General features: G+C 38.9%; 4 protein-coding genes across 13 annotated transcripts; 2 read left to right on the top strand and 2 right to left on the bottom strand.

Annotated features, from left to right (window-relative positions):
- The first annotated feature begins 30,185 nt into the window (after positions 1-30,185).
- Positions 30,186-74,856, top strand: LOC127426929 (putative sodium-coupled neutral amino acid transporter 10). 6 transcript variants are annotated; one of them, XM_051674108.1, is made up of 19 exons: positions 30,186-30,392; positions 31,141-31,376; positions 33,486-33,603; positions 33,755-33,800; positions 33,921-34,014; positions 34,363-34,506; positions 39,366-39,490; positions 49,051-49,153; positions 51,269-51,451; positions 53,247-53,358; positions 55,147-55,253; positions 60,025-60,187; positions 63,326-63,505; positions 63,582-64,046; positions 65,025-65,108; positions 65,399-65,422; positions 68,616-68,636; positions 69,709-69,951; positions 71,978-74,856. In XM_051674108.1, the coding sequence occupies exons 2-19, from the start codon at positions 31,287-31,289 to the stop codon at positions 73,030-73,032; spliced, it is 3,357 nt and encodes a 1,118-aa protein (XP_051530068.1). In that variant the 5' UTR covers positions 30,186-30,392; positions 31,141-31,286; the 3' UTR covers positions 73,033-74,856. The 6 variants fall into 6 exon arrangements, with proteins under 6 accessions (XP_051530068.1, XP_051530065.1, XP_051530067.1 ...); XM_051674105.1 differs by having other exon boundaries at positions 71,975-74,856; XM_051674107.1 differs by lacking the exon at positions 39,366-39,490 and adding an exon at positions 37,127-37,251 and having other exon boundaries at positions 71,975-74,856.
- Positions 74,857-82,398: 7,542 nt separating this feature from the next.
- LOC127426938 (AP-4 complex accessory subunit Tepsin-like) lies at positions 82,399-93,710 on the top strand. Of its 2 annotated transcripts, XM_051674140.1 has the most exons (13): positions 82,400-82,727; positions 83,915-83,987; positions 84,079-84,170; positions 84,323-84,416; positions 84,606-84,673; positions 84,910-84,991; positions 85,312-85,380; positions 85,802-85,990; positions 87,156-87,330; positions 90,713-90,826; positions 90,952-91,030; positions 91,119-91,253; positions 92,709-93,710. In XM_051674140.1, the coding sequence occupies exons 1-13, from the start codon at positions 82,689-82,691 to the stop codon at positions 93,189-93,191; spliced, it is 1,692 nt and encodes a 563-aa protein (XP_051530100.1). In that variant the 5' UTR covers positions 82,400-82,688; the 3' UTR covers positions 93,192-93,710. The 2 variants fall into 2 exon arrangements, with proteins under 2 accessions (XP_051530101.1, XP_051530100.1); XM_051674141.1 differs by lacking the exon at positions 91,119-91,253 and having other exon boundaries at positions 82,399-82,727.
- A 2,595-nt stretch (positions 93,711-96,305) lies between these two features.
- On the bottom strand, positions 96,306-102,442 carry LOC127426956 (protein FAM104A-like). Its single transcript, XM_051674178.1, has 4 exons — positions 102,298-102,442; positions 101,589-101,719; positions 100,913-101,024; positions 96,306-98,121 (listed from the first exon to the last, which is right to left on the bottom strand). Exons 2-4 carry the CDS (start codon positions 101,618-101,620, stop codon positions 97,867-97,869), a joined length of 399 nt encoding a protein of 132 aa, XP_051530138.1. The 5' UTR covers positions 101,621-101,719; positions 102,298-102,442; the 3' UTR covers positions 96,306-97,866.
- A 14,873-nt stretch (positions 102,443-117,315) lies between these two features.
- Positions 117,316-131,650, bottom strand: LOC127426932 (BRD4-interacting chromatin-remodeling complex-associated protein-like). Of its 4 annotated transcripts, none has more exons than XM_051674115.1 (11): positions 131,429-131,650; positions 127,611-127,656; positions 127,447-127,495; positions 127,304-127,369; positions 125,819-127,201; positions 125,653-125,713; positions 124,185-124,269; positions 123,649-123,794; positions 123,458-123,552; positions 122,975-123,077; positions 117,316-122,001 (listed from the first exon to the last, which is right to left on the bottom strand). In XM_051674115.1, the coding sequence occupies exons 1-11, from the start codon at positions 131,517-131,519 to the stop codon at positions 121,544-121,546; spliced, it is 2,583 nt and encodes an 860-aa protein (XP_051530075.1). In that variant the 5' UTR covers positions 131,520-131,650; the 3' UTR covers positions 117,316-121,543. The 4 variants fall into 4 exon arrangements, with proteins under 4 accessions (XP_051530075.1, XP_051530077.1, XP_051530076.1 ...); XM_051674117.1 differs by having other exon boundaries at positions 125,819-127,196; positions 131,429-131,482; XM_051674116.1 differs by lacking the exon at positions 131,429-131,650 and adding an exon at positions 131,156-131,386.
- Positions 131,651-132,146: the final 496 nt, after the last annotated feature.

Here is a 132,146-nt window from a genome sequence, read left to right as displayed (position 1 = left end):
TGTAGCCAAGAAAACCACAGATAGCACTAATAGTTGGAAACAAGTCATGTGTATGTAAGTATTTTGAATTGGACTAAACTGAAAAATTAGCTGTCATCAAATGAGTGAAGATCACTTGTGTGTGACTTTATTTCTAATATTATTTATCTGTATAATTGTTTTCAACATCTGAAGTACCTTATTTTGTTGTGGATGTCCGAATGCCACAATGGCGCTTTTGGGGTGGCCACTGGATTCACCAGCTGACATTCACGGCATGCTGCACACCACCTGCGAACATCCCCATGAATGCCCGGGCAATAGAAATGGGCCAGTGTTTTTTCCTGCCCCAAGTGACCTGCCATCGGATTATAATGAGCCGTCTGGAATAACATTTGCTGACAACTCTTCAGTACTAACAATTGGGTTGGATCCTCCTTTGTCTGAGCGTCCAGCGTCACTCAATACAACCGATCCTTAATAATTGAAAATAGGAATATGCGAGTGCAACGTCTGGCCGGAGGTGATGACCATCAATCACTTTCACTTGATCAAAGGCGTGCTAAGGGTCTCGTCTCATGTCTGCTCTGGAGGTAAATCCCCAGCAGGGAATCCTCTAAGGGCTGGGGAATCTGAGACTTCCCCCTCCCTTATGTCATTTTGACGTGGAGCTGACGTAGACGGCCCTGGCTCCACCTCCCCAGCCAGCGAGTCACATAACACGCACCTATACGTTTTGTTGCAGGACCCATCCACACACATTCCCCTTAATAAGGTAGTAAATGCCAGCCAATTAGTTCCCAAGATTAGTGGATGGGTGAGGCGGGAATTAACCGCAAACTCGACACTATGTTTTTGTCCCCGAAATTGAATAGTGACCGTCACTACAGGGTAATTTTGAATATCCCCATGCACACACCTTACCTTCACCCACCGGCTTATATTCAAAGCCTCGAACTGAAACCAGTGTTTGATAAATGGAGGTTTGATTACAACCTGAATCCACCAAGGCTTGATATGTACCCCCTTTAATACTCACAGGAATCCGGTACGCTCAGGTTTGAGGCATCGGCCCTGGAAATGCCCAGGACCCTGCAGCTCCAGCAGACCATTCAGACTTCACGCCCACACCCAAGGCAGCGGATTCACCAGCCTGTGGGGGAGAGTGGAGAGGGTTAAGGAAAGCCAGCGGGATGAACGGTCCATGGGACCGGGGAACCGGTTTGGGGGAAGGAATTCCCTGTTTCTGGGGAACAGAAACAGGACAGGAGGAATGGGAAGGAAGAGAAGGAGGGGTGACAGGGGAGAGAGAGAGAGAGAGAAGGATCTTAGGACTTACCAACTCCCGAATATGCTGCCATATTATCCTCTGCCAGCTGGATGGCCGTGCGGAGCGACGCCGGGCGATGGCACTGGACCCATTCCGCCATCCCTCTTGGAAGCTGAGCAATAAACTGCTCTAGTACCACCAGATCAATCACAGTCCCGACGTTGCGTTGCTCAGACAGCAACCACCTCTGGCAGGCGTCCCAGAGCTGCTGGGCAAAGGGAAATGGGCAGCCGTGCTGGCCAAGGGTCAGTGATCGGAAGCGTTGGTGCTGTTGCTCTGGTGTCCAGCCGACCCGCTACAGGATGGCTTTCTTTAGATCTACATACACCAGGAGGTTCTCTGCTGGTAACTGCTGCAGCACGAGTTGGGCCTCCCCGGACAGCAGTGGTAATAAGTGGACCACCCACTGGGTGCTTGGTCAACCGCATGCCCCAACCATCCACTCAAAGAGCTCCAAGAAGGCCTCCAGTTCGTCTTGGGCCCCCATCTTGACAAGAGGATCATGGGGTCTGGGGTCACAGTGGCAGCCCCCTCCTGGGGTAGCAAGCTCTGGAGTACCTGCCGGTCCTCTGCTTAGGCCAGGATAAGCGCAATGAACCACTGCTCCTGCTCTGTGCGCAGCTCGAGGAGGGCTTGATGCTGTTACTGGTGGATGCTGGCGAGGGTCTTGAAGACTTCCTCCAGTGGTTAGGCATCCATGGCAACGTTCTTCCTCCTTAAATCCTGGGTTTCGGCACCAGTGTAACAAGTTCACAAGGAGGGGAAAGGAGAAAGCGGGAGACGGCAAAATCTAACTCAAAAGGTAATTTTAGTTTTCACTCAAAACTTGCTTTTCAGCTGAATTTAATAAACATGCTCTCTAGGTGTGTGTGTGCATGTGCAGCTCTCTCTCTCTTGTGGTGTCTGGCTCGCTTTTAAATACCTCTCCAATTCTCTCTGCAATGACAAGCAGCTGTTAGAGATAATCAATGACAGGTGATACTTACCATTTTCATCTCCCAATCTCGCTCTCCATTCACAAGCCAGCGCTCAACCATGCCCCCACCACCACAGGCAGATGTGGTAAAAAAAAAAAAAATGCTCAACTGAAACATGTTTGCTGAGCAGACGCTGTTCCTAAAGAGACAGTATACCATTTTAGAGCTTGTTATACATATCAACGTAAACTCAATGTAAATACTTGTAAATACTGCAAATTATGAATACAAAAACAAGTATGTAACAAAATGTGTGATAAATGTGTAAAAATGCATATATTTAAAGGGACAATAATACATTATGAAATATTATAACTTCATTAAACACTTTTAATATTGAAGAATTTAACAAATAGTTTCCTATAGCATCTGTGGATGGGTTTGGTCAAACCTAATGTAAACCGTCCTGGTTACTTGCGTAACCTCCATTCCCTGATGGAGGGAACGAGACGTTGTGTCGATGTAGTGACACTAGGGGTCACTCTTGGGAGCCCGAAACACCTCTGTTCTTTGATAAAAGGCCAATGAAAATTTTCCCAGTTGACCCAAAGCCCTAGTCGGCTGAGGTGTGAGAGCGCCAGGTCTCTGTGTGCACACAACACATCCTGAGAGTGAGCTAGGATTAGCCAATCATCGAGCTAGTTGAGGATGCGAATGCCCACTTCCCTTAGCGGGGCAAGGGCTGCCTCTGCGACCTCCGTGAAAATGCGAGGGGACAAGGACAGGCCGAAAGGGAGGACCTTGTACTGATACGCCCGACCCACGAATGCAAACTGCAGGAAGGGTCTGTGTCGAGGTAGAATCGAGACATGGAAGTACGCGTCCTTCAGGTCTACCGCCGTGAACCAATCTTGATGCCGGACACTCGCTAGTATGCGCTTTTGCATCAGCATCTTGAACGGGAGTCTGTGTAAAGCCCGGTTCAGTACTCGCAGGTCCAAGATTGGCCACAACCCACCGCCTTTCTTCGGTACAATGAAGTAGGGGCTGTAAAACCCCCTCTTCATCTCGGCCGGAGGGACAGGCTCTATCGCATCCTTCCGTAGGAGGGTAACTATCACCGCATGCAAGGTAGGAGGTGAAGTGGACGCTGCTGAACCTGGGTGGAAGCCTGGAGAACTGAATCGCGTAGCAGAGTCGGACGGTCCGGACCAGCCATCGCGACAGGTTGGAAAGCGCAAGCCACATGTCCAAGCTCCGGGCGAGGGGGACCAAGGGGACAATCTCGTCGGACGTACCGGCGGGTGGGGCCTCGCGGTGGGGCGGAGCCTGAGGTGCCACGCCGTGTCATGGCCGTGCTGAGTTCAGGGACATCGAAGCACTTACCTGGCTCCTTGTGACCACCCCCGGAATGGGTATGTGACCCAGGGAACAAGGAAACTGCTCTTGCTGAACGCTTGGGTACTGCAGCCACTTGGGCATGCGGCACAATTAAATGCAGAGGTAACAAAATATTCTCCTCCCGACCCTCCACCGGGGGATGGAGTGGTCTGCTTACCAGCTCCAGAGCAGTGGGTTTCGTCGTCCCTGGGTCGCCCGTCTCAGGGGCGCTTCGAAGCCTTTTGCAGTGGAGGTGCAGTCACCGCAGGGGGATGCACTTGGCGACGAGCAGATGGTGTGCAGGATCTTGAGCCGCACCGGGGCAGGATGTGCCGGATAGCCTCCATCTTCTGCTTCACCGCTGAGAACTGCTGGGCAAAGTCCTCGATGGTGTCGCCGAACAGGCCAACCTGGGTAATGGGGACAGCAAGGAACCGTGCCTTGTCGGTCTCTCCTATCTCGACCAGGTTGAGCCAAAGGTGGCACTCCTGGACCACCAAGGTTGACATCACCCGCCCGAGAGACTGCGCCGTGACCTTCGTCACCTGGAGAGCGAGGTCGGTCGCCGAGCGCAGCTCCTGCATCAATCCCGGGGTGGAACTACCCTCATGCAGTTCCTTTAGTGCCTTGGCTTGGTGGACTTGCAGAAGAGCCATGGCGTGCAGGGCGGAGGCAGCTTGTCCAGCGGCACCATAGGCTTTGGCCGTCAGGGATGATGTAAACCTACAGGCCTTGGATGGAAGCTTCGGTCGCCCGCGCCAGGTAGCGGCGCTCTGCAGGCATAGGTGCACCGCGAGCACCTTATCCACCGGGGGGATTGCCTAATAGCCCTTGGCCACCCCACCATCGAGGGTAGTGAGGGCGGGGGAGCTGAAAGATTGGGACCGGGCAGTAAAAGGTGCCTCTCACAACCTTGTCAGCTCCTCGTGCACTTCCGGGAAGACAGGAACTGGCACAGGGCGTGGCTGTGAGCGGCGCTGAGAGCCCAGGAACCAATCATCGAGCCGCGAGGGTTCAGGGGAGAGTGGAGGGTTCCACTCTAGCCCGACGCTTGCGGCTGCCCGGGAAAGCATGTCCATCATCTCCACGTCAGCCTGTGACTGGGTGACCGCACCTGAAGGGAGGAGCCCAGCTGAGGCTTCCGCGTCCTACTGGAGGAGCCCGCTCTCCGATGCTGTGCTCGAGAGTTCATCACCTTCGTGGGCTCCAAATAAGAGGTCGAACTCGCCATGAGACGAGCCGGCGGACTCATCCGGAAGCCCGATCGAGGCAGACGAGCGTGCTGGGGAATGGGAGGTCCGTGGGGGAATACCTGGTGGAGGTGGTCCCATTGGGGTCCCTGAATCTCCCCCAGTGCTAGCCGCACTGGCATCATACCCGTGGGTAGAAGGACCGAGGCGGGGAGCCTCTGGGGTTGCTTGCTTTCTTACGAAGGCAAGCCGCGACCGCATCGTTGCCATGGATATGTTCTCGCAATGAGTACACGACCCATCCACGAACGCTGTCTCTGTGTGGGCAGCGCCCAGACATGAAAGACAGTGATCGTGGCCTTCAGAAGGCAAGAGATAATGACCGCAACCAGGAATAACACACAAACGGAAAGCCATCTTTAAAAAGACGCGTCTTTAAAAAGACGTTCCGTGTGTGCCGCTCTTTTAGAGAAATATACTCTTTTAGAGAAATATACTCTTTTAGAGAAATATACTCTTTTATTTCTGCCGAAGCGCCCAGGGGCATTCTCTGCAGTGCACCAATGCAGAGGGAGGAGAAGCCGCTGAAATGCGCCATCAGATCCAGCAGAGGTGAATGAACAGCCGTGGGAATTCAGCTCAGTGTGCATCAACCGTTCGGCTCTGAAGAGAAAATCTGAATGAGTGGTTGCATACCAGCTCCTTTTATACCCATATGTCCGGGGGAGTGGTGTGCAAATACCACTCGCCAATTTTCATTGGCCTTTTATCAAAGACCAGAGGTGTTTCGGGCACCCAAGAGTGAACTAGTATTAGTATTAGTATAAAATAGTTATAATTATTTTTTTTACGCCCACTGAGGTAAATCATGCAGGTCACAATGGACAGCTAAGGCAATTTTTTCATAGTACAAGTTAAATGTTAGATGTGTAATTCTATTTTCATATTTAGGTTCCAATGTTGTGAATATTTTTTGTTGAAAATCTGTAGCTGACATGACATTTTACACAGTGACATCATTATGATACCATATGCAATTTCCTGGCATCATATTATTGCTAGAATGAAGAATTTGTACATTTTTAAAAAGCTAAAATGCGATTAAAGTGATCTCCAATCATGTATCTGTAGGGGGTTGCAATGCAGTGTACACATTGAAACATTTTGATTGTAAATGTAACAGCGCCAACTAATTTAAAAATAAAATATAGTGGTCATAACCACTATAATCTGATTATACCACTGTGTGTATCAAAATAAAAAATTAAAAAACTACTAATCAAATTCTTTCAAATATTCACACTGCTTTATTGTTTATGTTTAAAGGCTATTTGATGGAACTGTATATTACTAACTTTCACTTTTTTAAGAGTTCAGGCAATTCTGGCTCGTGCTGCTATATCTGTTCTTACTCATCTAAATTATGGTGTGCGTTCTATTCAGAAGTGTTCATCCCTATACCCTATTCCCTTCAAAGACTTCACCCTCCACTGTGAGAGCTTTGGAGGGCTGAAAGGTGTGGGGCTCAAAAATAGTGGTCATTTTGTTTGACTGGAAATTCTGTTTGGAACAACCCTACAGCTTGGCTACCATTATTACTCCCAACTAAGTGCCCTGCGAAGGCATCATTTTTGATTTCAGAGTTGCCACAAATCCCCAAGACCACATTACATTGACAGAATGTTCAAATGAGCTGAGTATGTTTTGGAATGATCATGCTTTTTTCTGACTGTAAGACCTGTAAAAATGTCTAACTTCAAGCATTTAAAACAATTTAATTTTTTTTTTTTTTCAAAGCAAGATTGTAGTTTGTCTTGAAAAACTTTATGTATCTAGTTTAATCAATACTTTTCTACACACCTTTGTGTGTGAATATAAAATATCAATATGTTATTTTCCCCAACCACCTAAAGCAAGTTATTTATTTATAATGTAGGGCAAACATGCAGATGTAGCATGTTTAGAGAACACCCTGGGATTTTCAGTGATACCAAATATTTGTGAGTTTTGCCATGAAAATTCCTTTCTTTGCTCTATAGAAATGTATGACATTACAATTCAGCACATCAAATACAATATTATGTTTTTTAATAAAATCAATTATTAACATGTTTTTTATACACCAAACACTATATTTATGTTTGCTGTCTCAGGAGGTTATAGTAAAATGGCATCATAATAGCTTGTAATATAAAACCATTAGATCTTTATAATGACAGAGCAAGCTGCATATGTAAAATAACTAGCTGTTCACACTTTTTTTTTCTCCCCAATTTGGCATGCCCAATTCCCAATGCACTCTAGGTCTTCCTGGTGGTGTAGTGACTCACTTCAATCTGGGTGGTGGAGGACGAATCTCAGTTGCCTCCGCGTCTAAGACAGTCAATCAGTGCATCTTATCACATGGCTTGTTGAGTGTGTTACTGCGGAGACATAGCGCATGTGGAGGCTTCACGCTATTCTCCGCGGCATCCATGCACAACTCACCACGCTCCCCACCGAGAGCGAGAACCACAACACGCTTTTTCTATTAAATAATGTACAAAACAACGTTAGCATGTGTTGCTTTGATTCAGTAAATACTCAATTTGAAATATCAGTAGCAATATAAACGTTATTGTTACTTTATCAAAACCAGAAAAAAATTCACATCAAAATGATAAGTACATCAAAACACGAAGGCAGAATTTTTGGAAATGAAATTACATGGTCTTCTACTTCCAGATGAGCATGGAAACTTTCACCAGAAGGCAGTAGACATCTAGTGCATTGCATACAACTGGGTCTTCAGCCCAGTTTTGATTATGTTGATGATGTAGAGGCTTTAGAAAGCCATGTATCAAATATGATATGAGAGCTGTTAAGAAATAGCTCAAAAGAATTTAATTAGAAACAGGGAGGCAAAGCAGCCCTATAAGACGACTGGGGGCCCTCACAGTCACAGGGCCCTATTGAAGTGGCCTTGTCTAGGCTTTGGGGCCCACATTTTTAAGCGTATATAAACATTTGTTTTTTAAAGTTGATGAGCTGCGAGACATTGCTTTCAAAAACTGCAAAGGTGAACTATATTTAACTTGACATGGTGCCTTAGAAACACAGCACTTATGGTGTGAGAAGCTGAAAAACATCGAGACAGCATTTCTACATAGACAAAACAGGCAAACAGATGCAGGAACAGGTCTTTGGTGAACTGCCTCTATATGGACCAGGGAGAGAGTGGAAATGGTCATTTAATTGTATGTAGGTGCATGACAACTTGGCTTATGTTATAGGTTAACCACAGTGAGGGGAAAATGCTAAAAAAAAAAAAAAAAAAAAAAATTATATTATCCCTTTTAGATGCATTAGGCCTCTTGTGTCATGTACCATTTCACTGTGAAAGGGTGCTATAGAGGTACATCAGATTTATCTATGGAAAGAACATAAACTGCCCTCATTCAGTTATTGTGTACTGCTTTTAATTATTACAGCCACACTGTGAGGTTTAAAGGACAGCATTATGGATCACTGAGATGAACCTTGTTCCATACCTTAAGAAATGGCATTGTGATTGCATTAAGATTGTTGAAAATGAAACCCTTATTGTCTTTCGAGACTACAATTCAGGCCTCAAGATACTTCCTACGAAAATGAATGGGTGTGACGTTATTTAGAACAAAATCTGGCCAAAAAGGTGTTTTCTGTGGTTGTTTTGTGGTTCGTAACAGTTTGCTGGGGTGAACTTTTAGGAAAAATTCTTATCGGCTGCTAAACACCTTCTTACTGCCATTGGTCCACGTCATCAGTAGGTGTGACCTGGAGCTCCACCTATCTTGAGGCCAATGGCTAATTTTATTGACGTTGTTCAGTGAGTCAAAATCAGTCAACATGAACACATCAATGTGCAGAGTTATTAGCAAGCTTGTGCAAATGTACCTACATCTGTACGATCGTTTGCTTAGAGACATGTTCCAAGATCATGTCGTGATTTTTTATTTTTTTGTTTTTTTTTTTGTCTACTAAAGGAATCAAATTTTCTCAAATACTCTCAAGTGCCCATTCACTCATGCGCCATCTGCAGCAAAAGCCATTCACACATCGGTCTAATGTAAGATATACCTCTATCACCATTGTTTTATCTTTGTTCTGCACATTAACACTTTTATACACTCATCTTTGCAATGGTATCAGTGTCATAATAAATTACAATAACAGAGTGTAACTGGCGCATATTAGGGCCGCATGTAGCATGTTAGAGCATTAGTGTCATGAATTCATAATGTAAACAAGACAAATTAAACATTTCGTACTGCATATATATTACTTTAAATCATCATTGAGTGGTTAAAATAGCTTATTTTACTGACCTCATGTGAATTCTACTCAGAATGAGGCATAAAGTCATTGATAACACATTTTTAAGGTTTTACATGTAGCGTCCTTATATTTAAATGTACTTCTAAATGCATCCCACATCGTTGTGGTGGGTGAATGAATGTTCAGAATCAGTATACCATTGCTCGGCTGTTTAGAACCTATTTTACCCCTGAACGAAGAACGAAGATGAACTTTTACGGAAGTATATCGAGGCCTTTAGTTGATGTTTTTTGTTATTATTCACAATGACAGCATAATGCTCTCATTTCACAAAATCATTACAATACACAACGCTGCTGCGAAAACATCTAATGAAAAAATCCAGCATCTCAAGATTTTTTTTACCTTGCAGAGAAACCAGCACAGAGTTCATCATAATGGGCCCTAAATCCTCAAACATTAACTGCATTTACAGTCAGACACAGTTTTAGAATAAGGGAGCTCATAAGGGAGCAACATCGTTTATTTCTGTAGGAACTCTCTCCAACAAGGCTTCGGCTCAGATGCTTCCAATAAAAGGTTGAAAAACTCCTGCCTGTAAACTGTTGTGACATATAAGGAGGACAGGAGTGTCTTGCCTATTGGGAGGAAGGAATTTCTGCTAGAGAAGTGGGGTCCTTCAGAGGGGGAGAAAGGGCACAAAGGGGCCTGGCTAAGGTTGAGGTTCAGCTAGACTGTCGTCTCCGTAGCAGGGCAGCCCATACATCATTTTCACATCTCGGGTTTACTTTACCAATCAAGGTAAAAGCAGAGGGCATGATGTGGCTGATACGATTAATGGACGGAGGGCAAGGGGTGGAGTACGTGTGGTAGTGTAAGCGTGTGCATGTGTGTTTTGTTGGGTTAGTGTGTGTGTGTGTGTGTGTGTTGGGGAAGGATCACCAGCAGGGATAGGGATAACCAAACCAGATGTTGAGGCAAAGGGAAAGGAAAGCTGAAGAAAGTCATGTGTACTGTCTTCCTTGTGTCCTTTGAGTCTTAAGTCCCATCTTGGCTCCTCAGAAATGTGCAGACCTGGCATGTGGAAGACCCCAAAGCACAATAATGTATGTGTGTGGTGTGTCCCCAGGTTTGCTTGGCTGAAAATGCCTTACAGGGAGAGAGAAGGAATAAGGCAGTGTATGTGTGTTTAAATATGTGTGCGTGAATCTCAAGGCAGACCTGAGCGTAAGTTTCAGTAAGAGAGATGTGCTAGGGGAGATGACTGGGGAATTGTATAATGAGTTGAATGGTGAGGTCTGCAGCCCTCTTCTTAAAATTCATGGTAACATTATTATAAATTCCATTTCTATAAAGGGAAATAAAGAGAGTAATTATAGTGTATACTACTAACAATGTATGCAAATAACACAAGCATGCACTGCATGAGCACGCATTTTTTTAAAGGTATAGTTCACCCAAAAATGAAAATTCTGTCATTGTTTACTTACATTCACAGGATTCAACTTTAAGGATTTGTTTTTTTATTGTCGGTACAAATGGGCCAGTGGTTCAGATTTGTTCTTGCCCTGACAATATTTTCACTGGCCTGGTCACAAATTTTTTTTATAAATGTTATTTTTTGAGCAATGTATTTTTGCATGTATTTGTGCCTGATATAATATTTTATTTCTTACAAAGTTTTCTTTACTAAATATAAATAAATAAACTAGCTTAGCAGAAAAACAATGGCAAACAATAAAAAAATAGTAGTTTCAAATTGGTTTAAATTTTCAACCAGTCTTACTGGTCCTTCAAAGTTATTCTCCCAGTTTCACAAAACTTCATCTGTGTTAGCCAGCTTGATAATCTTGCAAAATTAAAATTAAATTAAAAACTGCCCCCCAAGGGCTCTCTATTGTGTAATATAATCACTTGCAATATCCAATTCATTCATATTTATATTTATTTAACATATCACCTCTTCTGCACATTACATTATATTCCCTTGCACATACAGTAACTGTATATCTGTATATAGTATTTGTACATACCTTATTATGTTCTATTGTGTATTTCTGTATAATTTTTATTTACTGTATTGTATTTTATTTTTATTATATGTGTCTTGTTTTGAATTCTCTTTGTACTGGAAGCTTCAGTCACCAAGACAATTTCCTTGTGTATGTAAGCTTGGCAATAAAGCTCATTCTGATTCTGATCTGAAAAGTGGTAACCTGCAATTGTTACCTTAACAATGAGCTTTTTTTTTTTTTTTTTACCTGATCTAACCCTTAAATTAGTTTTGTTGGTGTAACCTGATGTATTCAGGTTTATTCGGTGATGTAAAACAATATTTTTTGCCTTGAACCAAGCTATTTCATTTATTAGTTATTTATAGTCAGAAGAATTATCAACAACAATGATGAATAGGCTACATAACAGAAATCCAAGTGACACTGGGCCCTTTTCACAGACTGTGATGACGAATTTCTGCCATTTTTAGCAGTGTAAATCCAGCGCGCACACAAAAAAAACTATATTTTTGCAATTTTTAAATGATTTAGTGAACATTTATAACATTATAATTTGTATTATATTACCCTGCAATTAGTTTTAAAAAACGAGTTCCCACAGATGCGATGAGGTCTGTAATACAGCTGCTGAGAGAGTGACAGTGTAAATTTCTCTCTATTTTTTTTATTTTTTTATTATTTGGAAAGTTGTGGAAACGTTATAGGGGCGTTTTTCTTTTAATGTTGGAGCAAATATGTAAGCAAACATTTTGTGTGGTCTCCCATTCACTCCATTCACTGTGATCGAAGTTTACCCTGCAATCATTTACTTACGCATTCAATAGGGTCCATGCAGCACTGGCCTGAAACTCTCTTACACTGGCCCTAGCCCAGTGGGCCATCCTTATTGCTGAGCCCTGCACTCATTATTCCAAACCCAGATGACTTACTTTCTTCTGTGGAACACAAAAAGAGATGCTAGGCACTTCTACCTAACAGTCCTAATTGTTGTGGTCCATGGAAGATAGAAAATAATACAGGTTTGGAACAACATGAAGGTATGTAAATGGTGACAGAAATTCACCGGGGGGGGTGGGGGGGCTACAAAAAGCCATGGAGGTATGCTCAAGGCTAAGCTCAGAAATACCCAATGAGGGAACGCAAAAAGAAAGAAAACCACAGTGTTGAAGTCAGACCCTTAGAAGACACCCATTATACTGGTGTGAAAGCACAGTGCACGCTGTATGACAGAGATCCACAGTTACAGCGAAGGAGATAAATTGAGTTGTTTTTCTATCAAACATAGCTGTAACATAAAACTTACTGACCTGTTTAAATCTGAAGGGGACACTAAATTTAGGGGGGAAAATAATAATTTCCTCTCATTTTAAGAAAAGATAAAGGAACAATAATAATATATGAAGCCTAAAAAATATTTGAAGTGAAATAAATTGAAATACGATACAGATATTCCCATTCAACCATTATTTTTCTTTACTTTGTCCAGTAAACTTTAGCAGTTCTTGTTATTTTCCGGTGCTGGGTCAAATTGTTAATGTATTTTTGTCCATGTCTGAACTGAGATGATATTGCCATGCTTGTGATATATAACCTAGACTCAAGGCTTGGTGGTAAACAGTAACACCTGCTTTATGTATAATTCATGCAAGACCCTCACTCTCTAACACACACATTCACACATATACACAAGCTTGTGTGTGTGGAAGAGGCTTGCAATGACAAAAACATCTGCAAGGGATTTGTAGAGTGAATTGATACCTAATCATAAATAACATGAACACTCATTTGGTAGGTTGGCTGTGTTGGGGGGGTAATTCTGCATGGAGGTAAGTGACTCTAAATTAGATGAGAGATGAGCGCTACATGGCTGCTGACTGGTGCAGGACGCCAGCAGAGCAGAGCCCCACCTCGCACTGATGAGAGAATCACAGGGATCAGTCGTGTACGCAGCCAGATGTGGATGTAACGCAAGCTCCCCTTGTGCCTCCCAAGTAACTTCAGATCAGTTCAGGATTACACAAACTGTAGCCTTAAAAAAAGAAAAAAAAAAAACTTTTTTGGTACTCATTCCTATTTTTAAATACCATTACTTTGTGATTGCAAGTATATTTGTTTTGTTTATGTCTCTATTTGTCAGAAAGGTCTATGTTTACAAGCTTGTCTCTGAAAGATAAATAAAAAATGGAAGTATTTGTAGCCCTTAAAGGGACAGTTTACCCAAAAATTTAAATTCAGCAATTGTTTACTCACCTTTATGTTGTTCCAAACCCACATGACTTTCTCTCTTCAGTGGAATACAAAAGCAGATGTTAGGCAGTATGTTAGCATCAGTCACCATTCACTTCCATTACATATTTCTCTATACAATGCAAGTTAATAGTGACTGCAGCTAACATTCTGCACATCATCTTTTTTTTAATGTGTTTCACTGAAGAGAGAAAAGCATGTGGGTTTGAAACAACATGATGACAAAATTTTCATTTTCGGTTAACTATCCCATTAAAGGGATAGTTCACCCAAAAATGAATATTCTCTCATCATTTACTCACCCTCATGCCATCCCAGATTTGTATGACTTATTTTCTTCTGCTAAACACAACCAAAGATTTTCAGAAAAATATTTCAGCTCTCTAGGTCCTCACAATGTAAGTGAATGGGTACCAACATTTTCAAGCTCCAAAAAACACATAAAGGCAGCAATAAAGTAATCCATATGATTCCATTGGTGAAATCTTCATCTTAAGTCCTTTTTTTTTTTTTTTTACTATAAATTCTCCTCACTGCCCAGTAGGTGGCAATATACACGAAGAATGTGAATACCCAAAAACAAAAGAAGAAAGTGAAAGTAAAAGTGGAGATTGATAGTGAAAAAGAACTTAAATATTTTTCTGTTTCCACCCACATCTATCATGTTGCTACAGAAGACATGGATTAAATCACTGGAGTCATATGGATTACTTTTATGCTGCATTTGTGTGCTTTAAATTTGGGTCACCATTCACTTGCATTGTAAGGACCTACAGAGCTGAGATATTCTTCTACAAATCTTTGTTTGTGTTCTGCATAAGAAAGATAGTCATCCAAATCTTGTATGGCACAAGGGTGAGTTTTTGGGTGAACTATTCCTTTAAGCATGTTGTATGTCAGTGCACAGAATACACTTGAAAAAGTATGTGGATTACAATTTCCAACAAGCTTCCAAGAATTTGTAAAGGGTTGCTTGTTGATGTATATCTGTCAGTTAGTTGAATCTAGCATGGATGAAACTTGTCAGCAAACACACGTTTTCCCCGCAGACACTATTTTTAGAAGTAAAAATACTTCTGTGTTACACAGCTGATTGCCGTCTGTAGCTCTGTAAGTAGCAACACAAAACAGGATGTTCCATGAAAACAACAGTGTGCACTATGTGGAAAGGCTGGTAGTGGACAGTAGAAACACCAGTGACCTTTAAACGGTGTGGGTTCAAAGGAAAAAGTGGGATTTAAGCATTAATCGCAAGAATCAGGAGGATATCTCCATTTCTGTCTATAAAAAATGTCCAATATGCAGCTGCCCATCAAGGTTATTCCAACATCATTATATCATTTCTGATAACAACACAGAATAGCATGTCTGTTTTTTTATATATTTTATTATTTTTTTATTTGTTGCTAATGGAAATCTGTAATTTATTTCTTACTCTTTGTAATCAGTTTAATCAACACTTTTTATCACTTGCTTCTGTTCAAAGAGTCTTTTTTGTCAAGCATGTAGGCAGGTATCTCAGAGGGCTGCGGCCTTATTTCTGTTGAAATCGGTTCAGCGCAGGTAGGATGGGTTTATATATTTTGACACTGGGCTCTTTAATTTGAATCGGCTTGTTTATGTTCTCGCCTCAGCAGAGGGAATCATACAAGAGGAGTCTCTTTGTCCGAATTGCATGTGTTTCTTATCAAGGCAGGCAGGCATAGGCATATTTCCAAACTGCACACAAGGATCCTGTGTGGCCATCAAAAACCCAAACCCTACAGCACCCCCTACCTGTAATTAATGGATTTTACAACTTATGTATAATATACAGTTGTTCTCAACCTTTTTGACTCCAAGGCCCGTCATTGTCCCAAAACAATATTTCGAAGAAAAGCAGTTTTTTGCATTTTTATATATATATATATATATATATATATATATATATATATATATATATATGTGTGTGTGTGTGTATATATATATATATATTTTTTTTTTTTACTATTTTTAAAATATTTTATTTTAAAGGAATAGTCCACCCCAGAATTAAAATTTTGTCATCATTTACACACCTCATGGTGATCCAAAACGGTATGACTTTTTATTTTATTTTAAACGCAAAAGCATATGCTTGGAAGTTTGTTGAGGCCCCCTAGTGGGTCCTGGGCCCCTGGTTTGAGAACCACTGGTTTACACACTTTTTTTTTTTCATTAGTCTTGGAATCTTATTTGTTCTCTGTTACCTTTAAATGATTATTTTCCTTTCACATCCATACTGAATTATTCACTGCACAGCCTGCATCAACTCACTATAGTTTTCTCTCTCTCTCTCTCTCTTTCTCTCTCTCTCTCTCTCTCTCTCTCTGCCTCCTTTCCTCTTGTCAGCGTGATTTGCTGTGCTTCTGTCTGTAGCTGACTCAAGGCAGGTGGAGGGGTTTCCATGTGCTTTCCATTTGCCCTGGACTGAAAGGGCCGCAATTAAAACCAAATGTGCAACCTGTGGCTTGCGCATGCAGCACCAGTCTGACACACGGGCACACACTCACTTGCAAATAGTAGGGTGAACAATAACAATTCAGATGTATTGCCTAGATACAAAACGACTGGCTGAACTCTAGAAGACAGAGACCTGTGTTGTACTGGAGACTCCAAGCTGGAGAGAACTACAGAATATAAAGTGGTTTGGTCGGGTGCTAGATGTGCGGAGGCTGGGGTGAGCAAGAGGCCAGGCCGGGGTCACCGTCAAGATTTGGTTTAAAAAAAGGAGAAAATTATGCAGGCAGTTGAAGTTTCTCCACTGCAGCCAGAATGTCTGCTGACCACACCATGTAGCTCGAGGACATCGAGGACTATGATTAGACAAGCCCTGGTTGGCAGGGCTGGGGTGACTTTGGTCAGGTCACATATAAGTACACCCACATGTTCCAGAAGTCTAGGTCTGTGTACCCTGTGGGCATATGCACCCCACCTCTGACACCCCGAGGCCTCTCTTCTCTCTACAGCGTGACCTCACCAAGCTGATAATCATAGTTATTGACAGAACAGGCCCTAAACATCCCCCATGGACAAACTGAGGTATGATTTTCCATTTGTCCAAATGTAGGTTATGGTAGCGGTTATGTTTGTGCTTTAGGGTGCGGGTTGAATCAATTTTTAGGATGTTCAGGGCATAAATTTTCACTACATATTCACAACTACATAATACCTATCTGATCAATGTGGAAGTTACATTTATAAGTGAAACATTATAAAGGCCAAAAACATACTCAAGTATGTGAAAGCAGTCGCTTCTAGCTATGCAAGCTCGATTTTGTGCATACTTGCATTCAAAAAAGGACTCTGAACGCAATTCATAACACAACGCATGTACACATTGCATTCCTTAACGTTCCCACAAGGGGCGCTATAGCAGACATTGTTTTTTTTTTTTTACTGTTTGCTTCTACTGTGGGTTTTCTTTTTCAATTCAACAACTGTCATGGCAGAGCAACAGTTTGAAGAGAATATTGCTGAGCAAGTGAGTTAAAGTCTATATACTTATTGCAGCTTACCTGCATAACAAGAAATCCGTTCATTGGCGTAGACTTTTGAAGTTAACTCTATTGCCCCATTTACTACTGACTACTGACTGATGTTTGTTACTGACACAGTTACGCACAAACTCATGTTATGTCATTTCAACTGGACCATGCATTGGCAATGTGTTTTCCAAGCACTCGCATCTGCATTGGCGTACTTGCACAAAGCATGTTCTGGACCAAAGTATCAAACTTCGGCATGGAACTCATTGGAACTCGTGGAACTCATCAATCACTGTCTGGGCTAGGGTCATGTATGATACCTCAAAAACTGTGGTATGCTGAGGAGAGTTGTGCTTTTTTTCTATGCAATCAGACATACGATAGATGATAAAACAGGTGAAAAATCCTATAGCCTTATATTGAAGAAAGGACATGAGCTGTATCTGTATGTACATGTATCTGATAAAGAGACTGAGTGTAGTCTCTTTTGACTAGGGCCAGTAAACAACCATCTAGCAACACCCTAGCACCCACAGAAAAACAAATAAAAAAAAACACTCAAAAAACATAACAGGGTGTTTCATCAACTTTCAGCACTTTTAGCATTGAGAAATTCTAGAGAGTTAAGTCTTATTAAATCTCTCATTAAAGAGAGTAAATTCTCATTAGATGTAAAAATGAAATTTAATGTGGATATTTAGAGTAAAGAAGGACTTAAATATTGTTCTGTTTCTCACCCAAACCAATTATATTGCTTCTGAAGACATGGATTTAAATACTTGAGTCATATGGATTACTTTTATGTTTCCTTTATGTGATTTTTGGAGCTACAAATGTCTGGTCACCATTCACTTGCATTGCATGGACCTACAGAGCTGAGATATCTTATTAAAAATCTTTGTTTGAGTTCTGCTGATGACAGAAAGTCATACACATCTGAGTAAATGATAAGAGAATTTTCTTTTTTGGGTGAACTATCCCTTTAAATCATTGTTCATGTAACTGGAGCCAGCTGGCACGTGATTGCTGTGCAGTGTGTTTAAACCTCACTCCCCTGGCCTCAAGAGGTAACTGATGGTAGAGGCTTTAGCCTCCTTGTTAGTGCACCCGCCTCCCATGCCAAGTGATGCCGGTTCAAATCCTGCTTGGAGCAGGTCAAGCAAGACCAGTTACAGTGGTGACATGACCTGGATGGGAGTGAGGTTTAGGGGGTTGAGTGTAACGGGAGCCAGCTGGTATGTGTCATAGCTATGCAGTGTGTGTAAACCTCACTCCCCTAGCCTCAAGGGGCACACTAGGGACTGACGTTCCTCATTAGTGTGCCTGCCTCCCATGCTGGCTGACACTGGTTCAAATCCTGCTTGGAGAGTCGAGCAGGACCATTTTACATTCACACTCTTTCTAGTTTCTGATAATTTGTCTGCTATCAATGTCCAACAGTGTATGTACATTCACTACAGGAGATTTATGTCATTTTTGTCATTTTTCCTGAATGTCATGAAAATTCCCACTACAGTGTCATTTCTACCACACCATCAGATGGAAATAACGGTAGTGGTGACATTTTTAATGTTTTTTTAAATAAAATGTCTGACTCTTTTTTCTTGCAAAGGTTAATTTCACAGCTAACATTTGCACTTTTTGCATAATTTGATAAAATTACAACTTGATTGGAAATAACTGTTCACAATTCACATATTTACCTTGATTTTCTTTGCTTTCTTAACACATTACTTGTCTCGTGTTTTAGCTAATATTTTTAATTTCACTGACACTTTTGTTTACTTAGTTCACTAGTACATTTTGAAAAAACTTTATTAGGGGCATAATTGTTTGGTGTGGTGGAGATGATGCCACAACTGTGGGACAGTCTTTCATACAGTAAATATTGAAATGGTTTATGTTTTTTTCACTCTTTGTTTAGATTTTCATTAAACATATAATTATTATTATTATTAATATTTAAATTGATTTTCATTGTTTAATTTAGAAAATATGGCTCTGGGACCAGGCAAAATAAATGATGAATGCATGGTAAAAAGTTTCCAAGTCAGTTTTAATTTTACTTCATATAACATTTTTTTTTACAATTTTTAAAAAAAATTGATTTTTTTTTTTTAAATAAAGATTAACCCCTGCCTCTGGAAGAAGGCCAATACCTCCATCAAGACCAAAATTCATCTCTTCCGAACACTGATCCTGCCAATTCTCCTGTACTGTTCGGAAAGATGGACTTTGCTCAAACCAGACATGAAAAAGCTTGAGGTCTTTCAAATGCGATGCCTGAGACTGTGAACTCTCTTCATGATCGCCATCATAATGAGACTATTCGGACAAGATGCAACCATCAACCTTCAGTCGAAGAACAAATACAAAAACACAGACTGCGATGGTTTGGCCACATCTGCAGAATGAACACCAGTCGGCTACCACACAAGCTCCCGATCGCCAAGAGTGGAAGCATATCATGAATGACACACGGAATCCAGCGGCACTTATAGCAGCATATTGGTTGAGAGTACGACCTGCTCCCCAGTCGCAAGCTAAGGATTAAAGAAGAAGAAGAACCTCTGCCACATGAAATTGCCCCATATTTGACAAAATACCCAGCAACGACCTTGCAACCATCTAGATTATACAACATCATAGCATCGTGGCAACAAGATGTGTATGGGCAAGCAACACTCACATTGTGACATTGTCTTCATAAAATGTAAAAATTTTCAGAGAGTCACCGCAACAAGACAAAAAGCGCTTAAGCATAGTTATTACCCTTGTGATCTGTCTTTGGTCTTCATCTAATTTCATGAGAGCTAATTAAGCAGTGAAGGAGAGGTGGATAAAGGGTTAGTCCCTGCACAGAGGGGAATGATTTTATCTCTCTGTGTCCAAGGGCAATGCCACTCCTCTCTCGTGAACACAAAATGCCACCCACTATGTGTTCCGTGCCCAAATATTTACACTCACTGCAGGAATGACCCTCACCCCTTCTTTAATGCGGTTTACAGCTCAAAACTAGTTGGAAAATGTGGCTTTGGCACATTGTCATTGACTCACAGCAAATAAGCATCACCAGTACAGAAAATAAAGAGCAGCGCTCTTGTTTCAGGATACTTGGAAAAGAAAACAAAGGGATGATACGGCTTTATTCCTGAAGCACTTTTCTCCTCTGTTGCTCTATCCACAAACCATCGCCTCCCCTCCAACCAGCAAACAGATCAATCGTGTGCCCAACTTTTTTAATTTACCTGGAAAAAGGCAACTATTGGGGAGCTAAATTTCAGAGAGAGAGAAGAAAGCAAAGGAGTAGACATGGAAGAGAAATATCCCATTTAAAATGCACGCAGGCAGGGCACAGGGAGCTCACAAAGACTGCCCTTGATCAGACCAGTGTAAGAACAAAGGCGAGATTGTGGGGACAGTGAAGGCTTTCATGTGGATAGCCACTGTCTGTGTCTAGGGCACTCACTCATGTGCAGGCAAGCACAAAACCAGAGCCATTCACAAGACAAGCAGCAAAAGAAAAAAACACACACTGATATGCACACATATGCAAACATGCATCAACATACACAAGCAAACAAATAACCAAATGCTTACATTTATTTATTGGGCAGATGTGTTTATCCAGAGCAACCGATGGTGCAACTTACAGGGCTAGTTGTCACACTTTTTTACTCCAGTGAATGTTTCTCAAGGAGGGTTTATTTTTGAAAGCCAGTTTCTGTGTATGCTGAAAAACAAATGGTAACCTAAAAAATGTGACTCATGGGGTTACATCTAAATTAGCTGGTTTTATTCAAGTCAAAAATATTATTTAAGATCACTGAATCAGCTTTAGCACATTAGGTTACACCAACAAAACGAATTTATTTATATTTATTTGGTTAGATCAGTTAGAAATGGCTGCTTAAGTTAACAAATCACCTTTTACAGTGTAGACACATACCTTGACTAGCTTACCAAAAAAAGAAAATTGTCTCAAAAGATACAGTTCATTGAATGAACACATGTCAATTCTTTGTGACAACATAGCGGGGTATATATATATATATATATATATATATATATATATATATATATATATATATATATATATATATATATTAATACATGTAACTTTAAAAGTATTCATTTATGTTGAAATTAACTGTAAAATTATTGCTCAGTGTTGGTTAATGTAACTAATGTTGTCAACAAGTAAATACATACAACCTGTTTGTAAAGTGTATTTTAATTTAAGAGGGTTATGATTAAAAAATAATGGTAACACTTTGCAATAAGTTAATGTTGCAATAAGTTAATTTGTTAATGCTTTAGGCAGGGGCGGACTGGGACTAAAAAGTGGCCCTGGACTTTCTGGCCCAGAGCGGCACACCAAACCCGGCCCGCAACACACCACACCATAACACCATAACATTTAATTTTACTGTTCAATTTCAAATTTTTGTGTTTGAAAAAAAGACATTTCTATTGACTGCTAGTCATGACAATGGGCCTCACCAGTGCAAAAATTGTCAAAACTTTAAAACATATAAAACCACTGTAAATGTGATGAGTGGATTTTTTGAAAAAAATAAGTACTTTATAGCTCAGACAAATAACATATCCGAAAACTTTTTTCCCAACATACAGATGTTAGGTTAAAATGTAAATAAAAGTACAAGGGAAAGTGTGTATTTTAGGTGCTGTGACAAGTAAACATTTCTTCAATGTTTTTAAAGATCTTAATCACCTTTTTTCTAGAAATACAAATAAACTATTGTCTTAGTTAATATGAGGTTGTGGAAACAGCAAGTATAATAATAATAATACATTATATATGTATACATAACTATATAAGATCATAAAATTTGCCAGACACTGATGACAGTGCTTAAAATGTCATGTCAGTTACTCACATAACTATGTGTAAATGTATAATGCATAAATAAATATACAAATATAAATATATGTAAAAATAAATAAACATACCTTTTAAAGTGTAGAACTTTGCAGATATTTTGCAGATTAATTGCTCATATTTTCGCTCTATGTGAATTTGTTGCATCTTTATTTCTGCAGTGTTTTAATTCCTTCCCCAAATTATTCTTGAGAAAAAGTGAAAAGCCCTGTGCTTTGACAAGTGCTGTTTCTGCTATGCTTTAAACAAAGTAAGCCTCAAAGACTCAAATAGCTACAAAGTAATATTTTTCATGACTTATTTATCAGGCGTGAGCATTATTCAGCAAGCCATGCTTCAGCTCCCTTTAATGCTTTGCTGTATGAATAAATTATACAAATGACTATGTACTGCTCATAGCTTTACTGTTTGCAGATTTTATATACACTGCTGTTATTGTATTTGTTGTAACTTGTCAGAGCTCATCATATACTTTATATGTAGTTTTTGGTTGTCAAACGCCCGGTGCTCCCGATGCCAGTCCGCTCCTGGCATTAGGTATCATGAACAAACAATTAACAATTAAGTTTTTTACAGCATTTATTAATATTTGTTAATGTAAGTTAATAACAATATAATTGTTTATTGTTAGTTCATATTAGTTCATAGTGCATTAACTAATGTTAACAAATACAACTTTCGATTTTAGAAATTTATTAGTAGCCTATGTTGAAATTAACTAATATTAATAATTGCTTAATAAATATTGTTAGTTGTTAGTTCATGTTAACTAATGTTGTTAACTAATGTTAACAAATGGAAACTTACTGTATAGTGTTACCAAAATAATAAGGTGATAATAATTTTTTTTTTTTTTTTTTTGTTGAAAAAAAAAGTGTTAGTAAATGTAGAAATTAACATGAACCAAGATTAGTAAGTGCTGTAAAAATATTGCTCATTGTTAGTTCATATTAACTGATGTAGTTAACTAATGTAAACAAATAAAAACTTACTGTAATCTAATTTAAGAGGGGTTTAAAATAGTTGTTTGAAAGGTTGAGAAAGATTTGTTTAACTGGATTTCTTTTTACTCAAAACCTCAAAACTTACAAGATATCTTACAACTTCCTTGTGTGACAACTAGCCCCAGTCTCCCCTATACATTTTATACATTTGTGTGTTCCTTGGCAATCAACCCCATGGCTTTAACATTGTTAGTGCCATGCTCTACCAGTTGAGTTATACACACGCTAAACACACATAAACACAAACATTGTGTCTTTACAGCATCTCCAGGTCACAAATGTTCTCTGTGCTGGGAGGATATAAAAGGCAGACTGTGAACTAATAACTGTTTGGATTTATGTGTGATTATGTTTACATACGCGGGGTTTAGACATGAAATGTGTTTCCAGGGCCCAACTGTGCAGTGAAGTCTTTACTTATGGCTATTTAAGAAGACATTTCCTGTTTAGAACAGGATAATGTGTTTCTCTTTGGCCCGAACCTAGAGCTCTTACCAACAGCTGCTTTGTGGCGATCCTCACACATTTCTGTGACACAGAATGAGGGAGGAGGAGGAGGAGGAGGAGGAGGAAACAGCACATGTGAGAGCTGAAAATGAGAGTGCAAGAGAGCAAGGAGGGGCACAGAGCTTCTAGAAGACCTGGAGCAAGCGTGAGACTTTCTCTAGGTGTGTGTACCTGTTTGTATGTTTGCATGTGTTTGGGTGCAAGTATGTGTGTGTGTGTGTGCCCGATCATGTGTTCATGAAGGGTGAGTTAGAAGCAGATGCAGAGATAATGGATGGATGTTGATTCTACGCTGTCAGCACTGTATGGCCATTTGGAGCCATTAAAAATCCCCAATGTCTCTTTCATTCTTGTGCACTTCAGCTGCTGGGCTCCTTCTGAATTGTGTGTGCATGCGTGTATATGTCTGTGTTTGTGTCTGTTAGATCAGAAGAAAACAGAAGTTAAGAGAGGTTAAATGCAGAAAATTAACCTTATAGAAGTTTTATGGTATGAAGAGAGGGGTATAATTTAGAGACGTATAGGCTACCAGTGTCAACAAAATTACTTTTATAAATCTGATTTTCAGGGGCATTTTTTTTTTATTTATTTTTTTTTACCTTTAAGAGGGTATATTTTTTCCAAATTATGTCAAACAGAACTGTGTCTCACCCACTGACTTCAATGTAATCAATTCATTAATACAAATTCTCAAGATTGAGAATTTATTACCTCTTATAATAATTAAATCAACATCAACAAATATCCTATGCCATAATACTGTAACTAGGACTAGAATAGAATATTAAGAATTATATCAGATGCTACAAATAAAAACGAGGAAATTTATTTTGCCCCCGCATATGTAGTTTCTAGGGCATTTTTGTCTTTTATTTTATTTTTTATTTTTTTTTGCCGTGAACGGCCCTTAATTTCTGAGCCTGATGAATACAAGCAATTAATCATGTTTTTAATGTAATACTGTAAATTAGACAATGAGTAAGTTTACTGTACAATATAATACTACAACATATGTACAAAAAATACACTACCAGTCAAAATGTCTATTTTTCCACATTTTTGAATAATGGTAAAGTCAACAAAACTATATGAAATAACACAAATGAGTATGGGATTATGTGGAGACCAGTAATGTTGAAGAAAATGTCAAAAGAAAATTAAAACTGTCTTATATTTCAGCTTCTTAAAGGGATAGTTCACCCAAACATTAAATATATATATATATATATATATGAAGGAAAAGAGTAGAAAGAGTAAAAAAGGAGAGAAAAGTTCCCCTCAGTCACTGTGAAGGAGATACATGGCCAGGAATGGGGTCAATCAGAGGGCAGTGGCTGGGTAGCCCACTTGCTGCATGCAAAGCAATGAAAGTCATCTGAAAGAGATCACTTCATTAGTAATGTTAGTGAAGCTATGGCTGTATCCCACTAACACTTATGCAGCTGTAAGTCATGCATCTGGTCTAAGCAATGTGATTGGCTGGGTTTCAGTAGGTGGGTCTGAAATAGGAGGGGCCTGTAAAATTATCTGTGATCTATGCTTTTCTCTAAGTAATAGTTCACTCAAAAATGGAAATTCTCTCATCGTTTACTCATCCTCATGCAACAAATGAGAAAATATATCTCAGTTCTGTAGGTCCATACAATGCAAATCAACAGGGTCCAAAACTTTAAAGCTAAAAAATGCTCATAAAGGCAGCATAAAAGTCATCCATACGACTCCAGTGGTTAAATCCATGTCTTCAGAAATGATATGATCAGTGTTAAAGAGAAACAGATCAATATTTAAGTCCTTTTTTTTACTATAAATCTCCACCTTTGACCAGCCATGACCAGTAGGTGGCGATATGCACAAAGAATGCAAATCAACAAAGAACAAAAGAAAAAGAATGTGGACGTGAAAGTGGAGATTTATAGTAAAAATGGCTAAAATATTGATCTGTTTCTCACATATGACTATTATATCACTTCTGAAAACATGGATTTAACCACTGGAGTATTATGGATTAATTTTAATCTGCCTTTATGTGCTTTTTGGAGTTTAAACATTCTGGCCACCATTCACTTGCATTGTGAGGACCTACAGAGCTGAGATATTCTTCTAAAAATCTTTGTGTTCTGCAGAAGAAAGAAAGTTACACACATCTGCGGTGGCATGAAGGTGAGTAAATGATGAGACAATTTACATTTTTAAGTAAACTATTCCTTTAAGGCACTTAGCTGCTACTGTCTCCCTCGTTTTATAATGGGTGAATCTGACCAACGCAGTTCTCTAAGGCTTATTGAGAGACAGAAAGATTTCCACTGGCATTTGGTGGTTGTTGCTTATGTAGATTGAGGCCAAATCAAAGCATTAATAGCTTCATATATTTTATTTAGAATTCACTTTCATCAAACAAGTCCTAAAGGATCCTTTATTTGTACAGAATTCCAAAACCTTCTGCACTGGCCCAGTCTCTCCACCACACAAGCATGAGGTGCCCTCTTTCTCCTCACCCCACCAAGACTGTATATCAAAAATCAGTCAAGTGTCGGCATTCACACATAACTTAAAAAGGTCTCAAAAGGGGTTTTAATTGGAGAGACTCTGCGGGAGACAACATAGGGGCCCTTTCTGTGCCGGTTACATGTAACAGGCCCCGCCATTGACTGGCCCCTCCATCCCCTGTGGCTGATATACGGTGAGCTTGTGTGAGGATGGCTGTACGTAACTCAGAGCAGAGAGGCAACATAGATCAGCCCATCAGCGCTACTTTTGTCACCCTTCGTTTTTACGAGTCTGAGGTTTTTTCCACCGTAAAGATTTATGAGTTTTTTTCTGCTATTTCATGGGTATTTGAGTGGGGTTAGTTAAGCCCAATTCAACATGAAGACCTGATTGAGATGTACTCACAGACACTCCTGTAGTTTGGAGTCGAGAGGGGGGGGGGGCATGGCTCGGATACAGAAAAGGACGAAAGGAAAGAGGGAGAGGCAGAGGAATGTTTCAGGCCTGTAAAATAGTGGCCTGTCAAGCTGAGACGCTTGCCATGTTTAGGTAGAGAGAGCGCTTTTAATGGGGAAAGACAATTTTGCGCTTTTACTGAAAGGCCGACTTTCACTGAGAGCTTTGCAGGCATCTAATGTCTGTACACATATGGTCAGACAACTGATAAATGGACAGGACAACTAATCTGAAAGGAAAACATTCTCACTTTAATTGCCCCCTATCTTTAAGCTGTGTGAAAACCAAAATTATAGCTGTCAGACCAAGTAAATATGCAGTTTTTTACTCTTCACAATTACCATCTTGTGTGTTTGAGTGTGTGTGAGAGCTTCACCCAAAGCTGTAATAGCAGTATCGGTGACATAGAGAGATTGAGAGGTTCTAATGGTGTAAATGTCATTCTGACATTTTTACTGTCCACATGCACATGCCAAGGAGCTGGGCTATACCTGTGCATGTGTTACTACAGGAAAAATTCCCGACAGCATTTTTAATGTAATGGAGATATCCTTTAAACAATGGACTCTGCTTTCAAACATAAACCGATATCTTCCTTCATCTCCCAAATGAGCCTTGTTTAAAAATTGTATGTCATTTGTTCTCAACTGGTTTTGCTTTAAGTCCCAGATTTGAATTTAGACATCAAATGGAAAGTTATTGTACCAAAATAAACACAATCTAAGATTTAAATTGTATTCATTTATATTATATTATATTATATTATATTATATTGTACTGTATATTATATTATATTATATTATATGATATATTTAATAAATAATATTATATATATAATATTTATTTATACATTTGATCTATTTGTTATTTATATTATTATTTAATCTGTGTTCAGTTTTCTTTTACCTTGCATAATTTTGTCCATGTTGGTATCTGCCTTTAATTTAGCTAGCTTCTACCAAGTGTGATTAATTTGTGCTTAAATTTATTCTGTTTGATTGGACATTTGGCAAAAAATAAGCAGTGTTGGGTAAATTACTCAAAAAAGTTATTCACGAAAAATTACATTTACTTCTCTAAACTTATAATCAGATTACACTACTCATTACTTCATGGGAAAAGTAACCACATTATTAATTACTTTAAGTTACCTTCTAAAACACTTTTCACAGAAATGTTTTGTTTTTCCGCTCAACAAATTTAAAATAACATCTGTAATTTCTCTGTGTTTACTCACACTCAAGTTGTACACTAAGCGCCACATGTTTCTCCTTTGCAATGACTCGTTAATGACTCAGTTAAACAAATGTACATAGAAAAATAATTTCTGAAGAGACCCTTGGTGATTCCAATTTCCCCAGAGTAGAGTCTATACTCCTTTTTCTCACGTTCATCATTCTTACTCAAGAATTGATTATTTTTACATAGATAAAGCTCCTTTCCTTCTTGTTGAAAATATAGAATATTTAGCAATTGTAGAATCAGACCATGCCCCCTTGTTACTTGATCTTTTTTGTAGTTCTAGAAACAGACAACGCCCTACTTGGAGTCTAAACACAACTCTATTATCAGATCCAGGATTTTGCACATATCTGCAGCAAATTAACTTTTTGTTAAATAACAAGACAGATGTCTTCATGTCAGTGTCACCTTCCACATTATGGGAGACACTTAAGGTTGTTATTAGAGGATAAAGTATTTCATACAGCTCAACTCTTAATAAGATACGTGAACAGAAACAGGATCAATTAATTGAGTCTATCAGAAATTTAGACCAGCAAGATGTGTACAAGTGCAGCCCCTACATCTGAATTAAACAAGGAAAGACTGAGTCTCCAAGCAAAGTATAATTTGATTTCAACAGTCCAAACTGAACATTATCTGCTACATTCTAAGGGTTATATACTATATGAGCATGGAAAAAACTGGGATGACATTTAGCTTACCAGTTAAAATCTAAAGCTGCCTCCCTCAAATTCATAATAACTCAGGTGAACTCATATTTATACAGTTGAAATTAATGCCACCTTTAAGAAATATTATTCAGACCTGTATATATATATATATATATATATATATATATATATATATATATATATATATATATATATATATAGTATATTAAATTACCCCCAACACTGAACATAAGTTATGGGAAGCATTTCCTCTCCCATTTAAAAGTTGAAAAGCCTGTTTGTTTCGCAATTCCTATATGGCCGATTACAGTATATGTTTATGTGCATTTTATTATTTGCATTTAGCCTTGTTTTGTTGTTGTCCTTGACCCTATCAAAAGTTGTGAACCACTGCATGCAGCAAACAGTCCAGAGGCTGTTCATCTAAATAGGATTAGTTTTTTAATTTCTAATCAATTGTGCTGAGTCTCCTGTATTTGAAACACACCACCACAAATGGAAAACATATTTAGAGATGTTTCAATAGATTTGAAACTCATGGTCATTCCATAAACAAATTATTAGATGTAGTGCATCATAAAAAAAACAGGTGACACTGGAGAGAACAAACACTAACAGAACTGTTTATAATACTTAGTAAACCTTTGATTAGTGACTCCGCTACGGGTGTTGACAAATTATTGGCACAGGACCAGGTATTTGTTTCTTTTATTGAATCTGACCCTTAGTTTCAACCAGGCTTCCATTATAAATAGCTCCGACCTTTGGTTGAATGGTTGATTGAGGCATACCATTCTCATCGCACAAAAGACATCTTTTGTTCCTTTTATTCACAATTATCAACATAATGGGCGTTATCTGAAGTCTTTTGCACTGCTGATGGTTAATGGAGAGGGCTTCAATAGATTTTAGGAGGACAAAGGTAGGCAATGTTTAGCTGGACATGTCACTCTTTTTGTGTTGGGAGGGTTTGCATTAAAAACCTCATTCACAAGGCTGGATGACGTGTAATTAAATGTTATTACTGTGGCAGTCTGTGTGTGTCCTTTCTGAGGCCACTCATACACACACACACTCAAGGACTGCAACTTGCCATCACCAGGTTTCATCCCCCTTCCTTGGCTTCCTGAGGAGCCTGTGACTTTGGTGGCTGATGGAAAATTTTGTGCATGCCTGAGCTCACAAAGGCCCTCTTTCAGCCGCATGCATACTTGACCTCTCACGGTTCATCGCTCCGCTTTGTGTTCCCGTGACCTCGTGCTGACCAGGGGTTTCCCCTGGAGGTCAGCAGTTTAATCGGGTGCCTGTATCTAATTTCTTCCTGGCTACAGAATCCCCCCCCCCCCCCCCCCCCCCACACCAAATCTGCCCAGAAATCTGCCCACTGTCTCCCCTTCTGCCTGCTTGGGCCTAATTCCAATCTTCAGGGATTAGGTGTGGACAAGACCCTCCGGCCAATAGGCTGACTCAGTTAGGTTCGAAAGCCAGTGGTACACAATAGCCAGACTTTTCCTGTCTCCCATCTAAAACCAGCCCCCCCAAAACAACACGCTAAAAAAAAACCTCCCACGAGAGCACATGCCTGACTTGGGCAAGCTGGTCAACCTCTCTCTCCCCCAAACACACCCACAACAGAACAGAAGCCTGTGTTGCCCAGATTCCACAGGTCTCCTGTTGCAGATCAACATCCCTTGTTCCTGTTTCCCTTTCCTGCTCAAATCTCTGTCCAAACGAAACAACAGCATGTTTCGTCTGTGTAAGGACCACTGACAGACAGAGCCAATGATTTGATCTCCACATGCATAAATTCTACTCCGTGTTTCAGAGGAAAGCATTGCCGGACATAAAATATATTGCAGGTGTTAGTTACTTTGAAAACAAAACTAACTGCCCACTGGTTAACGTCCAGTTTCACCGATATTTGTCAAATGTAAATTAACTTGACCAACCGTGACACACTGTGAAGTTGGAGAGATTATGTAATTCCTCTCCTGGCCACTAGAGGCGGCATGTTGCACTACTGTATGTGGCAGCGCCACACTAGCCACATATTACTTTTGCTTACTTCCTGGTTACGCTTCAGAGGCACAAGGAAATTTGGCATATTTCAGAAAATTTCAAATATTTGTTGTATCTCCTGTAACTTTATACAGACGTCGTCAGTATCATCAGTATCAAGTTTATTAATAATCGTTTGAAAACAATAATAAACCGATGGTGACTTAGAAATGAATGACTTTTGGGAAAAGTGAGGACGTGGTATGTATATGTACACAAACTTTTTTGGAGGGCAGCAATTACAGAGTTGTTATGAAAACTATGCAGTTTATATATATATATATATATATATATATATATATATATATATATATATATATAAGGGACGGATTTAAGGGAACTGGTTTTGTTGAACATGATGATGGACCAACATTAGATAAATGTGTTCAAGCCGTTTTAAAATGTCATGTAAAGATGCCACTAAAGATGATCTGCTTTCATTTTGCATGTGTACGATGCCTTTCTTTTAAGAAATGTTATGTTTACTTGATTTTTTTTAAAGAATAGTGTATTTAGTTTGCATTGATTATTATTTTCCTGAAGCTTTTCACACGTCTTGCTGACATTAAATATTTTAGGGTATTTAACATGTTCTGTGGTGTGCAATTTACAGGATCGAAACATTTGACTAAATATTTTATAATCATTGTGCATGCATTTTTATTACCTTATTAATTGAGAGACTTCATGGAAAATTTAGACTTTTAAAAATAATTTGTCACACCACAGGACCATTTAAAATTGACTGGTGAAAAAAAAAAAGTTGATTAAAAATGTGGTAAAACTTAATAGAAATGATGACCAGTAACAGGAAATAAAATATACACTAAATTATCCCTTATGCATTCATCTACATTTCTATCTAAAATGTTCATATTGATTAAAAAAAACATTGTAAAAATACTATGCGCCAATGTGATGATACTAATGTTTTTGTTTTCTTGTGCAGCTTCACAGTGCACAGCGTCACGTCACATCTACCAGGTGAAGGACAGCTGCATCAACCCTCTTATCTCAATTAAACATTAGACCCGTGTGCAAGCACTGCACAAACACCCCCTGGACATTAGAGATCTGTGCTGTCAGAAAGGCAAAATGACTGCGTCAAACTGGGGTCTGATCATGAACGTTGTAAACAGCATCGTGGGTGTGAGTGTTTTGACGATGCCCTTCTGCTTCAAACAGGTAAACACTGGGTCCAGAGGAATCGTGGGAAAGTGTGCTTTGCACGTTCTCTGTGCTGATAGGAGGATTCCATATGTTTAAGTCTGCCATATGCACTCAATGTTGTTTACAGACAACTTTCCTGGTTAATAATTGGTTAACTCCAAATCAAAAATGTTTTGGTATGTCCACACTATTTTATTTTGGTATACAAGAGTTTGTATAAATATTTGAGTTGGATTTTAAATGTTGTTTAGTTGGAGTTTTTCTCCAAAAACGAAAATTCTGGCATTATTTACTCACATTGGAATAGAAAAGGAGATGTTAGGCACAATGATAACCTCAGTCACCATTTACTTTTACTGTATGAAAAAAAGATAAAAGTGACAGGCTAGCATACTGCCTAACATTTCTTTTTGTGTTCCATGTAAAACAAGTCATACGGGTTATTGAACAACATTAGGGTGAGTAAATTTAAGTTAACTTTCCCTTTAAAGGCATAGTTCAAAAGGTTATATTAAATGTGCTTACTAATAATAAAAAGGACAAATCATCTTTTAAAAATACCTCTAAATGACATTCATTGAATTAAAGGGAAAAATACTTTTTATTAAGTTTAATTCAGTAAAAAAAAAAATCACTGCAAACAATCCTATTATCAAGTGTTTTTGTCTTGTTTTTCATTTAAAATTGTCTAAAAGTACATTTACTTGAGAAGCAACATATAAGATATTTAGACTTGCTTTAAGAGAATGTATCTTAAATTTAAGTGTATTTTGTATATAAGTGTAATTTTTCACTTGGTTATACTTCTGCGAGTGCTATCTATTCTTTAATGATTTTCCATCTGCCACCAAAGAGACAGGCTCCTCAGGAAGCCAAGGAAGGGGGATGAAACCTGGTGATGGCAAGTTGCAGTCCTTGAGTGTGTGTGTATGAGTGGCCTCAGAAAGGACACTCAACTTGCTATTCTCTAAAAGCAAGTCTAAATATCTTATATGTTGCTTCTCAGGTGAATGCATCTTTTTTTTAAAGGATTTTTAGGTATTTTAAAATATTAGTATTTTTAATATTATATTCAATATTCTCAGATAACAATTTTTTCTTCTGCAGTATAGCTGCTTAAGTAAATGTGCATTGTTTTTAAAGAGTTTTAGATATTTATATTGGAAAACAAGCCAAAACAAAAACAAATCAAAAACGTATTTTGTTGCAGTGTAAAATGGTGCGAAGACTATCCTCTCTCACCTTTCTATTCACTTCAGTCCATCTTTAACTCACAAAAAAACAAACTCTCTTACATTGCCAATTCTGCTTCATGATAAGAAATGCACAGTGACACATATCACTGTGTCACGAGCCATCATGTTATAATCTAGCTGCAGCAAGCGTACGTGCTCGAGAGATGAGCGTCCCCGTGACAGAGTGTTCATCAGCCAGATGCAGTTTCAATCTCTCCCCCTTAGATCGGGACACTTCACGCAACTCATAGAAGAGGCGCTGACCGCACAGAGAAATTACAGTTTCGGAGTTTGTACTTATTTACATAACCTGCTGCCTTATTAATTGAACTTTAATAAAGCTGTAACACATTAAATATAACTGCATTAAAGATGTAATGCCGGGGTGTTTCCTTTAAAGATGCTTGACACGCAAGTTTTGCTTCATGTGGAGCAGCAGCTCCAGCTCCACTTGTTCCACAATGAGAGTGCTTCTGTATTTACTTTGTTTTGTATTTTTGTACAATTCCCTCATACTTTGTGATCTACATCACCTGAAGCTGTTTGGAAGGTTTAGAGTGCATCTGGACTGCAAGCTGTGTTTTCTTCCTCTCCTCAGTCAGGTGCGAGCTGCAGTGCTGCTCTCACGCATCATCATTAGAGTTTAATGTGATCTCGTGTTACGTTAAATGAGATCAAACCACTATTCGGCAACGAAAATTTTTGTCTACAATTGTTTTTATTGTCGACGTTGTCGATAACGTCGACTAATCGTTTCAGCCCTAATTCACATCTGGGGTGGCATTAGGGTGAGTAAATGATGAGAATTTTCATTTTTGGGTAAACTATCTCTTTAACACACCTCTCTTGCTTTGTATAGCTATTTTTCTTTTTCATTCTCTCTCTGCAGTGTGGAATTGTGTTGGGTACTTTGTTGCTGTTCTTCTGTTCGTGGATGACCCACCAGTCCTGCATGTTCCTTGTCCACTCAGCCAGTAACACCAAACGCAGGACTTATGCTGGACTGGGTGAGAGTGACCAAAAGCAATAGATATGCCATCACAACTGACAGAATTCTTTTTTTGCAAGAAGCTGGTTTTCTTGTTTGCAATATGACAGCATTTTTTGCAAGAACATATCAGTAAGACTTGTTTGACCAGTATTTATTTATTTTTCCAGCTTTTCATGCTTATGGAAAACCAGGCAAGGCACTTGTGGAATTGAGGTAAGATGTTTATTTGGAGAGTCACCTATTTTTTTTTTTTTTTTTTACGTTTTTGTGTAAAAATAATATTCAAGTGTATTTTTTCTACTGATCAATCTCATTTTCTCTTTCTTTCGACAGCATGATTGGCCTGATGCTGGGGACATGTATTGCTTTCTATGTCGTCATTGCAGATCTGGGGTCCAACTTCTTTGCCCGGCTGCTTGGGCTGGAGGTAAGAAATGTCCTCCCTCCTATAGGTAATAATGTCCTAACATTTGGTTAGTCCTGTTGCGACACATTTATTGCAAATCAATGAATTACCCGAACAGGTCTTGTTCATAAACCCTCTGTGATGATAACATCAAAGAGTGCTATCTATAAAAAGTGCTGTGCTATGTAACCATAAAATAACACTTTTTGGATTTTTATAACTTTATTGTAAAGGAGATCACATGTACTGGCCGTCAACATGGTTGTAAAGCATTCGACCTGCACATGGTTCTGAATACCTGCATCTGTCTACACGTTTGGTTTCTCCCCACACATTGGCTGATAAGTATTTTTGCTACTGTCCCTTCAGGTAACATGGAGCTTCCGTATCGTGTTACTGATCGCGGTGTCACTGTTTATCGTGCTGCCCCTCAGCTTGCAGAGAAACATGATGTCATCCATCCAGTCCTTCTCAGCCATGGCGCTGATCTTCTACACACTGTTCATGTTCACGGTGAGTCGTTCCCCTTTCCACAGTTCCAGACTCGAACCCTGCAAATCTTAAAATTCAACCCCATTAGCACATTTACATGGAGATTTCGGAGTGTGCAAAAAGCAGCGTAGTGTTAGATTTTTGTTTACATTATAAGTGGCATTTGCATGAGGAAGTAACTGAGTCATTTGAACTTTGAGCTTTGAATCTATTAAAACATCAATGTTTTTTATAAAGCATAAGTGAAGTGCACTTCAACATGACTCAGATTACCACTGGCCTCTTTTTAATTCTTGTTATGCTTCTTTAAGGTCAAGTAATTCTCTCTTATGTTTCACTCTTATGCTTCAGTGAATTATTAAGTATGTTTGAAATTCATGTATAGCTGTTTTAAACAAATGTATCCAATTTTATATTTCTTTTGAAAAGTGTAATGTGGTGATTGGTAGATGAATAGGAAATGGAACACAGCATTACTATAGCAGCAGCATTTCAATGTCCCATTACAATGTCAGTGGATGTCTTACAGAAGAAGCTTTAAAGTAAAGTGTAGGCTTTATTGCAACCTGCCCTGCTATACTCTGCAATACATTGTAAAAACACTTAAAATTATGGAGCACTATTAAATGCTGAGGAGAAGACTTGATTAATCAGATTCAGTAACTACAAAGTATTTTTTCCCCCCTGAAGTTCTGTCCAGTGGGATTCAGTAGTCTGATACCATATTGATTTTTTTTTAATTTAAAGTTGGAAATAAACAAAACGTTTTAGAATTTGTAAAAAAGGAAAAGTTATTGTGTGAAACAAAGAAGAAATATTTAAGAATCCTTATTTTTGGGTTGCACACATCAAATGTGTGCATATTTGTACCACTGACCATGTTAAATCAGATTATAAGGTCAGATCTCATTGCTTCCATTTAAGCACACACAATGCTATTTGAAACATTCTCAGATCATGCTGGGATAACATGGATCATCAGGTTTTGCACAAACTTGTGGAGTCCTTGCCAGCTGGAGTGCATGCTTTAAAGCAAAAGGGGGACAAACCAAATACTAAGAAATTCTGAAACTGGTTATAAATTAGACAGCAATGTTACATAGATGGATTTACATTAGTGGTCTCGTTTGGACCCCACTGTATGTAATGTTAATGTTAAAGGGATAGTTCACCCAAAAATGAAAATTCTCTCATTATTTATTCACCCTCATGATATCCCAGGTGTATATGACTTTCTTTCTTCACCAGAACACATTTGAAGAAAAATAGAACATTGTCTTAGCTCAGCAGGTCCTTAAAATGCAAGTGAATGGAGATTTCTCTTTTGAAGCGCCAAAAATCACAGGCAGTCAGCATAAGCATCATCGATATGACTCCAGCAGTTAAATTGATGTCTTCTAAAGCAACACGATCACTTTTGTTGTGAAAAGATTCATATTTAAATACTTTTTAACTATAATCCAACGTGAGGGTAAGCTTCACGAGAGGGTGGAGTCCATGCGGTCTCTTGTGTGATGTATTCACATTGCTATAATACAGACAAAATCTCACGTTCTCTACTCAGGTGAGACATCCAGGATAAGCACACAAACACACCATTGTGAGTAAAGAAAAATAAATACAGATAAATACAGATCTAAGCCAAATCAAACCAAGCTTCTATACAGTATTCCTACTCCTCGCTTGTGAACAGCACTGCTCCTCTGGCTGTGATGCATGTGCGTCCGTTTTTGTGTTCCAAATGCCAGTGTGATTACTTCACATGCGCATACCACTGCTAACCGGAAGCATGATTTAGAGTTTTAAAAAGCACTTACATATCTTTTCGTGCCAAAAGCGATCGTGTCGCTTTAGAAGACATTCATTTAACTGCTGGAGTCGTATGGATGACGTTTATGCTGACTGTCTGTGATTTTTGAGCTTCAAAAGAACAATCTCCATTCACTTGCATTTTAAGGACCTACTGAGCTAAGATATTTTTCTATTTTTCTTCAAATGTGTTCTGGTGAGGAAAGAAAGTCATACACAACTGGGATATCATGAGGGTGAATAAATAATGAGAGAATTTTCATTTTTGGGTGAGCTATCACTTGCAGACATGAATGAGTTAAGTCTGCTGCATCACAATGTAATTACCTTAACAGTTTCTTTACCTTTTATCCAGCTCCATTGGGTGGAATGTTTCACAACCCCTTCCTCAGCCTGGCGTTTAAAGGGATAGTTCACCCAAAAATGAAAATTCTGTCATCATTTACTCACCCTCACGTTGTGCCAAACCCATATGACTTTCTTTCATCTCCTTTTGGAACACAAACTGAGATGTTAGGCAGAATGTTAGCCTGAGTCACCATTCACTTTCACTGTATGGAAAAAAGAAAGATGCAATGAAAGTGAATGGTGACTCAGGCAGTCGGTCCCTAACATTCTGCCCCACATCTCCTTTTGTATTACACAAAAGAAAGGAAGAAAAACATACAGGTTTGGAACAACATGAGCCTGAGTGTATGATGGGAGAGTAAGCATTTTTGGGTGAAATAAACCTTTTAATACTCTAATCTTGATGTGTCTTCCCTTTGCCCCAACCTCAACCTGATGCTGACTTCCGACTGACCATCTGATGCTCTGTGCCTGCGGCCTATAGATAGTGTTGTCTTCTCTGCGTTATGGAATAATCAGTGGCTCCTGGGTGGAGCACGTACATCTGTGGCGCTTCAAGGGTGTCATACAGTGTCTACCAATTATCGCCACCACCTTCTGCTGCCACCCGTAAGTAATCCGCCCTGGAGACTGGACCGTACCACCGCCATGGATTCAACTACATTACCCAAAATTCCCCTTCCTCGTCTGTCCAGCGTCATCCAATCCAAACCTCTGTTTTTCGGTGCCATCTGGTTCAGGGTTTGTGTGTAAGTGAGTGTGTGTGACGTTAGTATGTTGGTGTGCAGTCGGAAGTTGTTTTGCCTCTTTGGTAATTCCCAGCCTGTCCTGATATGCTCCCCAGGAGTAAAACCCATCCACCTTATTTTTCAGCGTGACTAGAGCGGCATCATTATCCAGCTTGAATGTGGACCTGTTAAGCCACCTCCAGCTATTTTAGCAATACTACATTATGTTGCTTTATATTGCAGTTTGGCAATACATGTCATCACATTATTATCATTAATTATTATTTTCATTAACACATTGGTTTGTAGCACAAATAGTTTTAGCGTTTTTTTTTTTGTTTGTTTGTTTTTTGCCATCGTTTCATCACACACTGTTGCGCAGAATGAAAATGAGATCAGGTGCTGATCGCCTTTTGATATAAATTAATAAATAAAGGCAACATCGGAGGTTTCACAGATAAATATGAATGGAGGTTAACATGGAGACATTAAAAAACTGCCTAGTCACGCTCTGTAGCTTATTTTATTATCGTCTCTTCAAGACAACACACAGCAACAAGTGAATGATCTACTTACACTTTTATTATCCTGAGACCCCCTTGTGACTGCTGTGTGCATTTTCCATTTCCCTTTTTTATTTGTAATTAGTAGCACCTAAAAAAAATGTTTTCTAGAGCAAATAGTTTTCCTAAAAATTGATGTCCACATACAGTATGTAATAATTCTGATTAAAAGTAATGGCCAGCATCATCAAATCACTGCCAACTGTGTTGAATTTTTTTTTGTGCATTTTATAGATATGACCCATAAAATTATTCAAAATAACTAACATGTTTTTTTTCAACTTTTGAGGGAATAAGGTCCCATTTTCCACATTTGTGGACTTGCGCACTGACGTGCGAAAAATTACGAAACAAAACTAGAGATGCTACTCTTTTCAACCAAACAGGTTTCAATAAAAAATCCTAAAGAGGTTTCTTACCAGAGGCACTCTCGTTGGCACTGCACCCGTAGGAGCGCTTCATGGAAATCAACGTCATGCTATTGTGTCACGTGACGCGGTGCGCCAGAAGTTTAACCCTTAAATGACAGTGTAGAGTCTTGTGAACAGTATTCAGCCAGTTTTAATTCATTTAAATTATACAATGCGAATAGAGAAGCCAAAATACAATGTCCACACATGTAGAAGTGGGGTCGCACGAGGTTAAAAATGCTGACGTTAGAAAATTATCTGACATTGGCATATTATTCCGCTGTACATTATGTGCTTGTGTAATAGTTTGTAAGCCCATATCACTAAATTCTGGTTTTATTATCTTTCTAGTTATTTACATTGCCGTCAGTGACAGCGGAACTCTGTCACACTTGCCGGAAATGCAGCCGCTTGCTAACTTCCGCGTTGCAAAATAAGGTGGATAGCTGGGTAAGCAGATCCGATATGGCTTGAAGTGGAAGTGATTTTGTTTATTATGCGGACTGGTTCTCTTGATTTTAAGAGGAAAGGGGTGACTTGCAAACGTGTGCAGCGATTAGATTTTACCCTCCATGCAAGTAATGTGAGAATTTTTTGTGGCATCCAGTAGAGATGAACTGGCTTTGAGAATTGTGGTTGGAAGTTGATCAGTATGACTTTGTATAAACACAGAAATGACTTTGTCCCCCATTAGCTGGCTGTTAATTTCCTTTTCTCTCTCCTTAAATGGGTTAAAGGAATAGTTCATCCGAAAATGAAAATTCTTTCACCCTCATGCTGTTCTAATCTAAAAATGGGTCATATCATAAAAATATGGCTTTGGAACAACAGGGTGATTATATGAGGATAGAATTTTCATTTTTGGGTGAACTATCCCTTTAAGGGTGTCCTTGCTCTTTTCATCATCAGCGTAAGGGTCTTATCAAAGCATCGTCCCTGCTGCCCGAATCTCTCTCACTCTCTCCCCCCATCTCGACTTTATGGGATGTTCTGTAACCCTCCTGCTCTCCCCTCCACCACAGATGGTGCTCTCCTCCTTCAAACATGGCCTCCTCACTGGTCAGTGGCTGAACAAGGTCATTTACGTTCGGTGGGACGGCGTCTTTCGCTGTATCCCTATCTGTGGCATGGCATTTGCCTGTCAGTCGTAAGTACTCCCCAATCCTTGCACCGCCTCTTTCCTCCTTTCTGTCGACTTGTTTAGGCCAGTTAGGTTGTTAATGTAGGGCTCCATTTTCATGGTGCAAAAGGAAAGCCACTGATGACAAGCCAGTTTCAAGCTGAAGCACCTGTTGTGAAAATGTGGGTATAGCAGTTGTGCCATTCAAGTGTGTTTGCTCTGGGAAAATGGACCCTGATTGTTAGAATACTTTACTCTGAACTTTTTCTTTGAAGCCACTTATTTTCTCCAATTTACAGTATGTGAATAATGAAAAAATGTGTGTGGCACTAACCTGTGTGGAATGCCTAACTTCTTGCCTTTTGCAAACTGTTTTCTTTAAGGAATAGTCCACCCAAAATAAAAATCTGTTCATCATTTACTCACACTTATGTCATTCCAAACATGGAGAGATATAATTTTTATAGATTAATTGGTGCCGATAGTTGCTTTTGGGGAATTTTCCGCAGAAATCTATGTCGATAGTTTAGTTTTTTATTTTTTTTATTAATTTTTTAGATACTGTGTGTGTGTGTGTGTGTGTGTGTGTGTGTGTGTGTGTGTGTGTGTATATATATATATATATATATATATATATATATATATATATATATATATATATATATATATACATACATACATATATACACACACACACACACACACACACAGTTGAATTCAGAAGTTTACATACACCTTAGCCAAATACATTTAAACTCAGTTTTTCACAATTCCTGACATTTAATCATAGAAAACATTCCCTGTCTTAGGTTAGTTAGGATCACTATTTTAAGAATGTGAAATGTCAGAATAATATTAGAGACAATTATTTATTTCAGCTTTTATTTCTTTCATCACATTCCTAGTGGATCAGAAGTTTACATACACTTTGTTAGTATTTGGTAGCATTGCCTTTAAATTGTTTAACTTGGGTCAAACGTTTTGGGTAGCCTTCCACAAGCTTCTCACAATAAATTGCTGGGATTTTGGCCCATTCCTCCAGACAGAACTGGTGTAACTGAGATAGGTTTGCAGGCTTCCTTGCTCGCACATGCTTTTTCAGTTCTGCTCACAAATTTTTTATCGGATTGAGGTCAGATCTTTGTGATGGCCACTCCAATACCTTGACTTTGTTGTCCTTAAGCCATTTCGCCACAAATTTGGAGGTATGCTTGGGGTCATTGTCCATTTGGAAGACCCATTTGCGACTGAGCTTTATCTTCCTGGCTGATGTCTTGAGATGTTGCTTCAACATATCCATATCATTTTCCTTCCTCATCTATTTTGTGAAGTGCACCAGTCCCTCCTGCAGCAAAGCACCCCACAACATGATGCTGCCACCCCCATGCTTCACGGTTAGGATGGTGTTCTTTGGCTTGCAAGCCTCACCTTTTTTCCTTCAACATAACGATGGTCATTATGGCCAAACAGTTCAATTTTTGTTTCATCAGACCAGAGGACATTTCTCCAGAAAGTAAGATATTTCTGGAGAAAAGCCAGACTATTGCAAACTATAGTCTGGCTTTTTATGGCGGTTTTGGAGCAGTGGCTTCTTCCTTGCTGAGCAGCCTTTCTGGTTATGTCGATATTGGACTTGTTTTACTGTGGATATAGATACTTGTCTACCTGTTTCCTCCAGCATCTTCACAAGATTCTTTGCTGCTGTTCTGGGATTGATTTGCACTTTTCGCACCAAACTACGTTCATGTCTAGGAGACAGAATGCATCTCCTTCCTGAGCGGTATGATGTCTGCGTGGTCCCATGGTGTTTATACTTGCGTACTATTGTTTGTACAGATGAACGTAGTACCTTCAGGTGTTTGGAAATTGCTCCAAAGGATGAACAAGACTTGATTTTTTTCTTGAGGTCTTGGCTGATTTCTTTTGATTTTCCCATGATGTCAAGCAAAGAGGAACTGAGTTTGAAGGTAGGCCTTAAAATACATCCACAGGTACTCCTCCAATTGACTTCAATTAGCCTATCAGAAGCTAAATTAGGCTTGACATAATTTTCTGGAATTTTTCAAGCTGCTTAAAGGCACAGTTAACTTGTGTATGTAAACTTATGACCCACTGGAATTGTGATATATTCAGTTAAAAGTGAAACAATCTGTCTGTAAACAATTGTTGGAAAAATTACTCATGTCATACACAAAGTAGATGTCCTAAATTACTTGTAAAAACTAAAGCTTGCTAATATGATATCTGTGGAGTGGTTAAAAAATGAGTTTTAATGACTTCAACCTAAGTGTATGTAAACTTCTGACTTCAACTATATATATATATATATATATATATATATATATATACACTGATGACAACATGAAAACCTCCTGCCTAATATTGTGTAGGTCCCCCTCGTGCCACCAAAACAGCACCAACCCGCATGTCAGAATAAAAATTCCAGGAGATCAGCAGTTAAAGATATACTCAAACCAGCCCATCTGGCACCAACAATCATGCCACGCTCCAAATCACTGAGATAAAAAATGTTCCCCATTCTGATGGTTGATGTGAACATTAACTGAAGCTCCTGACCCATATCTGAATGATTTTATGCACTGCAGCCACACGATTGGCAGATTAGATAATCGCATTGATGATTGTTGGTGCCAGATGGGCTGGTTTGAGGATTTCTGTAACTGCTGATCTGTAACTGCGGATTTTCACACACAACAGTCTCTGGAATTTACTCAGAATGGTGGCAAAAACAAAAAACATCCAGTGAGGGGCAGTTCTGCGGAGAGGTCAGCAGATAATGGCCAGACTGGTTCGAACTGACAAAGTCAACGGTAACTCAGATAGCCGTTCTGTGCAATTATGGTGAGAAGAATAGCATCTCAGAATGCTGTTCTGAGATATGGGTTGGTGCTGTTTTGGCGGCACGAGGAGGACCTACATAATATTAGGCAGGTGGTTTTAAGGTTGTGTATATAGATTGGTGTATATATATATATATATATATGTATTTGTTTGTGTTCGTGGTGTTTTGCTGTATCTTAATCTTTCATCACTGACAATATTTATTCATATTTTGATCCTCACTTCAATGCATATTTTGTTATTTTGATTAGATAATCAAGTCTTATAAACTCCAGCGTAGGCATGCAAAGAAAGATTTGACTATATGGAAATGTGCCCCGTCAGCACATACATCGTGTCTCCAACATCATATCTTGTGAATAATAAATAAAAAAACTAATCTGTTGAAATGTATATTTAAATGCAAAAGTATTAATATGTAAATATATTTAGGCTATAAAAAGCTTAAAGGAATAGTTCACCCAAAATGAAATTTCTCTCATTTACTCACCCTTATGACATCCTATATGTGTACGATGTTTTTTCATCTGCTGAAGTCAAAGATTTTTAGAAGAATTTCTCAGCTCTGTAGCTTCATACAATGCAAGTGAATGGGTGCCAAACTTTTGAAGATCAAAAAATTACATAAATCAGCACAAAAGTAATCCATATGACTCCAGTGGTTATATCAACGTTTTCAGAAGCGATATGATAAGTGTGGTTGGAAAAACAGATCAATTTCACACTCTTCTTCTTGTGTTTTTGGTGATTCACATTCTTCATGCATACCGTCCCCTACTGGGCTGGGTGAAATATTTCTAGCAAAGAAAGGACCTAAATATTAATATGTTTCTCACCCACACTTCTCATATCACTTCTAAAGATATGGATTAAATCACTGGAGTCATATGGATTACTTTTATGATGACTTTATGTGCTTTTTGGAGCGTCCAAATTTTGGCACCCATTCACTTGCATTGTATGGACCTACAGAGCTGAAATATTCATCTAAAAATCATAATTTGTGTTCCACTGAAGAAAGTCATACACATCTGGGATGGCATGAGGGCGAGTAAATTATTAGATAAATTATTAGATGATTTTCATTTTTGGGTGACCTATCCCTTTACTTTGGTAAATACATAAATATAGCGCATTGTGACAGAGCCAAGTGTCTGTCATTTAAAAAAATAAGAGCCCCTTGTTTGTGTTGGGCTTGTTTGAAGTCTCACATCTTCATTTCTTCTGGTTATTATTGGGGTTTTAGTTGAACAATAAACTACATCTATAATTTATTCATTCTTGTAGCCTCTGTATCTGTGCCCGCCATAGTAAGGAAACACTAAGAACATTTTGTTAACATTCTATAAATAGATTTTAAAAACTATCAGCTGATTAATTGGTTATCTGCCTTTTCCACCACCTATGTTAGTGGTATCAGCAAAATCTACTATCGGTCGACCTCTATGTATGACATTAAATATTTCTTCTGTGGAACACAAAACAAGACATTTTGAAGAATGTTCACGCTGCTTTCTTCCACACAGTGAAAACATATAATTACCAGTGGCTATCAAGATCCAAATGTATAAAAAAGCACCATAAAACTAGTCAGTATGAAGATTATTCACTGATAATCTTCTCTTTTGTCATAACTCTCATTTGCCAATGTGTATACGTTCAAACTTTGTGCATCAGCACTTTCATAGCACTTTCATGATGCGTTTTTGCCTTTTTTGGAGCTAAGCCCGTGACCAGCCCCTGGTCACTATATGCTTTGATTGTGTTCTATGGAAGAGAAGGTAATACGGATTTGTAACAACATGAGGGTGAGTAAATGAGAATTTTGTATTTATGGGTGAACTTCTCCTACTATATCTAAATAGTGAAAGGCTTCTTTCCCTTTTTAACACCAGTTGCTCGCGTTTTCCCTGGACTAAACCACTAGGCTTACTTGATTGCTTTTATTTTTCTTTGGTCATCTCAGAAGCAGGATAGAGTTGAAGTATTTGTGCATTTGTATAAGACCATAAATGATGCAATTCATAAACATTGAATAATTAGTTTTTTCAGCTTACCATAGTTCTCCTTAAAGGGCTCACTGCAACTTGATCTTGCCCTAATGAATTCAATTGCTGTGCAATGACACAGGCTTTGATTTTATGAATTGTCTGTTGAAACTTGGATATGATTGGTTTTTATGGCTGCAGGAGTGTCATATTCTAACACTGAGATCATAGTTAACATTGTTATAAGCATAATCAGGAGCCTTTGATACTGCTGGAAGACATTTGTCCAATGTTTATCCACTTTGATAAGATTTCACATTATTTTTCTCCATCTTGACCTAATTTATCTTTCCTTTATTTGCTAGCTCAAATATACTAACCACAAAGGGGGGCTTGGTAATCTTGGACAGGTATTCTCTGGTTTATCAGTAGACAAGGAGTGGCATATACATACCTCTTTTTGTGTTTCTTATCATTCACCCTTTTGCTAATATCTACTCTCCCACTTCGAGTTCCTGCCCTCATCTCCTTTTAACATGGTGCAGTGTGTGTGTGTGTGTGTGTGTGTGTGTGTGTGTGTGTCTGGGTATTTATGTGTTTTGAAGTGAATAGAAATGGGGTGTTTGAGTTAAGGGATGTTGGCACTCGTGTGTGTGACAGAGTGTGAGGGTGGAGGAGGTGTCAGTGGTGGATTCTGGTGTGGATGAGGTAATGCAGCTCTTGAGGCTAACTGTGACTTCCCCTTTACACGCTTTGCTTTCTAAATGAGGGCATACGATACACATCTGTTCTTTTTATGTAAAACTGTTTTTAGTAAATGTTACTAACTTCCTATTGAGGATGCCCCCAAATGTTTCCAAAAGGGAGGTTTTGTCAGATTTGGCTTCAGATTTTAACGTCTGGGGACAGATTTGTCCCCCAAACTATAGCTGAGTATGTACACACACACTTCCTTTTTGTCTGAGGGGTGATGAGTGATATTTGGCTCTAGCTTCTTGGCTAACATTGACACATAATGCCACTTACTCCCAATCATTAGAACAGTAAGACAGAGTGTGAGCCTTGGACACAAGAGCTCTGAAATGACCGCAAACAGTTCCTGTCATCGCCCTCATTTACCCATCCATGTACATTTATTACTTCAGTACATTTATGATTCTTTACACATCCTGGCAGTAGGAGTTAATATTAGTTAGCAAGTTTTTTTTATCCTCCAGCTCTGTCGAGCTCTGTTCGGTTTTCCCAAAAACATGACCCTGCGCCTCTTTTTCAGTAAGAGAACAGATTCTATTCATTGAAGAGCTCCAAAATCCAGCCAACCTCGCAGTTTCATTCTGGCCAACTTGCATCCTTATATGACTCTCGCTAAATGTGTAAATGCCACTGTAATGTGTAAACACCATAATGGTGCTATTCCTGTCATGAAATTGTCATGTCAGCTCGCACAGCATCAAGTCACAATTTCACAGCATTAGGTGTTATGACGGGATCAGTTTAGCAGGATTACAAAATAATTGGTGTGTCAACACTTTGTAGAGGTGTAGAGAACATGCAATGTGACCAAAGCATCAATCTTGAGGATCTCCCCCACCAAACACACTGGAATTTCATTAGGGCTGGGTTTGCTTATTAGAAGTATGTAAATCTCTGTTCAAGGTCAAGTATATTGTGCTGCTAAATACACTTGTCACTCCTCTTTGGAGCGCTTAATTCTGTTCTGTACACACAGAGTTTAGTCATTTGTAGGATGACCGCAACTAAATTCACCTATGAAAATTTCAGGTAGTGACTTTACATTAAATACACATATTGTGTACAGAACTGAACTGAAAAACAAAACGCAGCTGTTAATTAAACATTTCTGGGCATTGTACATCTCTGGTTGTTAATATTTCTTTTGTCAAAAATAGCTAACTTAACTAAAATAGCACCAAGATGGCAAAATTATGGTTATCACTATGTCAACCATTGCATTTCCGGAAATGAATGCTGTATTCCATACACAAACTAAATGATAATTTTGGGAATTATTTTTTAACATAAGATGCGGTTGTCACTCCTAAAACTTTTGCTGTGCGTAAACAGCGTTGCCCTATAGTTATATTTGAATTCTCTCATGTGTTCATATCATGACTGTAAAAGCTATCGATTGTCAGTGCCAGTCAGTCAAAGCTCCCTATCTCCAATCCACCCCCTCTGTTTCTCTCTCTATCTCTCCATTCAATCCCATTTCAATTCAGATGAGCTTAATTGACATGACAAAAGCTATTTCCAAAAAGCATTTACAAGGACAAAGAATCAAACTTGAACAGAGGACAAAAATTGTAAACTATATTTGCATTTCCTGAAGGATTTAGTGCTGGCAAGGCAAGAAAAGGATAGTGATAAAATTTTAGGTAAGTCTAGGTTTTAAGCTTTGGTACTGGGACAAGGAAATAATGCATCACAGCTGTTTGCTGTTGTCATGTCCCTCGGTTGTGTATGAGAATTGGACCATGCACAACATGTATTTGCTGTGTAAAGGAGCCTTTATGGTTATATAGATGCAAGAAAGAAAAGACCAATCAAAATTCAGTATGTAAATAATAGACACAGAAAAAAGACAAATCACAATTGAATATAAAAACATAACAGTGATATCCTCGCTGTTGGTTACATTTTGAATGGCGAACATTCGCATATTTGAATCTTGAATTTCTTTAAAAGTATAAAGATTACAAAAATCATAATTGCACACCAAAGACTGAAATTATCTACAGAACAAAGCTTAGAATAAACCCACAACCAGAATGTTCAAAGATTATTCAACAGTTAAGTTCCAGTCCTCTTATCTGATTGGACAAGCAGTGTTCCAAGAGAGTTATTTTCTGGAATTGTTATCAGAGCAAAATTTGACAAAATAACAGACCTTTTTATAATAAAAATTTACTTTATCAGCTTCTTGTTTTTAAAAAAAAAAAACTTGTTTAAAAAAATATCACACAAACAAGAGTGCTGTTGTACTGAGTGCTCAGTATTAATATATTGCTTAAATATCAGTACAGTGATGCCTTGCAAGCACTTTAATTAATAAGGTACGAAGGCAAAACTAAATAAACATAAAATGTAGAAGTCTACATAGATGTCTCTCTCTCTGCTCTGGTTTTTATTGCGAGAGGCTTCCAGCTATGAGACAAAATGGCCTTTGGTGTGAGTTCAGGCGTTTGGCTGAAATGCCCAGAATGTGGTACTGTATGTCCCAATAAAAGCAGGAATGGGCTCCGACTGAGTCTACGAGAGTTGCGAGTGGGCTGAGAGTGAGAGAGACCAAACAAAAACCCCATACTGCCAAGAAATTTTATAACATGCTACGGTCTGAATAGCACTTGTCGCTAATATATAGCCGTTGTAAATTCCACATTTAATGTTTTACTGGTGTCTGCTTTTATTGGATGTCCTGATGACAGACAGTTTTTTTTCTGCTCTTTTTGTAGCTTTTTTTTGTTTTGTTTTTCCGTGATACTGAACTCTTTATCAGTGCTCGTTTCATCCAATTCACCTCTCCCTCCTTCCATTTTTTTCTATTGTATGTCTGAAATGAGTGATTGCCTTTCTATATTAAATTCCTGCTTCTCTTGCGCTCTTGCATGTTTGTCTGTAGTGTTCAAACTCACAGTTCAGTATGTCATTATGCTAAATAATGATTATACTTTGACTGGTCAATATGAAATAACCCATAAATCTGCATTCATGTGATTTTGAATATTGTTATATTTGTGTCTTTTTTTCTTTTTTTTTTTATTGTCGTAGTGTTACAATAAATCTAACCATGCATAAGATGTACATCTGTTGCAATCATGCACATTTGTACTGTGATTTTGTAGATAAATAATCAGGGTTCAATGTAAGTTCAGTACTATTGCATCTGTAACAAACTAACAATAATGCGCTTACAGTGGAAGTCTATGGGGCAAGACATTTCACCGATGTAAACGCTAAAATTCACACTTGTTTCTAAATTTTCGCCACAAGAATTATACATGTGTTGGTAAGCTGGTGACCATTTGTTTTAAAGCTGGTAAAATTTTGCATGATATGTGCAAGGATACCAGGAAGGGGCTGTTTATAAAGATAAAAACAGTAGTCCCAACGCTATAAGGACAATTTAGACAACTTCACAGCTCAAATTAAACACTTGTATGGCAGAATTTATAAAAGAGCTTTAACAAACATAAAAACTGCACATTTCTGCTTTTAAACCCTACATAATGCAATTCCCCATAGACTTCCATTGTAAGTGCAACTGAGGGACGAGTTGAAATTATTTTCTGTGGTAACTGATGACAACATGTCACAGAATGTTGATAGAACATAAAGCTGAAGTGTGTAAGCATCACCAAACGGAAAAAAAAGCACTGTTTTCACAGATTTTGCGAACACTCCAATGATAATCAAACCGATAATCCCACGGCAAGCTCACGCCATTGTTTGAGCCAATTATGCTGTGTTGGGCTGGTCGGGATGCTCAAACAAACAGAGCAATGTTTTGATAGTGCCACGGAGCCACAGTATGTGTTTACACTTTTTGGGAAATCAGCCCTTGTCTTACTTGTCTTTGCATATTAAACTGGGAGTCATAGAAAAATGCGTTTTAACGTAGAAAAAATAACACACTTCAGCTTTAACTTGTATTGAACCCCTTTCTTTCAAGATATGTGTTTTGGGCCTGATGTGTATAAAAGGTTATTTTCTTCATAGGCAAGTATTACCAACTTATGACAGCCTGGATGAGCCCTCGGTGAAGAGAATGAGCACAATATTCACATCCTCACTCAACGTGGTCACCACCTTCTACATCACAGTAAGTGTGTGAAACTGTTGGTTTACCTAGCTTTCATCTTTTACAGTCATTAAGATTACATGTTGCTAAGACATGCTGGAATGTTTGTAAAGAAATGCATTTGGTAGCATTTACACAATCAATAACTGTTATGTCAGCCCCCCATGTAAATACCCCATTCGATAGTGTGGCTTGGAGCAATGGATAAAACTTGGATGAAGGGGTCAAGCTGGCTGGCACGTTTTTTTGCAAGTCCACGTGCACTGACGTGCTCCATCAACATTAGACGCCATGTCTCTTTTATTCCTTTATAAATATTTTCAGGGTCGCTTTGTGTGGAATGTGTTTTAAGATGCCGTCAGAATGTTTCTGGTCCCTATTCTCTCCTCTGAAAGCTGCAGTATAAACGTTACCTTGAGAGATAATATTGTTCATAATTTTTTCCCCCAACATTCTTTGTATTCTGCTTTTATATTTCATCATCTTTTTGCTTTTTTGTCCCTGAATAAAGGTGAAGTGATTCAGGGGAGGGTTTGTAGAATAGAATAGAGGGAGAGGAAGTTGTGTAGCAGACTCAAGGACTTTTGGCTGGTGTTGCAACTGAAGGGAACCTTTTCCTCTGCGGATAGATCAAGGCGAGTGAGGTCGGAGAAAAGGCACTGCTTTGTTTCTCTTTAGTGTGGGACTTTGGGGGGCCAATAGGCTTTGGGGGGCCAAAAGACCTTTGAAAAACTGTTGCAGTTCGCTGTTTTTTGTCACATAAAAACAATATCATTGCACAGTCAGGAGGGGTTGTGATGTCATCAAAGAGACATGGAGAAAGGAATGGATCTCTGTTGGGTCGAGTCTTTATATTGCCATAAGGAGAATTAGCACTTATCAGTTCAAGCAGGATCATATGGCCCCTGTATTAAATGATATGTATACTCAGACATTTGTGGCATGCAACCAGTGAAAAGTAAATTGTGGACCTTGAACTAAAGTGTAAAAAGTAAATGTTTTTTCAGTTCTTGCTTGCATCCAAATAAACATTACTTGTGTTGAGAATTGAGACGTAAGCCATGTTTTTATTGAAAAATTGAGATAAAAGTGTTTGAAGATTTTCCAGATGTATATGACTTTTATTCTGCTGAACACAAACAATTTTTAGAAGAAAATTTCAGCTCTGTAGATCCGTACAATGCAAGTAAATGGTGACCAAAACTTTGAAGCTCCAAAAAGCAAATAAATGCAGCATAAAAGTAATCCATAAGACTTTAGTGGTTTAATCCATGTCTTCTGAAGAAATCTAATCAGTTTTGGGAGAGAACAGACCAAACTGTAACTCCTTTTTTACTTTAAATCATTTGCAGTCTCCTTGGTGATCGTGATTTCAAGGTCGATTACACGTCCTAGCGCTCTGCATACAGTATGCGTCAAATACTAGGAAGTGTAATAGAACTTGAAATGATGATCGTGCCTAGAGACTGCAGTGGCAAGATGTACAGTGAAAAAGGAGTTGTATTTTGGTCTGTTCTCACCCAAAACCTATTAGATCGCTTCAGAAGACATGAATTAAACCACTGGAGTCATATGAATTACTTTTATGTTGCCTTTATGTGCTTTTTGGAGCTTCAAAGATTTGGTCACCATTCACTTGCATTGTATGGACCTACAGAGTTGAAATATTCTATTAAAAATCTTCATTTGGGTTCTGCAGAAGAAAGAAAAAATTTTCAGAAGAAAAATGACATCTGTGATGGCATGTGGGTGAATAAATGATGAGATAATATACATTTTTGGGTGAACTATCCCTTCAATAGTGCAGACCTTTCCCTTTTTCCTTTGCTAATGTAAGCATGGCCATGTGGGGAGGGGAAATTATCTTATCCAATAATATCATGACCTAACTTTTCACAATCCAATCAAATCACGATGGATAAAATCAAGTTCTGCCCTGCATGATTTACAACTGATGATTCAGTTTCACTTGAATATACGTTACATTACGGACGTTTAATGCATTGCGAAAGCCTTTTCATGTTGTCTTTAAGACTGTTACATTTTTTGCACATTTTGCAATGTACCATTTCAAAAGCCTTTTAGGAAGGACAATGATTCATAAGCTAAACTGTGCTCTGTACTGTTTCTCTACAGGTGGGATTCTTTGGTTATGTGAGTTTTACAGATAACATCGCTGGGAATGTACTGATGAACTTCCCATCCAACCCAGTGACGGAGATGATCCGTGTTGGCTTTATGATGTCTGTGGCTTTGGGCTTCCCCTTGATGATCCTGCCCTGCAGACAGGCCATCAACACCATGCTATTCGAGCAGCAGGTAAAGGTCAAATGAGTCTTAACAATCAAATTAAACACTACTAAAAAACAATGTTCTAAGATATTATATCTATTATTACACTCTGTCCTAACAAGGTGTTTGAAAATGAAGTGTCAAGCGATAAATCCTGTTTCATCCATGTCAATCAGTTTTTGCCTTAACCAGACTCGATCGCCGACAGTGCTGCACAACTATGCATTGTATTGGTTGCTTAGTTTATATTTTCATTGTATCACGCTGGCTGGCCCAGCCCACAATGGAATCTCATTGGTTCAAAATTCAGCTCCACATAGCTTTACTTTGAACTTAAAATATGGTGTGATTGGCTGTGATTTTGTCTTTTTTTTTTTTTTTTCACAGCATTTTATTTACTTTCAATAAGGTCACAAACATTATTTAGTCAAAGCATTATAGTTCAAAGAGATCTTAATGAACCTGAAAGTATTTGCCTTTTGAAAATAAAAAAAAAAAACAACATTTCTGAGTTGGATTGACCTCATCTGAACCAGCTTTGGGGTTGAGAGACAGGACTTGCAAAAGCCCTTGATTTAGAAACAAGCCTGGGACTTGTGACTGTATGGATCTGGGTGGCCATATCAACTACTTTATCCTTCTCAGCCCACAATATGTGTCCCCTTTTGTAATATTCAGAAATTCTTTACCCAAATTGAAAATCCTTTGGCTGGCACCATCTGGACCATGTCAAACTCGGGTGTCTCCCTCTTCCTGATGCGCATAAACTTAACCAGCTGCAAAAGTATTTTGCTAAATTTTATGGATTTTTTAAAGGCCTCATTGGATCTAACAGATTTACACAGAGCTGATGTAAGATGCCAAGTCTGGTCTTAGTCAGCATGCATTTGACTGCTCAGTCCCTCAGTATGGCTCCCCTGAGATCTAGCATCTCAATCCACCACTCAGACACCAGAGATCCAACCTCTGCAGACAGCAGCTGAGCAGCCAGACTGCTGGGGCAGTGATATAAACCTGCTGAGATTCAGGGGAAAATAAAAGGGACTGGATTGATGATAAGGGGTCCAGAACTCTTCCATAAAGCAGCCAAGACTTTGGCTCTCGGTCTCATCATCACTGCCACACTCAATCAGCTCAAATCACGCTGAACAGGCATGGCTGGTTTTACGTTGTCGTTAAATCTGGCATTTTGACAACAGACTGGAGGGGGCTTTGTAAAGCTTACATGCCAAATCCAATATCTTTACATGCATTTCACTTGTTTAACCAAAACAGAGGCTTAGACTACTATGTGTATGCCTGCAATCTTGTAGCAGATTCCTTTTTTCAAGGGGTTTGTGAAAGTGGCTTGTCTGTTCGCTGAGTTTCATTCACTAATCATGCACATAAAACTTGTGTGCTAATGTTTTCACAGACAAATCATGATTCCTCATTAAGCTCGCACATACGCTCTTCTACATTTTCGATAAAATTCGAAAACTCAAACCACACATACGTACACATTTAGTGTTTTTTTAATAAATATTAGAATTTGAATAAGTGAGCCAACAATAAGTCTTACTTATTTTTGTGTAAAATGTTGTGTGTTGTTGCTAAATCTAATAAAAATGCACCCAATGCTGTGTAGTTTTGGCCTATAAAAATGTGTTTATCATGTCTCAACTTGTTTTGAACTGATATTCAGATTCATCAACATTAGAATGAGTATAAGGACAGATTTATGAGCATATGTACCTGTTGTGAATTTGACATAAGCAAGAACACATACGTAAATAATAGTAAATACGACCAAATTTCTGTTTTTGTCTTGACTTGTTCTCAGCAAAAGGACGGCACCTTCGCCGCAGGTGGTTATATGCCACCCGTTCGCTTCAAGAGCATCACTCTTTGCATTGTCTTTGGCACCATGCTGGGTGGCATCCTCATTCCTAACGGTAAGTTGTTTTCTTGTTTGCCGTTTCTCAAGTGCCCGTAACTTGAGTGTCAATAAGTTTCACTCGCCTCTCACTGATACATGACATCACACCCCACTTCATTTTTCCCACTCCACTTCATCTCTCCCTTTAAAATGTCTCTCTGTCAATCTTTCCTTATCCTTCTCGGCCGCACTGTCCATTCATTATCAGCGAAACAGGATGATAAAGATGTGTTTTTAGGCGATGGTGGGGTGGGCCATGTTTTATTCATTCTTCATGGAGATTGGCTGTCGCTGGCACGGGCTCCATTTGGCTTGCCGGGCCCAATTAGACTAATAGAGAGGGGAAGGTGAGACTCGCGGAGAGGATTGAATGGGGGAAGGCATAGCTCTGTCCTCCATGACGGCTCCGCTGGCCAACGGTGTCCTCAAGACTGCAAATCCAGCCACTGGGAAGCAGACACTGCAGAGCATAAATTTAAGTAAAACAATATGGCCGCTCTCAGGATGAAAAACGCCCCCTGGGCCTACTGCCCAGCTGTGAAACACAAGGGCAGCGTGGAGGGAGGAGGTAGGGGGCAGAGAGAGGAATGACAGAGGAGAGTGTGATGGAGAGGTCTGGGGGGAAAGAGTGATGGAGGATTGATGTGGTGATTCAGTAAATGAGATGGTGTGGATCGCCTGCAACATTCTTTTCCGGTTTAAACTGCCTCCTCATACTGGGGCTGGATATAGTGCAGGTTGGGATGGATTTGTTGTGTAATTTAGATCTGCTTGTTGTTGTATTGTTCACTTTTATGTTTTTTTTTTCTCCCTTTTTCTCCCCAATTTGGAATGCCCATTTCCAAATGCACTCTTAAGTCCTCGTGGTGGCGTAGTGACTCGCCTCAATCCGGGTGGCAGAGGACGAATCTCAGATGCCTCCGCATCTGAGACCGTCAATCTGCACATCTTATCAAGTGGCTTGATAAGCACGTTACCACGGAGACAAAGTGCGTGTGGAGGCTCACGCTATTCTCTGCGGCATCCACACACAACTCGCCACGCGCCACACCGAGAGCGAGAACCACATTATAGCGACCACGAGGAGGTTACCCCATGTGACTCTACCCTCCCTAGCAACCGGGCCAATTTGGTTGCTTAGGAGACCTGGCTGGACTCATTCAGCACGCCCTGGATTCGAACTCACGACTCCAGGGCTGGTAGTCAGTGTCTTTACTCGCTGAGCTACCCAGGCCCCTTGTTCACTTTTATGTTAAGGCTGTGCATTATTGTGATTTTTACCAATGTTTAGGGGTGTTGAGCAAAATGAGAAGTGGAATACAAGCAACAGCAATTTTATAAAAGACACCTAGTTATCAGGCTATACTCTTTATGGTTGGCAAACTAAAATCTAATTCAAATGATGTAATTGTGTGCATACAGTTTTTTTATTAAAGTATTAAACTATGTGTCTTGATATGAATGAGACCTCAAATTGTGTGGCTTGATGAGTAGAGGTGTGCTATTACTTTTCAAAGAGATCGGCTTGCACTGAAGGTGGAACCCAACCTGAGACGTATGTAGGGACCAGAATATCATTGAGAGTTGGAGTGAGCTCTTTTGACTTTGGGTCAGTAAGCCACCACCTAGAAACCTCATAGTAACATGGTAAAAACCACCTTAGCAACCTAGAAATACCCTGACAACCACCCACAACACCCTAGCATCAAGGAGGAAACTTTTGTTCAACCAAGAACCATTCACATTTTGTTTTGCAGAACAGTTTTGTTAAATAAATGTATTTTTGATTGTGTGTGTACCAAAGTGGAGACCATCCTGGGTCTAACTGGAGCCACAATGGGTAGTCTGATCTGCTTCATCTGCCCAGCTCTCATCTACAAGAAGATCATGAAGAACGCTTGGACTGCACAGGTATGGCACAACTGATGTTAAAGGGATAGTCCACCCAAAAATGTTGATTCTCTCATCATTTACTCACCCTTACATTAACTTAACCTTGTATGACTTGCTTTCTTCTGTAGAACACAAACAAAGATAATTTTAAGGACATATGATGCATTTATGTTTATTCAATGCAAGTGGATATCCAAAACTTTAAAGGTCCAAAAAGGACATAAAGGCAGTAAAAAGGTAATGCATGCAACTCGAGTAGTTTAAACCATGTCTTCTGAAGCATCGTTTTAGGTGAAAGAAAGCACAAAATGAAACTCGCTATTAACTTTAAATCTTGACAACAGCAGTCTCTTATGAGAGAAGCTCGTTCACACTTCCATCCGTATGCTCCATCATAATGCTTCAGAAGACATGTATTAAACCACTCAAGTTGAATGGATTACTTTTATGCCTCCTTTATTACCTTTTTTTGGAGCTTGAAATTTTGGACAGCCTTGACTTGCATTGGATGGAAACAAACACATCACAAATCCTTCAAAATATCTTCGTTTGTGTTCTGCAGAAGAAAGTCATATGAGTTTGAAATGACATAAGGGTGAGTAAAAGATGGGAGAATTATCATTTTAGATGAACTATCCCTTTAATGATCACATATCCAAATTGTACTCTGCCGTTAGTTCAATACACATCGTATAAACACTCAATAAGTGATTATTGTGATGGTTAGATACATGATTTAGCATAACAAGATGGACTACAATGCATAGCATAATAGTAGAAATAAAACCTTTTACTTGCTTGTCTTTTGCCATACATAGCGCATTGAAGCAAAACAGGAGCAGAATCGAAAGAGAATGTGTAAAATGTCTCAGTGTGATATCTGATCTGAGAATGATGTGTGCTGAAATGAGAAGAATGCATTGAAAGACACAGGCAGCTGCTCTCCTCTCTTTTTAATGGTGTTTGTCATTAATTTTGATATCCTGCAAATGCATTAACTTGCTGTGTGGAGTCACTCCCACAGTGTGTGTGCTGGCACTGTCTGGCATTGTGCCTCAGGCTTTTTCCCCACTCCATCTCCTGCCCAAATTACAGACACTTTTGCTCTTTTACGATAGAGCTGTTCAGTTTTTAGTCCTCAAACCCGGAAGAGAACTAGCATTGTGGAGCCACGAGTTCCCTTTGGAATTTCCAATGGGTTTTTAGCACACCATCAGTTTTTGATTTATGAAGGTCTACTGTAATTATTACTTAAGAAATTATTTGCCTCACCCCTGGAGTTGGGATTTCGAATCCAGGGCGTGCTGAGTGACTCCAGCCAGGTCTCTTAAGCAACCAAATTGGCCCGGGTGCTAGGGAGGGTAGAGTCACATGGGGTAACCTCCTCGTGGTCGCTATAATGTGGTTCGCTCTCAGTGGGGTGTGTGATGAGTTGTGCGTGGATGCCGTGGAGAATGGCGTGAAGCCTCCACATGCGCTATGTCTCCGCGGTAACGTGCTCAACAAGCCACTTGATAAGATGCGTGGATTGACGGTCTTAGACACAGAGGCAACTGAGATTCGTCCTCCGCCACCCTGATTGAGGTGAGTCACTACGCCACCACGAGGACCTAGAGCGCATTGGGAATTGGGCATTCCAGATTGGGGACAAAAAGGGGAGAAAATCGAAAGATAAAAGAATTTATTTGCCTAACATTACTCAACATTACTTTTATATTTTGTTTAAATTACACACAGTCACAACTCAAACTTGAATTTGAAAGTACTTGTGCTTTTAAAAAACGTAAGTTGCTTACAAGTGACAAATAAAGACTACAACAAGGATGTGAGTGTATGTGGTTGACAAATCGGATGACAGTTTTAGTCGTAATGTATCAACTTGCTAGCAAATTACAGAAATCACAGCATCCTCAAAATTCATGTTAGAGGTATGTCTGTAATTTGTGTGTAATTTATGCTGTATAAAAAAACTGTGAAATTCTCTACAAGTAATGTTACCCACAAATCGAAAACCGCTATTCTAAAATCCCATTGGAAATTCCAGAAGGAACCCATAGCGAATTAAACCTCTGGGTTGGCCTACAAATTGACGTCATGACCTTTACAGAGTGTGAGAAAGCAACTGAGGCCTTATCTTAGATTATGTATAACCATAACGCTGTTCTCTAGCGTTATCTGAGCAGCAAGCAGCCAGCACTTTGATATTCATTCATTGTTCTTCAGTGCCACCAGGGTTGGAAATTAACAGACACACTGGGGCAAAAAAGCCACAGAAATTGCCCAAAATTACCCCGAAATTCAAAATATGAGGGCAAAAAATGCCACTGCAATGAGTTCCTATAATTTATTTTTTGTTATATATAGCATCTGATTCAGTTACAAATACAAAATCCCAGTATTCATTAAAATTTTTGCTGAATATTATTTGGTTCACGAAAAGCCTCCTTACCTGCTAAAGACCAAAAGTGCAGGAGGGATGGATGTTATTTATTTAGTTAATCAGGTGTGAGAAATCACAAAATATAATCAAAGTATAAAATTTACTTAATAAACTTGATCTGTTAACGCTAATTTCAAAAAACTATTTATTAATAATGCACTACTACTACTTACAAAACATTAACTACTTTTAGTGTGTTAATCATATCTGACTAAACAGTGTGAAATGTCTATTTTTGCCTAATTTTATTCAGTTGGCATGATGGAGTAAATAGATTTGTTTAATAAGCTCCTCATTTCAAATCTGAAGAAATGCTGTCATCTCTGTGTCATTGCATTAAACTAGTTTTGTATGTTAACTTAATAGCCAAAATATTTGGAAATATATGAATAAGATATTTAAAAAAAAATGTGTTAAATGTGTTCCTGGAATGTGTTTCAGTCACAATGCACGTTATGCATTGTAGAGATCAGGCAATATGTAATTACTGAAACATCTCATTACTCATATTTAAAATAAAATGTATTTGTCATAAAAGGGGTCGTTTTATAAAGTTAGAAAAAATTGCCCTTGCAAAGGAAAAAATGCCACTGGAAATCAATTCCGTGGGGCAAATATTGCCCCTTAATGGAAAAGTTAATTTCTGACCCTGAGTGCTACTCATGCCACACTGACATGCCCCTGAGTCTTTTCCCTCAGGAACACCCAGGGTCACTTCCCAAACTCATAAAGTCTGCCCAATGGGGCGGTACTCTTAATATTGGGATGAGGACTATTCCAAAAGAGATTCTGTCATAATGGGCATAGCAGATGTTTGTGTTGGCATGAGCATACCATTCTGCCCTCTTTTGTGCCAAACAGCCTGGCACTTCCATGTCCACCACTGCACAAAGAAAACCCACAGGTCAACGAACTCAGAGCATTGAAGCTGGGAGGGGCCTAATTTAATAGATTTCATCAATGTTTGGGACATCATTAAGGATTTTAGGTCATTATAGTAAAGCATTTGCCAACAACTCCCTTGCCAGCTTTGTATATTGAATTTTAGATCACTAAAATTAAATCTGCATTGACATCTAATGGAATTTAAACTGTTTTAGGGTCAATGACAAACAAGGATGTCCAAGATGAGGTAAAACAGAAATCATAAAAATCTATTTTAATTGAGCCATGTTCTTAAAATGGTTCATACATTTTAAAAACAAAATAAAATAAAAAAAAGCATGATGTTTTCTTGGGGTTATAGCATTTGCAACCTGGTCTCATGAAATTCATGTGAACATGACAACATTTTTGCTGTATAACATGTTTGGCTGCAGTTTTTCAATGAAATGTCCAGCTGGGGGCGGCAAAAGCAAGTAAAATGGTGTCGTATTCAGCTGCATTTTTATGGTGAATTTTAGATGAAACATTTTTTAAACATATCTCCCTAACCTAAAACCTTTGCCTGAACCTAACCAATAGTGTTTTCAAATAAAAATGAGACGTTAAAAAAGACATCCTTACCTTATCAATGCCTAAACCTAACCAATAGCGTTATAAGATGCAGAAGCGAAATGAAAAAGCACATTTTCTGAAGCAACCACATCATTTCGTGCCGCTTCTATGACTCTGTAATGTCACATGTCAGCTTGAGTTCATAGCTGGACTTGAACCACTGTCCTCTGGTCCAGTGCTCTAACAGGTGAGCTACTGCGCAAGCTATTGTTGGAATAAGTGTATACGTATATGTAGGTGGGTCTGTAATACAAGCATTAAAATGTATAGTTTTTCAAAAGATGCGTTAGAGTAAAAGTGTGTCGATATCATAAAATAGCAAGTTCTCATCATGATTCATGAAGTCATAATTTGAGTGAAAGTGAATAAAACACACAGTTGTTGTAGCACCTCTAGTGTTCATTTCACCTGAAAACTGCAGGGAATTGTACCTGGAGACACATTTAACAAGTTTTGCAAAATGTATATAGAGTCACGTTTTCACTATGAGACCAGGCTGAGCATTTGACAACTTGAACAGACAAAGTTTCCTGTTTATGGTTTTCTTGTCACACAGCAACAAAATGGCTTCTTGCATGACACTTTTTCCCTCAGTATGTTCACACCACCTAGACATATTTGACTTTTGATTTTGCCCCACAGAGAAATCTAAAATGAAATTTGAAAACATGTTCTTTATAAATGAATTACAGCTAGAAATACTTTTGAATATAGTAATAGATTCAGACAGTAAATATATAAAGTGTCATGTCATTGACCCTTTACTGGAAAACTTCAGATGACCCTGTATACTACTGTAATTCACTTTTTTATACCCTCTTCATCTCCCTCTCTCTCTGTGTTTTTTTTTAGCTGGTTCTGTGGGTCGGTCTCGGGATCCTGCTTATTAGTACCTTCACCACACTGTCCATTTCCTCCAATGAGCCGCAGAAATTCAAACCCCCTCCGGTCGTCCCCCCAAAAGCTGAGGACAAACTTCCCATCCTCGTCGCCCCCGAGCTGCCAAAAGTGCCTGGTATACTAATTCTTTATATTTATGGAGAGAGTATTATCACTTGAAAATGACATGGAATAGAAAGAGAGACGAGTTATAATGAGAAGAGACAGAGAATAGTGACGGAGCAGAAATGATGAGCTCCAGTAGTAGGTCTCTCTTTGAATCATTGAGCTGAACGATGCCCTTCAAACCTGAGCGCTCTGTGTCCCAGAGCAGCAGTGAGACGGCCGGTGGCGTTTTCTCTTTATGGCTCCGGTCAGGGGAGGGAGATGGGAGGGCGTCCAAATCTGGGAGAGGGCAAAGGAAACAACAGCGTGACTATGGTTGCCTCCAACACGGACCAATATAAAAAGGACAGAGGATCATAAAAAGAACATAGCAGGGATGTCCGGACAACTTCATCCACCATTACCTCTCCTTTTTCTTCTACCACTCCTCCTTCCTCTCCCTCTCATTCCCTCCTGCCGGCTGACACTGGCATTTATCATTGAGTGGACACCCACTTCCACACCTGTTTCCTGTTTACGGCGTGCTGGTGAGGGCAGCTGTGTGAAAACACAGGGAGTGAGTGAATTGAACATGGGGCCCATGGGCATGCAGAGGTGTGTGTGTATGGTTGCAGCTGTAGGCGTATGCACATGCATGCTTTGCTTTTCAGAATTGTGGAGAAGTGCACCCCACCTCCGTTACTGTACTTTAACCTTTTAAGGGTCTTTTGAACCCACACAGCACCGTCAGTAAGACTCAAGTACACCTTCATCAACACAAAACTAGAAACTCATATTATACTGGAAATCATTTAGCATGTTTAATAAATTTGTAAGTTTCTTATATACACAGAGTAGCACATATATCCTACTATGAGTGTCATCTACACAAATTTATAAAACATAAATCTTATTTTGAATTATTTCCTTAAAAAGGAACTAAAAAGAAATCATGAGATAAATCACAATTGGTTATTTAAATCTTAAATTCTTTCTGATTTGTAGATTTAACAAAGGAAAAGCCAAATTTTTCCAAGTGTAAGTTGATACCTCTTGTTGGGAATCAGTGCTTTAGAGTACTCTATAGGCCTGTAACACCTGATTGATAAAATCGCTATAAATACATAATAAAAATAGTGGCCAAGTTGAGTATATGCACTGTGGCACTGAGAACGTCAGTGACGTTAATTTACAATTCTGAAAAATGCATTTGATGTGTGACAAAAATGGCGGAGGCTACAGAGCAAGCTGTGCACGACCCAAGTTGTCCAAAGTATGGGAGCACATTATATTAAATGCTTCATAGAAAGTCACAAGCATGTAGTTGCAGGTGCTTTGACAGATTGCTTGCTTTTGCGGTTAAGAGATATTTTTTTCCCAGTGCATAACTTACATTTTACTGTTATATTCTTATCTGTACATGTAAAATATTCAAAGTTATGTATTTCCATTTCACGAAAGCAGCTTAACCGTTTTACACTTCCAAATAGAGGGAGCGAGGGCACGCACATGCATGTCATCCAATTGGTGCATAATAATTGTGACATATATTAATTTGTATAAAATAGGTTTTTTTGAATATTACATTTAGGTTATTAAACAAATTTAACTGAAATCCTACATGTAACTAAATTCAAGATACATTTATAGAGACAGTGAATATCATGGGATTATAACAAGCCCCTTAAATTTAATAGAAAATTAAAATTATAGCAATTTTTACTATCTGTCAGAGGGAATGTGTGTTTGTACATAGTTTGGAGAACACTGGACAAGATGTGGAATAACATTCCTTATTATTAAAATACAAAACATAAAATGTAGCTTTTTTTTACCGGATGAATTAATAACAAAAATAACAGATTAAATAAAAGTAGTTGCAGCCCTACTACCTTTCTTTCGTTCCTTCTCTGTCACCGTTTTTCTGGCTCTTTCATAAATTATGTTTGGCAAGTCTGCTATCCTGTCTCATTTTCAATGTTTAACTTCTTTCTGGGTATGTATATATGCTGTCACACCGTAGATTATCTGTTACATAGAAGTACAGTACAGGCTCAGGTTAAAGGAAGGTGTGGACATTGTAAATATTCAAAGGCTGTTTTGCACAGGGCGAATGGCAAGGTTATATGGAAAGCACCAAGCATCCATCTCATACCTCTATTAGAAATCTACTCTATGATTCTGCTCATTTCCTGTGGTCTTTCAAACTTTGCTGCCCCCTACTGGTAGTTGTGTGACACTCAAAGGGTATCTGTAGGACTCATATTCTGCAGAACAGACATTCACAGACTTTAGTTTCAGGCATCTTGCCTTGACCTGGTTTGAAATGAATATTGTACATGGCAGTGGTGATCAGTTGTGCTGCTTAAAGTCAATTTGAATCCAAAATTGACCCTTTTCACTTTAGACTGTCAATAATAGGATAGTTCACCCAAAAATGAAAATTCATTTACTCACCCTCAAGCCATCCCAGATGTGTATGACTTTCTTTTCTTTTTCAGCAGAACACAGACAAAGATTTTTAGAAGAATATCTCAGCTCTGTAGGTCCATACAATGCAAGTGAATTGTGGCCAGACATTTGAAGGTCTAAAAAGCTCAGACCTTTTGTAGCTCCAAAAATCATATAAAGGATACATAAAAGTAATCCATAAGATATCTTCAGAAGCAATATAATAGGTGTAGGTGAGAAACAGAACAATATTTAAGTAGTAAGTTATTTTTTATTTTAAATCTCCACTTTAACTTTCAGATGTAAAAGTGAAAGTGGAGATTTAGAAAAAAAGGACTAAAATTTTGATCTGTTTCTCACCCACACCTATTATATCACTTCAGAAGACATGGATTTAACCACTGGAGTCTTAAGGATTACTTCTATGTTTCCTTTGTGATATTTGGAGCTACAAAGTTCTGGCCACCATTCACCTGCACTGTATGGACCTACAGCGCTGAGATATTCTCCTAAAAATCTTTGTTTGTATTATGCTGAAGAAAGAAAGTCATACACATTTGGGATGGCATGAGGGTGAGTAAATGATGAGAGAATTTAAATTTTTGGGTGAATTGTCCCTTTAAAGAGTCGCATGAGCCCTGCAAGCTGTGGATGAGCTTGACATTAAAAATGTATTCTGTACATAGTGATTCTTGTGTCCCCCTTTCTCTGTTTTCAGTACAAGAGAATGGAGTGGAGCCTGATCCAGGAGAGATGCCGAACAAGCCCAAGCCTCCAAAAGAGGTCGAACAGCCAGTGGAGAAGGCACCAGCAGAGCCACCTCAGATAAAAGTACCTGTGGAAGTGGATGAGCAAAAAAATAAGAATGAAGAGGTTCAGCTGGATCGCCCTGAAGCAGGTAACATATTAAACTAGCTGTGTAAGCCCGATAAGCAGCCTATGAGCAATTACAGAGGCTGTTCTCTCTTCTTCAGGTGTAGCTGTCCCAAATGGGGAAGCCCACCGCCATGAGCCGCCCATCCCTCACGACAAAGTTCAGATAGATGAGATTAAAAACCAGAAGGAGCTTGAAGAGGAGAAGAACCAACCTGCTATTCAGGAGGAAGACAAGAAACAACCTGCCAGAGAGGAGGAGGAGCTGCTTGTTGAGCAGGGGGCGGGGCAAGCACAAGAGGTAGACCAAGAAGCTGGGAAAGAGGAGCAACTTCCTGTTCTTGTTCCAAAGGGGAAAAAGGCAGTGGATCAGTTTCAGCCTGAAGCCAATGAGGCTTTGGAGAAGGCAGAGAAACCAGAGGATCACAAGAAGGTTGAGCCAGTGGTGGTGGTCCATAAAGAACCAGAGAACCTGCCTGTAGTGGAAGAAGAGCATGCTGAGAATGAAGCTGCCAGAGAGAAAAAACCAGAGATGGACAAAGCACCTGAACCTCAAGCTGAGAAATGTGAGTGTCTCATCTGCTGTATGGATTCAAGTCATTAGTGGTGCAAACCCTAACCCTAATATTCAAACTTCAGCGCTTAACTTTTCCCACAGCATTTGTGTGGACAAGAATCATGCCTGAAATCATGCTACATATTGAGAACAGTGCGCTATTACTTATAAGTAATCAGACCAGGGAATAAAATTAGCACTCGCCAAATTCATCCTGTAAGAAGTCATAATGCCATTAGACTCAAAGACGCACACTTGAAGAAACACAATTGATTATAGTTTGAAGAACAGACAAAAGAAAGCCTGTTGATGCACGAGACTGATTCGCTGTGTGTCCGCTTTGGCACTTCTCACGGAATGCACTTCTCACTTTTTTTCATCTGGGAACAGTTTGCAAGAACAGTGTCATCAATGAGAATGCTGCATATGAACTCAGACCATCTCAGGATGCATATGCAAATGACATGCAACAACATTTTGAATTGTCATGTGTGTCATCATAATTCAGTAAAGCCTCAGAAATGCTGTTTCAACAAGAAGTTTCTCTTCTTTGATTGACTACTTTTTAGCCTCCATTTGTATGTTGCAATATCATGATATATTAGTATGATATTTTATATTCTAAAATAACATTTTTTACATTTTATATCAAAAATATCAAATCGACTGGTAAAAGACCAAAGTGACTGGTAAAATTGGTCATTCACCCACCACTGTGGATGGTGGGCAAAAAAGATAATTTTTCATACCTTGCATCAGACCAAAATCAGATCAGAGGTTTTCCTGGTGGATGGGACCTGAGCCATAATCTGGAATTTTCAGAATATCAAACAGACTAGCACCCTAGTAACCCTATAGTAATGTGATAAAACCACTCAGAATACCCTTTGTATTTTACCCATTGTGGCCACAAGTTTTGTACTTTTTCCACTGTGTAATGATTTATTCATTCATTGACTTTAAATCCTCTTTTTTTTTTTTTCTGCAGCAAAGGACCAGGTTCCTGTGCAAGAGCAGAAGGAAGAGAAAGTTCCAGATGCAGTTAAGGATAGAGATGGAGACAAGATGGAAGGTGAGTGGTTTATCCATCTCAGAACTGACAGAGCTGTATACAGAAGTTATAGTAACTGTGTGTTGGTGGCTTGAAAAATCTGGTGTACCACTCAGTAGGTGTTTGAATTCACGACTTATAGGTGCTTTAAACGATTTAAGTTATTTTGCTAACTTCTGTGAGACTGAATTGGACTGCCCCAAACCATTTCAACCGCATGCCCTCTTTACAAAAGGCCAAGTTTTTAATTGGAAAAAAAAATAAAAATAAAGGGTTGGCCACTCTCCTGACACTTTTTTTGCTGTTTACAGAGCCTTGGAATGTCACAGAGTCAGGTTTGATTTCTCAGGACACCTATTTGAGTGATATCTGTCAGGTAGTAGGGATATTTTATGTGTGGTATTGCCAAAAAAGAAGTATGTTTACCTCGCATATAGCCCCTTTTTTACTCAAGGTGCTGTCTATGCTTCATTTTGCTTTGTCTTGTACCTCTTTATCTCTTTTGGCAGGAGGACGGTTTCTTCCTTATTGCTTTTTCGGAAGTGCAGATGCCTTCTCACATCCGTTTTTGTAAATGCCTACAATTCAATTCCTAGTTGGAACAGATGTAAATATTGATTTTGACAGCATTCACAATATAGCACCACCTTTATAAAAGTATACAAGCAATTTATTGTTTTTATAAAATGGTTTTGTACAGTTACAACAGTTACACGAATCTTACAAACATGAGAAAAATATTAAAGGGATAGTTCACCCAAAAATGAAAATTTTCTCATGATCTACTCATCCTCATGCCATCCCAGATGTGTATGACTTTCTTTCTCCTGCAGAATGCAAATTAAGATATTTAGAAGAATATTTCAGCTCTGTAGGTCCTCACAATGCAAGGGAATAGGTGCCAAAACTTTGAAATTTCAAAATCCACATAAAGGGAGCATAAAAGTAATCCATATGACTCCAGTGGTTAAATCCATGTGTTCAGACACGATATGATATGTGTGAGTGAGAAACGGATCCATATTGAAGTAATTTTTTGTCATGAATTCTCCTCCTTGACCATTAGGGGGCGATATGCAAGAGGGATGTGAATCACCAAAAAGAGAAGGAGAATGATAATGTGAAAGTCGAAATTGACTGAGCAGGGAGAAGAATTTATAGTAAAAAAGGAATTAAATATTGATCTGTTTCTCACCCACACCTATCATATCGCTTCTGAATATACATGCATCTCAATAAATTAGAATGTCGTGGAAAAGTTCATTTATTTCAGTAATTCAACTCAAATTGTGAAACTCGTGTATTAAATAAATTCAGTGCACACAGACTGAAGTAGTTTATGTCTTTGGTTCTTTTAATTGTGATGATTTTTGGCTCACATTTAACAAAAACCCACCAATTCACTATCTCAAAAAATTAGAATACATCATAAGACCAATAAAACAAATTTTTTAATGAATTGTTGGCCTTCAGGAAAGTATGTTCATTTACTGTATATGTACTCAATACTTGGTAGGGGCTCCTTTTGCTTTAATTACTGCCTCAATTCAGCGTGGCATGGAGGTGATCAGTTTGTGGCACTGCTGTGGTGGTATGGAAGCCCAGGTTTCTTTGACAGTGGCCTTCAGCTCATCTGCATTTTTTGGTCTCTTGTTTCTCATTTTCCTCTTGACAATACCCTATAGATTCTCTATGGGGTTCATGTCTGGTGAGTTTGCTGGCCAGTCAAGCACACCAACACCATGGTCATTTAACCAACTTTTGGTGCTTTTGGCAGTGTGGGCAGGTGCCAAATCCTGCTGGAAAATGAAATCAGCATCTTTAAAAAGCTGGTCAGCAGAAGGAAGCATGAAGTGCTCCAAAATTTCTTGGTAAACGGGTGCAGTGACTTTGGTTTTCAAAAAACACAATGGACCAACACCAGCAGATGACATTGCACCCCAAATCATCACAGACTGTGGAAACTTAACACTGGACTTCAAGCAACTTGGGCTATGAGCTTCTCCACCCTTCCTCTAGACTCTAGGACCTTGGTTTCGAAATGAAATACAAAACTTGCTCTCATCTGAAAAGAGGACTTTGGAACACTGGGCAACAGTCCAGTTCTTCTTCTCCTTAGCCCAGATAAGACGCCACTGACGTTGTCTGTGGTTCAGGAGTGGCTTAACAAGAGGAATACGACAACTGTAGCCAAATTCCTTGACACGTCTGTGTGTGGTGGCTCTTGATGCCTTGACCCCAGCCTCAGTCCATTCCTTGTGAAGTTCACCCAAATTCTTGAATCGATTTTACTTGACAATCATAAGGCTGCGGTTCTCTCGGTTGGTTGTGCATCTTTTTCTTCCACACTTTTTCCTTCCACTCAACTTTCTGTTAACATGCTTGGATACAGCACTCTGTGAACAGCCAGCTTCTTTGGCAATGAATGTTTGTGGCTTACCCTCCTTGTGAAGGGTGTCAATGATTGTCTTCTGGACAACTGTCAGATCAGCAGTCTTCCCCATGATTGTGTAGCCTAGTGAACCAAACTGAGAGACCATTTTGAAGGCTCAGGAAACCTTTGCAGGTGTTTTGAGTTGATTAGCTGATTGGCATGTCACCATATTCTAATTTTTTGAGATAGTGAATTGGTGGGTTTTTGTTAAATGTGAGCCAAAATCATCACAATTAAAAGAACCAAAGACTTAAACTACTTCAGTCTGTGTGCACTGAATTTATTTAATACACGAGTTTCACAATTTGAGTTGAATTACTGAAATAAATGAACTTTTCCACGACATTCTAATTTATTGAGATGCACCTGTATGAATTTAACCACCAGAGTCATCTGGAGTGCCTTTATGTTGCCCTTATGTGGATTTTGGAGCTTCATAATTTTGGCACCCATTCCCTTACATTAAACGGACCTAAAGAGTGGAGATATTCTTCTAAAAATCTTCAGTTGTGTTCAGCAGAAGAAAGAAAGTCATACACATCTGGGATGACATGAGGGTGAGTAAATGATGAGAGAATTTTCATTTTTGGGTGAACTGTCCCTTTAATAGTTGGTTTCTATGGGTGCTGGGCAATGATATATACAGTAACCTGGTGAACAGGTGTTTGAAATCATACTATATTTTGTTCTTTTGGTATAACTGAAACGCTTTATTAACAATCCAAATCTAGGGCTGGAACTAGCAGTTTTATCATTCTAGTTAGAAGCTACAGTATACGTTTTAGAACTCACTTAGCACAAAGTCATTTATCTGTCTTTGAATACTGCATACTGTTGAAATGTGTTTTTTTTTTTCTATGCCCTTTTTCTTTTCTCAGTGATGTCGTTGATAGTTTTATTATCTCATAGCAAATGGGCCAACATCTTAAATGTCACACTGCTTTGCTCTGCTCAGATATACTGCAAAGACGCACAGAATCTTTCACTTGGCTTGGTTTTTATTAAGGCACTTTGCACTCTTTTCTCCTGTTTTTTCTTTCTTCCTCAATTTCTTATCTTCCTCCACCCTTCTGTTGTGCCACGAACTCCTGCAGTGATTAAAAAGATTGTCGCAGGTATGAGATAATCTGTTTTATGTCTGCTGTTATTCCTCCGTCTGTCTAATTTTTAATAGTAGTTCTTTCTCACATGTGAACCTTAGATCATAGCTAAAAAATAACTAATACTCTGTGACCCATGTTATCCAGTGTCTATCACTGATCTAGTTCAGTGGTTCTCAACTGGTGCATCCCAAAACAAAATGGATTGCAAGTCTGTTCTGATAGGACTGCAGGGAAAAAAACAGTATTGCATGCAATAATACAATGCAACTAACCATATAATCATGCATGGTTTGGATAGCAAAATTAATAGGTTAAACAACTTTTAAAAGGGAGGAGAAATGCTTTCGATATCTTTTGTTGTTGATGTTAAAGGCTGTGCATCCAATTAAACGCAACAGTTTTTTGCCCCAAGTTCATCAGTCACTTGATAGAAACTAGTCAAATTAGGCATATGCCAACATCGACAGGTTGCGTGGCATGCCCTCATCCTCAAAATCCATGAACAAAACTATGTAAGGTGTACAAAAATACCACCTAGTCTGTATTTAAATAGCCTATGGGTTCATTTGCAATGAGATTAAACATTGTTTTACTGACCACAATGTTGGGGCACCCTTGAAAACACTGTCCAATATAAAATCTGGGTCATGAAGCAAAACCGTTGAAAACCACTGAACCGCACTATAGCACTGTAAACGCAACTGAAAAATTGGGATTCCTAGTCTGTATTATCTAGCTGGATGATGAGATTTATTTGGTTATATTCCAAATGTCTGTTTTTTTAATGGAAGAATGTCTAATCAAATGCTTAGGATTCCATAACGGACCTCATATTATTAATATTTTTAGAACAGTTTTGAGGATGTACCTTAGTCTGGTAAGCAATCAGGTTTTTTGGAATAGCAAGCGTGTTTGTCTGCAATTAATTACACTCATATGTAGCATACTACAATATATTTAATGGGTTTTTAAATCAAATCATCTAAAGTTTAATATAAATCAGATTATTGTATAAGCAGTGTATTGCAGAGCATATTGGATCATTGTTGCTTCTTTTATTCTTTCCTCCCTGGCTGGTCCTCAGAGGGTCAGTTGGACCACGCTATGCTGCTGCAGGTAATTAAGCAGCAGCAAGAACAGCAGAAAAGGCTTCTGGACCAGCAGGAGAAACTCCTGGCTGTGATTGAGGAACAGCACAAGGAGATCCACCAAATAAAAGAAGATGATGATCCAAAGGCAGCAGAACAGCAGAAAAGGCAGGAGGAGAAACATGAGGAGTACAAGGAGGACCATCAAATAAAGAAAGGAGAAGAACCACAGGCTGCAAGTGAGTATAAAAGTCAGGGAAATGTTGGCACCCACTTAGTAGTCAGTAGATTTACACTCACTTTAAAAGTTTATTTCAGTCAAACAAGCTAATCTTTTATATACGTCATGTCCATTTTTGTTTGTGAAGCCGGACCTAGATAATAGACCTAGATAATGTGATTGTAGCTTGGCTTCGTCCAGCATGTATACACATTAATCGAACCACAATTGGCCATCGCCGATGAGCTTATGCAACATGCAACATTTATTGAACACTTCCTTAGCTGATGTTCTTCCTTCAAATATTCGATTATGCAGTGTGTCATGTATACTTATACAGTCAGATTAAGAATGTCGACTACACAAATACTTGATTATAACTGCACATATAAATGCTCTTGTGTGAGCATCAGTGCTGGGAAAGCTAGTTTGAAACCACAGCTTTCCAAGAAACAAGCTATACATCATTGAAGGTAGTTAAGTTATGGTAGAGCTACCATTTTAAAAAAGTAGCTAGCTACACTTCAGGCTACTAACGAAAAAGTAGTTAACCCCTTTTGAATCTATTTTAAGGGGCAATTTCTTTTCTTTTTTTTAAATAACTATATTGATATTATTTAATTCTGCAATCAGAGCAGTATTTATCTAGCACAAAGCCAATAAAGAGCTAAATTAGGTAGATAGCATTGTGTTGAACAGATAAATGTACACTAAATTCAACTAATTAAATTTGAAAATGCCCTTATTTGAAAACTGTTTCAAAAACATAGTGATGAACAGCATCATTTATCTGAAAATTCTGCAGCAAAAAAGAATGCACAGGGACTCAAATTAATCAGTGAGTTTGAGTGTATTTAAACTGGTTCATTTATGTGAACCAAAAGAACAAACTGATTTACTCAAATGATTTGAACTTTGCAATATTTCAGAGAGACGGTCTGAGAGCGCATTTGTTTATTGTCTTTACTTGTTTGGCTGTAAAGTGTGTGCGCAATACAATGTGACATAAAAACAGCAATGTAATGCTTTGTCCAAGTATAATGCTGCTCGTAGAGAAAAAGTAGCTTCTTACTGGAAAAGCTACAGTTTTGACAACAGCTGAGCTGCAGTTACGCTTCTGAAAAAAGTAGTTAAGTTAAGCCCCGTTCACACCGCAAACGACATTGTTGCTTGGTGTCGCTAGACTCTGTAATCTGTGTTGCTGGTGGCCGTTCCTACTGCTGTTGCTTTAATGATATTGGTGGACTGCACGTCTGGCCATAGTAGCTTTGGAAATTCTAATTACAGCTTATACTGCTGGTAAAACCAAGATATCATTCTAATTTGATGAGGAATCAGTTCTGTTGCTTCTAAAAGTATATATATATATATATATATATATATATATATATATATATATATATATATATATATATATATATATATATATATATATATATATATATATATATTTTGCAGGGAAGAGTGCTTTTATATAACCTGCAGCAGTGCTCAATGCATTATATAATGAACAAGATGAACGATCTATCAGTGTATGAATCAAACTTACTTGGAATGCCTACACGGTTTTCCATGCATCATTTTATTGGTCTATATCCATGTATGTGGTTACAGACAAAAGATATAGAACAGTGAAATTGCTCATAGAATCTTTTAACTTCTCCATCTTGCCTGCACTCGATTCAGGTATATCACACTCACAGCAGACGTATGACGTGAGCTCCACTGTCTTTACTCTCATTGGTAGTCGCTCCCGAATGTCGCTCGTCATTTTCTCAACTTTTTCTTGTCACTCGCCACAGTGACCTCTGTCGCCAACGGTCACTGCAGCTCACGTCACCCGAAGTCGCTCTGCTCTCCTTGAAAATGAATGGGGTTGGGTCGCTTTGTCGCTTGCAACTGCTGGCAATGTGAACAGGGCTTTAATAGTGTTATTTTAGTACTTTTAGTTAGTTACTCCCCAACACTGGTCAGCACTTACTTTCGGTTTTAGTATTGTTGCGTGCAGTGCAGTAATGAAACACAACGTGTCTTGTGTCCAGCAGAGGATGCAGATGAGTTGGAAAACAATTTGCAGAGGCAGCTGGACGGGATGGAGGGGGCAGTGAAGCCTAAAGTTGCAGTCGTTGCTCCAGAACTATTCCAGCAACCCCAGGGTGAACCAGGTCATGTAGCTGCAGCTGTCGCAGGGCCTGAGGAACCTGCACCAAAAGAACCTGCAGTGGCTCAGGTTGCAGTCGAGGTTCCCCACAACGCCATTGAATCAGCGCAAGATGGAGGTGTTGCAGTTCCTAAACAGGAGGGGCTGGAATCGAAAAACCAAGAAGGCCTCAACGTGCCAGTGCCTGCAGATAATGCAGTGGAAAAGGAGCTTGGAGCACGAGGTGTTCCACTGCGTCAACGTGAGCCGGAGCAACCCTTAATCAATCCCAACGCTCTTGCAGAGGAGGAAGAAAGGGTAAGACAAAAATTAGCCCAACTGGAAGCAGAGAAGGAGCGGATTGAGAAAGAAAGGTTTGAGAAGGAGAGGATTGAGAAGGAGGTTCAGGCCCGTGTGGAAAAAGAGCGCAAAGACAGGGAGAGACGTGAGGAACTGGCACGCGAGCAAGAGCTGGAACTTGTGCGACAAGAGAAGGAGCGATTAGAGAAGGAAAGGCTTGAAGCTGAGAGGTTGAAAGAGAAAACCGAAAAGGAGATCATGGAGCGTGCTGAGAAGGAAAAAAGGTTGCTCGAACATATGGAAAGGTTAGACCACTTACAGCAGGTCATTGATGCCAAGAAAGACAGCAAGAAGGAGGATGTCGCACCCCCTGAAGATAAACTTCCACCCAAGCCTAAGAAACAAGGAGGCAGGGACTTGAAGGAGAACATATTCCTGCCAGAGGAGGAGAAGCCAAAAGAAGAGAAGAGGAGCAGAGAGGATGGAGGGATGGATCTTAGGAGGCGGCGCAGGGCTGTGGACCCTGAAGGTGCTGATCTGGATCTTCTACAGGACTGTTCAGACTTACACACTGCCCTTGAGGAACATCTGCTGGCTGGGGTTCTGGTGCACTCACGCCAACTTAAAAAGATAATCCAGAATAAGGAGAATGAAGAGTAGGTTTCTCCAGAATGATGATCTGGCATCTTGCCTGTGCAAATTCATGGTTGACATGAAGTCTTCTAAACTCTGAAGCCTGTCACCATACTTCTAAAATGGACATGCAGACATGCATTCTCAAATAAGTAGGAAGTGACTTGGCTGAATCCTTTTTCTCCTCTTTATCTAAGACTTTATTATTTCATAAAGGTTCGTGACGACAATGGGCACTTTGCTTTGATCCTAAAGTGTTACACAGGGACTACTGAGTACATAGTCCCAAGTGAGATTTTGCTGAATCTTTTGCAATAAACGGAATGTCTTGTGTAATAAACTGAGCAGGCATCACATTTAAAAAATGGGCCTTGATGGGCACACAGTGGCTTTTCAGAATATTGAGTTTTGGACCATTGCATAGAAAAAAAGACACATGTACTCCCCCTTGTGGTGGATATGCTTAATTTTGATGCAAAGTTGTAAAATGTAATGTGTTGAAGTTACCGCCTGTAAATTAAAATCAAACCCTGATAGTTTGGTTTTTCAGTTGAAAGATATGTTGATGTCAGCCATACAATCAATGTGAGAAATGGTTTAAAAAAAAATGAAGCTTTTATAATTTGTATTACCTGGTTCGCCCCTCTAGGAACTATCAAACCGTTACCTGTTTTGCAGTGATTTCAGTCTGCTATTCTGTATAATGTACCTGGAGTGTAAATGTTACCTTGGCTAACATCAGGTTCAATTCTCCGTCAAGTTGGTTAGCACAGCAACATGTTAAGCAAATGTCCTGATATGAGATTTGTCCTATCACCCTACAATATCTGTGTTTTTTCTATCACCCTACAATATCTGTGTACTTTTGTTAAGAAGTATATCAGACTCTTGGGTGTTTAGAGACTTTAAAATTGAATTGGAAAACTTGGATTTAAGGTTTAAATATTCTGAAGCATCTAGAGAAGTTTACAAATGATTCTTAAATGTTTTTGAGAAAAGGCTTTAAATATGTTATATGTTCCTTATTATTCATCCAAAGTCTTTTTGTAAAATATTTGTATTTTTTCATTTGTTTCTAATTTAATTTATGCCCTTTTGAAGAAGTGTCTTTGTTTCTATGTGGGTCCACATTTTGCCTCCAAATATTCAACTGATATCTCAGTACAAGTTATCAAACCATCTTTAAATGATTGTCTTTGAATTCAAGATGTTTAACTGATGATAAACATGTGATAAGCTTTGTAAAATACTGTAGGATTGTGCATAGTTTTTCTCCTGGTTTGTTTTTAATATTTCTAGCTTGTCTGCAACCCTGTATTGTCACTTCAAGAAAGTACTAAATCTTTCTATGATGACTTTCTGGTCAGTGCCTTATGGTTTAATGTTGTGCAGTGATGTGTATGTGAGGTCTGTAACACCCACACTGTGTGTGGATTTTGTCTGTTTTCCATACTGTGCATCTTATATACCTTGCTGGTTAAACTAGCCTGGGTAATAGACTTGATTCTTTTGATAAATTTCCTGATCTCACATTTTGGGATCTTTCATTTGCTATTTCCAAAAAAAAAAAAAAAAAAAAACTTTGGTATGAGGTCACTAGACCTTCATGCAATACTGCCTTCTCAATGGTCAGTAAGGTGGTTTGCATTCCCATATACAGTTGTTTAAAAGTTACCAGAGGATGTGAAGAAAATTAAAGCACATCTCAAGTTACATTTTGCAAATTGAAGAGGATGATAACCTCATTTCTTAAGAGCGGGTTAATGTAAACATTAATATTCTTGTTAGTAATTACCTTTTTAAAGTTTGCTCTGTAATTGGGTTAAATTAATAAAATTATATGTAACAGCAGCTCTGTGAAATATTATTTTGTGTTCTCAACACTTGCTTTCATTATAAACCTGGTTATGTCCATATTTTTTCACCATTGCATTAAAATAATATAGATGTATCAGGAACATGTATATTTCTGCTGCTTGTCTCTGTATTTTAATCACCCTTTTAGGTTTTTTTTTTAGTTCACTTCAATGGTTTTGCATTGTAATAATAAATATAGAAAAATGTTGTTTAAAATATTTCGAGATGGAGTAAATCATGTCATGCTGCTGTACATGTCATGTAAAATTCATGAAAACCAGAGGCTTGATACAAGAGATCAAGGCATTGTATGGTAATTTAACACCCAATGTGGGCAGGGACTGATCGTCTGCATAACCAAATTCCAGTGTCAGCAATGCAAGACAAAAGCACCCCGTACCCATTAGGTTTTATAGCCAATTTGGACCAAACACAACCATTTCCACAAGACCAGTCTCTTTCTATTAACACCTTGTAGAGCACTGAAAATGTGTGAATGAACCCCATATGAAGGACAGCATGTGCTTTTCTTCAACAGGGTTTTACTTTGCCAGCAACTTGTTTTTATATTCCAGAGCTGTTCACCCTTCCTCTAATTGGCAGGTTGAATTGTTTGTTGATCCCAAGTCATTAGTGGCTGCCTTTATGGTCCTTCTATCAATTAACATCTGGCTATTGACAGCGCAGATTGTACAGGAAGGGTGCATTTAACAGTGGCACAGCTTTGTGTCCCATACAAGATGACTAAGAACTCATAATCTTTTGTGGTGCCAGTGACATGCACCCCATGGCTACACATCAATCAGCTGGCCTTTCATGTTTTGCCCCACTTTTGCTGATTTGAAACAAAAGCCCTAAAACTGCCATTCTAGGTTTCAGGAGCAAGTCCAAATTTGGAGCCTGACTCAAACACTGATCTGCAATCAGCGATCAAGGACATGATAATGGCCACCAATCATGTGACACCTCATATATCATTCTACCACTCCCCCATCAAATATCGACTCCAAACAACATGGAATGTCTGGTTATAATTAGTCTGTCCCTTTAATTCTGATATAGGCTATTGATAAATGAAAACAGCTTTAGAATGATGCAGATGGTCATATAACTCAGTCCAAATTGCCAAGTTATAAATAAACTTGGGACATTGTGCCTTAAAAGAGAAAGATAATGTATTTTTGTTCAGTTGTTCACTGTCACGACTACTATGTTGCTCGGAACTGCACCCAAGAATTTCACACACTATTGCACTTGTGTATATGGTTGTGTGACAATAAAAGTGATTTGATTTGATTTTCATTAAAAAGATTGATTGTGCTTTAGTGTGGAACACAATTATGCATTTCAAACCCACTATTACAAATCTGTAGTTTGCATATGTATATATAAAGTGAAATTGAAATGTAAACAAGAAAAATTTACATATGATAAAAAAAGAAAGAAAAGATATTTATCACAATATTTTCTTTTATGGCCAATTATAACCAACAGTGTCAATGTTAATATTTGCCATTAATGCATAATATTCTTCACTTCACAGCATTTTTCACCTGCAAACATAACATAAATAGTTAGAAAAGGCCAACAAAAATGTAAAAAAAAAAAAAAAAAAAAAAACTTTTTTTTATTGTAATATATATTATGTATATATACACACACTACATGGCCAAAGGTTTGTGGACACCCCCTTCTAATTAACGAATTTGGTTACGCTGTTAAATCCAGTAAAGAAAAATCTTAATGTTTCTTTATGTAATGGCTTGGGCTTTGTGTGCTTCCACATTTGTGGCAACTGTTTGTGGATAGCCCTTTTCTGTTCCAGCATGACAATGCCCCTGTGAACAAAGTGAGGTCCATAAAGAAATGGTTTACTGTGTCTGGCGTGGAAGAAATTGACTGGCCTGCACAAAGCCCAGACCTGAACCCCACTGATCACTTTTGGGGTGAACTGGAACAGCAACTGTAAGTCAGGCCCCATCAACCAACATCAGTTCCTGACCTCACCGATTCCCTGCAGCCATGTTACTACATACAGTATAGTGGAAAGCCTTCCCAAAAGAGTGAAAGCTGTTATTACTGCAAAGGGGGAAATTGATGCCTGAGGTTTTGAAATCAAATGTTCATCAAGCACATATGGTGTCCACAAACATTTGGCCATATAGTATTTATTTATATTGCTCTGGAAAAAAAACAATTGCAAAATTGCAGACCACTGCAAAATTATCCGTTTCTCTGCATTTACCATATATAGGTATGTGTGATTATAGAATAAAACAAAAAATTTCAGTTTAAAAGTACTGACAACATTTCTCCCAAATTACAAATAAAAATATTGTCATTTAGAGTATTTATTTGCAGAAAATGACAACTGGTCAAAATAGCAAAAAAGATGCCATGTTTTCAGACCTCGAATAAAGCAACACAATAAAACAACACAATACTAATGTTTTTACTTAGGAAGAGTTCAGAAATCAATATTTGGTGGAATAACCCTGATTATCAATCACAGCTTTCATGCGTCTTGGCACGCACTCTACCAGCCTTTAAAACTGATGTTGGGTGACTTTATGCCACTCCTGGTGCAAAAATTCAAGCAGCTTGGCTTTGTTTCATAGCTTGTGGCCATCCATCTTCCATGGGGTTCAGGTCTGGAGATTGGCCTGGCCATGACAGTGTCTTGATCTGGTGGTCCTCCATCCACACCTTGATTGATGATCTGGGGGTGCTTCAGCAAGGCTGGAATTGTGCAGATTCATCTTTGTGAATGATGCATGAATCAAACCACATAAGGTTATCCTGGAAGAAAACTTCCTTCCTTTTGCTCTGACAATGTTCCCCAACTCTGAGGATTGGTTTTTCCAGCAGGACAATGCTCCATGCCACACAGCCAGGTCAATCAAGGAATGGATAGAGGACCACAGGATCAAGACCCTGTCATGGCCAGCCCAATCTCCAGAAATGAACCCCATTGAAAACCTCTGGAATGTGATCAAGAGGAAGACTGGTAGAGTGCATGCCAAGACGCATGAAAGCTGTGATTGAAAATCAGGGTTATTCCACCAAATACTGATTTCTGAACTCTTCCGAAGTTAAAACATTTGTTTTGTTTAAAAATGAATATGAACAAGTTTTCTCTTCATTATTCGACGTCTGAAAACACTACATCTTTTTTGTTATTTTGACCAGTTGTCATTTTCTGCAAATAAATGCTCTAAATGACAATATTTTGTCATTTGGAAGAAATGTTGTCAGGACTTTGAAAATTTAGAAAATGCTAATTTTCACAAACACAAAGCTATAAATAGTTAATCCAGATAAACTGATAATTTTGCAGTCGTCTAATAATTTATTCCAGATACATTTTATATATATACACACATACATACATACACACACATACACACACACAGCACACATACACACACACACTTGTGCTCAAAAGTTTGCATACCCTGGCAGAAATTGTGAAGTTTTGGCATTGATTTTGAAAATATGACTGATCATGCAAAAAAAAAAAAAAAAAAAAAAAAAATCATTGTCTTTTTTAAGGATAGTGATCATATGAAGCCATTTATTATCACATAGTTGTTTGGCTCCTTTTTAAATCATAATGATAACAGAAATCACCCAAATGGCCCTGATCAAAAGTTTACATACCCTTGAATGGTTGGCCTTGTTACAGACACACAAGATGACACACACAGGTTTAAATGGCAATTAAAGGTTAATTTCCCACACCTGTGGCTTTTTAAATTGCAATTAGTGTCTGTGTATAAATAGTCAATGAGTTTGTTAGCTCTCATGTGGATGCACTGAGCAGGCTAGATACTGAGCAATGGGGAGCAGAAAAGAACTGTCAAAAGACCTGCCTAACAAGGTAATGGAACTTTATAAAGATGGAAAAGGATATAAAAAGATATCCAAAGCCTTGAAAATGCCAGTCAGTACTGTTCAATCGCTTATTAAGAAGTGGAAAATTTGGGGATCTTTTGATACCAAGCCAAGGTCAGGTAGACCAAGAAAGATTTCAGCCACAACTGCCAGAAGAATTGTTCAGGATACAAAGAAAAACCCACAGGTAACCTCAGGAGAAATACAGGCTGCTCTGGAAGACTGTATGGTTGTTTCAGGGAGCACAATACTTGTTGACCCCTCTCCAAACATAGCGCTTATGGTTGTGACCATAAAGGTCTATTTTGGTCCCGTCACTCCAAATTACAGTGTGCCAGAAGCTGTGAGGCGTGTCAAGGTGTTGTCGGGCATATTGTAACTGGGCTTTTTTTTGTGGCATTGGCGCAGTAAAGGCTTCTTTCTGGCAACTCGACCACACAGCTCATTTTTGTTCAAGTATCGTCGTATTGTGCTCCTTGAAACAAACACCGTCTTTTTCCAGAGCAGCCTGTATTTCTCCTGAGGTTACCTGTGGGTTTTTCTTTGTATCCCGAACAATTCTTCTGGCAGTTGTGGCTGAAATCTTTCTTGGTCTACCTTAGCTTGGCATCAAGAGATCCCTGAATTTTCCACTTAAGTGATTGAACAGTACTGACTAGCATTTTCCAGGCTTTGAATATCTTTTTATATCCTTTTCCATCTTTATAAAGATTCATTACCTTGTTACACAAGTCTTTTGACAGTTCTTTTCTGCTCCCCATGGCTCAGTATCTAGCCTGCTCAGTGCATCCACATGAGAGCTAACAAACTCATTGACTATTTATACACAGACACTAATTGCAATTTAAAAAGCCACAGGTGTGGGAAATTAACCTTTAACTGACATTTAAACCTGTGTGTGTCACCTTGTGTGTCTGTAACAAGGCCAATCATTCAAGGGTATGTAAACTTTTGATCAGGGCCATTTGGGTGATTTCTGTTATCATTATGATTTAAAAAGGAGCCAAACAACTATGTGATAATAAATGGCTTCATATGATCACTATCCTTAAATAAAAGACATGATCAGTCATATTTTCAAAATCAATGCCAATATTTCACAGTTTCTGCCAGGGTATGCAAACTTTTGAGCACAACTGTGTGTGTGTGTGTGTGTGTTATATATATATATATATATATATATATATATATATATATATACACACACACACACACACACACACACACACACACACACACACACACACACACACACACACATACATATATACACAGTGCATCCGGAAAGTATTCACAGCACTTTACATAAGTATTCACAGCCTTTGCTCAATACTTTGTTGAAGCACCTTTGGCACCAATTACAGCCTCAAGTCTTTTTGAGTATGATGCTACAAGCTTGGCACACATATTTTTGGGCAGTTTCTCCCATTCTTCTTTGCAGGACCTCTCAAGCTCCATCAGGTTGGATGGGGAGCGTCGGTGCACAGCCATTTTCAGATCTCTCCAGAGATGTTCAATTGGGTTCAAGTCTGGGCTCTGGCTGGGCCACTCAAGGACATTCACAGAGTTGTCCCGTAGCCACTCCTTTGTTATCTTGGCTGTGTGCTTAGGGTCGTTGTCCTGTTGGAAGATGAACCTTCGCCCCAGTCTGAGGTCCAGAGCGCTCTGGAGCAGGTTTTCATCAAGGATGTCTCTGTACATTGCTGCATTCATCTTTCCCTCGATCCTGACTAGTCTCCCAGTTCCTGCCGCTGAAAAACATTCCCACAGCATGATGCTGCCACCACCATGCTTCACTGTAGGGATGGTATTGGCCAGGTGATGAGCGGTGCCTGGTTTCCTCCAGACATGACGCTTGCCATTCAGGCCAAAGAGTTCAATCTTTGTTTCTCATTGTCTGAGAGTCCTTCAGGTGCCTTTTGGCAAACTCCAGGCAGGTTGTCATGTGCCCTTTACTGAGGAGTGGCTTCCATCTGGCCACTCTACTATACAGGCCTGATTGGTGGAGTGCTGCAGAGAGGGTTGTTCTTCTGGAAGGTTCTCCTCTCTCCACAGAGAAACGCTGGAGCTCTGTCAGGGTGACCATCGGGTTCTTGGTCACCTCCCTGACTAAGGCCCTTCTCCCCCGATCGCTCAGTTTGGCCGGGCGGCCAGCTCTAGGAAGAGTCCTGGTGGTTCCAAACTTCTTCCATTTATGGATGATGGAGGCCACTGTGCTCATTGGGACCTTCAATGCTGCAGACATTTTTCTGTACCGTTCCCCAGATCTGTGCCTCAATACAATCCTGTCTCGGAGGTCTACAGACAATTCCTTGGACTTCATGGCTTGGTTTGTGCTCTGACATGCACTGTTAACTGTGGGACCTTATATAGACAGGTGTGTGCCTTTCCAAATCATGTCCAATCAACTGAATTTACCCCAAGTGGACTCCAATCAAGTTGTAGAAACATCTCAAGGATGATCAGTGGAAACAGGATGCACCTGAGCTCAATTTTGAGTGTCATGGCAAAGGCTGTGAATACTTATGTACATGTGATTTTTTTTTATTTTTTTTATTTTTAATAAATTTGCAAAGATTTCAAACAAACTTCTTTCACGCTGTCATTATGGGGTATTGTTTGTAGAATTTTGAGAAAAATAATGAATTTAATCCATTTTGGAATAAGACTATAACATAACAAAATGTGGAAAAAGTGAAGCGCTGTGAATACTTTCCAGATGCACTGTGTATATATATATATATATATATATATATATATATATATATGTGATTAACCAATTGTGCAATATTTACATGTGTAAACGGGGGGGGGGGGGGGGGGGGGGGGGTGGTATTCAATACACTCACAGCAGATTGAAAGCAGATCTTCAGTGCTTCAAATTCTTTGGCACACATATTTTGGCTCAGCTCTTGTTTGCCAGTGGATGTGGCGGCCACACATTTACCATAGGTAGCTGCCTAGTAATATAAAAACATTTTTACAATAAAATAAATAACAGGAACAAAGCATAACCTTGCATATACTGGATAATATATATACTATATATATATTTATTATATATGCAAAAAATTAACATAATATTTTAGACACTACAAATTCAATGTACCTCTGCTGAGCACTGGGCAAGCAGCTCCGGGAAGAGTCTCATCCGCGCTCTGCTGCGAGTCCAAACATTTGAACCAGACATAGCTCAAGACCTACAACAGTCCTTTTATAAAGAAACAAATAATTTAGTGAGCTCTAAATCTGTCAATACTTTGAGACTGATTGAAAAACACTGTGTCTGTTCATTTTAATTCACGAAAGTCTGTATTTAAACACAGAGACCTCAGTAGTTTTTATTGAAGATGAACAGCGCAATACTGAGTGACCTCTGAAATAACATGTGCAAACCGCCCATTGACAAGTGATTGGCCAATCTGTGCGTTCGTTTGGAAACTAAAAGCACTGATTGGTTTTCTTTCTCTTTTTTTCTTGCGCTACTTCTGGTGAAGAGCCAATAGAAACGCAGAACGAAGACATTTTCAGGAGAGAGGACTTCCACTTTGAATTAACTTCCCTATTCAGTCACGTGTCGTTTATGACTGCGTCCTATTGGCTAAAACATCCTTCAATTCAGTCGCGTACTGCTTTTTATGTAGTTCAATGTCACGAGATCGGTTTTTATTAATAATTTAAATGCGTAGCTGTATGGAGTTTAATGAAAGTTCGAATGTTATGTGTGTTCCGAGTCACTTTCGTTTTAAACAGCAGTCAAATACAGTCAAAGACCAACACCATTATACATTTGACGTCAAACCGGAGTGGAGAAGCTAAGCAGAGGTCTGTGTTGTTTGTGTAGATATTTTGGGGCAGGCAGTGACCAGGACGGTCACCCGCCCTGTGAGCAATGGTACATAGACAGGCGAAAAAACACAGATTGTTTAATCATGGCTACATTACTGGAACGGATGTTTTTCCTGCAAAAAGTACGTATCTCTGACAGCGTGAAAAATAGTGTCATTTCAGCTCTTGGTTTCCATATTGTTTATTAGCTAGCAGTGGTTAAATTAACAGTTTCTCTGCATATGATTTATATTGGTTTATATACACTATCAAATAACAATCAAAAAGTACCATGGCGGTACCAAGATTTTTAGATATGCACCTTGGCAATACCATGATTTTTGGGCATGTACCATAGCAGTATCTTGGTTTTTAGACACGTACCATGGCAGTACCATGGTTTTGGTACATGTCCCATAACAGTACCATGGTTTTGGGATATGTGCCATGGCAGTACCATGGTTTTGCGACATGTGCCATGGCAGTACCATGGTTTTGCGACATGTCCCATAACAGTACCATGGTTTTTAGACATGTATTATTACAGTACCATGGTTTTGCGACATGTGCCATGGCAGTACCATGGTTTTGCGACATGTGCCATGGCAGTACCATGGTTTTGGGACATGTGCCATGGCAGTACCATGGTTTTGCGATATGTCCCATAACGGTACCATGGTTTTGGGACATGTACCATGGCAGTACCTTGGTTTTTAGACATGTACCATGGCAATACAATGGTTTTTAGACAAGAACCATGACAGTACCATGGTTTTTAGACATGTATTATTACAGTACCATGGTTTTGAGACATGTAACTATGGTTTTGGGACATGTGCCTTGTTAAAATCATAGTTTGTATCATATCAGTATCATAGCATGTACCATGGCAGTACCAAGGTATTTTGGAGTTGTACCATTTTGGGTGCTTTTGTACTATGGTTGTACTAATATTATGGTACTCTTTGAAGTACCTTTGAGTCCCATATAAATACCATGGCATATGAATATTGCAATCTTTCAATTCCATAGTATATATGAAATTACCATACTGTTATCATCTGATACCATCACTGTGGTACCATCACAGTACTTTTTTGTAAAGGGATCCTGGTTTTCTTTTTTTAATATTAGTGTCCGTTCTTTCTAAATATGAGATCCAATTAAGGTGTAAGGGTGAACAGTTAGCAGTAATGTGGTGAACACTGTTGTTGGATTGAACCCTGCAATGTTTGATCCATGAAAACCACCACTTAACCCCAGGTTACTCCAGGTACACTAACCCTGTTATAAATCACTTTTGGATGCTCTTTCGATGCTTCTATCTCAGGTGCCCACACTCATGCGGGCAACAGCAGATGACGAATCGCCCTGTCCCGGTTATCTCTTTGAGGAAATCGGCAGTATCCTTTCTCAAGTATAGCAGCTAGTCTAGAGTAGAACATAATAATGGATGTTCTGTGATGTTTACCTTGACTCTTAATGTAACCTAAGAAATTTCCCATGAGTCAGTGGGCTGCTGCCAGTGTCTTCTGGAGTATCTCTTGGAGCGACTGCAGGTGGAGTCCTGCCACGTCAAACTCAAGGTGAGATGGGGTGGTTACTTCAATGTTGTAGATTCAACAAGGGGTGATTTATGAACTCTCACCAATCAGTAAGTTGTGAGTAGGATCTCACAAGCATCTTACTCAAGTTGAATGTTTTAAAAGATTATTGTGCCTGTTTAACCTTGTCCAAGGTCCTGAAGATCCTCCTGCATTTATGTAGCCATGGACCCCCTCACTTCCTCACAGAGCTACGGCGGAATGCTACTTTTATACAGGAAGTAATTGGTAAGGAGGTCCGAACAATTCACAATATGGCCTGAACCATTCTAAAAGAAAAGTCAAAGGAATTGTACAATTCTAATTTTAAAGAAACTGTGTACTTGCATCATGCCAAGATCATTCCATAATGTTTCAGTTAATAACTCCTGTCTAGAAATTGTCCTCTTCTTCAAGTGCACGTTGTGTCTCTCTTAGTTTACAGTGGCCCCCCAGACCCCATCCACGGGAATGCTCCCTTTCAGAAAGTCAGAAGCTCGGCTCAGGTAAAATAATCTCTGTGCAGTCACCCTGTGATTAACAAAATCAGTATGATTGACCCTTTAAAACCTTCAAAGAATACATGCTATTTTATAATGTATGCTATATATAGGAATGGTTATATTTTAGAATGTATGTTACAAATAGATGCACCTTTTGTATAAAAAATATGCAATATGTAATTTATGCAATTTTGTTTGTGAATTTTCATATTGAGTTTTCAGCTTTTGTTTCAATACAGGAGTTGGCTAGCCTTCTCTTTAATGAAATCATGTCCTCAGATTCTGCACTCTCTCCATGCAAAACAGTAACAACATCCATGGGTGAGTGAAAGGGATTTAGTTTATACCTCTATACAAACATCTCCATTTAACATGTTTAATACAGAACTTTTGTGTCAGTGAATTATAGTAGGCCTATATGTTTCAAGCATATACTCTTCGTGTCTTTGTAATGTTGTATGAATACAGTAGATATAGTAGAGTATGTTAAGATTCTACTGCAAATTGCTACATTGTTGTATCACATGCAGCAGTGTACTGAAGCTACTATACAGTATGTAGACATGCCCATATTACACATCTCTGATTCTACCTTGTTTCTAGCATACAAACTTGTGAATTTAAAGCCTTTTTGTCTGCAGGAATGGGCTCAGAGTCGCACAGGTCTGGCATGCAGGGGTTCGGATACAGCCCAGGAAGGAAGGAGTCCAGTAAGAAGCAGTTATTTAAAGAGATAGTTCACCCAAACATGCAAATTCTGTCATCATTTACCATACTCCCCTTCATGTTGTTTCAAACCCATGCAACTTTCTTCTGTGGAACACAAAAGGAGATGATAGGCGGAAAGTTAGCCTCAGTAACCATTCACTTTCATTGCATCTTTTCGATGTAAAATGCAAGTGAATGGTGACTGAGGCAAACATTTTGCCTATCTTCTCCTTTTGTGTTCCACGGAAGGTGAAAAGTCATATGGGTGAGAAAATGATGACAGAATTATTTCTGGGTGAACTATCCCTTGAATTTCATTTATCCAAATCCTGAGATAACCACTATGACTTTCATTGTTTACAACTGCAAGTCATGCAGATGCGTTTCCTCTTATTTCATGCAATGTTTCCCTCCCTTGTTAAGGTGGAGGGAGTCTGTTGGACAAGATTCAGAAAGCTGCCGAGGTGGTGGCCAGCGCTGTCCTTCCCCCAATAGAGCATCCTGGAATCTGTCTTCATGACAATCACTACCACGCTGTGGTGGCGCCCTCTGCTACTGTGGAGATGGCAATGCCAGCTTGTGCCTACAACATCCGATTGCACAGCCACAGAGGTGAGCCAAGCACAAATCAGTCATGTGAGGTTTAAAAGCAGGTCCAGCTATCACACAAAAGTGCATTTTAAAGTAACAGTGTAAATCTGTGGACTGCTTTCCTTCTTTGGAACCAAAAAAATCAATATTTTGAAGAATCTTCAGACAGGTTAATGATCTGGTCGCAGCAGTTCTCAAAATGACAACTAACTAAAGATGAATACCGTCATAAATTTCAGTCCGTTTCTTATCCAAAGCTAATGTATGACTTCAGAAGACTTGGAATATAGCCCACAAGTTGTTTGGTATGGTTTGATGGTGCAATATAGGTTTGCTAGGTTTTGTCATTTTTAGAGCTTGGGATAGTTCACTAAAGGGATAGTTCACCCAAAAAGAAATATTCTCTTCTCATTTATTTACCCTCATGCCACCATTTTGTTTCTTCTGTAGAACACAAATGAAGATTTTTTTTTAAGAATATATCTGCTCTGTAGGTCTATGCAATGCAGGTGAATGGTGATCAAAACTTTGAAGCTCTAAAGAGCACATAAAGGCAGCATAAAAGTAATACATAAGACTCTATGGTTTAATCCATGTTGTCTGATTCAGTTTTGGGTAAGAACAGACCAAAGCGTAACTCTTTTTTCACTGTACATCTTACCATTGCAGTCTCTTGGCACGATCATGATTTCAAGCTCAGTTACACTTCCTAGTGCTTGACGCATGTGCAGAGCACTAGATGGCACTATAGGAAGTGTAATCGAGCTTGAAATCATGATCGCCAAGGAGACTGCTTATGGTTATATTTTGGTCTGTTCTCATCCAAAACCGATTGGATCGTTTCATAAGACATTGATTAAACCACTGGAATCTTATGGATTACTTTTAAACTGCCTTTATGTGCTTTTTTGGAGCTTCAAAGTTTTGGTCACCATTCACTTGCATTGTACGGACCTACAGAGCTGAAATATCCTTCTAAAAATCTTTGTTTGTCTTCAGAAGAAAGTCATACACATCTGGGATGGCATGAGGGTGAGTAAATGATGAGAGAATTTTACTTTTTGGGTGAACAGCTACATGAAGTTTCTTAAAAATATATTTTTTTTGTTCCACAGAAGAAAGTAATATGGGTTTAGAACAACATGAGGGTGACTAAATAATGACAGAATTTTCATTTTTGTTTCAGCATCTTACAGGTCTCCAGGGCAAGCTGGTGGAGGCTGGGAGGAAACAGACAGTGGGCACAACTCCTCCCAGGAGAATGCTCCAGTCAGCCAGGCCTCAGTGGGCAGAAGCAGTAAGTCGGGTGGCTCGGGCAGCCATTCAGGGGCAAGTCGGGAGAGTGGCGACCTATCTGAACGGTAAGAGTCAGGCTTACACTGCTGCAAGGTTTTTTGTGCTTTAGATGGAAGTCAGCATTGCTTTCACAAGTGTTTGAGGTCAATAATGCCAGGTCATTGCATAGCTTAGGGGAAATTTAATGCTAGCTTTTCATTTCTAGTATTAAAACTGCAGCATAAATGGTGTACAGTGTGATTTGTGTATTCATAAACTGAGATGCTACATCTTAAGGTCTGGGGCATATTTCACCTATAATTATTTTGCATAAAGCAAATAAAGCCTATGTTTAGGACCATTAGTATTTTTTGCATTATGAAACAGGGTCAGGAATTAACCAGGGCAAAGATGACAAAAAAATGCCACATATAAAGTTGTGCTCAAAAGTTTGCATACCCTGGCAGAAATTGTGAAATTTTGGCATGGATTTTGAAAATATGACTGATCATGTCTTTTATTTAAGGATAGTGATCATATGAAGCCATTTATTATCACATAGTTGTTTGGCTCCTTTTTAAATCATAATGGTAACAGAAATCACCCAAATGGCCCTGATCAAAAGTTTACATACCCTTGAATGTTTGGCCTTGTTACAGACACACAAGATGACACACACAGGTTAAAATGGCAATTAAAGGTTAATTTCCCACACCTGTGGCTTTTTAAATTGCAATTAGTGTCTGTGTATAAATAATCAATGAGTTTGTTAGCTCTCACATGGATGCACTGAGCAGGCTAGATACTGAGCCATGGAAAAAGACAGTATGGTTGTTTCAAGGAGCACAATACGACGACACTTGAACAGAAATTAGCTGCATGGTCGAGTTGCCAGAAAGAAGCCTTTACTGTGCCAATGCCACAAAAAAAGCCCAGTTACAATATGCCCGACAATACCTTGACACGCCTCACAGCTTCTGGCACACTGTAATTTGGAGTGACAAGACCAAAATAGACCTTTATGGTCACAACCATAAGCGCTATGTTTGGAGAGGGGTCAGCAAGTATTGTGCTCCTTGAAACAACCACACCGTCTTTTTCCAGAGCAGCCTGTATTTCTCCTGAGGTTACCTGTGGGTTTTTCTTTGTATCCCGAACAATTCTTCAGGCAGTTGTGGCTGAAATCTTTCTTGGTCTACCTGACCTTGGCTTGGTATCAAGAGATCCCCGAATTTTCCACTTCTTAATAAGTGATTGAACAGTACTGACTGGCATTTCTCTTTGGATATCTTTTTATATCCTTTTCCATCTTTATAAAGTTCCATTACCTTTTGACGCAGGTCTTTTGACAGTTCTTTTCTGCTCCCCATGGCTCAGTATCTAGCCTGCTCAGTGCATCCACGTGAGAGCTAACAAACTCATTGACTATTTATACACAGACACTAATTGCAATTTAAAAAGCCACAGGTGTGGGAAATTAACCTTTAATTGACATTTAAACCTGTGTGTGTCACCTTGTGTGTCTGTAACAAGGCCAACCATTCAAGGGTATGTAAACTTTTGATCAGGGCCATTTGGGTGATTTCTGTTATCATTATGATTTAAAAAGGAGCCAAACAACTATGTGATAATAAATGGCTTCATATGATCACTATCCTTAAATAAAAGACATGATCAGTCATATTTTCAAAATCAATGCCAAAATTTCACAATTTCTGCCAGGGTATGCAAACTTTTGAGCACAACTGTGTATGTGTGTGTGTGTGTGTGTGTGTGTGTGTGTGTGTGTGTGTGTGTGTGTGTGTGTGTGATATATATATATATATATATATATATATATATATATATATATAACCAATTGTGCAATATTTACATGTGTAAACGGGGGTTCGAATTCCTTTGTTTTTTTTATCTGGCATCTTACATTTGAAATACTTGATATTTTTCTTGGATTTTCTAGTTTTTTTAGACAAGGTAGTGACTGTAACAGGTAAAGGTGGGCAAGGAGGAGGCGGGAACCAGCTGAACAGTCAACATAAACTTAAATGATAAAAATGAACTTAAAACAACATAAAACATAAACAAACACAGACGCACATACAGCGCGGCCGCGTGCATCTCTCTCTCGAACCGGCGTCTCCGGCTGCCCTTTATCTCGCTGTCCCACTGATCAGCTGATTCAGTGCTTGCCGTGCTCCATCACGGCCTGGCCATGCCCTCCTCCTCGTCACATTGACAATTTTAATTCCTTGATCCTATTGAAGTATTGCATAAATGGCTGACACACTTCATGTTTTATATAAGAAAACAAAATATATAAGGGCACAAAATAAATTCCAGGGAGCAAATATCAATATAAATTAATTAATTAATTAATTTTATTTATTTATCACACATTAGCACATATACAGTGAAATTCTGTTTTTCACATATCCCAGCTAAGCTGGGGTCAGAGTGCAGGGTCAGCCATGATACAGCGCCCCTGAAGCAGATAGGGTCAAGGGCCCAACAGTGGCATCTTGGCAGTGCTGGGGCTTGAACCCCCAACCTTCTGATTAGTAACCCTTAACTGCTGAGCCACCACTGCCCCTATAAATGATGTGCTATTGCATTACAGTGTTTATCACATTACAGTAATTCATTGTAATGAAAGTAATGTAACAATGCAAAGGATATTAATAATAATGGTACTAAAAAGGCTTAATTTTCTTTAAGCAAAACATAATTTCTTATTTATTACTTTTAATTTTTGGAGTTAAAAGGACAATTCACCCAAAAATTAAAATTCTCTCATAATTTACTTACCCTGTTCATGACTTTCTTCTGCAGAACACAAATGAAGATTTTTAGAAGAATATCTCAGCTCTTTAGATCCATACAGTGCAAGTGAATTGTGGCCAGACATTTGAAGGTCTAAAAAGCACATAAAGGCAGCATAAAAGTAATCCATACAACTCCAGTGGTTAAATCCATGTCTTTAGAAGCAACATGATAGGTGTGGGTGAGAAACAGGTAAACATTTAAGTCCTTTTTTTCTTTAAATCTCCACTTTCACTTTCAGAATGTATAAGTTAAAGTGGAGATTGATAGTAAAAAAGGACTTAAATATTTATCTGTTTCTCACCCACATCTATCATATCACTTATGTTCTGAAGATATAGACTAAACCACTGGAGGTGTATGGATTACTGTATGCTGACTTTATGTGCTTTTTGGAGCTTCAAAGTTTTGGTCACCATTCACTTGCATTGTGAGGACCTACAGAGCTGAAATATTCTTCTAAAAATCTTTGATTGTGTTCAGCAGAAGAGAGAATTCAACCACATCTGGGATGGCATGAGGGTGAGTAAATGATGAGAGAATTTTCATTTTTAGGTGAACTATCACTTTAAATAGGACCTGAACATATTCTTGACAAGTTTTGTGAGATTATATCTCATTCTGAGATATTGTGTTCTTTTCAATCAGTGTTGAGGCCATGCAGTTGGGGGACTGTGGTCAGGAGATGTTACTTATCAACAGTTTAACCAGTGGCTCCAAAGTCTTCCTATCCAGGGAGGAGAGCCAGCACTTCATCAAAGAGTAAATTATTCATTATTTGACCTGTGCTTGATATTGGCATCAGTGTGCTTATAAGTATTTCACATTAAAGTTTATAAGTTCCATTTCTCAGTACTGTCATAGACACAATAATTGTCTGCTTTCAGATGTTCCACTCTCAACTGTGAGGTGGTCGTTGAACTTCTCTCTCGCAAACTCCAGGATCACACCCATATCATCCAAATGGTAAAGTCTCCTGTTATCATTTTAGGTACTTGATGAAGTTGGTTCTGATATTGAAGGCACATAACCAATTTCTATTTCCTTCCTACAGAGGGCATTGTGTGCTCTAGCCTGCCTGATGTCTTCAGACTTTCTCTCTCTAGACCATATATTTAATATCACACACAAACGCCTTGCACAGCTTAGTGAAGGAACCACAGGGCCTGTCGCCAACAAGGCAACCAAGGTACCGGGTCCCAAACCTAGTTTGAGTTAGTAGAAGGAAGCAGTTCTTTAATAGCTAGTATATACTAAATAGAAACATAAAACCACACAATTATCCAAGTGCTATTTAACACTCTCTTTAGATGACACATACATAGAGGTATAGAATGAAGCTCTATTGGCTTTGTTCCAAAGCCAAGTGAGCTGCCCATCAAGGCAGCATTTTTAAGCATCACAGTCAAACCTGGTTTTAGTCAAAATGGCATGTATGCTTCGTGAATGAGAACGTCTTAGAATGCATGGTGACAAACTTAGAAAAAGTTTTTGGAAAGTTGAAGGAAATGGATGTAGATTTTATTCAGTACTGAAATTTTTTTTATAGAAAATTGAGTAAAACTTCACAAAAAGGTTGTATTTGTTAACATTAGTTAAATACGTTATTTAACATGAACATCAATCTTTCAGCATTTGCTAATCTTGGTTAATGTTAAAGGAATATTCCGGGTTCAATACCAGTTGAACTCAATTAACAGCATCTGTGACATAATATTGATTACCACACAAATTAATTTTGACTTGGTCCTCTTTTAAAAAAAATAAGCACAAATTCTGGGTTACAGTGAGAAACTTACAATGGAAGTGAATGGGGGCCACTTTATGAACGTTAAAATACTCACTATTTCAAAAGTATGGCCAAAAGATGTAAACAGTATGCATGTTAACATGATTTTAGTGTGTTAAAATCACTTACTAACCTTTTCTGTGTAAAGTTATAGCCAATTTTACAACTTAGTTTCCATGACGATGTAATGTCAACAAACCGTAAAACCCTAAAATAACTGTAAAAATTATGATTTTCACAGTTCTGCCTTCTGGCCACATTCACTTCCATTGTAAGTGCCTCGATCACTGTAACCTCGATTTTTGCTTTTTTTTTTTTTTAAAGGAGTTGCGATTCAAAATAAATATTTGTGGTAATCAACATAGTCACAAATGCTGTCGATTGAGCTTAACTTGTATTGAACTTGGAATATTTCTTTAATTTCAGCTTATACTAATACATTTTTTATATTAAAAGTTTAATATTATTAGTTAATGCATTAAGAGCAAACATGATTTAACAATGAACAATCATATTTCAATGAATTAACATTAACAAAGCTTAATAAATGCTGTAAAAAGTGACTGTTCATGATACCTAGTGCATTTACTTGTTAACAAACTGAACCGTACTGTAAAGTGTTACCAAATATTGTTCCATCTGATAAAGAATTGCATGATTTCTCAGAGTAATTGTGTGCTACGTGTTTATTAGAGTATGGAGTTGTTTGATTTACTATCAAATGTAAGCATTCAAATGATGATGGCATGTGTGAATGTTATTGGAGTTGTTCTGCAACAGAGATAATATTCCAGTGCATTCATAAATAGATAAATGCAATAATATGGGTCTAACTGGTTATTTTTGTTTAACTAGCTCCTAAGGCAGTTTGAGGCCTTGCTTGGTTGGGTCACGAGTCCCAGGTGTGACCGTGTTGGGGGTCCAGTGTCATCCCGCTCTTCACTCTCACACCAGCCCACTGAATCTTTGACCAACACCATCCTTCCAGGAACATTAGTAGAAACAGCAACCTCTATAATCCAATCAGAAAAGCCACCTCATATTAAAAGGGAACAAGCAGAGGAGGAAAACAGACCCACGGACAGCTCCAGGGTCCCAGAACCTCCAAGACTGTCGCTCTTCAGCGGAATGGAGCTCGTGAACAGAAGCAAACCTGTATGTTTGGTTGAACCTGTTCTTGTTGAGCCAGATGGCCAGACAGGTGTGGAGGCCACTACAGACACAGACTGTTTGATTGAGAAAAGCTATAAGAGAACTGCAGGGTCACCTACATCTACTGCTAGTGAACCTAAGCATTGCAGTGAGCAAGTGTCAGCCTTCTCCTTCCTCAATCTCTGATGCCAACTTCCATTTAGAAATAAATAAAAAAAAGGGTTTAAAGGAATATTCCGGGTTCAATAGAGGTTAAGCTCTATCGACATAAAAATGAATGTAGACTTGATCCTCCTCTTCTTAAAAAAAAAAAAAAAAAAAAAAAAAAAAAACTGGGTTAAATGAGACCCAGTGGAAGTGAATGGGGCCAATTCGTAAATGTTAAAATACTCAAAAGTATAGCCACAAGACATAAACATTATACATGTTAACATAAGCTTAGTGTGATAAACCTTTGCTAACCCTGCTAACCTTTTCTGTGTAAAGTTATGTTGTGAGGCCTTTAACCCTAAAACAACCATAAAAACGATGATTTAAACAACTACAGCTCATAAAAAAATACACAAGTTTTAACAGAGGAATTAATATGTGCTTTTATAAAATTATAAGCTTCATATTTCTGCATTAAAACCCTCCAAAAATTGGTCCCATTCAATTTCATTGCAAATGCCTCACTGTAACCTCAATTTTTGCTTTTTTTTTTTTTTTTTTTTAAGAAAAGGAAGGACAAATCTTAATTTTTGTGTTACTCAACATTATGCCACAAATTAGAGGTCCACCAATAGTGGATTTTGGTGATACCGTTAACTAAGGTGGTGGGAAAGGTTGCTAACCATTTAATCAGCCGATTGATTTACAGAATGTCAAAGACATTTTGTAGTCTTTACTTACTAAGACGGGCAAGATAAAGAGTCCTAAATAAATAAAATCCCATATGCAGTTTATTGTTCAACCAAAATCCCCCAAATAACCAGAAAAAAATTAAGATTTGGTGCATAACGTGGGAGTTTTAATTGTAAACAAGCTCAAAAAACACAGCGGGGACTCATATTTTGAAATTATGAAAAAAAAATAATTATATCGGCAACTATCACTATAGATTTTTGCCGATAACGAGTTCCTATCGGCACCGATATACACTATATTGCCAAAAGTATTCGCTCGTCTGCCTTTAGACGCATATGAACTTAAGTGACATCCCATTCTTAATCCATAGGGTTTAATATGATGTCGGCCCACCCTTTGCAGCTATAACAGCTTCAACTCTTCTGGGAAGGCTTTCCACAAGGTTTAGGAGTGTGTTTATGGGAATTTTTGACCATTCTTCCAGAGGCGCATTTGTGAGGTCAGACACTGATGTTGGACGAGAAGGCCTGGCTCGCAGTCTTTGCTCTAATTCATCCCAAAGGTGCTCTATCGGGTTGAGGGCAGGACTCTGTGCAGGCCAGTCAAGTTCTTCCACACTAAACTCGCTCATCCATGTCTTTATGGACCTTGCTTTGTGCACTGGTGCGCAGTCATGTTGGAACAGGAAGGGGCCATCCCCAAACTGTTCCCACAAAGTTGGGAGCATGGAATTGTCCAAAATCTCTTGGTATACTGAAGCATTCAGAGTTCCTTTCACTGGAACTAAGGGGCCAAGCCCAGCTCCTGAAAAACAACCCCACACCATAATCCCCCCTCCACCAAACTTCACAGTTGGCACAATGCAGTCAGACAAGTACCGTTCTCCTGGCAACCGCCAAACCCAGACTCGTCCATCAGATTGCCAGATGGAGAAGCGTGATTCATCACTCCAGAGAACGCGTCTCCACTGCTCTAGAGTCCAGTGTCGGCGTGCTTTACACCACTGCATCCGACGCTTTGCATTGCACTTGGTGATGTATGGCTTGGATGCAGCTGCTCGGCCATGGAAACCCATTCCATGAAGCTCTCTACGCACTGTTCTTGAGCTAATCTGAAGGCCACATGAACTTTGGAGGTCTGTAGCGATTGACTCTGCAGAAAGTTGGTGACCTCTGCGCACTATGCACCTCAGCATCCACTGACACCGCTCTGTCATTTTACGTGGCCTACCACTTCGTGGCTGAGTTGCTGTCATTCCCAATCGCTTCCACTTTGTTATAATACCACTGACAGTTGACTGTGGAATATTTAGTAGCGAGGAAATTTCACGACTGGACTTGTTGCACAGGTGGCATCCTATCACAGTACCACGCTGGAATTCACTGAGCTCCTGAGAGCGGCCCATTCTTTCACAAATGTTTGTAGAAGCAGTCTGCATGCCTAGGTGCTTCATTTTATACACCTGTGGCCATGGAAGTGATTGGAACACCTGAATTCAATTATTTGGATGGGTGAGCGAATACTTTTGGCAATATAGTGTATCAGTCTTCCTCTACCACAAATGCTGTCGATTGTGCTTATCTTGTATTGAACCCGGAATATTCCTTTAATCAAATATAAGGTTGTGTGCTGACCTGAGAAAAAGCTATTTTATTCTCTTGAATATATTATTGCATCATTTACTCACCTTCGTGCTGTTCCAACCCAGTATGACTTTTTTAAACATTGTGGAACTCAAAAGGATTTGTTAGGAAGACTGACAGCCTCAGTCACCATTCACTTTCATTGAATGGAAACAGATGTAATGACTAAATCGTGACTGAGGCTGTCAGTCCCTCCTTTTGTGTTCAACAGAATAAAAAAATTCATAGGGGTTAGTAAATGATGATGGAATGCTCATTTTTGGGTGAACTATTCCTTTAAGCATGAATTACAATTGCAGTTTACTCTTTGTGCACTGTACAAATGCTGCTAATGGTTCACAGGAGTAATTACGATCGCTAACTGTGTACTATTTGTAATTCTTCAAAGTCATTTTGATTTTTGATTTAAGATACGAGAGATAAACAACTCAGGATGCTTTTGCCGTTGTGGTGTTAAATGCGAATGTTCTCGCAACGGTTATTACTCTTGGAATTTCCACAACACATTTTCCTCTCACTAAAAGCACTTCTGTCTTCCAGTCTCCTATCTGTATAGTAAACATATGAACAAACATTAATACACAGAGTTTGATTGAAATGCATCTTACCAAAACTTTACATTTCTAACTTATGTGCAAATATGTGTATGCTCAACTGTCTTGCGTGGAAATGTTATAGTATTTGAATCTGATAGATGGGTATTTAACTCATTGCAACAAAAGCCATGTTTCGGAAAGACAGGTTTCAATAAACAATGAAACAGCTATTAGAAGGAATTTACATGCACGCCCGTGCACACACACACAAAGAATGTATATTAAAAAAAGAACCTTTTATTTGCATTTACAATAGAGGAACAGTTCATAAAATAATGATTCAAATATTGTATATTTGCTAGCTATATGTTATGTACAGTCCTACATACAAAACAGAATGGTGATAGCAGAGATAATCATCATCAGTCATCAAAAGCTAATTGTCTTACATATAAAGCACAGTGCCTGGGTTGAATGGTATTGTGCACGGACAAGTTGAAGGTAATATCAGTTTGTTCTATACAATTATATTGCCTTCTCGAGAATGGCTCAGACGAGACCTAATTGTCCTTATACAACCTGTTTTAACTGAGCTGAAACTGAAACAGTTCTAGACTGGTGTATCTAAAAACAACTGGACTACATTTGTGCAAACTAAGTTTAAGAGCACTACATTACAACTGTAAGCTATACCATTCCAAAATTCTATAAGCCATTGTATTTTGGTCAAACAATGCATAAAAACCAGCAAAATTAGGTTGTATAGATGTAATGGTAAAATATTTCTTAGGACTTTGCTTTGACATAAGGTGCAGGCTAATTTTAGGGCATTCCTATGGTCTGCCCATAGAAAACAAGTCCTCAAATTACAGGGAACCCAGTGACCGAACTAAACCAGTATATTTCAAGCTCTAACCAATTCTAAAAGTTGAAGATTAAATCAGGATCTTTCCTATAATGTTTTGCTTTCATTTTGCCACATTTGTAATGTTTTTAATTGCTTTAACCTTCTTTAAATTCTTAAAGAGCACTTCCTTATGAACATTAATCCAGCATGCATTCATGAATTTCAGAATAGTCCAAATGCCTATTTCTACCAAATTGTGTGCAAAAATGTTTGTTTGCTAATTTGTCATTGTAAAGTAAGACTACCCTAGTACCAATTTCTAAAGATCTGGCACCTGGTTCCTTGTTTGGAGTCTAAACCATAGCTACAACGTCCCCACTTCATGGCACATAAAGAACACCACTAAACCTGAGTTTTAAATATGCAAGCAATCATCAAGCCCCAAAAGCTTCCCAAAAAAGTCAAAATTCCAGTGAAAACCAAACCAGAACTTCTGTAAACACATGACAACAGCATAAGTAATCTAACTGGAATGACTAAACACTTCCAAAGCAGGCCTGAAAATATAATCACATGGTTTAGTTTCAACTCAGCTCTCAAAGTAAAGGAAATTAATAGAGTTATATTCCTTAACTGACAAAGAGTGGCAAAACAACTAAATGCATTGGTCTTATGGAGTCAAAGAATGACTTTTCATAACTGCACCATTAGCTGAGTAGCACCATGTGTTTTTATTTATTTGTAAAGTAAAGGGGGCGGGGGGGGGGGGGAGCTTACAATCTTAAAAGAATATGCTGTTTTTCAAGATATTTCTTTTACATAGCACCTATGTGAAGTTCATGGTGAACACATGAAATAGAGCCCCACATAAACACAAATGTATGTAGAGGGTCTCTATTTGTGCCAGGCCTTAAAGTGGCCCATAATGTCCCTCTCAAAGGTCCCCTGTTCACTGCTCCAACAATGGGTGTTGGAAGAGTCATCGCCAATCATGTTGGCCCTTGTTGACCACGACTTTGCAGGCTATTGAAGTGGGCCTCTCTCAAGATGCGGTTGATGTTATCATATGAGACGTTGTTTTGGCTCAAGGAGATGGCTGGATCTTCAGCTGAGTGGATGGGGGCAAGAGGGCTGCAGGGAGCCTGGGAAACATGGAGTCTTCTTTGGTCAGTGCCCTGGATGATGGAGCTGGCTCCTGCCATCTGCTCTGGACTGCTGATGCCACTGCTGTCACTGCTGGAAGACTTTTGATAGACAATAAAAACTTTTGTTTGTTAAAAATACAATATTAATTGGGGGATAAGTAGGCAGAGAATGCTGCAAATCCTTTGATTTCAATAGGGATGATTTTATCTCAAAGCCATATAGGACAAAGTGATGTCTTCACTTTGTCCTATATGGCTTTGAGATAAAAGCTGCAATGCACTCTAATGTAGGCACCCGTTGAACTGTTCTTGCATAAACAGCTAGACGGAGTGCAACAGAATTGAGCAGAAGGCAGGTTTATAGGTGCGTTCACTCGTACACCATTTTTTTATGTATATCAATGGCGATTGCTTTAAAGAAATATTCCAGGTTCAATACAAGTTACAGCATAAGTGGCATAATGTTGATTACCACAAAAAATTATTTAGACTCGTCCCTCTTTAAAAAAGCAAAAAACGAGGTTACCGTGAGGCACTTACAAAGGAAGTGAATGGCGCCAATTTTTGGAGGGTTTAAAAGGCACAAATGTGAAGCTTAAAATTTTATAAAAGCACATACTCTACATTAATTCTTATGTTAAAACTTGTGTATTATCTGAGTTGTAAAGTTGTTTAGATCATCGTTTTTTTTGTTTTGTTTTTTTTTTTACAGTTGTTTTAGAGTTTATGTCATCATGGCAACAAATTTGTAAAACTGGATATAGATCTACACAGATAGTAAGTGTTTTTGTCACATCATTAAAATGATGTTAACATGCATATTGTTGATGTCTTGTGGCAATACTTTTAGAACAGAAATTTTAACATTTACAGATTGGCCCCATTCACTTCCATTGTACGTGCTTCACCGTAACCCAGATCTCTTTTTCTTTTTCTTAAGGAAAGGAGGAGAAGCCAAAATGTATTTTTTGTGGTAATTATGCCACAAATGCTGTCGATTGAGCTTAACTTGTATTGAATCTGGAATATATAGTTTGTGCTTCTCCACTTTTATAAAGCACCAGCCACCACTTAATAAACTCTCAATATTTGTTCTGCCCCTAGATATACAGCTGAAGTCAGAAGTTTACATACACCTTAGCCAAAAACATTTAAACTCAGTTTTTCACAAGTCCTGACATTTAATCGTAGAAAACATTCCCTGTCTTAGGTCAGTTAGAATCACAACTTTATTTTAAGAATGTGAAATGTCAGAATAATAGTAGAGAGATTTATTTCAGCTTTTATTTCTTTCAACACATTCCCAAATGTGTTAGTATTTGGTAGCATTGCCTTTTAATAGTTTAACTTGGGTCAAACATTTTGGGTAGCCTTCCTCAAGCTTCTCACAATAAGTTGCTTGAATTTTTGCCCATTCTTCCAGACAGAACTGGTGTAACTGTGTCAGGTTTGTAGGCCTCTTTGCTCGCACATGCTTTTTCAGTTCTGCCCACAAATTTTCTATCAGATTCAGGTCAGGGCTTTGTAAGGTCACTCCAATACCTTGACTTTGTTGTCCTGAAGCCATTTTGCCACAACTTTGGAGGTATGCTTGGGGTCATTGTCCATTTGGAAGACCCATTTGCAACCGAGCTTTAACTTCCTGGCTGATGTCTTGAGATGTTGCTTCAATATATCCACATAATGTTCCTTCCTCGTGATGCCATCTATTTTGTGAAGTGCACCAGTCCCTCCTGCAGCAAAGCACCCCCACAACATGATGCTGCCACCCCCATGCTTCACGGTTGGGATGGTGTTCTTCGGCTTGCAAGCCTCACCCTTTTTCCTCCAAACATAACGATGGTCATTATGGCCAAACAGTTCAATTTTTTTTCATTAGACCAGAGGACATTTTTCCAAAAAGTAAGATCTTTGTCCCCATGTGCACTTGCAAACAGTAGTCTGGCTTTTTTATGGCAGTTTTGGAGCATTGGCTTCTTCCTTACTGAGCAGTCTTTCAGGTTATGTCGATATAGAACTTGTTTTACTGTGGATATACATACTTGTCTACCTGTTTCCTTCAGCATCTTCACAAGGTCCTTTGCTGTTGTTCTGGAATTTATTTGCACTTTTCGCACCAAACTATGTTCATCTCTAGGAGATAGAATGCATCTCCTTCCTGAGCAGGACTATGGCTGCGTGGTCCCATGGTGTTTATACTTGCGTACTATTGTTTGTACAGATGAACGTGGCACCTTTAGGCATTTGGAAATTGCTCCCAACGATGAACTAGACTTGTGGGGGTCCACAATTTATTTATTTTTTTGGGTCTTGGCTGATTTCTTTCGATTTTCCCATGATGTCAAGCAAAAAGGCACTGAGTTTGAAGGTATGCCTTAACATACATCCACCGATACACCTCCAATTCAGTACATCTCCTATCAGAAGCTAATTGGCTAATTGTCTAAAGGCTTGACATCATTTTCTGGAATTTTCCAAGCTGCTTAAATGCCCAGTTAACTTGTGTATGTAAACTTCTGACCCACTGGAATTGTGATATAGTCAATTAAAAGTGAAACAATCTGTCTGTAAACAATTGTTGGAAATATTACTTGTGTCATGCACAAAGCAGATGTCCTAAATGACTTGCCAAATGTATAGTTTGCTAATATTAAGGAGCAAGATGTGACAAAAAGGCCAAAGACATCATCCATCTGCCTTCTATGTACACAGACCAACAATAAAAAAAAAATTTCTTCAAAGCACACAAAATGGAAAACACACCATGTGTGAACAGCCCCTCTATGTTCTACCATGGATTCTGGTGTGAAATAAGCTCTAGAATCTAAGTGTTTCAGTGGACTGTTCTTGAGTGACAGAAGGCTCTTGGTCAACTGTTGTGCCCTCTTACCTCAGAGTCCCATACATCACGGCTAACCTCAGGTAGGAAGGAATAACCTCCAGACCTCTTTGCCTGAGGCAAGACCTGGAGCTCCTCAGCATCACAACTGCGTCTGCGTTTTCTGTTGACAGAGATTATCAACATAATGCTTCCTTCGCTGGTCCAACAGCACAAAATCTATCCAACAAGCATGGAGTAAATCACAGCACACATATTATTATAATATTATTACACAACCGGGCCTGTTTGAGCTGGTTAAAAATATTCTAGATGATAATCTGCAATCCTGCAGGCAGCTTTAGTAAATATACCACTGATCATAACTGTTCCTTGAGCATTGGGGCACTGCAGACTTGATTACAACCATTAGTCATCAATATATCCACTGCAGGCTTATGACTCAGATTTAAGGAATAAAAATGTCACCAACACAAGAGCTGGTTAAGAGCACAGACTCGTTTCACAGATATAGCATCTAGTCAAGAGGATCAGTCCTTTAAAAGACCATCTTAAAATAACCACCAGTCATGAAGTACTACAGCAGATCTGCATATACTGACAACAGCCAGTATCACTGATGTTCACAGGGCATGACTCAAGCACATTGCCACATTAAACAAACACGATTACACACAAATATGGTTTTTAAAAGAGCACAATATGCAAATATAAGGGTAGATGTTACCTGCTTTCTGTCAGCATCTCGTGTCTGTGCATTTGGCAGCCAAATAATGGCAATCACGACCTCTTCCAACACCAGAAGCAGACCACCAGGCTCCCTTTCAGCAAAATGAGAGTATCTGCCCAGATTTCTCCCTAATAATGTGCAAAATGACAAATGTTGTCCATTGTGAGGATCACGTGGAAAATATTCTTCCGATCTGCCTATGAAGAGAAGCTGCAGGCATGTCTACATTACAGTGCAGGTGTGCAACAAGCACAATATTAATATTCAGGCCTTCTAATAAAATCTTAAATAATCCGATAATAACTATTAGCGTTACATTCGTGCGAATTAGTGCTTTGTGTGTAAATATCCTTATGCTATACTCTGTTCATCCTGAGAAATGGTCTGCATACGAGTGACAAAGGACGGAAGGGAAGGCAGCAGCACCACCTAACCATATCATTTACATATAAAAGGTCTGATATTAATTTGACAACGTGGATCATTTGCACATCATTATGTGTCACGATCGATGCCAACCCGATGTTAATGTTCACTTGCGACAAACAGCGATGGTGCTTTCATAAAGGCAAGCAGAGAGAGCTGCTGTATGTGGTTCACTTTACTTCCTCCAAAACGACGAACTGTTCTTGCTACAAAATAATTGTAATCATATGAACAAAATAAAATGCAGTCTTTATGTGAAAAGGGTCGTAAAGAACTCTACCTCTCTCTATTTACAGACGCCGGGTGCCTGTTTGGTCGTGAGTTCAGTCATTTTTCGAAGTTACAATGTATCCATGTCGCTGATCTCAAGCTTTTTCTCTTTCTCTCACTTTACCATCTGTTGCTGTCTTTATGACGTCACATTGGACGTAACACGCGTGCATTTGAGCAAGTGACGTTAAATTCGAACATAACGTTCGTTCGTTTTTTTTTTTTTGATCTAAATGTAGCGAATTCTAGGCGCTTCTGACGTCTCAATATTTTTGTATTATTATTATTATTATTATTATTATTAGAATCAAACTCTGCCACAACATAACAAAAAGGAAAATATCCAACACAAAAGAAATCGATCAGTCAGTAAATAAAAGATTATAGGGGTTGGCTCTATCTTATTAAACCATTTTTGTCATAACATTTATCATTTTTGAGGATTTTTCATCATTTTTAATGCATGAAGATACTGGGACAGGTGCATTTGAAAAACGCCGTTGGGGTGGTGATTTTTTTTAATAGGCATTTATTAATATATATATATATATATATATTAAACAAACATTAAATTATTTAAAACAAAAGATTAATTATTTCCTTAATTATTACCGAGTGGCGTACTAACTTCGAACGTTACTTTCGCTTATATAAATTAAATGTAGCAAATTCAAATCGCTTCTGACGTGCTCTCTATTAACTGTAAATACACAGCTGTAAACTGTTCGAATGAAATTGCGTAATTGATTATAACCGATGGGGTGTTTGTAAACGTTTAGTCTTTATGCACAGGCATTTCGTAAAGGCAGCTAAGGGGGCTTTCGTAACTTAAAATAATCCAGCATGGTTGCTCAAGAGTCTGTCACTTTAGTGCGTTTTGACTAAGCGTGACAAATGACAATCTTCATACATGCGCTAAATGTGTTGGTTAAATTGTATTTTCGTTTATTTGACGTGTATTATGCAGGGTTGCATTAAAATTTCCATTGTTTCTCCTCTGGGGAAAAAAATAAATAAATACAATTCTGTCATTATTTAGGCTACTCACCCTCATGTCATCTCATGTGTGACTTTCTTTTTTCTGCTGAACATAACATAACATAACAAATACTGAAGATTAATTCTTAGACATAGGCATTCAGTCATAATAAGGCTTTGCATATACTATATGAAGCACAAATTATGCCCCCCCCCCCCCCCCCCCACACACACACACACACGCACGCACACGTATTCACAGCCTTTGCTCAATACTTTGTTGAAGCACCTTTGGCACCAATTACAGCCTCAAGTCTTTTTGAGTATGGTGCTACAAGCTTGGCACACCTATTTTTGGGCAGTTTCTCCCATTCTTCTTTGCAGGACCTCTCAAGCTCCATCAGGTTGGATAGGGAGCGTCGGTGCACAGCCATTTTCAGATCTCTCCAGAGATGTTCAATCGGGTTCAAGTCTGGGCACTGGCTGGGCCACTCAAGGACATTCACAGAGTTGTCCCGTAGCCACTCCTTTGTTATCTTGGCTGTGTGCTTAGGGTCGTTGTCCTGTTGGAAGATGAACCTTCGCCCCAGTCTGAGGTCCAGAGTGCTCTGGAGCAGGTTTTCATCAAGGATGTCTCTGTACATTGCTGCATTCATCTTTCCCTCGATCCTGACTAGTCTCCCAGTTCCTGCCGCTGAAAAACATCCCCACAACATGATGCTGCCACCACCATGCTTCACTGTAGGGATGGAATTGGCCAGGTGATGAGCGGTGCCTGGTTTCCTCCAGACATGACACTTGCCATTCAGGCCAAAGAGTTCAATCTTTGTTTTGTAAAAAAGAAGAAGAAAAAATATCTTTATGGATAAATAATTTTCATATCCGTTCCAGAGCGGAACTTCAATAAATTGCCCTTGAAGGTCTCTGCGTTGTTCTGTCTTTTCTGAGTGCTGAAGTAAATCAGTTATTGTTAATTCACACATTTAATTCCGTTATTCATTTTATCTGACTCCAATTTTATATTAATCTGACTCCAATTTTAAATTGACCTCTAATTTATATTTAAGCTCAAATTAATTTCTGATCATTCTTTTAATTTAACATTTTTAGGTTATTGATTACTCTAAATCCTCTTCTATTCATTGTCCTTTTGATCTTTGGAGACTTACGCCGGCCGTTATTAAATTACGTAAACCTCCTGAAAATGGATAGCCAGTTCCGTTCTTAGTCAGTGGTTGTAGGGTTAACTAATATCGTCTGGTTTGGCTTTTCTCATAACCAGACGATATTGCCGCTTAGTCACGTACATACAACTTGCTAAGACGGGCGGTGAGCAGTGACAGAGTCTTTAAATGGCTTTCTCCTACCCGGTTGTCCTGAGTGGTTTCTCCTATATTAAAGCTCCAGTTTGGTCTACCCTGGTCTATTGAAATTCAAATCCTACCCAGCTGTCCTAGGTGGTTGTCCTACCTGGTTGTCCTACCTGGTTGTCCTGAGTCGTTTAAATTCAAACTGAGAGTCTTTAAATGGCTTCCTCCTATATTAAAGCTCCAGTAATGATTTCAGAGGAATTCAGAATAAATCAAATAATAACAATTTATTTGTCAGGTAGGATATAAAACATTGTTGCAGAAATTCAAATCAAAGCCAATTTCACATGATCAGAATAAACAAGCATTACTAAAAATAAAAGACAAGTCAAAGAAACATACCTGACAAAACTACATGCAGCGGTACAGCATGGGAGATCTGTATTCAGATTCCAAGAGCTTCATGCCAACTTTCCTTAAATATCTAGACAGAATAAACATTGTGTACCAAATGGTATTATCCTTTGAACAATGAGGATTTGGGGGTGAATGGGTTCTTGACTTCCTGGGGTTTAACCTTGTTAACATACAGGAGATAATTTCAATTGTAGGTCAAGGAGGGGGAGCCACCTCCAGAATTATGCAGTATTTGGCAAAGACCTTATAACTTTGTTACCATTAGTTTTATCAACATGGGAAAGAGACCACTATACCAGTCGCACAGAGACCTCTTAAATGATATCAAACACATACAGTTGCAGTCTTTGTTTTCATGGTATTTGTTATATTTTTTTACATATAAATCTTATGTCTTTGTGTTGGTCCAGAGCTGTTGAAGGGGAGAAGGGGAGAGAGAAGGAGGGCGGGGGGGGGGGGGGGGCAGCAAGGTGATTTGCAATTTATCACACTGTGGTGATATTCAGGTGTAGATTTCAGCAAAAGGCGATTTGCACTTTATCACACGTGGTGATATTCAGGTGTAGATTTCAGCTTTTGTGAGAGAGTTCTATGACGTTGATTCTCGCAGAGTTCTTTGACTTTTACCGGAAATGGCGCCTTTTGGTTGTAGACATTCTGGTGCCAGCCTTACAGTTTCTCATGGTCTGAGAGTCCTTCAGGTGCCTTTTGGCAAACTCCAGGTGGGTTGTCATGTGCCTTTTACTGAGGAGTGGCTTCCATCTGGCCACTCTACCATACAGGCCCGATTGGTGGAGTGCTGCAGAGATGGTTGTTCTTCTGGAAGTTTCTCCTCCACAGAGAAACGCTGGAGCTCCGTCAGAGTGACCATCGGGTTCTTGGTCACCTCCCTGACTAAGGCCCTTCTCCCCCAATCGCTCAGTTTGGCCAGGCGGCCAGCTCTAGGAAGAGTCCTGGTGGTTCCAAACTTCTTCCATTTACGGATGATGGAGGCCACTGTGCTCATTGGGACCTTCAATGCTGCAGAAATTTTTCTGTACCCTTCCCCAGATCTGTGCCTCAATACAATCCTGTCTCAGAGGTCTACAGACAATTCCTTGGACTTCATGGCTTGGTTTGTGCTCTGACATGCACTGTTCACTGTGGGACCTTATATAGACAAGTGTGTGCCTTTCCAAATCATGTCCAATCAACTGAATTTACCCCAAGTGGACTCCAATCAAGTTGTAGAAACATCTCAAGGATGATCAGTGGAAACAGGATGCACCTGAGCTCAATTTTGAGTGTCATGGCAAAGGCTATGAATACTTATGTACATGTGATTTTTTCGTTTTTTATTTTTAATAAATTTGCAAAGATTTCAAACAAACTTCTTTCAATTTTTCATTATGGGGTATTGTTTGTAGAATTTTGAGGAAAATAATGAATTTAATCCATTTTGGAATAAGGCTGTAACATAACAAAATGTGGGAAAAGTGAAGCGCTGTGAATACTTTCCAGATGCACTTATGTGATCAGGTTAGCAGTGTTACTACAGGAAGTATATTGATGTTTGTAGAGGAGGAATTGGTGGGATATCCATGTTGTTTGCTGGCTACTTTGTCCTGTGGAGTTTCCCACATCTTAGTAAGATTTCATTTTTTAAAAATTTTGTTTTCCACAATGCAGTGTATAATTGAAATTTATCTTCAAATGTTTTTTTTGTTTGTTTTGCTTTTTGTGCTGTTTTACAGAGAAAGAACCCTGCAGGAAGTACCATTAAGGACACTTAGTATTTGTTGGTAACTTGCCTTGTAGCCGATATTTTGGAGGAGCAACCTAGGATTTAAATATGATCAGATTGTAATATCAGGAATTAGCTCCTGATTCACTGAAAGTTTTTTTGTGTGAAATGTGAAGGAAATAAGTTTTTGAATGTCCAAAATGTCAAAACTGTAACTGAAGTATGAATTAACAAAGTTGATGAGAAGATGAACCTATCTGGAAGCCCAGAAAACTCAGTATTTATGTTAAGCACTCCTAAATGTTCATTTATATGGAAGGATTTAATGTTTTAAATATATATTTTTTTTATTTCACTAAAAAGTTGTGTAACTGTGTAATCAACAGGACTTACCTGACTAAATAATTATACAAATTGTTCATATCACATGGTTCTTTTGCAAGTTTATATGACCATCTTTTAATTCTCTGTTATCTTTAGATTAAATATTTTTGAATATATATAAACTCAGCAAAAAAGAAATGGTTCTTTTTCAGGACACTGTATTTTAAAGATAATTTTGTAAAAATCCAAATAACTTTATTGTAAAGGGTTTAAACAATGTTTTCCATGCTTGTTCAATGAACCATAAACAATTAATGAACATGCACCTGTGGAACGGTCGTTAAGACACTAACAGCTTACAGACGGTAGGCAATTAAGGTCACAGTTATAAAAACTTAGGACACTAGGTCACGTGATGCCATGCAAGGAGCAGACGTGTGAGCGACGAGCTCTGCACACTTTGCTAAATTTTCAATTATTTTCATGTTATAATCTGGTGAATTTGATACACCCAGCTACACAATTGCTCTTTGATGCAAAACATGGCAAAAAAGTCAAAATCCTCGGGCTCTGGAGACATTAAAAGACACTTACGTGTTCAGGATGAAAGCCCCGACAGGCCTACAGACCGGGGACTCAATATGGATGGCGCGGCGGGAGAGGAGATCCAGCGTCAGTTGTCCAACATGTCGGTGATGTTGACGAAGGTTCTTGCTGACTTGGAGGATCTTGCTGTAATACGTCGATCGATTACGGCGATGGAAATAAAATTCTCTGAACTAGTTACAAGAGTCGGATGTTGAGAGACGAATCGATTTTCTGGAATCTTCGGAGAGGGAATTAACCGCTAATCCGCCCGCGACCAGTTGATTTGGAACATCTCCTTGAAAAGCTCGAAGATCTTGAGAATAGAAGCCACAGGAATAACGTTCGAATTGTTGGAATTCTTGAGCATGAGGAGGGCAGAGATATGGTGAAATTCCTAGAGGAGTTTTTCCCGAGTCTGCTTGACATAACAGGCCAGAAGCTGGAAATCGAGCGAGCTCACAGAGTCCCAGCTCGGAGATCTGCTGAGGGAGACAGGCCCCAATCGATTCTGGCCAGATTTCTGAGATCATCCGATAAAGATCTTGTGTTGCGCCAGGCGAGGAGCAAAGGGAAGCTTTCTTGGAAGAACCATAATATTTTCTTGTTCCCGGACTTTGCGAACTCAACAAGAAAGAAACGCGATCGGTTCAAGGAATGTAAGAAACTCTTACATCACAAAAAGATCTCATTTGCTCTGATGTTTCCAGCTAAACTGAGAATAGAAACGAAGGTCGGTCGCAAAGTATTTACATGTCCAAATCTGGCAATGTCTTTTATAGAATCAATGACTGAGTAAACCGTTGGATGTTTCTTATGTGAGTGGGTCAACTCGCTGTACTTACTCTAGGAAGCTGGGTGACATTTTGGGTTTTTTGCATTGGCTCCACCTAGTGGCCGGAGCTTGTTTTGTGAATTACACTTTTCCTTAAAGAAATTTTTGCATTGATGTTCCCTGCCAGTTTGAGAGTGGACACTACGGATGACCGCAAAATATCTACATGCTCACACAAAGGATGTCTTTTATAAAGCTGACGGATTGTGTAAGTCATGGTATATATATGTTTATACAGCCTCCGAGTGAATTGACTCGACCATCCGGGGAACCGGGATGCCGGTTTTGTTTCTTTTTGTGTTGGTTCCGCCTAGAGGCTGGAGCTTGTTCTATTGAATAACACTCCTTTGGAACAGCTGTGGATTAATCTGTTCGTTCTTCGTGCTTATTCCTCCTGCTGGTTGTAGTTTGTTTTTAGTTTTTTTACGGGACATTGGAATGGGATACGTCATCCACTGAACTCATAACAGCTGGCTCACTGAACATTCGTTTGTCTGTCTGAGGAATCTGAACGGTTTTATATCAGCTGGAATTTGTTTTGTGGAAGAGCACACCTTTGAGACTGTTCTGTGAATGAATCTACACATTCTTTGTGTTCATTCTTCCTATTGACTGGGTTTATTTTACAAAGTATTTTCTGTTATGTAAATTTGCTTCACAAATTTGTGAGGCAAAATTGAGCAATGCGATGGCAAAGTTGTCGTGGGGACTCGTGTGCGATCATGGATCTTTTGAGTTTAGAGGGATTGTCGCCGGTTGGCGCTTTCGTGCGCAGGGTTAATGCGAATGTTTTTCTTTTTTCTATTTGTTTTGTTCGGGGAGATGTTCGGGGTTTGATTGTTTCACTAATGGGGAATGAGGTCTGTATAATTTTGTTTTTGACACAATTAATTTTTTCTACTATATCAAAATGTCAAATGTTAATATGAGTGTACTATCTCTCTCCACATGGAATGTAAATGGGTTGGGGCACCGCATAAAAAGAAGGAAGGTTATTATTTTTTCTTAAACGTAAGAAATATGATATAGTGTTTCTTCAAGAAACACATCTCTCCCCGCAGGAAGCGGAAAAATTTGGGAAGATATGGGGTGGACATATTTTTTTTAGTGCTGGCTCAAGTAAGAGTAAGGGAGTCATTATACTGATTAATAAACATCTACAATTCAAATGTCTCAAACAGATTAAAGATAAATTAGGAAGAGTAATTATTGTTTTAGCTGAAATTGAAGGGCAAAGGTTGATTTTGGCTAATATTTACGCACCTAACACTGATGATCAGGGCTTTTTAATAGATCTTGAAAGAATGTTGCAAGCCGCTGGCACCCCTCATGATATAATATTGGGAGGAGACTCTTTTGATGGATTCAGTCCTTGATCATAGTAAAGCAAAAGTGTGTAAACCCCCTAGAGCAACATTGACGCTTCACAGGATGTGTAAAAATCTTGGTCTTTAGGATATTTGGAGACTTTTGAACCCATTCAGTAGGGACTATAAATTTTTTTCATCAGTCCATAAGATTTATTCTAGAATAGATTTTTTTTTGATATCCAAATCCCTAATTTCATCTGTTGTTGATTGCTCAATTCGAAACATTTTAGTCTCCGATCACGCCCTGGTGAGTTTAGAGGTGATGCCACATATAGAGAAAAAGAAATCATATAGTTGGCGCCTTAATGTATCCCTTCTGCAAAATCCTGATTTCCAACAAATGTTAAAAACTGAAATCAGTGTTTATATGGAGACCAACTGGTCCTCAATATCCTCTGTGGACGTGGCTTGTGAGGCACTTAAAGTGGTTCTTAGGGGCCAGATCATACAGTATGCCTCATTCACCAAAAAATCCAATGCACGAGAACTTGTGGAGTTGGAAGGAAATATTAAAAGTGCCGAGGCAGAGCTGAAGCGCCGTATGTCAGCTGATGGCCTCAGAGAATTGACCCAATTGAAATATAGATATAATACTATTTTGTCATGGAAGGTGGAGTTTTGGTTATTCAGGGCAAGACAGTCATACTTTGAGTCGGGTGACAAAGCAGGGAAGCTTTTGGCTGGATATATAAAGCAGAGAGAGTCTTTTTTTACCATTCCCTCAGTGAAATCTGCTGGCGGTGAAATATTTACCTCAGCCATTGATATTAATAATGTCTTTAAAGAATTCTATATTGATCTTTATAGTTCCACGCCTTCGTCTACTGATGAAGATATTAGAAACTTTGTGGAACCATTAGATCTTCCTAAACTGACGATTGAGCAAAAAACTCTCTTGATTCTGAGATAATCTTGGAGGAGCTTGACGAGGTAATTAAGTCCCTACCTACAGGCAAAGCTCCAGGGCCAGATGGTTTTGCCGCAGAATTTTTTAGATCCTATGCTACAGAACTGGCTCCACTTTTGTTAGAAGTTTATACTGAATCATTAAAGAAGGGAAAACTTCCTCCAACCATGACAGAAGCCCGGATCAGTCTGATTCTAAAAAAGGACAAAGATCCAAGCGAGTGTAAAAGTTACCATCCAATCTCCCTGATCCAACTAGATGTAAAAAATATTGTCAAAAATGTTGGCTAATTGATTAAGTAAAATTATGACATCTCTTATACATATAGATCAGGTGGGGTTTATTCGGGGCCGCAGCTGTTCTGATAACATCAGGCGTCTCATCAATATCATGTGGTCAGTGGCGAACGAACAATCTCAGGTTGCTGCCATCTCACTTGACGCCGAAAAGGCATTTGATATGGTAGAATGGGATTATCTTTTTAAGATTTTGGAAATGTATTGGTTCGGGAGTACATTTATTGGTTGGTTATTTGGAATGGTAAGCGCCCCAGGTTAAATTTCAATAAGTTACATAAGCCAATTGACAATGGTGGGTTAGGCCTACCCAAGATTTTATTATTATGCGTTCGGTCTTAGACATTTAGCACATTGGTCGCTTCCACCTGAGAGAGCCCCTCCCTGGTTTTGTACTGAAAAGGAAGTTCTTGCCCCTATCTCGCCACTTCAAAGCCTTTCGATCAAACTAGCCAGAGAGGTTAAGTCGCACCCCGTTATTTTGCATTTGCACTCGATATGGACAAAAGTGTCCAGAGTGTTTAATTTGGATATTTATTTAATATGGCATATGGCTGAACTCTAAACTATGTATTAATAAGTCCCCTTTTTGTTGGTCAGATTGGATTGTGAGGGGGGTTAATACACTGGTGACCTATATGTGGGTGGAGTATTGAGAACTTTTGAAAATTTGGTTCAACATTTTGGCATTCCCAGATCTCAGTTTTATAAGTATTTACAGCTTCGCCACCTACTCTGCACTATTTTTGGGAGTGGCACGCACCCCCCTAAAGCGGCAGGTGCTTTGGGAGAGGTGATTGCTGCTTTTGGAAAAGGCCATGAAGTATCAGTGTATTACTCCCTACTAATTCAGAGTCTGGAGGATGGAGCCTTGACTTCTCTCAAGAGAGTATGGGAAAAAGATTTGAATTTGGTATTGGAGGATGGAGTGTGGACTAAGATTCTTAAAAATGTCAAGTCTGTATCTAGTGATGCAAGGGTTCGCCTTATGCAATTTAAGATTTTACATAGATTTTATTGGACCCCCTCTAGATTATATAGGCTTGGTCTTAAAGACACACCCACTTGCTGGCGGTGCCAATCAGAAGTTGGAGACACTACCCATGTCTTTTGGGGGGGGTGGTGTTAAGATCCAGGAGTTTTGGTTGAGGGTTCAGAGGTATTTGTGTGATGTTTTGAACAATCAGGTTTTGCTTTGTCCCAGACTCTGTATTTTGGGTGATGGGGCGGTCATGCATTTAGGGGACAATCACATAAAAAATTGGGTTCTGACCAGTCTCATGATCGGCAGGCAAGTAATTTTAAGGGGTTGGAAGTCAAGTGGAGCACCCTCTTTTTTCGGAGTGGTGTGTGGAAATGGGGAGGGTAGCTGCATTTGAAGAGGCGGTAAGTAGAAGGCTGGGGTTTAGGCACTTATTTGCTAAAAAATGGGGCAAATATTTAGTTTTTTGGGGGGACTCTCGGGGAGGGGATGTGGAGAGTGTAGTTTAGTTTAATCATGTATGTTTATTATTATTTTATTTATTTATTTGTGTATAAATATGTGTATATATATATATATATATATATATATATATATATATATATATATATATATATTTATATTTATTTTTGGATTGTGTGTTCGTTAGGGGTCAGGGTGGGATTGTATTAGTTGGGTTTAAATGTAAAATGTTGATTCTTTATATATGTGTTGAGCTTTTTCCACTGTCATGTGCATAGGAATCAATAAAAATGTTTACTACAAAAAAAAACATAGGACACTAAAGAGACCTTTCTACTGACTCTGAAAAACACCAAAAGAAAGATGCCCACGGTTCCTGCTCATCTGCGTGAACGTGCCTTAGGCATGCTGCATGGAGGCATGAGGACTGCAGATGTGGCCAGGGCAATACACTGCGTGCCCAAGTATTAGCCCAATTGTATTCCTCAGGATTAATTTTATTGTTGAACAAACACAATGCTCTCAGTCAATCCAAAATGTAATTGAACCTCAAACTTGAATGTTTAACAAAGAAAAAGTGAGTTTTGTCTTTCTCAGGGGAATATATAAGTGTGCGCAACTATTAGTGTGCACAATTATTAGACAATTAAATTACAAAAAGAATTTCTCAATTGTTTATTCTCAACTCAATTGTTTATTCTCAATTTTTAGAGTAAGTGCAACAAACAAGTAACGCAAAATGACAATTAAATAAAATTTTTGGCCTTTCAAAAATATTCAGTGACCAATATAGCCACCCTTCTTTTCAATAACTGCCATGAGCCTTCCATCCATAGGGTCTGTCAGTTTCTTGATCTGTTCACGATCAACTTTCGCTGAAGCAGCAACCACAGCCTCCCAAATGCTGTTCAAAGAGGTGTATTGTCTTCCCTCACTGTAAATCTCACATTTGAGAAGGGCCCACAAGTTCTCAGTAGGATTTAAGTCAGATGAGGAAGGGGGCCAAGTCATTATTTGGGCATCTTTGAGGCCCTAGCTGGCTAGCCAAGCAGTGGAGTACTTGGATGCATGTGATGGAGCACTGTCCTGCATAAAGATCATGGCCTTCTTGAATGCTGACGACTTCTTCCTGTACCACTGCTTGAAGAAAGTACTTTCCAGAACTGGCAGTAGGTTTGAGAGTTGAGTTTCAGTCCATCTTCAACTCGAAAAGGTCCAACTCCCTCATCCTTAATGATAGCAGCCCATACCAGTACCCCTCCTCCACCTTGCTGGCACCTGACTCGAAGTGGTGCCCTGTGTCCATTAGTGATCCAGCCACAGGCCCATCCATCTGGTCCATCAAGAGACACTCTCATTTCATCTGTCCATAAAACCTTTGAAAAATCTGTCTTCATGTATTTCTTTGCCCAATCTTGATGCTTCAACTTGTGAATATATTCAGTGGTGGTCGTGTTTCAGTCTTCTTGACCTTGGCCATATCTCTGAGCACTTGGCACCTTGTACTTCTGGACACTCCAGGTAGGTTGCAGTTCTGGAATATGGTAGCATTGGAGGATAATGGATTCCTGGTAGCTTCACATTTAATTCTTCTCAAGTCTTTTGCAGTTAATTTGCACCTTTTCTTCTCCATGTGTTTTTTGCGCCCCAGTTGACTATTCCCAACAAAATGTTTGATTGTCCGGTAGTCAAGCCTCAATAGTTTAGCTATTTCAAGAGTGTTGCATCCGTCTGAAAGGTATTTTACCATATTTGACTTTTCAGTGAAAGTTAAATCTCTTTTTTGGCCCATTTTACCTGAGGTAATGAAGCTGCATAATAATTATGCATAAGGTGTTAGTCACTTTTTCCACACCCTCCCTCCCTCATTACACAAATACATACCACCTGAAAATGATTGAATCCAATAAGCACTCAAGTTTATATGGTTTGGAGTTGGAAAATGTGCATGGAAATATGATAAGATCAGAATACTCACTTGCCTAATAAGTGGGCACGCAGTGTAAATTGCAGTGTCCGTACTGTGAGATGCCTAAGACAGCGCTACAGGCAGACAGGAAGGACAGCTGATCATCCTCGCAGTGGCAGACCATGTGTAACAACACCTGCACAGGATCGGTACATCCGAATATCACACCTGCGGGACAGGTACATGATGGCAACAGCAACTGCCCGAGATACACCAGGAATGCACAATCCCTCCAACAGTGCTCAGACTGTCCGCAGTGGGCTAAGAGAGGCTGGACTGAGGGCTTGTAGGCCTGTTGTAAGGCAGGTCCTTACCAGACATCACCGGCAACAACGTCGCCTATGGGCACATACCCACCTTCGCTGGACCAGACAGGACTGGCAAAAAGTTATCTTCAATGAGGAGTCACGGTTTTGTCTCACCAGAGGTGATGTCGGACTTGTGTTTATCGTCGAAGGAATGAGCATTATACCGAGGCCTGTACTCTGGAGCAGGATCGATTTGGAGGTGGAGGGTCCGTCATGGTCTGGGGCGGTGCGTCACAGCATCATCGGACTGAGCTTGTTGTCATTGCAGGCAATCTCAACACTGTGCATTACAGGGAAGACATCCTCCTCCCTCATGTGGTACCCTTCCTGCAGACTCATCCTGACATGACCCTCCAGCATGACAATGCCACCAGCCATATTGCTCGTTCTGTGCGTGATTTCCTGCAAGACAGGAATGTCGGTGTTCTGCCATGGTCAGTGAAGAGCCCGGATCTCAATCCCATTGAGCACATCTGGGACCTGTTGGATCGGAGGGTGAGGGTTAGGGCCATTCCCCCCAAAAATGTCCAGGAACTTGCAAGTGCCTTGGTGGAAGAGTGGGGTAACATCTCACAGCAAGAACTGGCAAATCTGGTGCAGCCCATGAGGAGGAGATGCACTGCAGTACTTAATGCAGCTGGTGGCCACACCAGATACTGACTGTTACCCCCCCCACCTTTGTTCAGGGACACATTATTCCATTTCTGTTAGTCACATGTCTGTGAAACTTGTTCAGTTTATGTCTTAGCTGTTGAATCTTTTTATGTTCATACAAATATTTACACATGTTAAGTTTGCTGAAAATAAAAGCAGTTGAATGTGAGAGGACGTTTTGTTTTTGCTGAGTTTATTATGGATCTCTCTCTCTCTCTCTCTTTATATATATATATATATATATATATATATATATATACAGGTGCATCTCAATAAATTAGAATGTCGTGGAAAAGTTCATTTATTTCAGTAATTCAACTCAAATTGTGAAACTCGTGTATTAAATAAATTCAATGCACACAGACTGAAGTAGTTTAAGTCTTTGGTTCTTTTAATTGTGATGATTTTGGCTCACATTTAACAAAAACCCACCAATTCACTATCTCAAAAAATTAGAATACATCATAAGACCAATAAAAAAAAACATTTTTAGTGAATTGTTGGCCTTCTGGAAAGTATGTTCATTTACTGTATATGTACACAATACTTGGTAGGGGCTCCTTTTGCTTTAATTACTGCCTCAATTCGGCGTGGCATGGAGGTGATCAGTTTGTGGCACTGCTGAGGTGGTATGGAAGCCCAGGTTTCTTTGACAGTGGCCTTCAGCTCATCTGCATTTCTTGGTCTCTTGTTTCTCATTTTCCTCTTGACAATACCCCATAGATTCTCTATGGGGTTCAGGTCTGGTGAGTTTGCTGGCCAGTCAAGCACACCAACACCATGGTCATTTAACCAACTTTTGGTGCTTTTGGCAGTGTGGGCAGGTGCCAAATGCTGCTGGAAAATGAAATCAGCATCTTTAAAAAGCTGGTCAGCAGAAGGAAGCATGAAGTGCTCCAAAATTTCTTGGTAAACGGGTGCAGTGACTTTGGTTTTCAAAAAACACAATGGACCAACACCAGCAGATGACATTGCACCCCAAATCATCACAGACTGTGGAAACTTAACACTGGACTTCAAGCAACTTGGGCTATGAGCTTCTCCACCCTTCCTCCAGACTCTAGGACCTTGGTTTCCAAATGAAATACAAAACTTGCTCTCATCTGAAAAGAGGACTTTGGAACACTGGGCAAAAGTCCAGTTCTTCTTCTCCTTAGCCCAGGTAAGACGCCTCTGACATTGTCTGTGGTTCAGGAGTGGCTTAACAAGAGGAATACGACAACTGTAGCCAAATTCCTTGACATGTCTGTGTGTGGTGGCTCTTGATGCCTTGACCCCAGCCTCAGTCCATTCCTTGTGAAGTTCACCCAAATTCTTGAATCGATTTTGCTTGACAATCATAAGGCTGCGGTTCTCTCGGTTGGTTGTGCATCTTTTTCTTCCACACTTTTTCCTTCCACTCAACTTTCTGTTAACATGCTTGGATACAGCACTCTGTGAACAGCCAGCTTCTTTGGCAATGAATGTTTGTGGCTTACCCTCCTTGTGAAGGGTGTCAGTGATTGTCTTCTGGACAACTGTCAGATCAGCAGTCTTCCCCATGATTGTGTAGCCTAGTGAACCAAACTGAGAGACCATTTTGAAGGCTCAGGAAACCTTTGCAGGTGTTTTGAGTTGATTAGCTGATTGGCATGTCACCATATTCTAATTTTTTGAGATAGTGAATTGGTGGGTTTTTGTTAAATGTGAGCCAAAATCATCACAATTAAAAGAACCAAAGACTTAAACTACTTCAGTCTGTGTGCATTGAATTTATTTAATACACGAGTTTCACAATTTGAGTTGAATTACTGAAATAAATGAACTTTTCCACGACATTCTAATTTATTGAGATGCACCTGTATGTATATATATATATATATATATATATATATATATATATATATTACACATATATACAGTTGAAGTCAGAAGTTTACATACACTTAGGTTGAAGAAGTCATTAAAACTAATTTTTTAACCACTCCACAGATTTCATATTAGCAAACTATAGTTTTGGCAAGTCGTTAAGGACATTTTTTTTGTGCATGACACATGTAATTTTTCCAACAAATGTTTACAGACAGATTGTTTAACTTTTAATTGTCTAGATCACAATTTCAGTGGGTCATAAGTTTACATACACTAAGTTAACTGTGCCTTTAAGCAGCTTGGAAAATTCCAGAAAATTATGTCAAGCCTTAAGGCAATTAGCCAGTTAGCTTTTGATTGGCTAATTGGAGTCAATTGGAGGTCTACCTTCAAACTCAGTGTCTCCTTGCTTGACATCATGGGAAAATCAAAATAAATCAGCCAAGGAAATAAAAATTGTGGACCTCCACAAGTCTGGTTCATCCTTGGGAGCAATTTCCAAACACCCGAAGGTACCACGTTCATCTGTACAAACAACAGTATGCAAGTGTAAACACCATGGGACACCAAAGCCATAATACCACTCAGGAAGGAGACCCATTCGGTCTCCTATAGATGAACGTAGTTTGGTGCGAAAAGTACAAATCAATCCCAGAACAAAAGCAAAGGACCTTGTGAAGATGCTGGAGGAAACAGGTAGACAAGTATCTATATCCACAGAAAACAATTCCTATATTGACATGAAAGGCTGCTCAACAAGGAAGAACCTACTGCTTCAAAACCGCCATTAAAAAGCCAGAATACAGTTTGCATGTGCACATGGGGACAAAGATCTTACTTTCTGGAGAAATGTCCTCTGGTCTGATGAAACACAAATTGAACTGTTTGGCCATAATGACCATCGTTATGTTTGGAGGAAAACGGGTGAGGCTTGCAAGCCAAAGAACACCATCCCAACCGTGAAGCATGGGGGTGGCAGCATCATGTTGTGGGGGTGCTTTGCTGCAGGAGGGACTGGTGCACTTCACAAAATAGATGGCATCATGAGGAAGGAAAGTTATATGGATATACTGAAGCAACATCAGCCAGGAAGTTAAAGCTCGGTCGCAAATGGGTCTTCCAAATGGACAATGACCCCAAGCATACCTCCATACCATGTAGCAAAATGGCTTAAGGACAACAAAATCAAGGTATTGGAATGGCCATCACAAAGCCCTGACCTCAATCTGATAGAAAATTTGTGGACAGAACTGAAAAAGCTTGTGTGAGCAAGGAGGCCTACAAACCTGACTCAGTTACACCAGTTCTGTCTGAAGGAATGGCCAAAATTCCAGTAACTTATTGTGAGAAGCTTGTGGAAGGCTACCCAAAATATTTGACCCAAGTTAAACAATTTAAAGGCAATGCTACCAAATACTAACAAAGTGTATGTAAACTTCTGACCCACTGGGAATGTGATGAAAGAAAAAAAAGCTGAAAGAAATAATTCTCTCTACTATTATCCTTACATTTCACATTCTTAAAATAAAGTAGTGATCCTAACTGACCTAAGACAGGGAGTGTTTTCTACGATTAAATGTCAGGAATTGTGAAAACATTTATTTGGCTAAGGTGTATGTAAACTTTTGACTTCAACTATATAATTAATTCAAAACACTGGTATTACAAAATATCATCTGTATTCAAAATGAATTTAATATTGATTTATCTTTGTTGTAATGAACACTCAAATAAAGAATTGACCACATATAGTATGACCGAACATACCTATCATAATAAAAATAACTTTTACATTCTTTTTCTTTACAAAAAGTATAAATATTTTGTGTTTCATGTTTTAATTTTTGTAATACAAACATTACAAATCAAGTTTTGGGTGATGCAGAAAATATTAAAAAGCATTATACATTAAAAGCAACTTTTACCACGGGTGTTACGTTAATCAAAGGCCACTCTCTCACAACAAAAAGCAGTAAAAACAAATGATAGACTATTTCAATGAGTTTTCACTCGCTCTGTCCTAAGGCAAAGAAGCCCTTCAAAGTGAAGGTCTTCAGAGTGCTCCCTAATACCGACCACTGGTGCTCAGATCAGAGATTATTTAACTTATTTTTTGTCGTTTATAATTTTTGGTTGAATTGCTGGGAAAGACAGTGGTGGTTAGTGTTGAAGATGAAAAACAATGGGATGACATTTATAGATGGAAACAAGCAACCTTCGGCTCTGGATTGGATGCTAATTCAAACACAAACTTGTGAAAAATGTCCAAACACTGCAGTTTCTCTGCCCTGGTCAGTCATTGACATTGTCTTGGTCACATTCCCGTTGTTTAAGCTGACAAGCCCTGTAATAGCACGGTTAATGTGGAAAATACATTCTAGACTACAAAGTCAGACTGAGTACTTACAGTCTCCTCTTTAGAAATGATTCTTCAAAAGGGGTTGTTGAAATGTGAGCAAATGTTTATCAAATATGCACACAGAAAAAATGGCCGGACACCCTCCAACCAAACTACATGAAGCTATTATCTCAGTATACAGCCATCTCATAATGCAACTAATTGAAAAATCTGATATGCTGTGACGGCACCTAATCTGCTTTCACCAATTCAATTTTACGTAAAAATCTGTGCATATGAGAAAAGTGATCTGCAGAGGGGCTATAAGCGCTATGAAAATGGCTATTTGTGAAAGTACATGGTCATGTCCACCTGTGCAAATATAAAAGCTGCCTCTAGGGGCAGAATCTGCATACCAACTGCCAGCAAAGACCACAGCCTGACCAGCAGGGACAGAAAGCACAAGGGAAAATTAAAATTTCAAAGAACATCCATATGTGTGAATCTCGTGAAACCCGTCAATAACATGTGCCGGTCATATTTTACCCCAAAATCTAAATTTTGCATTATATAATTATTGACATTATAAGCCTATTTTTATTATTTTTATAAGGCTATGTTTCAATTTTTTTTGCATTGTGTCATTATTTTTATTATAATCAAGCACATCTCAACCAATTCTCATTAAGGTATTGCAAAAAAAAAATCTAACTGACATATTGCAATGCAATAAAACAATTCAGTCAAAGTATTTATAAATCATAATAGTGTATGTTGTACTACCTTTTAATTTATGGTAATTTACTTTGCATTGTACTACAGTTTTTTTTTTTTTTTTACTGTAATACAGTAATGAGAATCTGATGAGAATCATCAATGAGAACAATGGGAATTACAAAACAAAACAAAAAACTAACATTACGCATTAGATTTTTATTTCAGGAAAGGCGCATTTTAGTAATGAAAATTTGGAGGGTAAATTTGCTTAACAGTAATGAAAAAAAAATGACACAATACACAAAATATATAAACAATAGGCCTCATTTTTTTAATGCAAAAAATATATATAGATTTTTTATTATTTTTTTTTACCTTGGATTAAAATGTGACCTGGAAATGTTTTTAAGAGATTCACCCATGCCAGTTCTCTGAGACACTAACTGAAGGTGCACAAAAGCACGTATTTTCTCCAGGCAGAGAGCAGCACATTTAAAAAAATAAAATACAAATTTATATATTTATATATATATATATATATATATATATATATATATATATATATATATATATATATATATATATAATGCATCCTTTTAAAAAATGAATTAAACGGAAAAAAAAGATAAACATAATGTAACAATGTACCCTCAATCTGAGGACTTAACTTTCCACCTGCGCAAAACCACGTGAGTTTTGTCTCTGTGGAGAGGTCACATACCTGTAAGGTACAAAACTAAATGCAAAACAAATGTTTTAAAAAAGTAACATGACCAATGCTCAAAAACGAATGTGCCGGTGTGTTTGTGTCAACTGCAATGGTGCATCACAATTGGAGAGATAACCTTACAACCTTTACTCCAGACAGACTATCAGACTAACTGTAGGTGTGTTTGATATTAACTGATAAGCTACAAATAACAATGTCTACTCATGACAATCCTAACCGTCACACCATCAACTCACTGCTTGATTATGTATAAACGCACATATTGGTGTGTGTGTGTTTGCAAAAGTCTCCTACATAGAATTGTCAAAAAAGGCTTTCTCGTGTAAACTTCTCTAGAACAATAGGCACAATATTAGAGTATCACCACCCTTTTCTTGCCACTTTCAGAGTTGCTGTGTGCACTTTTCAACTGCTATAATGCCAGTGTACGTCATGGAATCCCACTTGCACAGACATGGCATGAAATGAAATGAGACTAACAAACATAAATATGGCACTGTCTAACATTCCAAGATGCTATTGACGGCAGCTTCAAGCACAGAGTCTGTGTCAGCCAATGGGGCGTGACTATGATCGGAAAGTTGCTGTTCTTGACTCCGCCCCAGGCTTGATGGGTAGCCCTGGGCAGAGCTATGCTGTGATTGTCTGGGAGATGTAGGGTAGTTGGCATGTTGACTGCTGCTGATGAAGTTGTTGCACTTCATTTTTTTCATGTCCAGGATGCACTTGATAGGAGTTCTTCTGTGTTCCTCCATCCCAATTTCTAGATGGGAGTCTGTCCTATAAGCAGGTTCTGTGTGGCTGTTCATTTCCTGCCCGTCTCTAACGACATGACTCATGGAATGCCTTGGTGATGTCCCCATTATGCTGGGATTTCCCTCATTGCTGGCTGTGGCCTTGACTTCTGGACTTGGGATCGTCATCTTAGGGCCACAGCAGAATTCTTCCATGAAGCGATCTGAGAGAGTGATGTGCCAAAACATTACAAACACACAGTACGGCTTTGTTCCAAACTAAGTGAGCTGCATACGTAAGTAGCATTTTAAGGCATTAAAGGCACGCTACTGACTGGCTATTCCAAACCGTAGGCAGCATTTTGGGCCAAATTCTACAGCATCCCATGTATCCTGTACGGATACTTATAATTCATTCAATACTGAAAATAATCGATGACAAGTTAAATAAAAATAAAAATAAAAAATACTATTTTACTCAATATTTGTGTATGCTATATATTTTTTAGGTCTTTAGAGCATTTAGTTGTTACAAAGTCCCTTTCAAGGAAAGTCAGTCCACTTGGCGGCCATCTTTGCAATGCTCCCAGGCAGCTATATTCTATGGACACAAGTGGCATAAAAGTACAGTTCCTATCTAATTGAATTGGGAAAGACCAAAATCTCCAAAACGATTGATCAAGATTATGATCAAAGAACATACTGTATTTCAAATCAGCAGTAAAATCTGACAACAATGGAATCATAAATTGTGCTTCTTTATCTCAGATCATGCTAAATCATGCTATTTTTCAGGCTGGACCAGCTAATGCACATGAGCGTTCTCCAGTTGACTGACAGGTGACTCCAGTTTCTAAAAGGTGATTGGCTCTTTTATCTGTAAGGCTGGACTTCCTTTTCTACATCCACCATATTGACCGTTCCAGTTTTCCAGTGGTCCGTCTTGGGCTAATCAGTCTTTGGTTATTAGCTTAGCAACATGATAACTCCAAACTCTATTGAAATTAAAATGTTTGTGTGATGCTGCCTATGTACAGCGTTCCAAATCAGTCAACTGGTTAAGATGCTGCCTTACAAGGCAGCTGGCTATGTAGGTAATACATAACAAGGTAGCTCACTAGGATTTGGAACGGAGCCTAGATAAACCGATAAAGATCTGTGACAGTTAAAAGCAACACATCAAGACTCATTTCTTACCTGGATCCACTAATACCGTTCGTTTGTCTTCAGTCAAGTTGCTCCGCTCCTCTTGGTTAAACGTCCTGTCAATCATCACCATTTCTGATGAAGGGCTGGACCTCTGCAACAGCATTAAGGAGTGATTACCAAAAATAACTATAACAGATCCATTGTGCACAGAGTAAAGGGATGGTTCAGCCAAAAATAAAAATTCTGTCTTTTTTTACTTACCCTCATGACACAAAAACACAAAAGGAGATTTTAAAAGTAGCATAACAACAGTCTCAGTCTACATATACTTTCATTGTATGAAAAAAAGATGCAAATGAAAGTGAATGGTGACATAGGCTGCCATTCTGCATAACATCTCCTTCTGTGTTCCACGGGCGAAAGAAAGCCATAAGGTTTTGGAACAAGATGAGGTTGAGTAAGTGATGACAGTATTTTCATTTTGGGGTGAACTGAACCTTTAAAATGAACAAAATTGGGTTCAAAACCTACCTCTGCTTCCACCATGAGTAAGCATCTGTATTTGTTCACCATGGCCTGTGTTCTTTTTAACACTTGTGTGGCAACTGCCTCAAACTCTTCATCAACTGCAAAGTCAAAAACAGGCCATGAGAACCTATAGCATACTTAATCTCTCTGTGGTTATTTATTAAAAATGTGTTGAGGAAGTGTTGAAAACTCACCTTTGGTGAATTCTTCATCTTGTCGTGGTGAGCCTTGGAAAACATGATATGGAAGCAATTTGTCAATGACATCATTTAACGAAACGAAGGGTGTCCGCTCTGGAGACATGACTCCACTATGATCCCTTCTTAGCTGCTGGAGGATCCTGTAAAATCAGGCATGTATAAGGCAACTGAACAGCAGACACACTGCCTTTTATCTGAATAGTAGTCCATAGTCTAGTTACAGGGTTCCCACACTTATTGACTGATTAATTTCAATGATATTTCAATGATCTTTCCATGATCTTGCCATTAGTTCAGATTACTACATAAAGATTTTTTTTTTTTGATAATCTTATACATATCACACTTAAATATTTTAGAGCAGAGCAAACTACAAAAAAAAATACAAATTATATTCACTATAGATATTTTCATGACATTTCCAGCCTGGAATTTCCTCTTTTAAAATGTCCTGATGTTTCAAGGTTTTCCATGACTGTGGGAATCTTTTATTAGCATTAAGAAGTGTAGAGTAAACTCTGGACACTCACATTCCTCCTCTAGTAAGCTGCTGAGTTGCAGGTCGCTTAGGTGTGAGTGGCGATTCCTGATTGGCAGGAGTCAGCGTTTTCACAGCTAAGATATAGAACAGAATATAGAACAAATATACATAATTGATCCACAAGGGGAAATTCACGTGCACAAAAGCAGCAACGTCTAATGTAAAGTGCAAAAACATCTACATTACATAGACACAGTCCAATCAAGACAACTCAATGGATATACTGTATTAGGGATATGCATGAGTAATCGATTAATCAAGTACTTGTTCCGCTTTAAATAATCGACTAGTAAAAACACTACTCAAATATTGCAATTTGATTTTGTGCATTTGCCTTCCGTGTGCGACAATGAAACTGCAACCCTCACCTAAATCTTTGTTACAACTCAATGCGTTGGTTGTTACTGTGATTGCTTGACATTGTTAAAGGAATACTTCACCCAAAATAACATTCTTTCATTATTTAAAGCGCTTCTATCGCTTCAGATGATGTGGAATGTATGTTCTATGTGCAAGTGCCAACGTTTTTTTGTCATTTTCAAATCTAGGTGTTTTTGTTTGTGCATATTTGTCCCATAAGAAAAATGGGATCTATGGTTGAACATAAATTCTGCATTTCAAGTAATCGATTACTCATTTTTCTATATGTTAGAGTACTCGACTACAAAATTACTCAAAATGCCCATCCCTATACTGTACATTTTGAAAATTATTAATATAGATAAATAAGAACCTGATATGTGAGTTACGTACATAAATCATATGTTTTTCATTAAAGGGATAGTTCACCCACAAATTAACATTCTGTCATTCAGCTTGTTCCAAGCCCATATGCCTTTTTATCTTACGTGGAACATAAAAGGAGACGTTTTAATGAAGATCACAGCTTGTCTTTTCAGTGCAATGGCAGTGGATATTGCCTTATTTTAAAGCTTAAAAAAGGGCCCAAATGTCTCATAAAAGTAGTCCATGCGACCCGTGCGTCATATTCCAAGTCTTCTCAAGGCATAAAACAGGTTTTGGTGAGAAACAACTGGAAAAACAACTCAAGTTCTAGTGCTAAAAACAACTTAAGTTCTCTTGTAAACACACAGACAACTGTAAACAAGCTCATAAATGTGCAATGGACATCAAGAGTTTCGCTGAAAATTTACTTAAATGCCTTCTGAAGACTTGGAATATGACGCACAAGCCGCATGAACTACTTTCATGATACTTTTGGGTCCTTTTTTAAGTTTTAAAGTGAGGCACTATCCACTGTCACTGTATTAAAAAATGGGCAGTGAAATTCACTGAAACGTCTCCTTTTGAGCAAAAGAAAGTTATTCAGGTTTGGAACGACATAAGGGTGAACAATTTATTTTTACTTTTTTTTGGGGGGGGGGGGGGGGGGGGTGAATTGTTCCTTTAAAGCTCACTGATGGCCATGAAACACAAAGATTACAATGGAATCTTACCTTTGGTTCCAAGGAGATTAACTAGTTGTGTCTGCCCTCTTTGTGTTGCTCCGGTGGTGTCCTATGAAATTGAAGAAACATTAATATTTGAGAGAAAAAGACAAAACAAATTTTGGAAGGCAATAAAAAAAGAAAGATCAATAAATATTTTGAAAATATTTTTCACCTGGTTTAGAGAGACTTGCTGAAACTCCTGAACTCCAGAAGAAGCTGGAGAGTTCTGAGCTACGGGCATAAGGAGGTGCTGTCCTGGGCTAACCGATAACTGCTGACAAACCTGTGGGCCTTGGATACCAGAATTAACCATGGTAAGGTGGCCCGATGTCTGTGACATCTGCATAGGAGTGGGGCTAGGCGATGCACTGGCGGTCCAGACCTTGGCCATGGCTCCAGGTCTCTGTGACAGCTGCACAACAGGTGTCGGTGAAGCTTGGCCTATCTGACCTCCACTGACCAAACCTTGATTCATTATCAACTGCCCACCAGCTGAAAAGTTCTGCCCAGCGATAAGCTGTACTGTTGTGTTCTGATTGGTCAAGATCGAGTAGGTGGTAGTGCTCATTGAGGACGGGTTGCCCATTTGAGTGTTTGCTTGTATCACCTGCCCATTCACAGCCTGGAAGCCATGAACAGTGGTTCCAGGAGTGAGGGAAATAGAACTGGGTAGCAAAAACTGCCCCTGAGGCAGACTGGACTGGGGTTGGGGCTGCGCTTGTTGCCCCAGAGGCGAATGCATTACAATGTTGCTGGCTGGGTTTACCACTTTCATCTGTTGAGGAGAGCCACTGGCTGTGTAGGTGCTACTGACCACATTAGCAGTAGTGGTGCTGCTGGGTTGAAGCCCAATGTTGCTGATATTGTATACAGTTTGTCCCCCTGACTGTAGGGGTTTAGGCTGAATAGGTCTAATCAATGTCTGTTGTGCAGTGCCTCTCTGAATGATAAAATTCTGAACAGGAACTGTCCTTTTATTGAAGGACATTGACACCTGACCAGCCGTGGAAGGGGCAAACATGGCACCTTGCCCACTGCTGTTGGTCATTAAATTTCCACTTGGCCTCAAAAGGATCTGAGGTTGTTCCAAACTGTTGATAGTCATCATAGAGGAGGCACTGCCATTAAAAGGTCCAACTACCTGGATGTGTCCTGTGGGGCCATTTGGCAAGGGTAGCTGGGGAACCTGCTGGATAAAAGCCTGAGGTTGTGCCCCAGCATGGGGCAATGGTGCCACCACACCAGGACCTCCAAAACCCCCAGAGACCAGCTGCTGAGGGAAGGCGTCAGCTGTGGGAATAAGAGATGGTTGGGACTCCAAAAGGGCCTCTTGAGCCAATGTCTGCTCTGTGATATCTGCTTCCAGCAATGACTTCTGGAGGATGTCAAAGGGTTGGTCCTCACCCCCAAGATCATCCCCACCTGGAGAGTTTCCACCTTCAAGCTCATCCTCGATAAACGGAAGGCCACTTGAGAGCTGAAGCTCAACATCACCAGCCTCCTCAAATTCTCCCAAATGATTGTGGCCATCTTTGAGTCCTTCATTAGAGCTACCCTGAGTAGAAAACCAAATCAGTTGCCGTCCGGATGCTCTCTCTAAATTTGTGGTAAACAAATCCATTCCCGAAATTCCCCATTGCATGCAAAATATACTCACAGTGTCACTGGTGAAGAAAGAGCTGGCAGACCCAAAAGCTGCATTTGTCACATCATCTTCTCCGATCTGTTTAAATGTCAGAGAAAGCTGTCAATAACCTTTCAATATGAAACACCAATGTCATGTACTGTAAGCATACTTACAGATTTACTATTTGAACCATGAAGATATTCATTCAATGCTTGCACATCTCTGTTGACAGAAAAAGTTAATTAAAACATGTTTGATTTAAAATATGTGCAAAAAGCCTTTTTAAAAGTATATGAAATGCTTCAAACTGTAACAGACAAATTCTAAAACTACTCACCCTATAAAATCCAGAAGACGGCGGTCGTCTTCATCATCCATTACACCTGGGACACAGTAATTACACAATTTAGATTTAATAAATGGACACAAATAATATCTCACAGTATACCCCGATAGCACACATACATCACCCATACGTGTATTTTTATGTGTGTGTTTACATTTAGAAGGCGTATTTTTTATGTTGTTTGCTCATCTGCAATACGTCTAAGACATATGTCAATAAGTATGTCTAGGATGTCAATAAAACATCCAGCAGATGTCTTTATGATTTAGAATGTTTGTAAATCTGATATTTTTAAGATGTTTAGCAGATGTTAATTAGATGGTAATGCTCTTCAGATGAAAAGATCTAAAACATACATCTCGGAGATGTGCGTGTGCTATCTGTGTAGGTTCATTTCATTTCCAATTTGCAATTACAATAAATTACATTGAGATGTACTTATATACTTATGAATATAAAATTTGTTCCTGAATACACCTGAAGGAAGTGTTGAATTTTGGCATACAAAATCAAAACATGACAACCCTGTCAGAGAGACCAGTTTGTTTGTGGAAACACCCATGTATAGTCTGTGACTTCATATATACTGTATTATTAAAAGCCAATCTACATTTGACACCTTTATAAGCCAAACTGTGGCCTAAGAGCTGTTTTCTGAAGTTATAGGCATGTAGGCTAGGCCTTTGTCCACTCCAGGCCAGCAAATACAATGACTTGTGACATGGTGCAAACAAGTTGGGTGGAGTATTTATATTGTGGCAGTCTCTTATTTTGTTCCCTGCTTAAATTATAATAGAAATTAAAAAAAAAAACTGCTAAAAACAGCTTAAGGTCGTAGCTGGTGTAAGATTGCCATTGCTGGTTTATGCTGGTCTCCCAGTCTGGCAAAGGTGGTTTCAACAGGTAGACTAGCTAGTCACCCAGCCTGACCAGCTTAAAGGTGCTCAAAAACAAGCCACCTGACCAACCTGGGTGACCAGCTCAAACCAGCTTAAAGGAATATTCCGGGTTCAACACAAGTTAGGCTTACTCAACAGCATTTGTGGCATAATGTTAATTACCACAAAAATGTATTTCAACTTGTCCCTCCTTTTCTTCAAAAAAAAAAAAAAAAAAAAAAAGCAAAAATCTGGGTTACAGTGAGGCACTTACAATGGAAGTGAATGGGGTCCAATTTTCAAACGTTAAAATACTCACTTTTTCAGAAGTGTAGCCACAAGACATAAATAACACAATATTTGTGTTAACATGATTTTAGTGTGATAAAATCACTTACTAACCTTTTCTGTGTAAAGTTATAGCCAATTTAACAACTTTGTCGCCATGACAAAGTAATGTCAACAAACCCTAAAATGGCTGTAAAAATGTCAATTTAAACAACTTTACAGCTCAAATAATACATGTTTTAACAGAAGAATTAATGTAAGTGCTTTTATAAAATTATAAGCTTTACATTTCTGACTTTGAACCCTCCAAAAATTGGCCCCATTCACTTCCAATTTAAGTGCCTCACTGTGACCTTGATTTTTGCCTCTTTTTTTCTTCCTTCTTTTAAAGATTGGAGATTAGAAATAAATATTTGTGGTAATCAGCATTATGACACAAATGCTGTCGATTGAGCTTATCTTGTATTGAACCACGAATATTCCTTTAAGGCTGGTTTTAGCAGGGTTTTTTGTTTTCCTTTAGTGAGAACAATACCACATGATATTGTAGCTTGTAAGCAGTAAGAAATCGTTTAATTTTGCATTAAATGGGCCTACAAATTCATCCTATGCAACCAGGACATTTAATAAAGGGTGTTTTAAGTGCGTGTTTGTAGAGTAAAACAGCCTTAAATCAATAGTCAGGCATTTGTGTTCCCAAAAGAAGGTCTTGAGTGTTTCATATATATGTGTTGTGGTGGCTGCAGATAGTAAGCCTATGGACACTTCAAAATGGCGCCTGGCGTTTAAAACTGCGCCACTGCTCACTACAGTCGACAAATAAAGGCCATTATGACGCAGGGTCTCATGCATTTTGAAATAGCACTCGATTGTAATTTCTAATATTTTTGAAAGGTTGCCATAGAAACTTAACGTGTGACAACGTGCACAACTTTGAAGTGACACGTGTTGAAATGTGACAAAGGAAGAGACGTGGGGGATGGGAGAAACATGTTTGGCCAGTTGAATAGATTACTCGCTGCATATACTGTTTCTTTAATAAATAATATGGTTAAGACAAGTGGGGGAAAGAAGTTTGTTGTCTCCGTTTCCCCCAAAATGACCAAAAGGACTTAAAATCTCTTTAATGGATGCTTTTTCGCCTTTGTATAAAAAAAAAAAAAAAAATTAAAAAAAACCTACAAAGGCGTGCATTGATAAAATTCTGCTTTAATGAACTTCGATGCAGAAATCCAACTTTGACATGTTTTCCCTTTATTTCCAAAATGTAACCGCAATAACAAACAAACAAACAAAAACAAGGGGGGAGGGGGAGAAACACGCATCGGACATTCTTATGTCGGTAAACTGATACAACTGATTAGAATTTGTCATCAACTTCACAATAATAAGATATCAGATGTGCAACTTTAAGTTAAACCTTATATATGTAATATCTAGCAAGATCAAGTTTGCAATTTGTGTAAAGCAGCATGTAAATATATATATATATATATATATATATTGACACGGTAATGCGGCCCTTTGCATGTCCTTGAACAACTTCCCACATTAAGAAAAAAACGTACATTAAAATAATTGTTTTTGTATAACACAGATCGCTATATATATATCATATATCTGATACACTTAAGCTTAAGTCAGAGATAACTTATAAAGCCAAATGAGGGAGGAGATGAATAATTTTTTTCTTCCTCTCTACGAGCAAAAAACCCTATCTATCCTCTTTGCCTCTTTAGTCAAAGGGGCGGAAAAGAGACACGTAGAAAAGCAGCAACCTCTCAAAATACAGAGTAAAACCCTGTTCAATCGAGGCGGCGACGGATTTTTACTGATTCACTTCTTGTTCGTGTCAAACAGGCTGGGAGGACTAACAAGGCTCTTAATGGCGCACGAACAGGACGCCCAAAACACGCCTAGTTAATCTAGCTGAAAGTAACAGCTCGAAACGGACAGGGACTCTGTCCATAAACAGACCGAATCAAGAGGCGACGGCTGCGTTTTATCGCATAAAATCGCGTGCACGCATCTGTGCGCATTTGCTCGTCTGCGCCAGCCGAAGAATGCAGCAGTACGGGCGGCTTGACGAAGCGCGCAGAGGCGCATTTTCAGTCTGGAACGGCTCGTTTAATATCGATGTCTTTAGCTTTTGTAAAGGGGGTTAAAGCGGACCAGAAAGCGAGACTTAAGTATTCTTCTTGCAACCGAGTTGTTGCTGGCCTTGTCGGAAAAGCTTGGCGACGTGGACACTTCCCCAACCTATTAATTCGTCGAGCAAAAACCGAACGGAGAACAAATCGTTGCCGAAGCATAACTATTTATTTCTCTTTGCATAAGATAAAGACGACTTGAAAAGAGGCAAACCCTTACTCCTGTCTCACTCCTCTTGAAACCCAATATCTCCATTTGGCAACTTTTAATTTGCTCCCCCTCCTCCTCATCCTCCTCCTCCTTCTTCTTGTTTCTCCCTCTCCCACTCATATATTTTTCCCTCACTGTCCTCGCTGCTCATTCTCAGATAGATTTTTCTCTCTCCACGCTTGCTCTTCCCTCCCAGAAGGAAGGGGAGGAAGGAGCTTGTGTGTGTTTTTTCCTTGAAATTTTTATCACAAAATTATAATACACTCGAAGGGGGAAACTCACCGTCATGAAAAAGCAGTGCCGTGTCCACGGGGTTTCCTCGCCATCTCTGCACGGGCCGGTGGAGCAGTGCGGCTCCAGCAGAAGGCAGCATAACTACCTAGTGCACTACACACCATTGGATTGTTCACTTGAAAGAAGATAGTTAGAAAACTCTGAAACTATTGTTTTATAATTTCTATCTCTATTGACAGTGCAAAATGCAAGTTGAATATATTTAGTTTAGATTTACCACTATAAATGCACAACATGAATAATTTAAAAAAAAAAAGACAATTGTGTTGGTAACAAGCGATAGGGGGCGTGGTATCCCTTCCGACCACACCTTCAGTGTCCTGAGATCACACAGTACTCACAAGTGTGGTCCTGTCAGCTGCATGCAAATTCTTTATAGTATACAGGTGCATCTCAATAAATTAGAATGTCGTGGAAAAGTTCATTTATTTCAGTAATTCAACTCAGATTGTGAAACTCATGTATTAAATAAATTCAATGCACACAGACTGAAGTAGTTTAAGTCTTTGGTTCTTTTAATTGTGATGATTTTGGCTCACATTTAACAAAAACCCACCAATTTGAGATGGTGAATTGGTGGGTTTTTGTTAAATGTGAGCCAAAATCATCACAATTAAAAGAACCAAAGACTTAAACTACTTCAGTCTGTGTGCATTGAATTTATTTAATACACGAGTTTCACAATTTGAGTTGAATTACTGAAATA

Source organism: Myxocyprinus asiaticus, chromosome 36 (genome assembly GCF_019703515.2).
Source record: "Myxocyprinus asiaticus isolate MX2 ecotype Aquarium Trade chromosome 36, UBuf_Myxa_2, whole genome shotgun sequence".
NCBI lineage: Eukaryota > Metazoa > Chordata > Actinopteri > Cypriniformes > Catostomidae > Myxocyprinus > Myxocyprinus asiaticus.
Note: the sequence above shows the minus strand (reverse complement) of the source record. Positions and strands in the feature narration are given on the sequence as shown.

Bases quoted from the DNA above. Each gene is read 5' to 3' on its own strand.
- LOC127426929 (XM_051674105.1), top strand. From the start codon at position 31,287: ATGACTGCGTCAAACTGGGGTCTGATCATGAACGTTGTAAACAGCATC. The intron at 31,377-33,485 runs GTAAACACTGGG...CTCTCTCTGCAG, and splicing joins TGCCCTTCTGCTTCAAACAG to TGTGGAATTGTGTTGGGTAC. The intron at 34,507-39,365 runs GTGAGTCGTTCC...CCTCCACCACAG, and splicing joins ACACACTGTTCATGTTCACG to ATGGTGCTCTCCTCCTTCAA.
- LOC127426938 (XM_051674140.1), top strand. From the start codon at position 82,689: ATGGCTACATTACTGGAACGGATGTTTTTCCTGCAAAAA. The intron at 83,988-84,078 runs GTATCCTTTCTC...ATGTAACCTAAG, and splicing joins TCTCTTTGAGGAAATCGGCA to AAATTTCCCATGAGTCAGTG. The intron at 91,254-92,708 runs GTACCGGGTCCC...TTGTTTAACTAG, and splicing joins TCGCCAACAAGGCAACCAAG to CTCCTAAGGCAGTTTGAGGC.
- LOC127426956 (XM_051674178.1), bottom strand. From the start codon at position 101,620: ATGCACAGACACGAGATGCTGACAGAAAGCAG. The intron at 101,025-101,588 runs GTAACATCTACC...CTCTGTCAACAG, and splicing joins GAGATGCTGACAGAAAGCAG to AAAACGCAGACGCAGTTGTG. The intron at 98,122-100,912 runs GTAAGAGGGCAC...GTCTATCAAAAG, and splicing joins GTGATGTATGGGACTCTGAG to TCTTCCAGCAGTGACAGCAG.
- LOC127426932 (XM_051674115.1), bottom strand. From the start codon at position 131,519: ATGCTGCCTTCTGCTGGAGCCGCACTGCTCCACCGGCCCGTGCAGAGA. The intron at 125,714-125,818 runs GTGAAAAATATT...TCAATTTCATAG, and splicing joins AGCAAGTCTCTCTAAACCAG to GACACCACCGGAGCAACACA. The intron at 122,002-122,974 runs GTAAGAAATGAG...TCACTCTCTCAG, and splicing joins AACGGTATTAGTGGATCCAG to ATCGCTTCATGGAAGAATTC.